The sequence below is a fragment of the Thamnophis sirtalis genome, unplaced genomic scaffold (assembly GCF_051295495.1).
Source record: "Thamnophis sirtalis isolate CommonGarterSnake01/CBP01778 unplaced genomic scaffold, rThaSir2_p1.2 scaffold_13, whole genome shotgun sequence".
Lineage (NCBI taxonomy): Eukaryota > Metazoa > Chordata > Lepidosauria > Squamata > Natricidae > Thamnophis > Thamnophis sirtalis.
Window position 1 is genome coordinate 47,097,439 of NW_028261393.1, and position 139,775 is coordinate 47,237,213.

At 46.9% G+C, this 139,775-nt stretch overlaps 6 protein-coding genes and 1 long non-coding RNA gene across 8 annotated transcripts; 5 read left to right on the forward strand and 2 right to left on the reverse strand.

The window, feature by feature from the left end:
* Positions 1-4,944: 4,944 nt before the first annotated feature.
* BCORL1 (BCL6 corepressor like 1) lies at positions 4,945-51,113 on the forward strand. The gene is made up of 15 exons (XM_087728364.1): positions 4,945-5,036; positions 7,983-8,883; positions 22,125-22,258; positions 24,302-24,386; positions 24,946-27,300; positions 28,486-28,624; positions 30,184-30,264; positions 33,800-34,204; positions 38,386-38,606; positions 40,333-40,518; positions 42,457-42,623; positions 43,436-43,581; positions 45,770-45,847; positions 47,303-47,459; positions 49,969-51,113. Exons 3-15 carry the CDS (start codon positions 22,176-22,178, stop codon positions 50,249-50,251), a joined length of 4,386 nt encoding a protein of 1,461 aa, XP_087584490.1. The 5' UTR covers positions 4,945-5,036; positions 7,983-8,883; positions 22,125-22,175; the 3' UTR covers positions 50,252-51,113.
* A 2,203-nt stretch (positions 51,114-53,316) lies between these two features.
* On the reverse strand, positions 53,317-80,093 carry AIFM1 (apoptosis inducing factor mitochondria associated 1). The gene is made up of 17 exons (XM_087728343.1): positions 79,938-80,093; positions 77,242-77,381; positions 76,134-76,224; positions 75,029-75,058; positions 72,322-72,440; positions 72,094-72,224; positions 70,506-70,596; positions 68,598-68,682; positions 66,196-66,272; positions 65,094-65,202; positions 63,452-63,559; positions 61,799-61,887; positions 60,236-60,376; positions 59,361-59,503; positions 57,649-57,773; positions 55,795-55,991; positions 53,317-53,589 (listed from the first exon to the last, which is right to left on the reverse strand). Exons 1-17 carry the CDS (start codon positions 80,008-80,010, stop codon positions 53,518-53,520), a joined length of 1,821 nt encoding a protein of 606 aa, XP_087584469.1. The 5' UTR covers positions 80,011-80,093; the 3' UTR covers positions 53,317-53,517.
* A 1,634-nt stretch (positions 80,094-81,727) lies between these two features.
* On the reverse strand, positions 81,728-85,712 carry LOC106551339 (uncharacterized). Its single transcript, XR_015698294.1, has 4 exons — positions 85,553-85,712; positions 84,955-85,094; positions 83,356-83,452; positions 81,728-81,979 (listed from the first exon to the last, which is right to left on the reverse strand). It is a non-coding gene; the product is annotated as an uncharacterized LOC106551339 (long non-coding RNA).
* Positions 85,713-85,803: 91 nt separating this feature from the next.
* Positions 85,804-92,513, forward strand: MARS2 (methionyl-tRNA synthetase 2, mitochondrial). Its single transcript, XM_087727302.1, has 3 exons — positions 85,804-86,141; positions 87,818-88,152; positions 90,988-92,513. The coding sequence occupies exons 1-3, from the start codon at positions 85,877-85,879 to the stop codon at positions 92,128-92,130; spliced, it is 1,743 nt and encodes a 580-aa protein (XP_087583428.1). The 5' UTR covers positions 85,804-85,876; the 3' UTR covers positions 92,131-92,513.
* A 6,433-nt stretch (positions 92,514-98,946) lies between these two features.
* Positions 98,947-109,624, forward strand: RAB33A (RAB33A, member RAS oncogene family). The gene is made up of 2 exons (XM_087727483.1): positions 98,947-99,196; positions 109,047-109,624. The coding sequence occupies exons 1-2, from the start codon at positions 99,002-99,004 to the stop codon at positions 109,497-109,499; spliced, it is 648 nt and encodes a 215-aa protein (XP_087583609.1). The 5' UTR covers positions 98,947-99,001; the 3' UTR covers positions 109,500-109,624.
* A 3,515-nt stretch (positions 109,625-113,139) lies between these two features.
* RBMX2 (RNA binding motif protein X-linked 2) lies at positions 113,140-119,400 on the forward strand. The gene is made up of 6 exons (XM_087727281.1): positions 113,140-113,294; positions 114,427-114,542; positions 114,667-114,718; positions 115,526-115,655; positions 116,599-116,779; positions 117,615-119,400. Exons 1-6 carry the CDS (start codon positions 113,290-113,292, stop codon positions 118,025-118,027), a joined length of 897 nt encoding a protein of 298 aa, XP_087583407.1. The 5' UTR covers positions 113,140-113,289; the 3' UTR covers positions 118,028-119,400.
* Positions 119,401-123,926: 4,526 nt separating this feature from the next.
* Positions 123,927-137,320, forward strand: SLC25A14 (solute carrier family 25 member 14). 2 transcript variants are annotated; one of them, XM_087727307.1, is made up of 10 exons: positions 123,927-124,252; positions 126,565-126,712; positions 127,718-127,812; positions 129,485-129,527; positions 130,560-130,680; positions 132,513-132,608; positions 133,899-134,023; positions 134,630-134,765; positions 135,475-135,555; positions 136,846-137,320. In XM_087727307.1, the coding sequence occupies exons 1-10, from the start codon at positions 124,189-124,191 to the stop codon at positions 136,885-136,887; spliced, it is 951 nt and encodes a 316-aa protein (XP_087583433.1). In that variant the 5' UTR covers positions 123,927-124,188; the 3' UTR covers positions 136,888-137,320. The 2 variants fall into 2 exon arrangements, with proteins under 2 accessions (XP_087583433.1, XP_087583432.1); XM_087727306.1 differs by lacking the exon at positions 129,485-129,527 and having other exon boundaries at positions 123,939-124,252; positions 130,595-130,680.
* The last annotated feature ends 2,455 nt before the right edge of the window (positions 137,321-139,775 follow it).

The following is a 139,775-nucleotide window of genomic DNA, read 5'->3' on the forward strand; positions in this document are numbered from 1 at the left end:
TGTTGGATAACCATTTGTCTGAAGTGGTGTAGGGTTTCCTGCCTAAGCAGGGGGTTGGACTAGAAGACCTCCAAGGTCCCTTCCAACTCTGTTGTTCTATTCCAGTGATATCTGGAAACCTTTTCGGCACCAATTTCCCAAACCGGAAAGAGCATGCATCAGAGCACCAAAACCCGAAGACTTGGCACATGCATGCCTGGTTTTTTTTGTCATTTTCAGGCTGTTTTCTGGCCGTTTTGGGGGGCTGATTTTTGGCCCAAAACTAGCCGAAAAATGGCATGGAAAACAGCCTGGGTTTTTTGGCTGATTGTGGCTGTTTTTTCGTGCCATTTTCAGACCATTTCCCAGCGCTCCGGCACCTGTGAAGATCAGCTGGCCAGCGTGCCGGAAATCAGAAGAGCAGTTGGCGATAGTGTGCCTGCCCGGTTCCACCACAAAACCGCGTTCGACTTAACCGTGCTCGACGAAACCGTGTAGCTGACGTCATCAACAGGGTGACAACAGCACGGAGACAGAAGCACTCTGTAAACGTTAAACCTAAAATTAACCCCTAAACATAAACCTAACCCCCCTAAACCTAACCCTAAACCTAACCCTAAACATAATCCTAACCCTTAACCTAACCCTAAACCTAACCCTAACCCTAACCCTTAACCTAACCCTAATCCTAACCATAAACCTAAACCTAATCCTAATCCTAATCCTAACCCTTAACCTAACCCTAAACCTAACCCTAACCCTAACCCTTAACCTAACCCTAACCCTAAACCTAACCCTTACCTTAAGTTAAATTGGCTTGCTTTCAAAGCGCTATTTAAAGCGCCCTTCTTTCTCCGCGCTGGCTGTTGTCGCCCTGTTGATGACGTCAGCGACGCGGTTTAATCGGGCGCGGCTTAGTCGAGCGCGGTTTTGACGGGTCACGTGCCTGCCCACAGAGAGGGCTCTGCGTGCCATCACTGGCACATGTACCATAGGTCGCCATTACGGTCGAACCTATGGTAAGGACCAGTGGTGGGTTCTGAATCCCATTCCAACTGGGCCCGGCAGTGCCCACATGGACGTGCGCGGCACACACATGCATCGTACCTCTTGCGACGCTTCTACAAGCCTCTGCGATGCTCCAGCTGCTTGGCAGAGCATCATGCAGGTGCCATACGCACCATGCGCGGAAGCCCCAAAGACTTAAAGGACAGGTAAGCAGCGGGTGGGCCCTCTGGAGCACCAGAACGGAACGGTACCCAGTGCTCCGGGCAGGCTCCGGTACGCCCGTATCAGGGCGTACCACCTGCAACCCACCCCTGGTAAGGACCCATGTTAAGGACCCTGAACCTCCTCTTCAGGGTTCTTAGCATGACATGCAACCCCTTCCCCTTCCCTGCCCCCCCATCTCTCCATTGTAGGAGGGGGCTTACAACGGTTCCATTTGCACAAGTGACGGGAATTTAGCTGAGTGTCGGTCTTCGTTGGGACCAGTTCCAAATGGGGCGCAGCCCAGTACTGATCCACAGTACCAGGGAGGGAGGGGAGAGATCCCGATCTAAATCCCCTCCAGTTATTCAGTGTGGCCCCGAATAAACTTAACAATAGTGACCGTCTGAAGTTCCCGCGGCCCTGAAAAAAAGAGAGCTACTACCGTTTTTTTTACACTTAAATTATCGCTGCAGCTGTCCCCAGGGCCATGTGACTTATATCCGGATGCTTGAAAACTGCTTCCTATTTAGAGTCCTAGTTATGACCGCTTTCTCAGAGTTACGACCTTGATTGTGTGATCAAAATTCAGATGCAGACTGCTTTGGATTTACGGCACTTGCAGTGTTCCGTGTGTGTGTGTGTGTGTCTGTGTGTGTGTGTGTGTGTGTGTCATGATCCCCTCTTGCGACTTTCTGACCAGCGGAAGTCAACGGGGAAGCCAGACTCACTTAACTACCACCCCGGGGGTCCTCATTTTTACAACGGCGGTCGATTCGCTCAACCAAAGGTGGCAGGACGAGTAGTAAACGGGGGACAAACTCGCTTAACACGTTTCTCACTTAGCGATGTAAATCGGGGGGGGGGCTCAATTGTGGTTGTAAGTCGAGGACTACCGATACTTAAATGGAGAGTCCAGACGAGAGTGGAGAAGTGGAAAATACGGCCAGCATATTAACCAGATGGAAATGAGCTATGGCTATTAACGTCTCCCCTAGACCCAATCATTGCTTAACATTCAGCCTGGAAGATTACACCTCTAGGATCCAAACAAAGAGACTTCTTGACTTACGAAGAGTCACTTAGTGATTGTCCCAAGTTATGAAAGATGTTCCTGGGGGTATTTATAATCCAGTTCTGATGGCAGTCACGTAACTCCGTTTGGGGTGGTCACCATCCAGCCTGCATTTATTCTCCTTTGCCGTGTTCCAGGGTCCCCTTGAATGCTTTTTGTGATTTTTTTTTCCTGAAAACTGGCATTTCTTTCTGGTTTCAGCAAAACCAGCCCACACCACAAAATTGTTTCGCTTAAGGACTATGGTGTTCGCTTTAAAAAGGTCGTAAAATTGGATCACGACTGACTTACGACTGTCACCAGCAGGCTCCATCACGTTCGTAAGACGAGCTCTACCTAAAATTGTATTTTTTTGCAAAAAGTCAGACTTCTCCCAAACTGCACTCCTTCGTGCCTTGCGTGCGAACGGTTCCATTTTGGCACTGTGAGTCATACCTGGCTAATTGATTTTGCTGCCAACTTATAGGATGATGGTAATAATGCACAATGGGGACACGGTGGCTCAGTGGCTGAGATGCTAAGCTTGTAGATCAGATGGTCGGCAGTTGAGCGGTTCGAATCCCTAGCGCCGCATAACGGAGTGAGCTCCGTGACTTCTCCCAGCTTCTGCCAACCTAGCAGTTTGAAAGCAGGTTAAAAAATGCAAGTAGAAAAATAGAGGCCACCTTTGGTGGGAACGGTGTTCTGTGCGCCTTTGGCGTTGAGTCATGCCAGCCACATGACCACGGAGACGTCTTTGGGCAGCGCTGGTTCTTCAGCTTTGAAATGGAGATCAGCACTGCCCCCTAGAGTCGGGAACCGACTAGCACATATGTGTGAGGGGAACCTTTACCTTAATAATGGACCTGAGGCTATGGGGTTCAGGTCCTTGCCAGGATCTCTGCCAACCAGGAACTGCAGAAAATAATTTCCCTTCCATTCTCAAAAATGGAACATTTTCAGATTCACTCAAAGGTGCTTTTTTCTCCAAAAGGCAATTGGATTTAATTGGGTCCAATGAAAGTGAAAACATTTCATTTTCCCATCCAAGAAGCTTCCAGAACTGAAGAAGCTTCTTGGATGAGAAGCAAAACGTTTTCAAATGAAGAAAAAAAAAAGTCCAGTTGTCTTTTCGGATTTAAAAAAAAAAAACACCTTTGGGACAACCATGATCTGAACGGTTGAAATATCTCCACAGACTTCCAGAATTCATCTGTTTTAAATCCTGGCCTCCATCTCCCTGGCCCAGACTCTTGGAACCTGTATAAGGGGGCGGGGAGGGGACTCTACACATGCTCAGAGGTACTTTTAAACTCAGATAATCCAACTTGGCTAAAGGTTTCCGAAGGGTTATCTTAACGACAAACCGCACTGCTTCTCTCCTAAAGGAAATAGTTCTCCGAAATGTTTAAAGCATCGGTCATTTTTGGGGAGGGGAAAATCCCCCCCCCAAATTCTTCCTTATTTCCAGCATGCAGACTTAGATTCCAGCAGCCCTCAACAGGGTATTGTTGAAGATTGATTCCACCCCCCCTCCCTATTTTTTTTCCTCCCCTTTGCATAGTCAGGCAGGGAGCAATATGAAATGTATGCAGCTTTGTTCTCTGCAAGATTTCGCCTCCACGCCAGGAAGATGGTGCCTCGGTTATCCCGCAGGATAACTGAAAAGGCCGTAACTGGGATCACATTCCTCTCCCCCCCACTCCAATAAGACAAGAGAAGGGGAAAGAGGGAGACTCGCTTTTTTTCCCAACCACCCCCCCCCCCCCCGATTCTTCCATCGGCATTTGCCTTTGCAAAATTGAAGCGACATTTTCTGATCCACTACAAGTACACATCATCACCAACAATTTCCCCTCCGCTTCACGTCAGGAGAAATGCTGCCTTTCGCCAGAATCTTAAGAACCGGAAGAAAACTGGGCTAAATATATATATTTTTTTAATTTAAGAGACACCCCCCCCCAAAAAAAAAACTCAAAATAGGATGGGACGGACTTCTGAATCTGGAGATCTGAACTTTTGCCAGTTTGTTTCTGGGAATCACCAGTTTTTGTTTTTTTTAAAGGATGCAAAATTTGGAAGAAAATGGTTCTGGATGATTCTGCCAATAATTCGCAGATCTCTTATCGGGCTGAGCTCGTTAAGATTTAGTACAGGTATGCGGTGGGCGAACCTGGTCCAGCGGAGCTTGCTAAGCAAACCGTGGCTTTTTTGGGGATGTGAGAACGGAGTTCATTTAATCGCCTGTTTGGCATCTGCTCTGCTTCCTTAAAGATGGGTAACTGATGGGAGAAACATTCTGCATTTGCGTATGGCCTCACTCTCTATTCCAGAATTGAGACCGAAATGAAAGGCGGGCTTATGAATGGAAAGCAGTGCCATGGGTTGATAGTCTTACCACGCTGCCTGCAAACTGCATGTGCTAATAATTGCATATTGCAGATACCGAGCCAACGTAATTATTACATACCTGCTAGTTCCCCCCCCTTTTCCTGCTGCATCTCCACTTTCGGAGAAAACCTGGGGAAAAATATATATATATATTTCTGAAAGACCCAACTGCCGATTTGGGCCCCTTATCAGCCGAGAAACAGTCCTTTTTGCAAATGCATCTCCTGCTCCTGTATTATCCTATATACTTCCAGAGACTTTTGCGTCTGTACATTCTGTTATGCCATCTGGTTATCCTGTGTTTTTGGTCTAGATTTTCCCAGCGTACTGAACCAAATCCAGACAGTGTGATGGGCGAACCGAATCGCCAAGGTTTAGCTGCTTCTGGTTTTTCAAGTTAACGGTGAGTTAACCTTTTTTTTTTTTAGTGATGATAGTTCGTAGATGCAACAGTCCACTATATAACCTTATGTTGCTATGCCCTTCGCTGGTTGACTGGGTCTTGCCGACGTGGGGCGCATCTTCCTTAGAAACGACGTGTGAGCTTTTACTGAATGATACCAGACTTCTGCTGGTTCCACATGATCCAATTCACACATGCCCGCTCTTAAAGGTGACGTAGATCTCAAATCGAGTGCTCTCTTAATGCTCTCGACTTGGACAATAAATAAATTAAGTAGAGTATGCCACTGCAAAGATATCTACCAAAGAATTCAGTTCTTAGGCACTTGCATATCTGTCATGGATGAAAGTAGAGATACAGATGAACAGAGTTAGAAAGGGCCTTGTAGGTCTTCTAGTCCAACCCTTCACCCAAGCAGGAGACCCAACACCACTTCTGACATGTCTGTCCAGTCTCTTCTTGAAAGCTTCCAATGATGAAGCTCCCACCACTTCTGAAGGCAACTTCTGTTCCACTGGTTGATTGTTCTCACTGTCAGAAAATTTCTCCTTATTTCCAGGTTGAATCTCTCCTTGGTCATTTCCCATCCATTGTTCCTTGTCTGGCCTTCGGGTGCTTTGGAAATGTAAATGATCATGTTCCCAGTAGTATTATTTATCCTGGGCACTATTTACCAAGCAGATAAGCTTGCAAATTTGGGAACCTTTATTTTCTTTTGCTTGCAACCTATCCACCCTAAGCTGTTGTCACAACCTTAAGTTTAAGTTTACATGGGCTGGGCACTTATGACTTCCTTACTACCGTGATTTCCTGAAAATAAGACAGGGTCTTATTTTCTTTTGACCCCTGAAATAAGCGCTTGGCCTTATTTTCAGGAAGGTCTTATTATTTTTGAGGTGCAGGAGGAAGCGAGTATGGTCACCTCATGGCTGCTGCTGTGTTGCAATATTTTTGAGGAGGGCTTATTTTCAGGGGAGGGCTTATTTTTAGCGCATGCACTCAAAAGCCCGATTGGGCTTATTATCTGGGGAGGTCTGATTTTCAGGGAAACAGGGCACTGTCTAGTGTGGTCAGGCCTTTTAAAAACACCTTTTAATGCACCCAGGGGATTCTCCATGGAACCTTGGCAGTGCGTACTAAAGTCCCAGGTTGGGGTCACCAGGCCAAACGGTGGGCTGAGTAATTTGGGAGGTCAGGTTGTTACGTGAATCGGTCCATGCCATTAGCTTAAGATTCGGTGTGATTGTGCACATCCTTCATTAACCCACAGCACTCTTAGCCATGGTTTATTGAATTAACGGGTCTTGTTCGGGTGCACCTAAACTAACGGTGGTCGGCTGGATTCACCACACAGGTTGATGCACAGACTAGCCAATGACGGTTTAGCCTAGCAATGACGGTTTAGCCTAGTAAATTGCTCAGTCCATTTGGGGTGTTGTGCAAGCAAGGTGAGTTGGGCTTTGGCTTAGCGGGGTGAGTTGATCCAGCTGTTGTGGTCCATAAACTAATAGCGTCGATGGCTCAGCGCGCTGGAAATATCCAAGCAGTTGTGGGTCTATTGTTATAGGACATAGGGGAAAGAGGTTTTGCCGTAATGCAATGTGGGGATTGCGTCCCACCCAGTGCAAAGAACAGAAGAGACAATTCTTCACAGAATATAGGAATCCATAGATAATTAAGTATTTGCACTCTTCTTGTGAGCAATCGGTAGTAATGGGAAGAAAAAGGAACATTTCTGTAATAAGAGTCCATTGCTCTTACAACTACTCGGGGAAGTATATGACATTTGTGCCCTGCAAATGACATAGGAAAGGCAGAGGCAAAAATGCCTTTTTAATTTTCAAGCGCTTAAGAGAGGGCTGTCAAGCAACGTGAAGCGGTATATAAGTCTATATGCTATTGCTGTTCTCACTTGAGGCTAAGTTTTTATTTCTGTCCGGAACTCAGCCTTGCAGCCTGGGAGCCAGAGTTTATGGATTAGCGACATGCCCAAGGCTGCGTTGGGCCATTCGCCAAAACAGGGCTAAAACAAGCCTGGATGTAGCCCACGGTGTGAATCCAAATGACGAATGGGGTTGGGGGCTCGATCTGGAAGTATAATCAACTCATTCTTTGGGGCTTAGCACCAAGTGCCTCCCCCAGTCAAACTTATTTAAGGCAAGCTGGAAAAGGCCAAGAAGTTAATATTGTCTGAATCGGCCCGTTCCCTGCCCAAACTCATCCGGAACCAAGAGCCAGAAAAGTAGGACATCCAGTCCGACAGCCAGGATGCTTATTAAGCTCCTTCACTACTCCAGGAAGTGGCTCTGCGCTTTAGAGAGGAATGGACTAGAATAGAATAACAGAGTTTGGAAGGGACCTTGGAGGTCTTCTAGTCCAACCCTCTAGGAAACCCTATACCACTTCAGACAAATGGTTATCCATCATCATCTTTAAAAGTTCCAGTGTTGGAGCATTCACAACTTGTGGAGGCGAGTTGTTGTACTGGTTAATTGTAGCAGGAGTTGAAGGGAAAGTGAAAACATTAAAAAAAAACAACCCTTGGGTACCTGTCCATTCGCCCATCCTCTCCACTTTGATGTCTTTTAAGGCAAAACATCTCTTGATGGGACTGTCTGAAGGGAGCCCAAGTAGGATGCTAGTCCCTGCTGTCAAAGTCTGCTGGACACTTTGGCCATCTCTTTCTCTCCCGTCCCCCCCCCCCTAATCCCATCACCTCCCCATCGTCCCTTAACCGTTCATCAGTGGCCAGGATCATTGAAACCATCCTCCCCTCCCCGGGCCTGGTTCCCTCCCCATCTTCCATCCTCCCCCCCCCCATCCCCAATACAAAATGTATCGCTGGAAGAGGAGCGAGCCCGTCGCGTTAGAGAGCATCGCGATGTAAAAAGCGCCCCCCCACCCCTTATTTTTTTCCCCCCTCCTTCTTTTCTCCTCGGTTTTTAGGGCCGGCTGGAAGAAGCCAGGAGGCCGAGAAAGTCGCTCTCTTCCCAGTCGCCCCGTTAAGAAGTCGACGCCGCGACCGAGGTGCTGGTGGGGGAATCCGGCCAGGCGGGGCAGAAGCCCGAAAGGAAGCGGGGCGCCCCATTTTCCACCCACCCACTCGGATCTCGCGCAGCAGCCTCGCCGAGGAACCGAAGCGCCAGGAAGAACGGCCGGGGCGGGCGAGGTAGAGAGAAGGGAGATCCGCCGGTTTGAAAGCCAAAAAAAAAAAAAGCCCGGAGCATCGGGCGCGGGGAGGAGGGAAACGGGAAACGCAGCAGGGGAAAAAAAGGTGGAAGGCGGTGGTCGTTCCCTTCCCCCCCCCCCTTTCCAACGCCCCGAGCCCGGTCCTTAGACGGCCTGCCAGCCGAGGGCAAAGGGGGCAGAGACGGAGCTTTGGAGCCGGGCGGGCACCCGCGGGGGTTGGGGGCAGAGAGGAGGGTCCCAACCCGGCCGAAGGGGAGGGCCTTGGGCAGCGGCGAAGACGGGCCCAGGGGAGGGGAAGCCGGACTCGATCGCGGCCGAGACGGCCCACAGGGGGGCCGGGCTGAGCAGGGAGGCGCGCCGCGGCGTGCTGGGGGCGCTTGGCTTCTTGCTCTACCGCCGCCACCGCCGCGAGTGGCAGCAGCAGGCCGGGGCCGGCGATCGGGGCCTTGGGAAGCGGCAGCAACTTCTACGGTGCACGGACGGGCGTCGGGAAGGAACGTGGCCGGCGGAGCGAGGCAAGGGCGGACGACGGAAACTGCCCGGCCGGCCGCGGGGGTCAGCAGCCCAGCCAAGCGATCTCGTCCGGCCGAGCTGGGGCGCCTCCCTCCGGCCGCATCCCCGAGAGGAGGAGAGCCGAGGAAAGCGACGGAAGGAGGAGGTAAGCAGGCCAGCCAAGCGCCGCCGCTGCTGCTGCCACCCTCCCCGGGGGAAGAGCCGCCGGGGCCGAAGCAACAAAAAATAAGGCGGGGGGGGGAGGGAGAAAGCCATCGGGAAGGCGGCCAGGCTCAGCCGCCCCTGCGCTGCGCCACTGGATCCGAGGGTGCGCCCAGGCGACGCAGGTGCGGAGCCCAAACCCCGCGCGGCGGCGGCGGGAGCTGCTCCGGCCGGGCCTGGGGGGGTGGGGGGAGAGGCGGCATGGGGGGGGGGGAAAGGAGGCGACCCCTGGCCGCGGCAGGTAACGCCGATGGCGGGGGGAGGGGGAATGCGGCCCCGCCGAGTTGTCTTCCACGGGGCTCCCCCTCCGTCGGTGCGAGCGGGATCTAACCCAGCCGGTGGCTGCGCTTGCCGTCCCGTGGGCGAGGGTTGCGCGGGGGTGGGGGTCGCACCTGGCCGGACTCCTCGCCCTCCCTTTCCCCGCGCGCGCCCCCTCCCCGTCTTTTTTTTTTTTAAATTCCCGATCTGCAGCCTTCTCTGCCAACCCCCCTCCCCACATCCATGCTCCGTCCTCCCCCTTTCACACTCCTCTCCCGCTGCCTCCGCTCGGGTCCCGTGACCTCCTCGATGGGGGGAAAGAAGCGGGCGCCCCGCTTTGGGATGGGTGCGTCCCCCCCCCCACGCGCCCACGCGAGCTTTGCGCCCTGCGTGGGAACAGAGGAAAAGCCCCTCATCATCATCCCTTCCAGTCCCTCCCCAGGCGCCCGGGCCAAGGGGGTCGCTCGGAGCCTAAGTGAGCGTCACGGCTGCCCCCAGCGCTGCTCCCTCGACCCACCGCCCCTTATCTCCTCCCTCCCCTTCGGGTGGAGGACGGACCCGCCCTGGCCCGGCCCCTCCCCCTCCCCGGGCAGGGGCGCAAAGCCCCTCCCCTCGCTTCCCCCCCCCATTTCTTCTTTTCCCTCTCCGGACTCGGCTGGCTCAGAATAACCCCCCCCTTCCCCGACACACATACACACACACACATCGCCACCCTTCCCCTTCCCATACGGGCAGGGCCTGTCGCGGTGCAGCCTGGGAGCGGTAGTCCGCAGGGCAGGGCCGGGTGCGGTGTGGGCGTGGGGGGCCGCCGGGCGGCCGGACTACACTTCCCGGCAGGCCCTGCAGCGGCGGCGGCAGCAGCAGCAGGACTCGGCAGAGCAGCCGCCGCCGTGCCTGGCTTCTCGTCCTCGCACTCTCCCGGCTGCCAGGGGTGCCGCCACGGAGCGAAGCAGGGGAGCCGGCCCAGGCAAGCTAGCCCTCCGCCGCGCCAGGTCCGGCCCTTCCGTTCGGCTGGGGCTTTCGGGGGCGCCCGGACGCCGCCGGTCCCCTCGGAGGGGGCCCGCCCCGGGAGCAGGTGCGTCTCTCTCGCTCTCTCTCTCCGCCGCTTCTCTTCCCCTCAGGCCCGCCGCTGCGCTCGCCCGCCCGCCTCCCTCCCTTCCTTCCCCCTCCGCGCCTCCGTCGCCATCGGGGAGGGAAAGAGGAGAGGGGGGGCGCGGCGTGTGAGTGAGGTTTCCATGGAAACAGGGAGCGGGCCTTGGACCGCGGCCCTTCCTCGCGCGCGACCCCGCCTCGCCTCCTGCGACCCCCCCTCCTCCTCCTTCCTTCCCCGTCCGTCCGTCCAAGGTCCCGTCCAAAAGCGACGGGGTTGGTGGCAGCGGCGGCAGCAGCAGCAGCGCCCCCGCGGCTCTTCCCGGCCGCTCTCGCCCCCGTGGTGGGGCTGAGGGGTCGCGATCCCCCTCGGAGCCGTCCAGCAGGAAGCAGAGCCACTTTCTCGACGGCTGGGGGAGGGAGGGAGGGAGGAGAGTAGAGGAAGCAGCTCTGCCCGGACGTGCCTGCTTGCCCCCCCCCCATCATCTCCTCCCCCCTCTCCCCTTCCATCGACGGGGCGGCGCAGCAACCGATCCGGGAAGAAGCCTCTTCGATCTCTCCCTCCCGCCCCCCCCCATTTCCCACTTTCTCTTCGCTGGGAGGAAAAGGTCTCTGCACGTCGAAGGGCTGGGAGTGGGGGAGGAAACGGGCGACGGCATTATCTCCCCCTGCCCCTTCCCCAAATTGCTGGGCGAGGAGGGGGATCGCGGCCCTCTGCGTCCCTTCTCTCTACACCCACCCACCCAAACCCTATCCCAGTCCGGGCAGCTTTCCTCCCCTTTCTCTCCCCCCCCCCCCCAAAGGAGAGGAAGAAGGAACCGTCGATGCCAGCCTTCCTTTCGCTTTTCGGAGACTGTAAGCGGGTAAGTGGTTTGATGGATGGGGGGGGGGGTGGCGGGGAGGAAGAGAGGCTCCATGGCCGGACTGGCTCCCTCCGCATCTGCGCCGGCTTCCTCCTCTCCAGTCCGCTTTCCAACCCCCCCCCCCAAAAATTAAAACAAGAGACAAGGGCGATGCCCGCGACGGCCCCGAGGGAACGGGCAGCCTGGGCGGGCAGGCAGGCGGGTGGGTGGCGAGGAAGCCGGGGAGGAGCGCGCGGGCGGGCGAGGGGAGAGAGAGAGAAAGCGAGCGAGCTCCGGGCTTGGAGGCAGCGGTCGGTGTGCGCGGGCGGAGGCGGAGGCCGCCCCGCAGGCGATGCCGCGGAGCTCGGGCGCAGCAGACAAACCCTCCGATGGCCAAGCTCCGGCCCGAGCGGAGGAAAAGGAAGCAGCTCCGGGGTGTTGCGGCCGTTGAGAGAAACATCGTAGCGGGCCGGGCTAACTTTGGGACGGCGGAGGCTTGCGTTGTGTCCCGGGCCCGTCTCGGGGGGAGCTTTGCAAACCTTGCCGTCGGCTGCTGCTGCTTTCACGGGGAGAGGTCGGGGGAGCAGCCGAGGCCTGCCGGGGCTTGAAAAGGAAGCAGGGGAAGAGGAGGAGGGGAAAAAACGGCGATCGGGGAGGGATTGTACGGGCGGCGCAAAGGGGGACGGCGACTTCCCGAGTTGCAGAAGCCCAGCCCGAAGTGGCTGCCTGGCTTGAGCTGCAGAGTCCGGCTGTTTGGGGCAGGCTGGAGCCAGAGGTTCCTAGTTTAGCAGGTAGACATTGATTTCCTTGCCCCCTTCCCGGCCAAATGCCAGTCTCAATGGCAGTGGGCTTTTTTACTTGGCCCTGCTACCTGGAGAGCCATGGCAGAGAAAGAGAGAGGGGAGAAGCGATGCCCCCTTCTACCTGCCCCAACAGGTGATCCATCCGCCATCGATCGGTGGTCCCTGCAGGCATCCTGGCTTTTCCGGAACAAACTCAGCCTTCCGAACAGAAAGGCCCGGGGAGGGGGTGGGTGGGAGTGTAAGGCTGAGTTGGGGGCAGATTTTATTCTTCTCCAGTTCTTCCGAAAGGTCTGGGAGAGGCTCCCTTTCTCCCCCCACCTCCTTCGTCTTGTTCACTGCCTGTGTTTTTCGAAGCATCATGCTAATTTGCAGCTGCGACAGGTTTCCACAATCAGGTTTCTCCACTGGTGAGGTGGCTGCAGAGCGAGAAAAGGGAAACTCGCTGGGCCCATTTGCTGAGACAGAGGGAGGAAAAGAGAGAGACAGACAGACAGAGATAAAGAGGGAGGAAAAGAGAGAGGAGAGAGAGGGGGAAGAAAGGGAGGAAAAGAGAGAGAGAAAGAGAGGGGGAGAGAGAGAGGAAAAGAGAGAGAGGAGAGGGGGAGGGAGAGAGGCAGAGGGAAAAGAGAGAGACAGAGGAAGGAGAGAAAGAGAGAGGGAGAGAGGAGAGACAGAGGGAGGAAAAGAGAGAGGGAGAGAGAGGAGAGAGACAGAGGGAGGACAAGAGAGAAAGAGAAGGAGAAGGAGAGAGAAGCCTTGTTTTGGAGAGGGGGTGAAGGTTTGTGTGGGGAGGGGAGGAAAGGAAACATTGCTGTGTTTCCTTGGAGTAGGAGCACGCTGGATCGAGCTAGTGTGCAAGCACAAAAGATCCGTCCTCATCGTTGTTGTGTACATAATTGTCATCTCGTTAGTAGGGAAGGATGGGCTGAGCTGGGCAATTCTACTGTGTGAGAGAGAGAGAGACAGAGAGAGAGAGAGAGAGAGAGAGAGAGAGAGAGAGAGAGAGAGAGAGAGACCTGCGGCTGTTAAGCATGCCTTCTTCCATGACATCTGGCAGGTCGTTGTGCTGCTGCCGGAATCGGTTGCTTTCCGAAAGAGAAGTTGGCGACTTCCTAAACCTTGGAAACGCTTTTGTTTTTGTTTTATGGCAGCCTTTCTCGGCTTCTTTAAATGTAAAGAGCAATCGGTGCCCCTTTCCTCCCCCCCCCCTCCCTCGGTGACGGCTATGCCTCAGCTCGAATTAAGCTCCGAGCACACGCCTTTGTGAATCCTCCGTAATAGAGGAAGTCCCATCGGTTGGTCGCATAGGGCTGCATTGTCTGCTTTTCGCATATTCCTCAAAGTTTTGGGAGCATCTCTGTTGCTCGGTTAATTTGCGCCGTGAGGAGGGGAGGGCTACGGTGGGGGGGGGGTTCTGGAGGGGTAGGTAGGGAGGAAGAGGGGGTCCTCTCGTCTTCAAAGATATTCTCTGCCACACACGCAGTTTGAACATGCAGCATATGCAGCGTGTCTCTGCTTAAGAAGTTGTAAATTGAGGAATGGGCTTCACTTTAGTGACTGAGCTGAAAACGTGCTAAAAGGACGGTCGGTCTCCCGCTAAGCTTTTAACTTACGGGTGCAAGCTGAGGTGTCAATATCATCTTTTCGGGGCAGCGGCTGAAATTCTCAGCCCACGGATGTATTTCCAGCGGGATCTTTTCCTTTCTCCTGTTAATTTAACGTCCTTAAATGTGATTTATTTACTTACTGAATTTCTGGGCCGTTCAGTTTCAGAATGGCTTGGGGCAGCCTCACAATTTTTTTTTGGCGGGGGGGGGGGAAACAACCTTAAAAGAAGTACATGTACTCCTCGACTTAGCAGCAGTTCATTTTGTGACCCTTCAAAACGACAGCGTCACTTTCAAAAGGGACGCACGAGCGTTTTTCACAGTCACCACCGTGCGACAGCATCCCGTCCCCTCCCCGATCACGCAATCAAAATTCAGGCGCTGGGCCGCTGACTCTTATTAATGACGTTTGCAGCGACCCAGGGTCATGGAATTTCCCCTTTGGGCGGATTTTTTTCCCAAGCCAAGTCAACGGGGATTCGCTTAACAACCGGGGATTCGCTTAACAACCGTGCAACGTAACAACTGCAGTGGTTCAGTTAACAACAGTGGGAAGGAAGGTCATCAGAAGGGGACAGAACTGACTTAATGAACATCTCATTGAGCATCAGAAATTTTGGGCTCCATTGAAGTCATAAGTGACTACCTACCTTTTACTAAAAAAAAAAAATATTTGAAGAAACAAACAGCTCTTTAGAGAAGAGGTGTCCAACTTTGGCAACTTTAAGCCTTGGCGGACTTCAACTCCCAGAATTGAAGTTGGCTCCAAAAGCTGGCTGGGGAATTCTGGGAGTTAAGTCCTCCAGGCTTAAAGTTGCCAAGGTTGGAGACCCCTGCTCCTTCCTTCCTTCCTTCCTTCCTTCCTTCCTTCCTTCCTTCCTTCCTTCCTTCCTTCCTTCCTTCCTTCCTTCCTTCCTTCCTTCCTCCCTCCCTCCCTCCCTCCCTCCCTCCTTCCTTCCTGTCCTTATTGAGGCAAAACCCCCTTGATTTCTGAAGGAAGAACAAGACATTTCTTCACCCGCACAATGCCACTTTTGTCTTCCTCTGGAATCCCATGTCCAGAAGGCTCAAGCGACATATGCCGGGCCCTCCTCGTCCACCTGTTTGCCCTGTTCAAAATTTGTTTGGATCCCTTCTATAACAAAGAATTCACGTCCAACTAAGTAAGAAGTTCTTAGGCAGCCTCCCCCCCCCCCCCCCAAAAAAAAAGCCATTTCCTCCAAAATTTGGACCAGAGGCATCCATTGGTCTTGGAACAGGATTTGTGCTCAGTGTTCTTGCAAATATATCTCCTTTGACTGTAAATCTGTAAGTCTTGTCCTAAAGGTGTTTTTTTTTTAAAGAAAAAACTCACATATTCGTGTGGTAGGGTTAAACACAGTAGGAATATCTTGATGTTTGAAACCTGTTTCCTTCCAGATTCTTTTTAATCTGTTAAAATGTAGGCTAAATGGAACTCAGACGTTAGAAGTCTAGCCATGAAAGTTGTGTTAGACGTTTCTTGAGCTTTTTTGGCTTGAATGATGCCTTCAAAAGCTTACTTAGGGATAAGGATTTGTTTGTGATTACCATTGGATCATATGATGCCTTGGCTTGAAAGTATTTGGGACAGGAGCGTGAAATTGTCCCATTTCATCTTTCTGGGGTTGGTGAGAAAGACACCCAACATGTTTTGGGGGGTACTGAGCAGAGATACCAAGCCCAGTTGTGGTTAGAACTCTTACAAATACTCCAGATGAGCCCACTGAGTTCTTGGCAGTTTTTGGCAATCCCAGGAAGTAACGTTGTGGGATTTTGCCTCCCTGTTGATTATTTCGCTTCATAGGTGTGGACTCGTAATAATAAAAACAACAACAACAATAATTTGGTCGGTACCTAGGGTGCTGGCAGCAACCCATATCAACCATCAGTGCCAGTTAATAATATTTGTGATACATTTTTGAATGTTCAGTTGATGGAGTTTCATGTTTAATGAATAAAGTAAATTAATAATGATGATGATGATGATGATGATAATAATAATAATAATAATAATAATAATAATACAACACACCTGACATAACAATAGTTGAAAAGAAAAAAGTATGGTTCATTGACATTGCTATACCTGGAGATGCACGAATTGAAGATAAAAAACAAGAAAAAAATCACAAAAAGAAAGAAAAGAAATCGTGTGTTGTCCCAATTGTAATTGGAGCCTTTGGAGCAATACCTAAAGGGCTACCTCGCTATTTGGAAATTTTAAATTTATCAGACTTGAACATTCTGATTCTACAAAAAACCACCCTACTTGGAACAGCTTATATCCTCCCGACGTTACCTTAACAGTTCCTAGGTCCTTGGTTAGGACTCGAGCTGTTGAGCTACCAACCAGCCCCAAAGGCTGTGAACCTCACCAAAGATTAACCACATAATAATAACAACAACAACAACAATGTACTTGGTTGATACCTAGGATGCTGGCAGCAACTCCTATCAACCATTGGCACCAGTATTTGTGATGCATTTTTGAATGTTCGGTTGACGGAGTTTCATGTTTAAAGAATAAAGTAAATAATCATGATGGTGAATGATGATGATGATGATGATGATGATGATGATGATGATGATGATGATAGCAGCCTTTATTGTCATTGTACCTCATGCATACAATGAAATTGGTTTAGCCTCTACTGGTGCAATCCATAACAGAAAATAGACAACATGAATAGTATAGAGAATAATTCTTACACAAGTAATTGGGGCAGAGGAATCTAGTCATACATTTCCATATGTACGTGGTGGAGTGATTGTGATTGTGTTCAGGAGTCTGACAGCCCATGGGGTAGTAGCTGTTTTTAAACCTGTTTGTCTGGCTGGCTATATACTTCGATGCTTTCTGCCCGATGGTAAAAGTGAAAAGCAACATTGTCCGGGGTCACTCGTGGCTCACACAGTTGTGTTTGGAGCCTCCTCTTGAGGAAATGCTCATTTTTAAGAGTGTCTTGCCATTCTGCCAACACTTAGGCATTCGTGTGGGGCTGCAGAACTGAACTTGGTTGCCCAGCTGGGCGAAATTGGGGTAGGGGGCTGCGCTGGGCTGTTTGCAGTGCCGTCTGGAATGTGGCTGTAGGAGTGGATCTATTCAGCAACAACTGGCATGGTAAAGTATAGGGGTGTGTGTGTGTATATGGGCCTTGGCTGATCCAACAGGAGGATCTAACTTACCAAGCCAGGAGTTGGAAGATCAAAGGTGGAGAGGGTTTCTGGGCCAGGCAAACCATCTCCCCTCCTCGCCCTTCAGACTTTGCTTTCAGACCTGAAGGGAGCAGCTGAAATTGGCATAAAGTGGAGAAGTTCCTCCGTGTTCGGCTTTGAAAAAGCTGCACTTCCGTTCTGCCTGCCCCTTTCCCAGCCTTTAGGAAGGGGGTGGCCATAATTGCTTGGCTCTGCAGCAAAGCTATCTCCACCTCCCATTCACCAGCCTCCGATAAGCCCCGTGTGGAGCTGTTGCTTTTCGGTTGAGACTCCGGCAGCTCTTCCAACGTAAGAGCCAAACCCGTGGGCAGCCGGCCAGCTCAAGAGCACCGGTGCCTGCTTCCTCTACCCAACTCCTGGGTTATCCCGGGAATTCTAGGCCCCCTTTTTTTCCTCTCCTCCCCCTCCCTCCTGTCCCTCCCCGCTTGGTGCTTTGAGAAGCCTAAATAGCATTTGCAACCCCTGCAAAAGAATTTTGAACCAGGGAGCTTGGCTAAGTCCTGGGGGCGTGGCCATTGCTCTTCCTTGTTTTTGTTTTTGATTGTTTGTTCACCCCGTTTTAAACCTGGCCTGTTTCTTCAGCCGGGCATTATCCCTTCTGGTGATGCTCGCAGGACAGGCATCGCAGGACGAACTGAATTGTGGTTTTGGGGATTGCACCATGTTCATATAGCTGGGCCGGCTAAAATTGGGTGGCTTAGGCTAGCTGGTGGTTGATTTCCTGTGTCCTGTCAGTCGGGGCTGTGACTCATCCCCCCGGCCTCTCTGGATTACCTACTTGAATCTCTTTGGTTCCTCCCCATCACTTCTTTGCAAGTGTTTGGCCCCAGCTTGGGTGGTGGGCTTCCAGGTACCCTTAGTAGAACAGCATGGCCAGCTTACTGTCTCTAGACCGAAATGGGCACAAGCAGAACCCTGGGAAACTCACCTGATGAGGGATGAGTTGGAGTCAGCCTGGTCTGGGTACCTCTGTGCCTAATCCCGAAGCATACAGCGTAACGGAGTGGGAAAGGGACCTTGGAGGTCTTCTAGTCCAGCCCCCCCGTTTGAGTAGGAGATGATCTATCATTCTGGGCAAATAGCCGTCTTACTTTTTTTTCTTTAAAAACTCCAGTGAGGGAGGAAAAGCTTTTCCACGGTTCGTTCTCATTGACAGGAAATTTCTCTTTAATGATCATCCACCCATTATGTCTCATCTTGTTCTTCTGGTACTTTGGAGAACAGATTGACCCCCCCCCTCTCCTCTGAAGCAGCCCCTCCAATATTGGAAGGCTGCCATTATGTCATCCTTAGCTCTTCCCTTTACTTCTCTTTAGTCCTTCCTTCCTTAATTTCTTTTTCTTCCTTCTTTCTTTCTTTCCTTCTTTCCTTCCTTCCCCCCTCCCTTCCTCCTTCCTTCCTTCCTTTCTTAATTCCTTCCTTCCTTTCTTAATTCCTTCCTTCCTTTCTTAATTCCTTCTTTCTTTTTCTTCTTTCTTTCCTTCTTTCCTTCCTTCTTTCTTTCTTTCCTTCCTTCCTTCCTTCCTTCCTTCCTTCCTTCCTTCCTTCCTTCTTTCTTTCTTTCTTTCTTCTTTCTTCCTTCCTCCTCCCTCCCTCCTTCCTTCCTTCCTTTCTTTCTTAATTCCTTCCTTCCTTCCTTTCTTCCTTCCTTTCTTTCTTTTTTCTTTTTCTTTCTTTCTTCCTTCCTCCCTCCTCCCTCCCTCCTTCCTTCCTTTCTTAATTCATTCCTTTCTTTCCTTCCTTCCTTCCTTCCTTCCTTCCTTCCTTCCTTCCTTCCTTCTTTCTTTCTTTCTTTCTTTCTTTCTTTCTTTCTTCTGCAGTACAAGGACTTCTGCTTCGGTAGCAGTCTTCTTCGGCATCCTGAAATGAATCCGGCTGAAATCTCTCCTTCTCACAGGAGAGGTTGTCAAATCGAGGGGATCCTTGCACAAAACTCTGCTTCGTTCAATTCAGGGGCGGTGGGAGTGATGTCGCCAAACGACCGTCAGTTCGTTCCCACCCCTCAAGTGTGGGTGGGGGGAAGTCACAATCGCATCTTTCCTAGGTCCAAAACCCTTGAGCATCTCTTCCCTTCTTCCTCTCTGTTTCTCCTGAGGGCACCGTCCATGCCTTTCTCCCTGAAAGGATCAGGCAAGGGACATATGGCTGCCCTGACCTCTTGCTCAGCCACGTGACGGAGCCCAGGGAAAGAGGAGGATCCACAGGCGGTGGGCATTCTCCGGAGGAGGGTCTCGCTCTCTCCCGGGTTACGGAGGAGAGCCCCTTTCTCCTGGGCATGTCTTGTCAGCGGCCTTTGGTCCTCTGCAGATTTCTTTGGGGAAGCCGCTGTGCTTGGCACCTCCCCGTTCTTGCTGCTCTCTGCCCAGGAAACTCTCTCCCCGCCCGCCCCCCCCCCCCCAGTCTTCTTAATGGCCCTTGCGATGCTTTGTTGTGCCCATGTACACACGGCTGTGCATGTGCGTTCTTCCCTCTCGCCATGACCCGCCCCCTTTCCAGATGTTTGGATTCTGCTCAGCGTGGGAGGGTTCTTCCTCCTCCCCTCCTCCTTCTCTTCTTCTTCCTCCTGGTCTCCTTCTCCACCTTCTACTTTTCTGATTCTCCTCCTCCCCTTTTCCTCTTCCTCTTCTTCTAGTCTTCTCATCCTCTTCCTCCTCGTTCACCTCCTCCTTCTCATTCTCCTCCTCCTCTTCCTCCTCCTCCTCTTCTTCTCTTCCTCCTTCTCCTCTTCTGATTCTCCTTCTCTTCTTCCTCCTCTTCTTCTTCTCTTCCTCCTTCTCTTCTGATTCTCCTCCTCTTTTCCTCTTCCTCTTCTCCTCTTCCTCCTTCTTGTTCTTCTCCTTCTCCTCTTCACTTCTTCCTCCTCCTCTTTTCCTCTTCCTCTTCTCCTCTTCTCCTCTTCCTCCTTCTTGTTCTTCTCCTTCTCCTCTTCACTTCTTCCTCCTCCTCTTCTCCTCCTCCTCCTCTTCTGATTCTCCTCCTCCTCTTTTCCTCTTCCTCTCCTCCTCCTCCTCCTCCTCTTCCTCCTCCTCCTTTCGCTGCTGCTTCCTGGGAATGCTTCTGTCTGGCTCATTTCCCACGTCTTCCCTGGGAGAAAAGAAAGAAAAATGTGGCTGCCACCATGTCCGTTTTTGGTGAATGCCCCACTAACCCCCGACGTGTCTCTCCGTGCAGCTGCTGAGGCTGCTTTTTCCTTTTCTTTTTTGGGGGTCTGCCAGGGATCCTGCCTTGTGCTCCCCCCCCCCTTCCCCTCTCCAGGCTGTAGGGCTGGGCTCTCTGGAGCTGCGCTGGGCTGGGCTGTCCTCCATCTGATGCTGTTCCGTTCACTCCAGTCTTCTTTCCTTGTTGTCTGACCTTCCTTTTCCAGGGGATGGGGGCCTTGAAAAAAGGATCGGGTCATGCGTCAGAGAGGGAGGGGTCTCCCTGGGATCACTCTCCTCCTCCTCCCTATTTTATTTCTCTGTTGTGAGGCTTTGCATTCGGATACACCAGATCCTCCCCCGTTTTGCCTTCCCAGAAGATTCGCCTGTCAGGTGAGCTTGGGGCTGCAAAAGAGGAGAGCCTGCAAACTGGGCTATTTTAAAGCTGGCTGAGGAATTCTGGGAATTGAAGTCCGCAAGTCCTTTAAAGTTGCTAAGTTTGGAGAGCCCCAGAAGGAATCACTGGCTCAAAGCCACTCCGTTGAGATGCATTTTCCCTGGTACTAATAGTCCATGAAATCAGGCTGGTTTCCTTGCCTTCTTTTATTTGCTAGATACCCTTCACGTTCTGCTCTGAGCCGGTCAAGGAAACCCACAGAGCTCTAGTTATTTTTATTTCGTACGCAGACTAGACTAAGCGTAGGAAAATCATCCCGCTCATCCCTGCCTCCATCCCCTTAGCTCCGAGCCCGGGATGGCGAACCTATGGGGCGGGTGCCAGAGGTGGCACACACAGCCCCTCTCTGTGGACACGGGTGTCGTCGCCAGCCGCTCTTTTGCTTTCCGACACGGCGACACAAAACAACTAGTCTTTGCAGGTGCCAGAGCGCTGAAAAACAGCCCGAAAATGCCCCCCAAAACAGCCTGAAAATGGGCCCCAAATCGGCCATTTTTCAGGCTGTTTTTCGGGCCAAAAATGGCTCCAAAAATAGCCAAAAACCAGGCATGCACACGCTGGCCAGCTGGTTTTCGGGTCTCCGGCACTCCGGCACTCGCACATGTTTGGGCCGAAAAGGTTTACCGTCACTGCTCTAAGCTGACATCCATAAACGGTCTGTTAGCCTTCCCCAGCCTGGCGCTCTCCGGAACGTGTAAAAACCACAACGCTGGTTATTCCCAGGCAGGGGGAAAGAAGCACATGTGAAGAAGCCATGCCGGCTGTCCCTGGGTCTGACTTTCCTTGGGAGTCTTGAAGCAGGGCCAGCTTTTCCTCTTGGGAGAGAACCTAAGCGGCTTTCATCTCTTCCCAGAACCGCTCCGAGTTGCAGATTTGACGGCTGAGATCTTGCCTCGCTGCCCTGTTTCTTCCCTTGTGTGGATTTCGGCTCAAGAATGCACAGCCCAAATGCAATGCACAGATTTCCCAGGCCCGTTGTTAAGCATCGGGAAGAGCTGGGATCCCGGGATACCTAGATGACGGCTAGTCCTTGACTTTACGGCTGCAATGGAGTCCAGCATTTCTGTTGCTAAGTGAGACGCTTGTTAAGGGAGCGTCGCCCCCATTTTTACGAGCTTCCCTGCCACCGTCGCTAAGCGAATCTCTGCCGTTGATAAGGTAGTAACCCCTGTTGTTAAGCGACTCTGGCTTTTCCCTTGACTTTGCTCAGTCAAGAAGGTTGCAAAAGAGGATTCCGTGACAACCGGGGACACAAGTATGAACCCGTCGCCAAGTGTGTCTGAATTTTGATCACGTGATCAGGGGGCCACTAGAAAGGTTGTTAAGCGGATCTGGCTTCTCCCTTGACTTTGCTCTGTCAGAAGGTCGCAAAAGAGGATCGCGCAACAATCGGGGACACCCCAATGGTCATAAATATGAACCCGTCACCAAGCGCGTCTGAATGTTGATCACACAATCGTGGGGATGTTACAAAGGTCGTAACTGTGAAGAACGACCCCACGTCCCATTTTTTCAGCGCCGTTCTAACATTGAACAGTCACTAAACGAACTGTTGTAAGTCGAGGACTGCCTGCGTTTCTATTTCTTCCTGGGCAGTTCCGCCTTCTCGGGAGACAGAGTAGCATTTCAATCCAGTTGGTCGAATGTTGCAAATAACGTGTCTCCTTTTGCTTTGGGAGCTGCCGATCCGATGGTGGCGGCGGCGGCAGCGCCAGCCCTTGAGCCTCACGGCGTGTCTTTCTTTTGCTGTTCCAGGCGGAGCCCCCCTGACTGAAGCGGACGTGCGCTCGGTGCGGAGCGGCTGTCATGATCTCTGCGGCACCTCTCTACAGCGGAGTGCATAACTGGACGGGCACTGAACGGCTTCACACGTGCAGCCTCGAAGAAAGGTCTGTGTGCGTGCGGGGGGTGGTGGTGCGGGGAGCATCCAGCAAAGCACTCGTGTTTCTCTTCGGGGGGGAGGAGGATGAGACGGGGGAGAAGAAACGTCAGCGTCTCTTGAGATTTGAAACCCCATGGCCGTCTCTTCTCGTTCCGCTGAATCCACCAGCGAACTGAGATGCCACGCACACACACACACTCACACCCAATCAAGTTGCCCGCAAAATATTTAGGGGAAGAGGGTGTTTGTGCGTGCGTGCGCGCGCACGGGGAGCCTTCTGCACTTGTTTCTCTTTGGGGACGAGACGGGGAAGAAGAAACGTCGGCCTCTTTTGAGATTTTAACCTCATTGTCCGTTCCGCTGAATTCATTTGTGAACCGAGATCTCTCTCTCTCTCTCTCTTTCTCTCTCTCTCTCTCTCTCTCTCTCTCTCTCTCTCTCTCTCTCTCTCTCTCTCTCTCACACACACACACACACACACACACACACAAGTTGCTTGCAAAATATTTGGGTGGGGAGGGGATTTTGTGTGTGTGTGTTCGCCCCTACTCAAGCGGAAGCTTTGAAAACAGGGATGGGCAATTAATTTCCCCAAGGAGCGTTGTGAGAAGTTGAGACAGTGATAGAAGACGGAGCCAATAGGGCTGGGAAGTCGGGTAGGTCTGCCACGCACACACATCAGGTAAATTGGGGGTGGGTGGGGGACTCACAGGTGGTCCTCGACTTACGACCACAACCGAGCCGAACATTTCTGTGGTTTTGCTCCATTTCACAGCCTTCCTTGCCTGCATTGGTTCGGTGAATCACGGCAGTTGTTCAATTAGTAACCCGGTCGTTAAGTGAATCGGGCTCCTGTTGAAAAGCATCCCTGGCCTCTCTCCAGCGGGTGTCGAGCTTTGGAGGAATATATTTCTTTATTTTACGACCCATTTTTAGAAGCGACGGCATAAGCTCAGGCTGACTGAAATGAGTTTAAAAGTGCTCTTCCCCGATCTGTAGCGGTTCCCAATCTGACACCTTTGGGGAGACAGGGAAGGCGGTTGGGCACTCTGTCTGAAGAGCGGCTCTCGAGTCAAGAGTTGTTTAGTATAAACGAGATCAAAGGGTCCTTGGTGCCCTCTGGCGCTGGTGGGTTTTTTGCAGACGTTTCATTACCTGATTAGGTTTCGATATCAAACCAGGGCACTGATGAGGTTACCTAGTTGGGTAATGAAATGTCGGAATGAAGGCCACCAAACTCGGAGAGCACCAAGGACCTCATAGTCCTCTTCTTCCTCCTCAATGTTCTCAAACCACCAAGGTCAGAGAACCAAGTCGTCCCCCTCCCCACCTTCCTCCCTCTCCTTCCCTCCTCCTTCTCCTCCCCTCCTTCTCCCCCTCCCCTCCTTTCCTCCCCTTCCTTCTCCTCCCCTCCTTCTCCACCTTCCCTCCTTTTCCTCCCCCTCCTCCTCCCCTCCTCCTCCCCCTCCTCCCCTCCTTCTCCCCCTCCCCTCCTTCTCCTCCCCTCCTTCTCCTCCCCTCCTCCCCCTCCCCTCCTTCTCCCCCTCCCTCCCCTCCCCTCCTCCCCCTCCCCTCCTTCTCCCCTCCTTCTCCCCCTCCCCTGCTTTTCCTCCCCTTCCTTCTCCTCCCCTCCTTCTCCACCTTCCCTCCTTTTCCTCCCCCCTCCTTCTCCTCCCCTCCTTCTCCCCCTCCCCTCCTTCTCCTCCCCCTCCCCTCCTTTTCTTCCCCCCTCCTTCTCCCCCTCCTTCTTCCCTCCTTGTCCCCCTCCCCTCCTTCTCCTCCTCCCCTCCTCCACTTCCTCCTCCACTCCACAATCTCCCTTCCTTCTAGCACTAACCCTCATTCCAACCCCGAGCTACAAATATTCCCTTCTGTCAGCCAGAGGCTATTTCCTACTCCTTCCTCTTTGAAGAAAAAGGTGGTTGACAGCTTGTGGTCCCGGATGTGACTTTGGCACAGATGTGCTATGCGCTGATTAGATCCGTGGCTTCAGCTCCTGCACCTCTGGATCATTTCCCCCAAGTTTCTCCTCTTCTTTTCCTCCCTGCAGGAGAGTCCCACTTTCTGATGAAGAATCGGAGACCAGCAGTTCCCACCACCTGGGCTCGCCTGAGTTCTGCAACAGCTTTTCCAAGGTGAGATGGTGGGTCGGGCGCAGGGGTGGAAGGCTTCGGGTTTGCCTGGGTTTCGGAGAGCCTGTAGCTAACATTATGGCTGCTTCGGAGAACCTCCAAATCTCGCCCTTGGCTGGTCCCGCCCAGCCCCTCCCAGGAGTCTCCACGCGGCCCGTTTTGGATGCGAGGTAAGTGCAGGGCCGGCGTAGAGACTTGAGGAGGGGGGGGGGAACGGACCTCCCAGAAGTTCCAGAAGGCGGGAAACGGGCCCATTTCTGTCCTCCAGAGCCTGGGGGAGGCAGTTCCCCCCCCAAGGTTCAAGGAAAGCCTTGGAAGCCTAGGGAAGGCAAAAATGTGCCCCCACCCCTGCCATGGTGCAGGAGGCCGACTAGGCCACACCCACCATGGCCACACCCACCCAGCCACCGGGCAGAGAAGCCATGGCTGAAATTTTTGAATCCCACCCCTGGTCGGGTGTGGGAGGGAAGGAGGGTGGAATGCCCTCTGCCCTCGTCCCTGTGAAATTGGCCAAACTGCCCTGGTCCTGATCTCTCTCTTTCCCTCTCTCCCCTTTTCGCAGGTGGAGATCACAGCGGTTTCAGGAAGCGGTGGGGGCGCCGAAGGGTTTGAACCGGAGGGCACCGTGGAGAAAGAAGCCGGCCCCCAACTCCGGGAGCAGGCCCACGAGCCAGACTGTGCCCAGAAGGCCTTGAAGGACAGCGATGCCAAGGCTGGCCAGCTTCAAGAGCCAGAAGAAGCACCCCAACCGGACAAGAGCAGCCGCCGCAGCAGCCTGGACTGCCCGTTCGCCTCTGCTGCAGAGACGGCGGAGGTGACCCCCGTCTGCCCCAAGGCTCTGGAAAGCGAGCAGATGGGAAAAGAGAAGGGTCCCCCAGCACCCGCTGCTTCCGTCAACCCCATCACTGCGACCAGCAGCAGCAGCTGCAGTACGGGGGCCCCGGCCGCCGCCACCTACACCCTGAAGAGCGTCTGTTTTTCGACCTCTCCGGCCCCCCCTATGCAAAAAATGTCCCTTTCGCTGCCGCCCGGAGCCACCGTCCTGGCTCCCAGCCAGCCACTGGTTTACCTTCCTCCTCTTTCCAACGCGCTGGGGGTCTCACCCGCCCTTGCCCTCCCGGTCTTATCGTCCTTCCCACAAGACCCTTGCCTGCCCGGCCTTCACCCCTACCCGTACACTTTCTCTGTGGGCAGACCCTTAGCGCCTGACCCCAAAGCCGCCTGTGTTGAGGCCGCTCAGTTAAGCTGCCCTCCTAAGCCTTCTGGAGAAAACAGTAGCACCCCCGCGACCCCGGGCTCTGGCCCTCCCGCCAACGGCCCAGAACTGGTCTCCAGCACCCCGGCCTTGGCAGCCTCCTGCGCCAGCGTCGTCCCCCTCTCAGGTCCTGCCACCGTGCTGCCCCGAGTCCCAGAGCGGTTAGCGACAGGGGTCCTGGCATCCATCTCCCCGCTGAAGTCCCCCCCACAATTGGAACGCGAGATGGTCTCCTCCCCGGAATGCAGCGAGATGCCCCTGGACCTGTCCTCCAAGTCCAACCGCCAGAAGCTGCCTCCGCCGAGCCAGCGCAAGACTCCCCCCATGCCTGTGCTGACTCCGGTACACCCCAGCGGTAAAGCGCTGCTGACGCCAGTCTTCTCCAAGGCCCAGCGAGTGGCCCAGGCCGCGGCCTCGCCCTTCGTCATCTTCCCAGAGCTGCTGCGCAACGGAGAGCAAAGCACATGGGTGAAAAACCCCACAGCTTTCATTGGCACCATTCCGGGCACCTACATGGGGGTGGCCAACCCGGTGCCAGCCTCGGTCTTGTTGAACAAGGATGTCGGGGCCGACTTAAGCAGCAGGGACTCCAGGCATCTTCCAAAGCAGGAGCCCATCTGCATCATCGATCAGGGAGAGCCCCGGAGTGCCGGGCTGCCTTCTGGGAAAAAAAATGGATCCGAGGGACAAGCGGACCCCACCAGGCGCACCCCGGCTCCTCCCTTACGCCCCTCCAAGGAGCTGTCCCTCTGGAACCCCAGCCAAGCAAACCTTTACTCTCGGTGTTCGCTCAACGGGAAGCCTGCCAGCCCGCAACTCCTGCCCATCGGGTGGTCCCATTACCACCCGGGCACCCTGCTTTCCATAGGCATCTCGGCGACGGCACAGCTGCCCCCCAATCCGGTCGGGCCCTGTAAGACGCCCGGCCCCAGCGAACCAGCTGTGTTCCCTGCAGGGCAGCTGGCAGAAGCTACCCCGGTGGTCCAGAAGCCCCCCGAAGCCCCCTCCCAGGGCAAAGGCTGTAAGGCAGCCCTGCCCAGCACCGAGAGCCCTTTGTGCGTCTCGCCAGCTTTGCAGACTAACCCGCCGGAGGCGAAGGGCTCGAGGGGGCTCGAGCGACGGGAGACGGACTCGGCCGGCGAGAGCACTCTTCTGCCCCCGCCCGAAACTCCCCCGGAGGGTTGTGCCCACAAGCACTCCGCGGACCCCAAAGCGAAGAGTCCCTTCTTGCCTCTCCATCCAGCCCACGCCCTGCCCTTAGCCAGCCACGCAAGCATCCGGGTCACCGCCGAGTCGGCCTCTCCTGCTGAGAAACAGTGCCGGGAGCGGCGAGGGGACACTTCCCGCAAAGCCCCGAGTGTCGCGGTCCCTCCCTGTCCAGTTCACCAGGTGGACCTCAGCCGGATCAAGAAGGAGCGGGTGGAGCCCGAACCCCCCTTTGCCTCGGCCACCTGCCTGCACACAGGGGCCACCTTGAGGGACCTTCCGAAAGCCAAGGTGAAGGGGGTGGCCCACATCAAAGTCGAGGGGGGCTTCCCCTGCAAATCCAAGCGGCACCACGAGGGTCCGGATCGGCCAGCCCACAAGAAGCTGAAGTCGCGCGGGGGAGAAGAATTGGGGTCTCCCTGCAAGGCAAGCAGCCAGAATCAGCACAGCCGGAAGGTGAGTGGCAGCATGGCATGGCGGAAGAGGAGGGCAGGGTTGCTCTCTGGGAGGGGGAGCCAGGTTAGGGGCCTGCAGGATGAACAAGTCCCTGTGCGGTGGGGAGGGAGCTGAAGGGTGGTGATCCTTACTGGGTGAGGGGAACCGTGGCAGTGCCAGAAAGGAAGCAAAGGTTTTTGGACACTTGGCACCAATTTTTTGAAAGGAAAAATGGGCACTGTGCTCTTTGCTTGTTAGCCTTGCAGGTAGGTTTATGTTTATAGTTCAGCATAAACACTCAGCTGGAGTAGAGTAGAATTACAATTGGAATTAGAATATATAGAATAAGATACATAGAATAAAGAATATAGAATTAGAATATAATACATAGATACATAGAATAAACAAGAATAGAATGGAATGGAATATAGAATAGAATAGAATAGAATATAGAACTGGAATGGGATAAAATTAGAATAGAATAGAATACATAGAATAAATAAGAATGGAATGGAATATAGAATAGAATATAGAATAGAATAGAACTGGGATGGGATGGGATAAAATTAGAATAGAGAACAGAACATATAGAATAGAATATATAAGAATAGAATACAGAATAAAATACATAGAATAAATAAGAATAGAATACAATAGAATGGAATGTAGAATTGGGATGGGATAGGATAGAATTAGAATAAAATTGAATAGAATAGAATAGAGAACAGAATACATAGAATAGAATAAATTAGAATAGAATACAGAATAAAATATATAGAATAAATAAATAGAATAGAATACAGAATAAAATACATAGAATAAATAAGAATAGAATGGAATGTAGAATTGGGGTGGGATGGGATAGAAATAGAATAGAATAGAATAGAGAATAGAATACATAGAATAGAATAAATAATAAAATAGAATAGAATACAGAATAAAATACATAGAATAAATAAGAATAGAATAGAATGAAATATAGAATTGGGTTGGGATGGGATAGAATTAGAATGGAATAGATGGAATGGAATAGAATAGAGAACAATACATAGAATAGAATAAATAAGAATAGAATAGAATGGAATATAGAATAGAATATAGAATTGGGATGGATAGAATTAGAATAGAATCCAATCCGATTTAAAAATAGCGATCAAAAAGCTTGCCCACGCTTAACCGCAGGCTGGTCTCTTGTGTCACCCACAGTGGCGGAAGCATCACAGCAACCTCCATGAGACCACGGATGATGGCCGGCTGGGCTGCGTGAAGGAGCGGGGAAACCTCCGGGCCAAGCGCAAACGCCGGAAGTTGTCCCCAGGCCACCGGGGCCACAGCTGCGAGGAAGGTAAGGGGCGCTCAGGCTGGGTCGTGCCCATTCCCTCCCTCATCCAGGTATGCCCCACCTTCCCAGGAGCCACTTGGAAGATCTGGTCATCTTCTTCAGTAGGTTGCCCCAGGGGGATCTCTTTGGGTTCCCTGAGCTCTTCCTTGTGATTTTCCTTCTCCAAATACATTTTTGTGAGGTTATAAAAAGCATTATAAAATACAAAAGCAACTAAGAGGACAGTGAAGAGGAAGGGCAAAGAAGAGCGAGGAAGGGTAGGGAAAGAAAAAGAAACATTGACTTCCAACTGTCTAGCTTGCAGGAGAATAAGGCATTCACAACAAATCACAACTTTTTATTTTACTGTAATATTATCAACCAGTCTTTTCTACAAAAGTCTATCAGTCTAATCTGTGAAACCCAAAATCAAAGTTTCATTCTTTTCCACCTCGAGCAAGAAGTTCAGAAGCGGTTTCCACATGGAAACAAAAGTATTTCTGTTCTTTTCTTTGAGCAGAGTAGTCAATTCTGACATTTCAGCCAACTCCCATCAGCTTCGCAGCCATTCTTCCATGGTAGGCATCGAAGTGCCCTTCCATTTTTGCGCATACATAGTCTTAACTGCTGTCAACATAACGTAGTAACAAAGTTCCAAACTTTTTCTCCCAATTCTCTTTTCCATTAGACCCAAGAGGAAAAGTTCTGGTTTTGTATATATCTCCCATTTTCAGGATTTTCTGTATTAAAATATGAATTCCTTGTGTTCTGACTTAGGCTTTCCCAGCAGCACGGAGCCAAGTCCTAGTCCCGATAAACCCCTTTTATTTAATTTACAGTGAATTCCTCTCCAGCAAAGTCTTTCCACTGCCACAGTCTTTCACAATTACCGACCTTTATCAGGCTTGGCGAGTGGCCAGGCTGATATCTTTCAATATTTGGCAAGAATGCAGGAATGAACTAATTGTCTCCTGCAAACTCCACTCCCCTTTTATTCCCTATGGGAGAGACCATTCAACATCCTCCTGTGCCTTACTCCCTTGTTCCTTAGCTGTTTCCTTCATCTGACAACTCTGCACAGGCGCACACTGGGAAGAGGTTCCAGTTGTTCGTCTGCCTCACTGATGTCTGACTTTGAAGTCAGCTGATAACTGTCAGACAGCCCTGGCCCCCTCTCTGCCTCCGACACAGAGCCCTCATCAGAGCCTTCCCCAGACTCCAGGACTGGCCCATGTTCCTCCCCAACCACCTCACTGTCCGAATCTGCTGCCAGGCCCACAATACTTGATTCCGTTTGGTTTCTATTGGCCATTTTCTTTAAAAAGACAGACATTTGTGTGAGTGCACAGAGCCTCACGTTTTGTTTGGAAGAGAAGTCTTGTATCTCATATCCCTGTTCATGTCCATGTTCCTCCCCAACTTACTCACTGTCCGAATCTGCTGCCAGCTCTGCTGGCCACTGGCGGGACACACCGCCTTGTGATTTTGGATAGACAGAAGAATCAAGCTTTCCAGCACCCCAAGAAGCCTTTCTTCCATGGCTGCTTCTCAGCGTTGTTTATATTTATTTTTCATTCTCTCAGCTTACGTGGAGAAGAAAGCCAAGAACAATTTTAGAGACTTCATCCCCGTCGTGCTCAACAGCCGGACACGCAGCCAGTCAGGTTGGTGGCTGAGCCAGGAGATGATGATGATGACTGGGTCAAGGGGTAAGGGAGCAGCGTGACCATGGTGGAGGAGGAGCGGGGGGGGAGAAGGGCAGGGTTATGATCCAGTCACCTTGACTTGGGGGTTGCTGGCAGACGGTTCCACCACAAAAGCGCGTAGGACAAAAGCGCGCTCGACAAAAGCGCGCTGTGACGTCATCACAGCGCGACGAAAAAGTTCGAAAAATGTAAAAATAAAGCGAAAACCTTACCCTAAGCCCCCCAAACCTAACCCTAAACCTAACCCTAAACCTAACTCTTAACCTAACCCTAAACCTAACCCTAAACCTAACCGTTAAAGTAACGAAAAACGTAACGCTAACCCTTAACCTAACCCTAACGCTAACGCTCTAAAGCTAACCCTAACCCTTAACCTAACCCTAACCCTAAACCTAACCCTTACCTTTATGTGAATCGGCTTGCTTTAATTTAATTTTTATTAATTTTTATTTGAATTTTTCGATCTTTTTCGTCGCGCTGTGATGACGTCAAAGGCGCGAATTTGTCGATCGCGCTTTTGACGGGTCACGCTGGCAGACAGCCTTCCTGGTAGGGCCTTGTTGGTCCCCAAAGGTGCCAACCATGAATGATGATTCTCAAACCCTTCAGATCATGGTTTGTCCTAAAGGTGCTTTTTTCCAAAAGGCAACCGGATTGTCGTGGTTTTTCTTTGAAGACGTTTTGCTTCTCATCCAAGAAGCTTCTTCAGCTCGTTCTTCAGAGCTGTTTGGATGAGAAGAGAAATGTCTTCAGAGAAAAATGAAGAAAGTCCGGTGGCCTCTTGAAGAAGCACCTTTGGGACAGCCGTCACCTGGATGTCCTTAGACCAGTGTTTCTCAACCTTGGCAACTTGAAGATGTCCGGACTTCAACTCCCAGAATTCCCCAGCCAGCATTCGCTGGCTGGGGAATTCTGGGAGTTGAAGTCCGGACATCTTCAAGTTGCCAAGGTTGAGAAACACTGCCTTAGACATCTAGCGTTAGAGGCCTGTGAATTCCACTTGCGGCAAACTTCGTGGAGTTTCCCAGAGGGGCCTTGTGACAACGTCAAGGACATATTTTTTTTCCTCTCTTGAAAACTCGCTTCTCATCCAAGAAGCCTCTTGAGTTCAGAACCGAAGAAGCTTCTTGGATGAGAAATGAAACCTTTTCAAAGGAAAACCAAACAAAACAAGGAGAAACTTTGGGACAACCATAGATGTTTTGGGAATTTCCATAGACCTCGGTCTTCGTTTGGTCCCCCTGGTAAAGCTATCAGACATTCTATTATTAATATATTATTATTTGATTATTTTCCTCTATTAGTTTTAATTTTTATACAGGGTTGTTTTTCTCTTCCTGTAAGCCACCTTGAGTTGCCATGTCCAAATAGGCAGCAATATAAAATTTTTAAATAAATGCATTGTCCTTTTTTTTTTTTTTATCGCCCCCTTAAGATTTTAGTGAGTTTGTGCATTTGGGATGGATGAGAGGATACCAATAGGAGAGAATATTTGTAGCTCAGGATGGCGTGACCCGTCAAAACCGCGTTCCACAAAACCGCGGTCGACGAAATCGCGTATGTGACATCATCACAACGCGACGAAAAAGATCGAAAAATTGAAATAAAAATTAAATTACAGCAAGCCGATTCACATAAAGGTAAGGGTTAGGTTAAGGGTTAGGGTTAGAGTGTTAGCGTTACGTTTAGCGTTAGGTTAAGGGTTAGCGTTAGGTTTTTCGTTACTTTAAGGGTTAGGTTAAGGGTTAGGTTTAGGGTTACGTTAAGGGTTAGGTTTAGGGTTAGGTTAAGGGTTAGGTTTAGAGTTAGGTTTAGGGTTAGGGTTGGGGGGTTAGGGTAAGGTTTTCGCTTTATTTTTACATTTTTCGATCTTTTCCGTCGCGCTGTGATGACGTCACATACGCGCTTTCGTCGACCGCGATTTTGTCCTCCGCGGTTTTGTGGTAGAACCCAGGATGGAACTATGCAGGCATTTCCTGACCCAACTAGATAACATCGCTGGTGCTGGAAGGACGTGGGTTTTATTCTCTGGCAGGGCAAGCCCCTTGTGTCTAAACAGAAAGTAAACCCCTTTCCCTTATAAGCCCCCTTGAATCGCCATGGGTGAATAGGCGGCAATATAAATTTTCTAAATAAATGCACTGTCCCTTCCCTCCCCTTAAGATTTTAACAGAACAGAATAACAGAGTTTGAAAGGACTTTGAAGGTCTTCTATTCCACCCCCTGCCTAGAGAGGTAACCCTATACCATTTCAGACAAATGGTTATCCATCACTTTCTTAAAAACTTCCAGTGTTGGAGCATTCACAACTTCTGGAAGCAAGTTGCTCCACTAATTAATTGTCCTAACTGTCAGGAAATTTCTCCTTGGTTCTAAGTTGCTTCTCTCCTTGATTAGTTTTCACCCATTGCTTCTTGTTCTACCCTCAGGTGCCTTGGAGAATAGATTGACTCCCTCTTCTTTGTGGCAGCCCCTGAGATATTGGAACACTTCTATCATATCTCTCCTAGTCCTTCTTTTCATTAAACTAGACATACTCAGTTCCTGCAACCGTTCTTCATATGTTTTAGCCTCCAGTCCCCTAATCATCTTATTTGCTCTTCTCTGCACTCTTTCTAGAATCTCAACATCTTTTTTATATCGTGGCAACCAAACCTGAATGCAGAATTCCAAGTGTGGCCTTACCAAGGCATTATAAAGTGGTATTAACACTTTTAGTCAGTTCGTGCATTTGGGAAGAATGAGGATACCAATAGAAGAGAATATTTGTAGCTCAGGGTGGAACTATGAGGTCCTGGGTGCTCTCTGAACTTGGTGATTTTCTTGCAGACGCTTCATGACCCAACTAGGGAACATCATCAGTCCAAGAAGGGAGTGGGGTTTATGAAGAAGGGGGGGCTGTGGGGTCCATGGCGCTCTCTGAGCTGGGTTGCTTCCTTGCAGACATTTCATCACTCAACTAGATGAGCCGAGGTGGCGCAGTGGTTAAATGCAGCACTGCAGGCTACTTCAGCTGACTGTTATCTGCAGTTCAGTGGTTCTAATCTCACCGGCTCAAGGTTGACTCAGCCTTCCATCCTTCCGAGGTGGGTGAAATGAGGACCCGGATTGTTGTTGGGGGCAATATGCTGACTCTGTAAACCGCTTAGAGAGGGCTGAAAGCCCTATGAAGCGGTATATAAGTCTAACTCCTATTGCTATAACTGCTATAACATCGCTGGTGCTGGAAGGAAGTGGGATTTATTCCCTGGCAGGGCAAGCTCCTTGTGTCTAAACAGAAAGCAAACCCTTTCCCCTTGTTAACACTGATGGTGTTACCTAGTTGGGTAATGAAACGTCTCCAAGGAAACAAACCAAGGTCAGAGAGCACCAGCAGTGATGAGTTTAGCCAAATAAAGCCACCCCAGAGTGGAGCAAGTGACGAAGCTCAGCTCTTGGTAGTCTGCGCCTCCAGTTTGACGGGGGTCTTTCTCTTCCCCCCCCCCTCCTGCAGGGACCACAGGGAGCTGTTCCAGCATGTTAGGCGAGTGTGACGGAGGCGGGCAGGAGATGGTGCCGCTGTTGGAGGAGGCGAACGACGAAGCCGAAGAGCTTTCCCCGAAGCATCACCGGCTACGGAAGTCCCACCGCCTCTCGCCTCACTCCAGCTGCAAGGAACGCTCTCGGTCGGAAAGAGGCCTCTTCCACCCGAGTAAGGCTCAGGGACTGCTCTGGCCAGGGGAGGCCATCAGGCAGCTGTGGAGCCGCAAGGAAGCCGAAGAGGAGACCAGCCACGCCAAGAGGAAGAAAAGGAGGCGGCAGAAAAGCTGGAAGTATCAAAGCGGAGAATATCTGATTGAAAGGGACAAAGGGGAACACTTGAGCTGCTGCCGCCACAAGCGGCGGAAATCCAAAGCAGGTGAAAGGATGGGCTTCGGGGGGGGAGGGAGGGGGGAGGAAGGATTGCGAGGTGACCGCTCTTCATCTGCTAATCTGGTCTGGATTGCAGCTCCCATCATCCCCAGGCTTCCAGCCTCCGGTTCCACCACAAATGCGCGAACGACAAAAGCGTGCCTCACTAAACCGCGGCAACAAAACCGTGCCGACAAAACTGCGTGACGAAGGAGCGATGAATGAGCCCTGAAGCGCGCCGACAACAGCGTGCCGACAGAAGCGCGCTGTAACCTAACCCAAAACCTAACCCTAAACCTTACCCTAAACCTAACCCTAAACCTAAACCTAACCCTGAACCTTACCCTAAACCTAACTTTAATTTAAATCGCGTTTCTGTCGGCGTGCTGTTGTCGACGCGCTTTTGACATTGCGGTTTTAGCGCCGTGGTTTTGTCGGCGCGCTTATGACGTTCGCGCTTTTGTCGGGTCACGCCAGCCTCCTGGTCAGGCTGGAAGAATAGAATAGAATCCTTTCTTGCCCAAGTGTGATTGGACACACAAGGAATTTGTCTTTGGTGCAGATGTTCTCAGTGTACATCAAAAGACAAGATACATTCGCCAAGAATCATAAGGCACAACACTTAATGATAGCCATCGGGTACAAATAAGCAAGTGAATCATATTAGGAAACAATCAATATAAACCGTAAGGAGACTTGGTATATAGTTTGACAGTGGTGAGGGAATTAGTTGTTAAGCAGAGTGATGGCGTTCGGGAGCAAACTGTCCTTGTGTCTATTGTTCTGGTGTGCAGTGCCCTATAGTGTCGTTTTGAGGATAGGAGTTGAAACAATTTATGTCCAGGATGCTAGGGATCTGTAGATATTTTCACGGCCCTCTTGTTGACTCGTGCAGTGTATAGGTCCTCAATGGAAGGCAGGTTGGTAGCCGTTGTTTTTTCTGCAGTTCTGATTCTCCTCTGAAGTCCGTGTCTGTCTTGTTGGGTTGCAGAGCCAAACCAGACAGTTATGGAGGTGCAGATGACAGACTCAATCATTCCTCTGTAGAACAGAATCAGCAGCTCCTTGGGCAGTTTGAGCTTCCTGAGTTGGCGCAGAAAGAGCCTCCGTGTAAAAGGATCAGGCCAGGGACGATGGGCTGCTCGTAGCGTGTTGTGGGGAAGCACCAGCATCAGCACAAGGGAGATTCTCCTGGTCAGCTTGGGAACAAAAACCGTCAACTTCCTGTATTGGTTAAGCCGTGCAGGAGATTGCAACACAACCTCGGGCCTGAGCGCCCCCCGAGATGCCCACCCCAGTTCCCTTTGCAGAACCTCTCTGGTGTCGATCTGCCTCACCAGCCACCAAGCATTGACGGTAGCCCCCCCCTCCTTCCCTTTCTCTCCCCCCTCCCTGCAAATTGGAGCTTTTCATCCTGTCTCGATCTGCTTCCTGCCATTGAAAAGCAGCAGCCAGCCACGGTTTTAAAAAGTTGAAAAATAATCTTTCTTTCTCTTTCCTTCTTCCTTCCTTCTTCCTTTCTTTCTCTTTCCTTCCTTCTTTCTTTTTTCTTTCTTCCTTCCTCCTCCCGCCCCTCCCTCCTTTTTTCTTTCCTCCTTTCTTTCTCTTTCCTTCTTTCCTTCCTTCTTTCTCTTTCCTTCTTTCTCTTTCTTTTTCTTCCTTCCTTTCTCTCTCCCTCCTTCCCTCCCTCACTCTTTCCTTCCTTCTTTCTTACTTTCCTTCCTTCTTTCTCTTCTTTTTCCTTCTTTCTTTTTTTCTTTCTCCCTCCCCCCCCCCGTCTCTCTCTTTCTTTCTTTCCCTCTCTCCTTTGTGATGTTGCTATTATTATTATTCTTTTCAAACCGTGAGGATCTTGGATGGGAGGGAGATGGCGGCTTTTCCAGATTGGCTGGGGCAACCCACTTCCGCAGAAACGGGGGGCCCCCAGCTCCACCGCTGCTTGCACTCGGTCCAAAAATAGAAGGCCTGCAGCCTCCCGCTTGCAACAACCGCCAGGGGGCAGGCTTCTCCCGCACAAGTCCCGTGACAGTCGCAGGCAGGAAAGGTTGCAACAGAGAGACAGAGAGGCCGGGAAGGGTGGGGGGAGAAGGATGGGGGGGGGGATCCATGCAGGGTGCATTACGCAGGAACATTATGCAGAAGCTGGAAAAGGGGTGGGATGGGATGAAATTCTTCTTCATCATCTTCTCTATCTTCTGCACTGTAGATAAATTCCATGTGTGTCTCATCACCCTTGGCCAAATGAATTATTCGGATCCTGAATTCTCAAGAGTCCTTGTGCAACTTCTGGATTGTAGTTTTTCCTCCTCTCTTATTTTTGCAGGACTACAGGCAGCCTTTAGTAAGAAGGCAGAAGTTCTTTTTTTTCCTACCATCCTTTCCTTCTGGGCCTTTCCTTGATGGGAGCTTCCCTATTTTCCCAGAATCCCTTGCTTTTGAATCACAATCGACTTTCCTTTCCCCCCTGGCAGTTTGTGAATGCGGATGTAGAACTTGGCCCGAGTAACCAAGATGGGTGGCAGGAGATGCTTAGTGCAAGCAGTAAATAATAAAAACCCATTTTCTAACATACAACTAGAAAAGTAGAAGGCAAATCCACCAAGAAGAAGAGATAGCTTTTCTTCCAGTCTAAAATGTTTTAGCAGGGCAGGCTTGTCTTTCATTGCGGTCCAGTGCTTAGTACCATGTGCCCTTAAAATCATGCTGGCTGAAGAATTCTGGGAGCCGAAGGCCACAAGTCTTAAAAGTTGCCAAGATTGAACATCCCTGTCTTAAATAGTCTGGATTGGACTGAAAGCCGGGTGTCAGGGACTATGACACGAAAAGGGTAGAACACTTAGGGGAAGAAGTCTGCTTGGTAGGAAAAGAGCTGGTGAAACACGTCGAAGTACTTCAAATCAACCAAATGTAGAAATTTAGCCCATGACCAATATGTATGCCATCATTTTAACTACTTTTAGAATTGAATTGAATTGAATTCTTTATTGGCCAAGTGTGATTGGACACCCAAGGAATTGGTCTTCGGTGCATAAGCTCTCAGTGTACATTAAAAATATATTCATCAAGAATTGTAACATACAACAGTGATAGTCAGATGGAGGGACAGAGGGATGGATGGATGATAGATATAGAGAGATAGATATAAGAGATACATAGAAGAGAGAGATGGATAAGTAATAGATAGATAGATAGATAGATAGATAGATAGATAGATAGATAGATTTTATATATAAAATCTCTCTCTCTCTCTCTCTCTCTCTCTCTATATATATATATATATATATATATATATATATATATACATATATATATATGTGTGTGTGTGTGTGTGTGTGTGTGTCTGTCTGTCTGTCTGTCTTTCTGTCTGTCTGTTTGTGTCTGTGTCTGTTGTATTTGTGGAAATGCAACACATATATGGAAGCAGTGAACTTCCTCCCATATTTGGGCATACCAGGGGTTGTGACTTTAAAGATAGATAGATGATAGATAGAGAGAGAGAGAGGTATAATAGATTGATTGATGATAGATAGACAGATAGATAGACGGAGAGGTAGACAGACATATACAGTATATAGAGTGTGTGTGTGTGAGAGAGAGAGAGGGGGGTATAATAGATTGATGATAGATGATAGATAGAGAGATAGAGAGATAAACAGACAGACAGATAGACAGAGAGGTACAGATAGACATACAGTATATATAGAGAGAGTGAGTGAGAGAGAGAGATTGATGATAGATGATAGATAGATAGACAGACAGAGAGATACAGATAGACATATAGAGAGAGAGTTATAGAGATAGATATGAAAGAGAGAGAGAGAGAGAGAGAGAGAGAGAGAGAGAGAGAGAGAGAGAGAGAGAGAGAGAGAGAATATACTATATGTAGGACTATAGATCACAGCACACAGTCGGGGTTCTTCCAAAGATTAGGATTTATTTCATGGCCAAAGTGAGCATCTATTCAAGTTAGCCACTGAGCCCAAGGAACAAATTTTCAAAAAAAAGGCAGACCCGTGTTTGATTGTTGCTGCTCCCTTCTTTTTCTTGGCCCTCCTCTCTCCTTCTCCCTCCCTCCCTCCCCATCTCTCTCTCTCTCTCAGACAAATTTCGGAGGGCAGCATCTTTTCTCCAAGGACGCCTCTAACCTTTCTTTCTCTCCCTCTCTCTCTCTCTGTGGTTTGCCTGCAGACTTCCGGTACAGAAAGCACAAAAGCTCAGCTCTGGGCAAAGGCTCTGAGCTCTGCCTGAGGAGCCGGCTCTCTCCATCCCTACAAGGCCACCTGGACTTCCAGAATGGCTTTCTCCTGGATCACTCCGGCATGGCTCCCATCCAAGAAGGGCTGGAGAAACCTTCCGGGAAGCGCAAATGCAAAACCAAACACCTGTCGGGCCTCTGCGAAGAGGGGAAGGTAAGGAGGAGGGGGATCTATGGAGATTCTCCCTTCATCCAGGTCAGGGTTGTTTTTTTTTTTTTTCAAAAGGCAACTGGATTTTGTTTTTCCTTGATGACCTTTTCGCTTCTCATCCAAGAAGCTTTTTCGGTTCTGAGCTGAACTGATGAGGAGCGAAGCGTCTTCAGGAAAAACAAGTCTGAAAAAAACACCTTTGGGGTAAGGAGAGATGCTGGGAATAGGATGGTCAGAATGACCAAATTGGGGATTTGGCCACATTGATGTCATCTGATTGCTGTACTTATTCATTTGCTATATTTCTATACGGTGGCTCAGTGGCTAAGACGCTAAGGTTGTCAATTAGAAAGGTCGGCAGTTCAAATCCCTAGCGCCGTGTAACGGAGTGAGCTCCCGTGACTTGTCCCAGCTTCAGCCAACCTAGCAGTTCAAAAGCAGGTAAAAATGCAGTTCCACCACAAATCCGCGAAGCCCTTATCCGCGGAGACATAAGCGCGAAGACTAATTTGCGCCGTTCTAAGCACTAAGGAAAAACGCGACCCTACCGCGATGACATAATCGCGGAGGGCAAATTCGCGCATTCCCAAGCACTCAGTACCCTAAACCTAACCCTAAACCTAACCCTAAACCTAACCCTAAAACAAACCCTAAAACAAACCCCTAAACCTAATCCTAACCCTTACCTTAATTGAAGTCGGCTTTCTGCCGCGGCGCCGTTTTAAAGCGCCCTTCTGTTGCCGCGCTGTTGTCGCGGCAGTGATGATGCGCAGTGATGACGTCGCGGCTTTAGCGCCACGATTTTATCACCGCGATTTTGACGAGCGCGGTTTTGTCGTGCCACGAAAAATGCAAGTAGAAAAATAGGCACCACTTTGGTGGGAAGGTAACAGCGTCCTGTGTGCTTTTAGTCATGCCAGCCACATGACCACAGAGACTTCTTCAGACAGTGCTGGCTCTCTGGCTTTGAAACGGAGATGAGCACCGCCCCCTAGAGTCAGGAACAACTAGCACATATGTGCAAGGGTCATTCTTCCAAATACTTCAGGTTACTTGACACTATCAATACAGAATAAAACCATTCTAAAAGAAAGCTAGTTTGGATTAGTGATGGAGGCACCGGGCTAGAAAGCAGGAGGCCATCCCACCTTAGGCATGCAAACCAGCTGGATGACTTTGAGCCAGTCCCTCTCTTTCAGCCCAGCCTACCTCACAGGGTTGTTGTTGCTGTGGGGGGGGGAGGATGAAAGTGTGCTGGATATGTTTGCCACCATGAGTTATTGTAAAAATAATAAAGATGGCGTACAAAGAAGCGAGAGAGGTGGGGAGGAGGGAAAGGAAGGAAGGGGGAGAGAGAGATAAGAAAGAAAGAAAGAAAGAAGAAAGAAAGAAAGAAAGGAAAGAAAGGAAAGAAAGAAAGAGAAAGAACACAAAAGAAGAAATGAACTCAAGCAATTAAAAATATTATTAAAGTTATCATTTGCGCATGGGAAATGGTCCCTTGAAATACAATGACAATTTAGCCGGGCACCGCAAGAAGAACAAACCGTATCGAGCAGAAATACTGGCATAAGTTGATTTCAGGGTCATCATTTATTCTGCCCGGACTACCCAGAAGGAATTATTGTTGGGCGCACCAAGCAACCTCCTGTTCTTTGTTTCCCTCTGGGATCGTAAGCGTCTTTCGCCCCAACCTTGACCAAATTCCGTGTCTTTTGTGTGTCCCCAGGCCAAGTCCCGCTCTCCAAAGAAGTCCCGGGAACCAAGCCCGTTTGGCAAAGTCCGGCAGCACGGCATGGAGAGGACCTCTGAGACGCCCGCAAGTCCACCTGTTCCCCCCGAAGCTCGGCGTCTGATCGTGAACAAGAATGCTGGAGAAACATTGCTGCAGAGAGCAGCCCGGCTTGGGTATAAGGTGAGTGCTGTTTTGGGGGCTAATGCTATAGAGCAGGGGTGTCAAACGCGATTTCATTGAGGGCTGCATCAGGGTTGTGTTTGACCTTAGGGGGGGCATAGTAAGCATGGCCAGCTCAATGTCACTCGTATCCCTGTGGTGGCCCTCCCTCTCATCATAGCCTTAATTCCTTCCTTCCTTCCTTTTCTTTTTCCTTCCCTCTTCATTCTCCTTTCTTCTTCCTTCCCCTCTTTCCTTTTTTTTTCTTCCTTGCTCTCTCCCCTTCTTTTTCTTTGTCTTTCCCTTTCTTCTTTCCTGCCCCTTCTTGAATGCTCAGATGCAAAAGGGGAAATGTTTCTACTTCTGTTTGGTTTTTAGTTTGTTTTGCTAGTCCTCTGCCAGCGAAAACAGAGCGGGGGGAGTGGAGTTGCGCATGGCACCCTGAGCTCCGTTTTTGCTGGCAGAGGGCTGCAGGAGACCGTCGCAGCACACTAGTAGTGAGGACAATTAGCCAGGGGAACAGAAGTTGCCTTCAGAAATTGTGGGTGCTTCATCACTGGAGGTTTTTGACAAGAGACGGGAAAGTCAATTGTCTGAGATAGTAAAGGGTCTCCTGCTTGAGCTCCAAGGTCCCTTCCAGCTCTACTCCACAATTCTATCCTATTCCATTCCACTCCACTCTACTCCATAACTTTATTATATTGCATTATACTCTACTCTATTCCATAATTCTATCTTATTCCATTCCATTCTACTCTACTCTACTCCATAATTTTATTCCATTGCATTATACTCTATTCCATAATTCTATCTTATTCCATTCCACTCTACTCTACTCTACTCCATAATTCTATTCCATTGCATTATACTCTACTCTTATTCCATAATTCTACTCTACTCTACTCTACTCCATAATTCTATTCCATTGCATTATACTTTATTCCATAATTCTATCCTATTCCATTCCACTCCACTCCACTCCACTCCACTCCACTCTACTCTACTCCATAACTTTATTCTATTGCATTATACTCTACTCTATTCCATAATTCTATCTTATTCCATTCCACTCTACTCTACTCCATAATTTTATTCCATTGCATTATACTCTACTCTATTCCATAATTCTATCTTATTCCATTCCACTCTACTCTACTCCATAATTCTATTCCATTGCATTATACTCTACTCTTATTCCATAATTTTACTCTACTCTACTCTACTCTACTCTACTCCATAATTCTATTCCATTGCATTATACTTTACTCTATTCCATAATTCTATCCTATTCCATTCCACTCCACTCCACTCCACTCCACTCCACTCCACTCTACTCTACTCCATAACTTTATTCTATTGCATTATACTCTACTCTATTCCATAATTCTATCCTATTCCATTCCACTCTACTCTACTCTACTCTACTCCATAATTCTATTCCATTGCATTATACTCTACTCTTATTCCATAATTCTACTCTACTCTACTCTACTCTACTCTACTCTACTCTACTCTACTCTACTCTACTCTACTCTACTCTACTCTACTCTACTCTACTCCATAATTCTATTCCATTGCATTATATTTTATTCCATAATTCTACTCTACTCCATAACTCTATCCTATTCCATGCCACTCTACTCCATAATTCTATTCCATTGCATTATACTCTACTCTTATTCCATAATTCTGCTTTGCTCTGCTCTGCTCTACTCTATTCTATTAAATAGCCAAGCCAATTGGGAATTGGACTCACTTAATAACCGTGTGATTCGCTTAATAACCATGTGATTCACTTAACAACTACGGTGATTTCATTTCCAACCACCATTGCCCCCCCCCCCAAAAAAAAGTCATAAAACCAGGTGCGGTTCACTTAACCGCCACCTCGCTTCCATCGTGGACATTCCCATCCCAATATGCGTGAAGTCGAGCCCAACCGCGGCCTTCCTCTTGCAGGACGTGGTGATGTACTGCCTGCAGAAGCCGAACAACGACGTCAACCACCGAGACAACGCCGGGTACACCGCTCTGCATGAGGCCTGCGCTCGGGGCTGGGTGGACATCCTGCAGACGTTGCTGGAACACGGGGCCAACGTGAATTGCAGCGCACAGGATGGCACCAGGCAAGTCGGGATCCTCCTCGGGGAACGGAGGATATGGGGCCATTGGGAGGGAGGTGGGAATCCTGGATTCCAACTTTTGGATGGTATAAAATGGAGGATGTATGTAAACACAAGTCTGCTGGTTTCTTAAGTACGGTATTTTCTGGAGTATAAGACATACTTTTTCCCCTCAAAAAAGAGGGTGGAAATCTGGGTGCATCTTATATACTGAATACAGCATTTTTGGCTTCCTGAAACCCTGCCCCCTTTGCAAAAATGACCCTGCATAGCCTTTAGGAGGCTTCCAGAGTGCTGCTGGGGACTGGGGAAGGGCAAAGATGAGCGAAAAATAGGGTGTTTTTTGCTCATTTTTGCCCCCCAGCTGCCTGGAGCACTCTACAAGCCTCCTAAAGGCTATGCACGCCCTTTTTTTTAAATTAAAAAGCAGGCCCGTTTTTGTGAAAAACTGGCCGTTTTCGGGAGGTCTGCAGAGTGCAAAAACCTTTTAAAAAAATTTGCCTCTTCAAAATCTTGGTGCGTCTTATACTCCGAAAAATATGGCAATGTTGATCAATATTCTAAAGTTGGTATAATATCATGGACTAAATTTGAACATATGAGAACGAACGATATTGCCGAAGGGGAACGAAAACCAAGAATATTCAGATGGCGAATTTCTTTCGCGGTGTTACAAATGTTAGCGGGAAGGAACCAAGGAGATGGTGATAGTCTTGATCCCTGGGCTACAGCCGTAAGATCTGAAAAAACGCTTGGCCCGTTCTAGGAAGTGGAGGCAATGACATTTATTTAAAAGTTTCCCTCCACCCCAACAGGCCTGTACATGATGCAGTCGCGAACGACAACCTGAAGATTTTGTGGCTGCTCCTCTCCTACGGTGCTGATCCAACCCTAGCCACCTATTCCGGGCAGACGGCCTTGAAGCTAGCCAACAGCGATGTGATGAAGAGCTTCCTGACTGGTAAGTTGCTTCCTCCTAAAAGGAAAACGGTTGTTTGGTCCGCTCTTTACTTATCCATCATCCTCGGTCCCTCCCTCCCTCCCCTCCATCCATCCATCCATCCTCCACGGGGATGGAAAACGCATACAGAAGACTACGTTGAAATGGAAAATCTATTTCAATTTTGTGGATGGATTACCAATTTCTAGGAGGAGTGGTGCGGTGGCCTAGAGGTGAAGCTCTCGCCTCAACAATCAGGAGGCTGTGAGTTCGATCCTTGGTTGTGGCATATTTCTCTCTGGGCACAATGAGAATATATCTGCTGAAGAAGAAAAAAACTTCGGATTGGCAACAGGAAAGGCATCGGGCCAGTAAACACTCAGCTCAGGCATGAAATCCTCTTCCTTCGCAACCGGCTCGGAACTGGGACTGCGTGCACAGAGCGTCTGTGATGACATCTGCATGGGTGGGCGGAGCCTCTCGCTATCGCCACTCGGTTTGCCTAAACCAGTGCGAACCAGCAGAATACCACTTCTGACTCAGCTCCATTCAGTTGCCCAGACTCCACCCCGCCAGGGATTATGGGGTCGCTAAAAGATTACGATGATGATTACCGATTTCTAGCAGAGGAACAGCTGGGTACTTGAATTGGCTACGACATGTTGATGATGATGATAATCATATACTTTATTCATTAAACATGAAACTCAGTCAACTGAACATTCAAAAATGCATCACAAATACCATTGACTGGTGCTAATGGTTGATACGGGTTGCTGCCAGGGTCCTAGGTATCAACCAAGTACTGTATTTTTCAGAGTATAAGACGCTCCGGAGTATAAGACAGACCTAGATTTTGGGAGGAAAACAAGGGAAAAATATCTGCCTCTACCTTCCAGCAATTTGCCTCCTTGCAACAAACAGTACAGCCAATATACACTGTTTGTAGTGTTATATTTTAGACTATACTTGTACAGATGCTGTTAAAATATGCTTTCTGGAAGTATAGTTATTCTCTGCTCTTTAAAAGAATAGCACTTTTTAAAACAATAGCACTGGGCCTCTTCAGATCAAGCTTCTTCATTTTGTTACTCTGTCTAGAACAATAATAAAGCAGTCTTTAAAAAAATGAGTCTAATAATTTGAACATTCTGTAGGCATTGATAGTTGTTGACTTACCTCCTTGCAGCAAACAGCCTGATTAGCACAAGAAAAAAAAAACCTGCCTCCCAGCAATTTGCCACATGGAGCAAACAGCAAGTTTCACTTTCAATATCTCCCGATCATCAGCTGTTACAGGCTGCAGGGATTGCTATAGTTTATGGCAGTGTTTCTCAACCTTGGCAACTTGAAGATGTCTGGACTTCAACTCCCAGAATTCCCCAGCCAGCGAATGCTGGCTGGGGAATTCTGGGAGTTGAAGTCCAGACATCTTCAAGTTGCCAAGGTTGAGAAACACTGGTTTATGGAAGCCTTCGCAAGCCCCCCTTTGCTGCAAGGAGGTAAATTGCTGGGAGGCAGAGACCCAAGGGTTGGTGCCGGTGGGTGGGTGGGGCTACATTCAGTGTATAAGACCACCCAAAATTTCACCCTCTTTTATACTCCGAGAAATACGGTACCACCTTAAAATATAAGATGTCCTGAGCAGTGCAGTTTTTTGCAGTTCCGCTGGTGTTATTGCAGGAAGCTGCAACTTCTTGACGTACCTTTCAAAATTCTTGGACCTGGTACCAGGTGTCCTGATGACAATGGGTGTCACTGTTACATGTTTCATCCATAATCGGGTAGTTTCGATGATGATGATGCTAATTATTGTTATGTGGTTAATCTTTAGTGAGATTCACAGCCTTTGGGGCTGGTTGGTAGCTCAACAGCTTGAGTCCTAACCAAGGCCCTAGGAACTGTTAAGGTAACGTCGGAGGATATGTTGTTGTTGTTGTTGTTGTTGTTGTTGTTGTTGTTGTTGTTTTGGTGTTGTTATCATCATCCGAGGAAAGGCTGAGACGGGTTTGAAATTGCAAAGTCTACGTGGTGGGTTTTGCATGGAAGCTTTTTCAGCAACAAACAGAAGTAACTGATTTGCAAAATTGTGCTTATTCCAGTGTGATGTTTTTTTTTTTAAAGATAGCTATTTGGGGGTCTTTCTCAAGAGCCTGGGATCAAGGGAATCCACCTCAGCTTGCTTCTTCCTGGGTTGCCTTTCTTGTAGATCACCTCTTGGACCTGCAGGGACGACCTGATGGGGATCCCCAGACCGCCTGGGATTTTCACAGCAGCTCGGTACTAGGTGAGCAGAGAATCCAGCCACTGCCTGTTTTGACCCCAGAGCCAACCCGAGCCACTTCGGTCCGTGTTAATCTCCTCCTGTCCCTTGAGTGGCAGGAGATATGGAGGGTGGGTGGGGGAACCTAATGACATTGACAACAAAGGTGGGCTTCTCCCCTTTTCCTTCCGTGGCTTCCTAATTGAGGAGCCTCTGGAGAAGAAAACACTTAGTCAGTCAGCTCCCCCCTCCCCCTCCAAAAAAGTAGGGCCTTGAAAGCTGTACTTGAATGACAGTCTTCAAAAAAATAATCTTGGTCTTGGATGGATGCGGTAGTTTGGTTTGGGTTTCGTGGTTGAAAACATGCCCCGTTAACAAGTACAAGTTTCAGATCTGCCTCCTCTCCGTTCTCCTTTCCTTTCCTTTCTTCCTTTCCTTTCCCCTTTTTCCTTTCCCCCTTTTCCTTTCCTTTCTTCTTTCCCTTCTCCCTTTCCTTTTTCCTTTTTTCCTTTCCCTTTTTTTCCTTCCTCCTTTCCTTCCATCCTTTTTCCTTTTTTCCTTTCCTTTCCCCCTTCCTTTCCTTTCCATCCTCCTTTCTTTTCATCCTTTCTTTTCCTTTTTCCTTTCCTTCTTTCTCTTTTCCTTTCCTTCCTCCTTTCCTTTCCCTTCTTTTTCCTTTCCTTTCCCCCTTCTTTTTCTTTCCTTTCCCCCTTTTCCCTTCCCTTTCCTTTCTTTTCCCTTCTTCCCTTCCTTTTTCCTTTTTCCCTTTCCCTTTCCTTCCTCCTTTCCTTTCCTCCCTATTCCTCCTTTCCTTTCTTCCTTCCTTTTTCCTTTTTCCCTTTCCATCCTCCTTTCTTTTCATCTTTTCCTTTCCTTCCTCCTTTCCTTTCCCTTCCTCCTCCTTTCTCCTTTCCTTTCTTCCTTTCCTTTCCTTCTCTTTCCTCTCCCCTTTCCTTTTGTCTCCTTTCTCTCCTTTTCCCTTCCCCTCTCCTCTCCCTGTCTTCAAGTGCAGAATTCACCATCCTGCAGAAACACAGATGGGGCACCTGGCCAAAATTTCTCTTCCTTCCGTTTTTTTGAGCTCCCTCCACCCGACCCCATTTACCGATGTTGTTGCTAGTTTTACTAGTCGAGTAAGAGACTCAGCTATTCCTCAAGTCCCCTTCCCACCACCACCACCACCACCATCACCACAGCAGGGGAAAAAAGAAGGGATATTGCTTGTCCATCCTGCAGCCAGAAGAATTAGGGAGCGGGTTGTTTTTTCTTTTAAGCCGGCTTCAAAGCAACGCGAGCCTGTAATTTGGGGGCCCTGCCTCCTCCCGGTGCTCTTGCAGACCTCGCCTCTGTCTTCTCCGTCTGCTTGTGTCTTCGCCTCCGAATGAGCCGTTAACGGCCCGGGCCCAGCATGCAGACCAGGGACATCTGCTAGCGGCCTCTTCCTTCACCTTCCCTCCCTGTCTTTTGCATCTTTTTCAGAGGAGAAAGAGGAGATCAGCTGCGACCTTCTGCTCAACCCTCCTGGGGGCTCTGATCAGGAGGAGGAGGAGGAGCAGGACTCGGACAGCTTAATGTTTGAGTTCTCGGAGAAGCCGCTGCTTGCTTGCTACAACCTGCAAGTTTCCGTCTCCCGAGGGTAAGTATCGGGCAAGAATGTGGAGGCGCACCCTCGGCTGGTTTTTGAAGGCGGAGGCGCCTGGGTCTAGGAATCCCGGCCATAGCCATCGCAGTTAGACTTCTATACCGCTTCATAGGGCTTTCCGCCCTCTCTGGCAAGGAGAAGAGGACAATCCAAAAACAAAAGGGGAGCATCTTTGGGGAAGGTTTGCCTAGGCGAGCCCCCCCCCCCCTTCTTTCCTCTGATTTCTGAGCTTGGGCAGAGCCTGCGGGGGCTTGCCAGCTGCTCCGTGAGAGGAAGGGCATCCGGGCAACCTGCTGTGCCAAATGACAGGCTGGCAAAAGCCTGATGCGAGAGAGTGGAATTTATTGGGGTGGTGGTGGTGAGGGAGGCCCATTCTACAGATCGAGGGCTTGGGAGGATCAGGCAGAGGGACGGTGAATCTGCAGCCAGTTCCAAACCCCCCCAGAGTCTTATGGTGTTACCACAACCTAATACATCTATTTTGAACCTTGCAGCTGCCCTCTGTTCATTTTTAACCTGCCAGATACATTTAATTTCCACAATCTTCCAGCCGGCATCACGGAGCAGCCAATTAATAAGAAAGCCAAGCCAAATCCGGCGAGAGGCGGGCCTAATCTCACCCAACAAACGCAGTTTTTTAATTAAAAAAAAATCTCCATGTCCCATAGTTATTTAGACGTTTTTGGGGTGAGGTGGGGGGGGGATACAACTTTTTCATGATCAGCGATCATTTAAATATCCACCAACTTGATTATAAATGCTTGGCTGTTTACAAAAAAAATGTAAAATACTTGTATTTATGGGGAATATCCTTCAGTCCATGACAAATGATTTTTTCACTTGCCGTCATGAATAACGAATAAGACCACCTTAAACTTGTTCCTCGGATGGCTTTACTCTGGCACTGGCTTCCTTTGTTGCTGATGAAACAATATTGCTTTCCAAATAATTGATTTTCAGCTTAAAGATTGGCGGTTACGGCAATGGTCCCCGGGCTGTGGCCCACTGCCAGGCCATGGCGTAATTTGGAATCGGGCCCTGTGAATTGCTGGCTGCAGACAATGTGCGCAGCTCAACTTTTGCGAGTGGCCAGCCCGTTGCTCACGCGGCCCAGTTCCCCTCCCTCTCTGACCCCCAGGCAGGCTGCCAAGCCGTAAAGGTTGGGGACTGCTGGATTATACAGCATCAATATCTTGTCAGAGGAAGCTTGGCGACTGACGGAGAGAGGGAAAGCCGTGTGCAACGGCAGCCTCAGGGATGGGAGACAAGGTGGGAGTGACTGAGGGGTCTAAAGCCCCTCAGTTCCCTGACCGAAGGATTTGCAGGGCGAGGACTAGAAGTAGCTAATCCTCGACTTACAACGATTCTTTTAAGGAGCTCTTGAAATTAACATTGGCACTGAAAAAGTTAATTGTGGTGTGGCAGTTTTTCATGCCGACGGTTGCAGCCTGCCCCAGGGCCACCCGATCCAAATCCAGATGCTCGGCAACTGACTCGTATTGATGACGGTTGCGGTGTCTCGAGGGTCACATCATCCCCTCCGGTGACCTTCGAACAAAGCCCAGTCAACGGGGAAGACAACCACAGCGCTTCACAAGAGAGTTTGCAAAAAAACGAGGCAAAGCTCGGGTGACAACCTGTCTCTCTTAGCGAGACGAATTTGTGGTCGTAATTCGAGCACTGCCTGTAAAACAAAAGGGGCCCGTTGTTCTTTGCCTTTTGAAAGCAGATCTGGATCGTAACTCCCAAGCAAGGCTGGAGGATCCAACATTTTCCTTTTCAGAAAACACTTGGGAAAAAAAGAGTCTTTTTCCTCCCTTCTTTCCCACGCTATTCCCTTTCCCCCTACTACTTTTTGCTTTGATGATTTTTTTGGGGGGTATATCATAAATTAATAAAATCGTTGTAAACATTAAAAAAAAAACTAAAGAAAAGTCCTTGGGGAGATTCTGGAAGAAAATAGCAGAGCAGACCTCGGGGTTTCCTGGGGAGGGGTGGTGTTCCTGTGACCCGTCAAAACCGCGGAGGACAAAATCGCGTTCGACGAAAGCGCGCATTTGACGTCATCACAGCGCGACGAAAAAAATTAAAAATTTAAATAAAATTAAAATTAAAGCAAGCCGATTCACATAAACGTAAGGGTTAGGTTTAGGTTTAGGGTTAGGTTAAGGGTTAGGGTTAGGTTTAGAGCGTTAGGGTTACGTTTAGCGTTAGGTTAAGGGTTAGCATTAGGTTTAGCGTTAGGTTAAGGGTTACGTTTAGGGTTAGATTTAGGGTTAGGTTAAGGGTTAGGGTTAGGTTTAGGGTTAGGTTTGGGGGGGTTAGGGTAAGGTTTTCGCTTTATTTTTACATTTTTCTATCACAGCGCGATGTTTTCGTCGTGCTGTGATGACGTCAAATGCGCACTTTCGTCGAGCGCGATTTTGTCCTCCGCGGTTTTGTGGTGGAACCGGTGTTCCACCCACCCATGACCTCCATATCGTCCCTTTTGTCCCCTCGCCAGGCCCTGCAACTGGTTCCTCTTCTCGGACGTCCTCAAGCGCCTGAAACTCTCCTCCCGCATCTTTCAAGCTCGCTTCCCGCACTTTGAAGTGACGACTCTGCCCCGAGCCGAGTTCCAGCACCAGATCTCGCTCAGCCAAGTCTTGTCTCCGGAAGAAATCCAGGAATACGTGTGTCCCCCGGCAACTCCGGGCGCCGTAGAGACGGTCGAGCTGGTCCGTTACCAGCCGGAGCTGGTCCGATTGTTGGGCTCTGACGTGGCATTCGAAGCCTGGAGCAGCTGACCGGGAGACATCTCCCCAACAGGCCAGCCAGAGGAAGCCCCCCCCCCCCACCATCTCCACCACCCGTCGGACTGCACCCCGAGGCAATAATGGACCAATGAGGCGGCCTTCTGGAGGCCGAAAGCGCTGTCCACAGCCCTTCTATTGACTGGCGGCAGCTGGTTGCTCTCCTCCCATTTGGGGGAGGTGCGTGGGGGGGGAGAAGGTCAGAAACTGCCTCTTCCCTCACCTTCCCCCCCCCCCCGGACTTGAAGTGTGCTGCCCCTCTCCTCCTTCTTGCAGGCCTTGGTGGTTTTGGAGTGGAACGCATCTCCCCTTTTCCCCCCACCCCTCACTTTTAAACCCTGTCCCAAGTTCTTCCAGGGTATTTATTTAATTAGTATTTAATTTGTGGTGTTCCTTTGAGTGGGGCAAGGGGGGGGAGGGGGATTTCTTGCTAGGTCTGTATCACTGTGATTCTTGGGAAGAGTTGAGTTGCAGGAGGGGGGTGTCTTCCCAGAGCCCCCTACCCACCCACCCACTCCCCAAATCCCGGCTGGACCAGACTTCTGCTGTGCTGCTGCTTTCCCCTCACTTGGGATTTCATGAAATGTGAGGGGGCGGGGGGAAGGATGGGGGTTGCCCCGCAGTGTTCCTTCTTTCGTTTGGAGGGACATCCACATTATTTTGGATTTGGGGGGGGGGGTGATTCCCTCTTTGGCTTCCCCCCACCCCCCCTGCCCTTTTCCAGAAGATCGTCTCGTCTCTGCTGTTTTGGAGAGACGGATGGGGACTGGATCGGTATGGAGCCAAAGGAGTTTCACTATTCTGGTCTTAACTTTTTTTTCTCCTTGTCTCCACCCTATTTTTTTTTTGAGGGGGAGGGGTTTAAAAAAATCTCTCTCAGTTCCATCGGGTGGCCAGGCCACCATCTTCAGCCGGGCGGTGGAGCCGTGGCCCAGCTTGGAGGGGGCAGGAAAAGGGGCGATAAGGGGCATAGATGGTACAGTTTTAATGTACAGGTGCTAACCAAGAACTGGGCAGTCCCATTTCACTGGCTCTTCCCTGGAACGGGATGGGGGGGATCGGGATGCTTTTTCATTCTTTTGTGTTGCGGTCCACCCCGCCTCCCCCCTCCCGCCCCCCCCCCCAGTTGGGGAAGCTTCGTTTCCTTCCGCTTCCCTCTTCTGACACCCCCCTCCCATCCCTCTCCTCTCCCCTTTTCCAAGGAAGCTGGCGGCCTCTTCGACCTTCCCCACCCCCCCCCAACTTCCCCTTCTTCCCTAATAAGCAAAACCATTCTGTTTTTATCTCCTTCCCCTCTTTCTTTCTCTCACATCGAGGCTTCGGCCTTTTGGGTGTTTATTCTGGCTGCTGGTTCCACCCCTTTCCCCCCCCAACCCTCTTGATTTGTTTTATTCTTGAACAAGGCTTTGGTGTCAAAAAACACTTCTGTACAGAAAAACCTGCATCAGGGCCCCCGTCTCCCGTGTCTCATTTCTGGCGCCCGGAAGGGGGGGGAAGGGTGTGTGTGTGTGTCTTTGCGCAGAAAGTTTTGGGTGGGAGAAATGTGCCATTGCAGCTTCTCTTTGGGGGCAAGGGACGGGGTCTGTGTGGAGGACCGAGGTGTGATTTGGAAGGCAGAGAGGATGGAGCTGGGGTCTTCTTCCCCTGGGGAACAGCAGCTCCCCGTAGCTTTATCCTGACCATGGAGAATCAGGAAAATGGATCAAAATTCAGCCTCCTGTCTCTCTGCACACCGGTGTCAACCCCATTTGAGCCGGGGGGGGGGGGGATGAAATGCTTCCTCCCAGGGACCCTGTTGAATTTTGCTCTGTTTCACAAACAAGAGACGTGTGGAAGGGGGAATAAGTCAAAAGCAGCAGAAAAGTTGATCAAGGAAACGGGGACCGATCCACGCTTCCAGCCTTTCCCCCCCCCCAATCAGGTGGCCTAAATCTATCCCAGGTCTTTGTTTCTGCCATCAAAAGTGGAAGGGAATTGTAAAAACAATGGGGAGCTCCTGTTTTAAGAGCAGCCTTTTAACTCTTTGTTTCCTCCCTTGTTCTTTAGCAGCCTCTGCTTCCCAAAAGTAACTGGATTCCAAGCCGGAGCAATCTTGACCGGTGTTCTGTTTAAGCCCCAACCTCGAGGACCACTAAATTCATAATTTTAAATCCCACGGACCACTAATACGATCTGCTTAATGACTGGCTGGGTGGGCGTGGCTAGGCAGGCATGTGATTGGGTGGGCGTGGCCAACTCAAAGTCACTCAAGTCAAGGGGCGCCTTGCCGGCCTCTACTCGCTCCTCCCCTCCCAGCCACTCCTTGCCTGCCCGCCTGGAGTCCTTAGGGCCTCAACAGGAAACAGTTGTTGGAGCTAAGCAGCCACCAGGAGAAAGAGTTGGCCAAACAGGTCAGTTCAAATTGGATGTAACCGAGAAGGAGGCTCAGCAGAAGCACCTCACTGAGGACTTACAAGCAGAGGCTTTCCAAGCAGAGGGAAGACCTGCGGGAGTGCAAGGCCAGGTGCCAGCGCCTGGAGGCCCAGCAGGCTGAGATGGTCAGCCAGTTCCAGGCCATGATGCAGTCCCACTGGAACGAGGCCCTCTGGCTCTTTGCCACCAGCGGTGCTTCCCTCCGGCCTGAGAATCTCCATAGAACTACAGAAGTGCCACCCCCACCCGTGGTTCTCATCAGGACAGGATTTACGGTTGTAGCAAGGCATGTGGGCAAAAAACATGGATAACTTAAGATATGTTCCTTTGTAAGCGGGCTGGGTGTTTCCTCAACCTCCTGTGTAAAATTTCCCTGTGGCTTTTTAATACTTAAAACAAACCTCGTCTTGACTCGAGAGGATCTTGAGCACCTCAAGCGGTGCTGGGAAACTGTCCAAAAATAAAAGTCCCCAGTTGGCATCTTCTTACCTGCAACTCTGTTCCTAAAGAGTCCTAGTAGCGGGAAGAGATTGTGACACCCGTTTAGGCTAACGCAAACCGCTAGCTGTAAACCGCTCCACCGCGGTTAACTTAAAGCACCCCAATTAAGAGCAGAGAAGTGGTCATCCAAGCCGGTTGGATCTTCGTCATAGCAAAGTTAATTTCATTTAATTCACGGTGCAAAAAAAAGGGGGGAGGGGGCAGGAACCCAATATTCACATTTGCCCCAGAGTGGCAGGAAGACCCACAAACTTGAGAAGCTTGTACAAGGCTGAGCCCCGCCCCCACCCCCCTCTGTCACTCCACTTGCTGCAAAATGCAATCCAGACTGCTCCAGCCACAGGCGTTCATTCTTCGTGGATGTTAAAAAGTTTGGCAACTTCGTTCAGGTCAGTGTGTTCTTCCCCGTCCTTGATGATCTGCAAGAGAAAACGGAAGCATTTTTCAGTAAAAGCCCTTGGGGGGGAGTGGGGGAGTATAGTGTAGCCTTTATTGCCTCACTGGTGCAATCCATGACCAAAAATACAAACAACATAAATAGCATAAAGAATAATCCCCATGCGCAAGTAATTAGGGGAAAAAGAAGAAAAACTAGTCATACATTTCTAAGTGTGCGTGGAGCGATTGTGGTTGTGTTTTAAGAGTCTTGGCAGCCCGAGGAGAGAGACTATTTTTAAACCTATTTGTTCGGCTGGCTATACTTCAATGTCTTCTGCCCGATGGTAGAAGTGCGAAGAGACACTGACCAGGGTGTGAATCATCTGAGTATCTTCCTTACTCTGCTAAAGCAGCGAGACCTGGCGATGTCACCCGGCGGTGTCAGAGGGCAACCAATGGTTTCTTGTACCGAACTGATCACTCTCTGTAGGGCCTCCCTGTCCGCAGCTGTTAAACCAGCATTCCCTACTATAATGCAGTATGTGAGGACACTTTCAATGGTGCACCGATAGAAAGAGGTCGTCGGCCGTTGTTCCACCTGATTTTTTTCGCAGGACTCTTAAGGAAATGAAGTCTCTGTTGGGCCTTGCCAATCCCCAGGGACGTGTTGTTTTTCCAGGTGAGATCTTGAGTAATAAGCACTCCCAAGAATTTAAAAGGAAACTTGTCTCCCCACATCCCCCCCCCCCTCGATATACAGTGGGGCAGGTTCCTCGGGCAAGAAAGAAGAAACACAATGCACTTCACTGTGTCTCACTCACCCTTCTTAACTCTGCATTCTAGAAAATAGTTTTTATGCTTCCTTTGCAGATTCTTAGCTACTGATGAATAGTGGAGTAAAGGCAGAGGAAGTGGGGGGGGGGAATTAACCCAACCTATAATTATAAGGTCAAAAGATTTGGATGTTACAAGGTGGGAAAAGAGGAATTGCTCCCTGCCAGAGCACTATTCAAATTTTTATTAAAACACTTTAAACACTTTTAGCCAAGGTGGCGCAGTGGTTAAAAGCAGCACTGCAGGCTACTGCTAGATCAGCAGGTCAGCGGTTCAAATCTCACCGGCTCAGGGTTGACTCAGCCTTCCATCCTTCCGAGGTGGGTAAAATGAGGACCCAGATTGTTGGGGGCAATATGCTGACTCTCTGTAAACCGCTTAGAGAGACCTGAAAGGCCTATGAAGCGGTATATAAGTCTACTGCTATTGCTATTGCTATTGCACTTGACGTTATCTGTAAACCCAACTGCCAACATCTACATTTCCCACTGCCAGCCTATCACAAGATTTAGCAAATACTCCATTCTCTCTTCCTCCATCATCCAAGTCTCTCTATGCTGACCAAACCACGCTAGAGTTTCTTAAGCCTGTTACTATGCTGCTTTCAAATAAGCAGGGAAATAAGAGATTTTGACCAAGCTCCATCCTGAGGACTAGATAATCAGCCTGCTAAAGATAAAGGTAATAAAAATATTAGAAATAGAAAGGTTCCCCCTGCACCTGTGTGCTAGTTGTTCTCGACTCTAGGGGGCGGTGCTTATGTCCTTTTCAAAGCCAAAGAGCCAGCGCTGTCCGAAGTCTCCATGGTCATGTGGCCAGTGTGACTAAATGTTGAAGGCGCATGGGACACTGTTACCTTCCCACCAAAAGTGTTCCCTATTCTTTCTACTTGCATTTTTACATGCTTTTGAACTGCTAGGTTGGCAGAAGCTGGGACAAGTAACGGGAGCTCACTCCATTATGCAGCGCTAGGGATTCGAACTGCCGAACTACTGACTTTTCTGATCAAAAAGCTCAATGTCATAGCCACTAAACCACCGTGTCCCTCTAAATCAGTAGTAGTCAACCTGGTCCCTACCGCCCACTAGTGGGCGTTCCAGCTTTCATGGTGAGCGGTAGGGGTTTGCTGTAACTCTGCTTTCTAAATTTTATAAAGTAAAGTTACTTCCCTACTTTATAAATCACCATTACTGTGGAACCGGCGGGCGGCTAGAAAATTTTACTACTAACAGAGCTACAAAAGTGGGCGGTAGGTATAAAAAGGTTGACTACCCCTGCTCTAAATCATCATGCTAAAGAATTCCAATTAAGAGTAAATCGAACCCATTCATGCCTTCCTTCCTCAAACCCAATGGCTTCCATGCATCCACCCAAGGCCCCCTCCCAGAACATAAAGAGTCGCGCAAGCTGACCTTCCGAGCGATTGGCATCCGGTTGAAGATGTTCCACAGAACGATTCCTACCACCACTTTATCCTGGAGGTAGAAAATGACTCCTTTCCCGTAATCCTCTCCCTGCTGTGGGACTTGCGGAGTGGAAAGGGAGGCCGCGGAGACCTTCAGCTCTGTGGCTTCCAGTTCGGTTTCACTCTCTGAGCGGATTCCAGTTCCTAGAGATGAATGGCCAGTCAGACACAAACTGGATCAATAATTCAACCCCCCCCCTCCAGATGTTGGGTCCCTTCAGACCGGGGAGACGCAAAGGTGGTATTCTACCGGTTCGGACCGGTTTGCCCAAACCGGTAGCAGAAATCATGGGTGGCCCCGCCCACCCGCCCCGCCTCTACGGCATCCCATTTAGGCCTCTTTTTTGCAAAAAGCACATGTCCAGAAGGCTATGTGCTTGCGCGAAGGTGGCACATGCGAGTGAAGCGAGCGCATGCATGCTCACATTTGCGAACCGGTTGGGATGGTAAGTGAGCACCACCCCTGGATGGGCGCTTTCATTTCCGTTGGGTAGAAATGAGTACCTTGATCAGCCCTAGAGATAAAGAGGCTACTTCCTCATAGTATGCTATGCCCTAAACCACGTTACACTGACACACATTGGACACTGACAGCGCGTCCAGAGGACAGCACTGAAGCCTGTTAAGGGCCTTGGAAGGAATACCTATTGAGAATGGTTGAGCTATTTGGATATACCGTATTTTTCAGAATATAAGACGCACCTTTTTGCCTCCAAAGAGGCTGAAAATCTGGGTGCATCTTATACCCTAAATACAGCATTTTTTGCCTCCTAGAACCCCGCTCCCTTCACCAAAATGACCGTGCAAAGCCTTATGGAGGCTTTTAGGGAGTTTCTGGGAGCTAGGGAGGGAAGAAATGAGCAAAAAACGAACCGTTTTTTGCTCAATTTTGCCTCCCCCTCAGCCCCCAGGAACACTCTATAAGCCTCCATAAAGCTATGCATTCCCTTTTTGGGGGTGAAAAACAGGCTTGTTTTTGCAAAAAAAGGGCTGTTTTTTGCTCGTCCCCCCCCCCCCAGGGCACTCTACAATCTTCCTAAGGGCTATTCATGCTCTTTTTGGGGCGGGGGGGGGGGGAAATGTGCCCGTTTTTGTGAAAAACGGGCCTGTTTTGGGAGGTTTGCAAAATGGGAAAAACTTTTTTTAAAAAATTTGCCTCTTCAAAACCTTGGTGCGTCTTATACTCTGAAAAATACGGTAGTCCATCTGGAGAGACGAAAACCAGGGTGACAGCCACGTTTGAAACACATAAAGGTCAAATAAGAAATCATGTGTGTAGGAGGATGAATGGCAGAACCTGAGGGTAGAATTAAAAAAAAGGGCTCAGCCTAGAAGGCAAACCTTTTCGGCACCGAGTGTGCGTGTGCATTCCTCTAGGCCAGTGTTTCCCAACCTTGGCAACTTGAAGATGTCCGGACTTCAACTCCCAGAATTCCCCAGCCAGCATTCGCTGGCTGGGGAATTCTGGGAGTTGAAGTCCGGACATCTTCAAGTTGCCAAGGTTGGGAAACACTGCTCTAGGCTGCAACCAGGAAGAGGAGCTGCCCAGGGGGGCGGTAACCTCTCTGCTGGGGGTGTTTCAACAGAAGTTGGATGCCCACCTGCCTACAATGCACTGGCAGGAGAGAGTGAACCAGGTGACCAATGAGGTCACTCCCAAATCCTTACATTCTAGGATTTGGGATTTGGATTCATGCAAGAAGGCAGGCGTGCACAAATAATAAACCACAGTATGGCCTACCCTGGTAGCCTGGTTCACACAATGCAAAACAACACCTGCAGCATAATTTAGAGTCCTAACCTGATTCCTCCGTGGCAGATTTTGGGGTGTCCTTTGCTGTCGCTTTAGCAAATACGCCCACGGTGGGCAAACTGCTGTCCACAAGGCCAATAGCTTCGTATCCAACATCTGGGCCAAGGTCGCTCCTAAAATGAAGAGAACATACGATGTCAGGATTAGCTTAGAAGAGAGTGATGAAATACTGGGAATTTTGCTATTGACACAAAGAGAGTTCTCTCCTTTTTGAACCTTTGGAACTTAAAATGAACATATGCTGGAGCACCGTTCTTTTTTGGTGCCACGAAAAAAAGAATCCTCCCACAGAGACAAATTACGCTCAAAATATTGGTGTTTTACTGACAGCCTACAGAAAGGCATTGGGGACCAAAGTCCAGATCACTGAAAAGTGAGTTGTTCCTTTTAAGTATATGTAAGTTGATTACATATAATTAATATGATTCCTTTGGTATGTTTGGCATTTATCCTTTCTGTCAGGTCACAAATGACAGCTTGGTGATCACTTTAGGAAGGGTTTGCAAGGACATTCTGAATTAATCACTGCATGCCTGCAGCCACGGGCTGAATTCAACCACTGCATGCATCCAGATACAGACTGAATTCATCCACTGCATGCCAACAATCACAGACTGAATTCACCCACTGCATGCCAACAATCACAGACTAAATTCACCCACTGCATGCATCCAGATACAGACTGAATTCACCCACTGCATGCCAACAATCACAGACTGAATTCACCCACTGCATGCATCCAGATACAGACTGAATTCACCCACTGCATGTCAACAGACTGAATTCAACCACTGCATGCCAACAATCACAGACTGAATTCAACCACTGCATGCCTTCACCCCATGGCAGATCCAAGCAGAGCTAGACAGAAACAAGACTGGCAAGACAGCCTCTGGAATTCTTTCCAGCCTTTAACAGCTGTGGACAGAGGTGTCTGCATTTTATTCTGTGCTGCCCGTGTGCGCATTGGGAAGCATAGGGTGGGCTACATCCATTCTACTGGGTAGAGGGGGGAGGAGGCAAACTTGTGAGCTGCCGCCCAGCTGCCTCCCCAGCATGTAAGAAAGCAGTTATGGGATTTTTTTTCTCTGGAGTTTTTCTGCAGCCCACGAGCCTCTTTCAGTCCCCATCTTTTGTAGCTTCTCTCTGCCATTATTAGTTCCTTCTCTATGGAGTATTCCCCTGCTGCCAAGTATCACGTATAGGGGACTGGAGGCTAAAGCATATGATGAACGGTTGCAGGAACTGGGCCTGGCTAGTCTAGTGAAGAAAAGGACCAGGGGAGACAAGATAGCAGTCTTCCAATATCTGAGGGGTTGCCACAGAGAGGAGGGGGTCAAGCTATTTTTCAAAGCACTCAAAGACCAGGCAAGGAATAATGGATGGAAACTGACCAAGGAGAGATTCAACCTAGAAATAAGGAGGAATTTTCTGACAGTGAGAGCAATCAACCAGTGGAACAGAAGTTGCCTTTGGAAGTTGTGGGAGCTTCATCACTGGAGGCTTTCAAGAAGAGATGGGACTGCCCTCTGTCAGAAATGGTGTAGGGTCTCTTGCTTGGGTGGGGGTTGGACTAGATGACCTACAGTACAAGACCCCCTCCAACACTGTTAATCTGTAATCTAATTTTTAGATTATTCATTTTTCTCAAGAGTCCAGCCCCCTTGGACTATAAGAATTAAAAAGGAATGAAAAGTTACCAAAACATGGACTGGTGCCAATACGGCTTTGAGGCTCCGGTCATGTTTTCTCCCGCCAGCCTTCCACTCACAACCGCATGATCGTGATGCTCCACTCGTCTCCTGCCTAACTTAATGTCGTAAAAACACGCAGCGTCTCCTGCCTGTATGGGGGGAGGGGGAAAAAAAAAGAAGGAGCAAGGTGAGACAGGTAAGACGACATTCAAGAGCAAAGATGCCTTTCAAGTTTGCTGGGATGGCTTCATTTTGGGATTTTTTCCCCCTCGATGTGGGAAAAGGAGCATGAGATTGACACGTGTCAGTGGTGCAAGGACCGGCTACGGAAATCCTTTCCAGCAAATTTTTCTCTCCCCCTAGCTGGCTTTGCTTGTTTGCAGGGGGGAAATGGGAAAGGAACAGCGGGAGCCCTTGACTTAAAATGGACCGTTCAAAGTTACAACAGCGCTGAACAAAAGGGGAACGTACGGCCGTGTTCCACACTTACGACCGTCGCATCCCTGCGGTCACACGATCAAAATTCAGGCCGCTTGGCCGCTGGCTCCTATTTATGACGGTCGCAATGTCCCGGGGTCATGTAATCGCCTTTGGCGACCTCCTGACAATGGGGAAGCCAGATTCGTTTAACAACCGTGTTTCGTAACTTAACAGCTGCAGTGGCTGCTTAACCACGGTGGGGAGAAAAGTCATAAAATGGGGCAAAGCTCACTTAACGGCTGCCTCGCTTAGCAACAGAAATTTTGGGCTCCAAAACGGTGCTTGTTAAGTCGAGGACTGCTTGTTGGAAGCTGGAGGGTGGGGACTTGAGAAGTTCTTATCAGGTCCCAGGACTGATCCACATGTTGAATGGGGCTCTTTGTGACGCCATCCAGACTTACCACCCAGATGTTGGAGCGGGCCTGCAGCTCAGCGTTCACTCTAAAGCCCCCGAAATCGGAATCCACCTCCAAGCCGGCCGACTTAGCCAGCTCCACGTTGGGCTCCAAACCCACAGCTGCCACAATATGATCTGTCTCCACCTGAGCAGAAGGAAAAGCAGACACGACTGTTTACGTTAGGCATTTCAAAGGGGATTTCAGGATGCCCAGAGCCAAAGGGCCGTCTCTGCCCCCAAGGGGCAGGTTACTCCCAGGAACAATAGGGAGAGGCAAGGGAGGGGAACAAAGAATGTGAATTCATGCCCATTTCCCACGCTTGGGCCAGTGAAACAAATCAAACTGTTGTCTAAGCTGAGTCTCTTTAGAAGTTTTACAGCTTCGTCAAAGACATTGTCAAAGGCCCCTTGTTGTGGCAGCAGATTCAGACAGTGAGGAGGTTGGGGAGGAACATGGGCCAGTCCTGGAGTCTGGGAAAGGCTCTGATGAGGGCTCTGTGTCGGAGGCCAGTCTGACAGTAATCAGCTGCCTTCAGAGTCAGACATCAGTGAGGCAGAAGAACACCTGGAGCCTGTTCCCAGTGTGCGCATGCGCAGAGTTGTCAGACAAAGGGAGCAGCTAAAGAACAGGGGTCGACTTGGGAGTATGGCCACAGGTGGAGGGTGAATGGCCCCTCCCAGAGGAAATAAAAGGGGAGCAAAAGGGGAGGAGTTTGTAGGAGACAATTAGTTTGCTTAATTGGTTCGTGACTCTCCGAGACTCCTTGCCAAGTTTTGCAGAGATCGACCTGTCAGCCCTCCAAGCCAGATGAGGTCTGTGACTGTAAATCCTCCCTTGAAAGACTTTGCCGGATGTGAATGAGCAGAATTCACAGTCAATTAATAAAAGGGTTTTTTGTCGGGACAAGGAGTTTGCTTCATGCTCTTGGGAAGCCTCGGTCAGAACACCCCCTCTGGGAAACACCACTAAATTTGCGGCGCATGGAATTCACAGGCATCTAACGCTGGATGTCTATGGAGATCCTCAGTCATCCAGGTCACAGTTGTCCCAAAGGTGCTTTTTCAAGAGGCATCTGGACTTTCTAGTTTTTCTTTGAAGTTGTTTCACTTCTTACCCAAGTAGCTCTGAAGAATGACCTGGAGAATCTTCTTGGATGAGAAGTGAAACGTCTTCAAAGAAAAAAACAGAAAGTCCTTTTGGACAATCTAACCCCAGAGGAGATCAACCCTGTCCTAGAGGAGATCAACCCTGGCTGCTCTTTATAAGGCCAGATCCTGAAGATGAAGCTCAAAGACTTTGGCCACCTAATGAGAAGGAAGGACTCCCTGGACAAGAGCCTCATGCTGGGAAAGATTGAGGGCAAAAGAAGAAGGGGACAACAGAGAATGAGGTGGCTGGATGGAGTTACCGAAGCAATCAACGTGAGCTTCAATGGACTCCAGAGGATGTGAGGAGAGGAGGGCCTGGAGGAAAGTTGTCCTTGGGGTTGCGATGGGTCAGACACGACTTTACAACTAACAACAACAACCCTAGAGAAATACGCCAGCGTTGTTTTGCATTACTCACTTTCCTTCCGTCCTTCAACTGTATGAGCAGCCGATCCCCGGCTAAAGATACCGACTTCACAACGGCGTTGGGCATCACGTTGACCCCCTCTGAAAACAAAAAGGCCAAAGAAACTGCAGTCTTAGGATGTGGAGAAGCAGCGGGCTGACATCGTTGACAACTACAACCTCACTACAAGGAGAAATGGGGAGGCTTTATGCTCCCTGGCTAGCAAGCACGCACTCCTGGCAGCAAATTTCAAGAGTGTATCCAGCTCCTCCTAAGAAGACAACCATGAAGACGGTTGGCCTAACTCAACTCTCCATTTATGCAACCAGTCATCAAAAGATATGTTGGCAGCTTACCCAATACACATCTGCGTAGAAAAGAATAGTCAGCCATTCTTTTCCAGGAGCAAAACTTTTTTTGTCAATCTTTGAGAGATGCCGGAGCATAGATAGGCACGGTGTGTTGATGGCATCAATGTGGGCAGAGCCCAACTTTTAGGCTTGCCATTTCAGTGCAGTGATTATTTCCCTTAGAAAACATTAGCTGTGCCGAGCAAACACAGAAAGTATTTTACACACAGCATTGTGATTCATCCTAGAGTGGAGTGTGCGGTGGCTTAGTGGTGGAGCCCTCGCCTCACAATCAGGAGGCTGTGAGTTCGATCCTAGGTAGAGGCAGATATTTCTCTCTCTGTGCACGCTGAGATTATATCTGCCGAACAAAACTCTGCATTGGCGACAGGAAGGGCATCGGGCCAGTAAAAACACTCAGCATTCATTTGCCCATACTCCACTCCGCAAGAGATCATGGGGTCATTAAAAGATGGTGATTGTGGTTCATCCTCGCTGCCTTTGCTATTTTTAACAGCTCTGTTGCAGTTAGAGCTGAAGGATTTCTATGGCCCGCCAATCCTAAGGTCTCCAGATGAAACTAGCCTGGAATCTTGGCTAAACTTTCCAGAGCTAAACAGCAGAGATGGCCTGTCACTCAGCAGGTAGAGGAGGTGGTGGAGGCCTGTTCTGACCCCCCTCGCTCCACACCAAAGCACACTCCGAGCCAGAGATAAATTACAGCATTTAATTAACAAACAGACAAACTTGGGCAGCAATAAACACAGATAAGGCTTGGCAGCAATCCAGCCTGCCAAGCTCATACAAAGTTCTTCGTCATTCGATTCTGTGTTGACTTCTGCAAAGAGGGGCGTGTGCATAAGTAGCTTTTTATAGTCTGGAGAGGAGTCTAATGACCACCAGCTGAGCGCAATTACCTCCTGTAATTGTGTAATTGTTCCTAACGCCTAGTAGCTCTTCGATGGCGTGCATCCAGAAACAACTCACTACTGGCCTCCGACTCACTCTCCCTTGTCTCCTCCCCCTGGTCCAAGGCTCAGGTGCCTCCTGGTGGCCAACCAGCCTCTCTGCACCCTGCTCGGAGTTGGAACCCTGTCCAAGGTCCTCCACATCCTCCAGAGCCGACTCATAGGGCCCCTCGCTGTCGGAGTCTGGTGGCAGCTCCAACGGCTCCTGCTGGGCCACAACAAGGCCATTCTTAAAACTAAAAGCAAAGAGCAGCCTCGACACCAGACCAAGCCAGCTGAGACCTCCGCAGGTTGCCAAAAAAAAGGAAGCCCCCAGGGGTGGAAAAGAAAGTCGTTGGCAATCTCACCTTGACTGACTTTGTTGGTGGTCCAGTTGCTCAGGTATTCAGGTAGGACTCTGCCCATATTGCCATTCTCTGGGAACATTTGGATGACCTCGAGGCCCTTCGACTGCGCTGCAAAGGGAAGGGGAGAACTTAGGCTGCCTGCTTGATTTTTCTGGGAGTGCTTCGTCCAGTCTGAAATTTGGGCACCAGGGGGCCCTGCCAACATGTCTCTTTTAACAGGCGGCCATTGGCAGCTTCATTCCAGTTTTGTTACTAAGCAGAAAGTTAACCAGGAAAAAGCCCTTTGGTCTATGGATGCCCAGACTGAGTTTTATCATTTGTGGATACCTGGAGGACACTCAACGTGTTTTGGCAGGAAAGGGGAAGACATCATGCCTATTTTTTTTAAAAATTAATTGCTGCTGTGCCTTTGTTTTGGTTCTGTTCTGTTGCTTTTTTCTTTCCTCTTTTTTGATTTGGCACAGCTATCGTGGCTTTTTTAGCTGCCTTGAAGTGGGGGGAAAAAACCCTGAAGATCAAGTGCAAATATTTAAACACATGGACAACACACACACACTAAATAAAGGCTAGGCACAAGGCCATTGAGTGGGCCACGCCAATAAATCCAGGCTGAATTGTTTGGAAACAGAGGAGTTTATAAACACAGCCAGTTACCAGACAGCACTGGCGTTTCTTTTTCTTTGGCATCCAAGAAAACTAATGTGCTAGGCTAGAATAAAATAAAATAAAATGATTTATTGCCCTAGTACCAAAAAGACATAGGAGTAGGAATTCAGTATCTGAAGAAATGCCATGCTCTCCCAGGTAAAAAAAAAATTAAACATCTAGAACTGAGCCAAAATTCAGGACTGGGGGAAAATCAAAAGGCAAAAGGACACATGTGTATTTCAAAATAAATGTCATCACACAGGGCAGCATATCTGTTAAACTATTATTATTAAACACAATCCTGATAGTTCATAGAAAACAAGAAGAGCTGTCTTCATTAAGATAATAGATGTTCTTACTGATAGATGGGTTGAAAAACAAGGGTGGATAAAAATTGATGTTTTTTAAAAAAAATAAAAAATAGGATTTAAAAAAAAATTAAATTGGATTTTTTTAAATCAAATTTATTTTAATATAATGCTTTTGGAGTAAAACTATCTTTAGATTTTTACTCCAAAAGCATTATACTAAAATAAATTTGATAAAAATAAAAATAAAGCCAATTCAAATTTTAAAATATCCTATTTTTTAATCTATCTTTAGTTACTTTTCTATTTTAAGACACATTTAACAATTTAGTTTATTCAGCATGAAATGGAGCTTAGTTATGTAGTATATGAGGCTGTAGATTCTGCAATATTGGGACTGTCGTTGAGTCAACAGCAGATCAGAGGAAGAGTCACTGCGGGACAGAGATGCCAGTTGCTTTTTCAAAATCATGATTTAAAACGAGTTGATTTAAATCAAGCCCTTTTCCTAGTGAATCAAATCACGATTTAAATCGACTTGATTTAAATCAAATCCACCCTGCCTAAGATAAAACAAGGATTTGGATACATTTGAGGTTACTGGTTCCAATAACTTAATAAAAAAACGTTAACAGCCACTTAAATTCAGTTCTTAAATTCTGCTCTTTCTGGGTGACCACACTCACCTTTGCGCCCCAGAGCGCAGGCCAATTCACTCCCTAAGAAACCACCACCGATAATAGTGATTGACTTGACTTCCCTGGAAATTTTCTCTAGTGAACGGAAATCCTCAATCTGCAATGAAATTGTGCGAATTTGTATTAGTTTTTCTTTTTAATTGTAATGTTTAATAAAATTCCTTTAAAAAAAAAGTAAGACAAGAAGATAGTAAAAGAAACAAATCTGCCTTCTTAGACTCTCTGAGACGTCTGAAAAAATTGTTGTTTATCCCAGGTTTTGGTTGAACATTTCATAGAATCGCTGTACTGTATTTTTTTTTTCTTTTGGTTCATTTAAATGCAGCGATCAGCCAAATAACATATAAATGAAATAGAATCAACTAAATTTTAATTATTGTTTTTTTAAAAATCAAACACTGATCTGATGTCGGCTTCACCAAATCACAAAGCAGACTCCTTGTCCCGACAAAACCCCTTTTTATTAAGCTCATGTGAATTCCTGTCGTTCACATCCAGCAAAGTCCCGGCAAACAGTCTTTCAAGGGTGAATTTACAACCACAGACCTTATCAGGCTTGGAGAGCTGCCAGGCCGATATCTTCCAAATGCAAAGCTGTACCAGAAAATACTTGGCAAGGAGTCTCTGAGAGTCACGAACCAATCTTCACACTAATTAAGCAAACTAATTGACTCCTGCAAACTCCACTCCCCCTTCGCTCCTCTTTATTCCCTATGGGAGGGGCCATTCACCATCCACCTGTGGCTTTACTCCCCAGTCGGCCCTTGTTCCTTAGCTGTTCCCTTCTCCTGGCAGCTCTGCGTATAAGCATACTGGGAACAGGCTCCAGCTGTTCTTCTGCCTCACTGATCTCCAACTCCGGAGGCAGCTGATAACTGTCGGATGGACCTGGCCCCCTCTCTGCCTCCAACAAAGAGCCCTCATCAGAGCCTTCCCCAGACTCCAGGACAGGCCCATGTTCCTCCCCAACCTCCTCACTGTCTGAGTCTGCTACCAGCTCTGCTGGCCGCTCGAGGGCCACAACAAACCCACCACTTATGAAATTAAGAGGTAGATGAGCCCAAGCCATAAAGGTTCCCCTTCAGATTACCTTCCTGAAGAGTGTGAGCCTCTTTTTCACCTCCTGACCTCCCCTCTCAAGCACAGGCAGGTTCCTGGGAGCACCACCTAGGAAGAGAAGGTAGAAGAAGTCCACCTCTGGGCTTCAGTTCAAAGCTCTGCAGGACCTGGGTCAGTTGGCCCTCACCCAAGAATGTGTGTTGCAAACAGCAGTGAAACCGAAAGAGTGACATAAACGGAACTACAGGCAGTCTTCGACTTACGACCACATTCAAGATGGCTCAAAGTTATGACAGCCTCAGGAAAAGAGACTTCCGTCTCAAAGTGATGCCCCCTCCCAACCCCCCCCCCCCATGAACCTGTGATCACAATTGAGGCCACTGCACTGGGCACCGTCTTTTATTAAGGTATTTGCAGCATCTCGTGGGCACCTCATGGGATCTGAGACTTTCCTAGCCAGTTTCCAACAAACCACATCGATTGGGGAAGCGAAATTAGGTTTAGGTTTTATTAGGATTTGTATGCCGCCCACTCCCTAGGGACTATGGGCGGCTTACAGATAAAAAAAAAGGGGGGGGACATATAATAATTAAAAGAACAAACATTAAAATTTCACAACATACATACAGCTTAGAGTGGGGGCTGGATAAACTCAACAACCCCAGGCCTGCTGGAACAGCCAGGTCTTAATCGCTTTGCAGAAGGCAGGAAGAGTAGTAAGGGTCCGGATCTCCATGGGGAAATCATTCCATAGGGCTGGAGCAGCTACAGAGAAGGCCCTCCCCCGGGGAATCGCCAGCCGACATTGACCAGCAGATGGAATCCGGAGGAGGCCTAATCTGTGAGATCTTATTAAATCTGTGAGATTCATGAAACACTGTAGAATTTGCTAAATGAAACCAGCAATTTCCTTAACCCCCCCCCCCGCCCCTTGGTAAAAAAATAGTCCTTAAAATTGAGCCTGCTCATGTGATTTTTGACTTAACACCACATTGACTTACAACACAAATTCTGGTCCCAATTGTGGTCACAAGTCAAGGACCATCCCTATTATATAAGAACATTGGTCCCTACTGGAGGGTGCTCATAACACCCCCTCCCCTCTCAAAAGGGAAAGTCCTGCTGGACTGGAGTGCCTTAGAACAGTGGCCCCAACCTTTTGGGCACCAGGGACCGGTTCCATGGAGAGAGGTTTTTCTGTGGAATGGAGGGGTCATGGAGGTAGGCCTCCATGAGATCAATCAAGGTGAGGAAGTCGTCCCTCCGGACGCTCTCTAGAATGGTCAATAGTTCATGCATCTTGAATCGCCTGTATACAATGTGGCGGTTCAGGGCTTTGAGGTGAGTACTGCTCTCCAGCCCACCCACCCCCTGACGCCTTTAGCAATAGCAATAGCAGTTAGACTTATATACCGCTTCATAGGGCTTTCAGCCCTCTCTAAGCAGTTTACAGAGTCAGCATATTGCCCCCACAGTCTGGGTCCTCATTTTACCCACCTCAGAAGGATGGAAGGCTGAGTCAACCCTGAGCCGGTGAGATTTGAACAGCCGAACTGCAGATAACAGTCAGCTGAAGTGGCTGCAGTACAGCACTATAACCAGTGCGCCACCTCGGCTCTTTGAGACTATGAACAGCAGGGAGTAAAACCCCTGTCCCTGCTGGTCCACCGAAAGAGGCCTGATGGCATGAATGTCCAAAAGATGTTGAATGGCCTGTTCTACCGGCGCCTCTTTCCGCGATACGGGATACGGGACAGAGGCGGAAACGCATCAGGAGGTAGGAGAGAAACTCTAGGGAAAGGCCTGATTTTATCGTCTCCCTGAGCTGGGCGTCCGTTGTTACCTCCTCCCATCGACCGGCAAAGAAGGCCAAACAACCGCCAATGGGAAGGTTCCTGTCGCAGTCACTTTCACCTGCGGTAGGGACGAGAGTTTCCTGCACCTCGGTAAGATCTCCTGGAGGGGGGGAATCGTGGTTTTTGAATGCTATTTGCATCCCATGGATGAGGCTTCGCTTGTTTGCGTGGCCCGGTTGCTGGCATGCCGTGGCCCGGTGCTGATCCATGGCCTGGGGGGTTGGGGACAGGGGTGAAATGCTAGCGGTTCAGGCCAGTTCGCCTCAACCGGTAGTAAAAAAATGCTAAAAATTTTTTTAAAAAGTCCCAACGATCAGCTGTGTGAACAATCAGCTGTTCCCTGGGATCGTGGGAACTCTTTCCCCCCTCCTTTTTAAACTACCGATTCAGTAGTTTAAAAAATGCTTTAAAAAGTTATTTTTTAAAATTGATTCCAATGATTGCACGACACAGCTGATGGTCCCTCGCCCACCCAGTTTACATTACCCTCCCCACCAAGCCACGCCCAGCAGGGAAATCTTTTGAATTTTGAAGCCCGAATGGGGAAGGAAATAAAATCAATCCAGGGGCCCCTCACCTGTAGCTATTAAGCATTTGTCGTAGCCGATCTGCAGGCCATTGTCAAGTTTCACCGTGTTGCCTCTGACATCCATGTGGACCACCTGCAAATCAAACAAGGCTGCTGTTTCTGTGTGTTCAGAATGACTCTCTGCATCTCTGGAGCAGAGACAGAATGTCAGGCCTGCAGTTATATTCCTTTTAGGATCTTTGGCCTGCCACACTCTCTCTCTTATTTTACTATGGTGTTTCATTAGTTGGGGGAATTGGGAGGGGGAATAGTAAGGAGTAGAATTGTAGAATCTTTTGTTGTCAAAATAAAACATTCCTTCTAGAAGCCCAAGGTCATCCTTTGTCTCCGCACCTCTGCACCTGACCGGAACTAGATGGGTGGAAATGCCAGCATGGCAGAGGAAGATTGGACCATGTGATGGAGTTGTGGGTGTGGGGACAAAGTCATGAACTTTCAACTGGGTGGGAATCCCAGGAAACTTTCAGATTCGGGTTTCCCACTGATGCACCAACATGTCTCTCTTAATAAATTGGAAGTTTGAGGAAAGTTCTGCCTTGGACTCCGATTTAATTTTGGATGATATTTGGAATGCTGACACAGAGCTCATCCCTAACCAGGACTGGACCAATATAAATCTAGGCATCCGAGTCAAAGCGATAAAGAGAATCTACCCCCCTCTGTTAAAAACATTACGCTGGCAAAGTTGCACTCACGCACGGCCATAATGTAACAGGCTAGTTTTGACTGAATGTCTCGGGTGGACCTATTGTTGTGGCCTGTGGGTCGGCAGCCCCCCAAGCAGCAAAATCAGATGAGGAGGAGGCGTGGGAGTTAGAGTCAGCATCAAGGCAACCTGAGAATTCCAAGAGAGGAGGAGGAATGGAGCTGTCAGAGAGAGAGAGAGTGACAAGAGAGAGGGAGAGAGAGACAGAGACAGAGAGACAGAGAGAGAGATACATAGACAGAGAGAGAGAGAGGGAGACAGAGGCACACACAGAGAGACACACACACAGACACACACACACACACAGACAGAGAGACACACACACAGACACACACACAGAGAGAGACAGAGACACACACAAACACACACAGAGACAGACAGACAGGGAGAGAGAGGGAGAAAGAGACACACAGAGAGAAAGACACACAAAGAGAGAGACAGAGAGACACAGACAGAGAGACACAGAGAGACAGAGACAGAGACAGAGAGGAGAGGAGAGGGGAGGGGAGGGAGGGAGGGGGAGGGAGGGAGGGAGGGAGGGAGGGAGGGAGAGGCAGAACCTGGGCTGTTTGTCAGCCCTCAGATGGAGAGTCAACAGCCCCCAGGTCTGGAGGTAGCTGATCAGGAACAGCTGGGTCCAGTGCCTGACACGTGGATGAGCAGAAGGCAGAGGAGAGGAGAGCAGTGGAATTCTATGGGCCGGTCCTTGGGATGGAAGAGCCACCGCTGCTAGCAAAGCTACATCTTAGCTTTGGGGATAATAAGGCAGGGGATGGACAACTATTGTTAACATGCGAGATAAACTTTTTGCCGGGCATTCCTAATAAAAGGAATGGTTTGTGTTCACCTCAGAGGGCTTGTCGTGTTTGAGGAGCTGGGTCAGAACACCCATCTCCTGCGATTTATACAGAATAGTTCATGGTTCACTGCTGGGCCACCGTGGCTTGTTCAACAAATTTTGGGGTTTGTACCATTTGTGCTCCTTTTCACCCAATCCGAACAACCGTCCTACAAGAGTAGTGTTGCTAGGGATGGCCAGAAAGTATTGGTGTTTTTATTTATGGTACCCTTGGAATGTTCTGGCTGCCCTTGCAGGCAGAAAGAAAAGTCAACAGGGCAGAGTAAAAATCAGTTACAAACCCAACGCAGCTGGAGTTAGCATTAGCACTTCTGGCCCTGGTTGAACTCACCTTCCTTCCGCTCAGGACAGCGATTCCACCATTCTCGACAAACATCAGGTCGCGCGGGGATACGTAGAAAGAGGGTGGCTGAAAGTACACGCTGCAGGGAGGAGGAGAGAGGAAGGAAGGAGAGTTAAAGGGAGGAAAAGAAGGACTTGGTGAAGAACTGCTGTGATTCTCCACCACCCCACCCCGTGAAATGTCTCGAGATGCAGCTGTGTCTTTTCTGTGGAGTCCTGGATGAAGGCTTTCAAACTTGCCCTTCCCACAACTACTGAGGCAGTCCTCGACTTACAACAACTCAGCCCAAAATAGACGTTGCGAAGCGAAACGGCTGAGGTTAGGCCTCATTGTGCAACTTTTCCTGCCAGGGATTTTAATCGCTGCAGTTTGTTAAATTGGTAACAAGGGGAAGTGAATCTGGCCTCCCCGTTGTCTTTGCTCGTCAGGAGGTCGCAAAAGGGGATCACATCACCCCGGGACACCGCAACCTTCATAATATGAGTCGGTTGCCAAGGTCTGAATGTCAATCATGTGACCCTGGGGATATTGAAAGGGTCATTTGAGTGTGAAAAACGGTCCAAATTTGGATGACTTGATCCTGGGGAGGTCGTCGTGGTTGTGTGAAAAATGATCATATGTTGACTTTTTCCAGTGTCATTGTAACTTTGAACGTCCCTAAATGGGGTCATGACCATATTTTTTTGGAGTATAAGACGCTCCGATGTATAAGATGCACCTAGATTTTGGGGAGGAAAACAAGGGAAAAATATCTGCTTCTGCCTCCCAACAATTTGCCTCCTTGCAACAAACAGTATACGCAATATACACTGTTTGTAGTGTTATATTTTAGACTATACTTGTACAGATGCTGTTAAAATTGATGCCGGAAGTATAGTTATTCTCTGCTGTTTAAAAGAATAGCACTTTTAAAAACAATAGCACTAGGCCTCTTCAGATCAAGCTTCTTGATTTTGTTACGTTGTCTACAACAATAATAAAGCAGTCTTTTAAAAAATGAGTCTAATAATTTGAACATTCTATAGGCATTTATAGTTGTTGACTTACCTCCTTGTAGCAAACAGCCTGATTAGCACAAGAAAAAAAATCTGCCTCCCAGCAATTTGCCAGGTGGAGCAAACAGCAAGTTTCACTTTCAATTTCTCCCGATCATCAGCTGTTACAGGCTGCAGGGATTGCTATAGTTTATGGCAGTGTTTCTCAACCTTGGCAACTTGAAGATGTCTGGACTTCAACTCCCAGAATTCCCCAGCCGGCATTCGCCGGCTGGGGAATTCTGGGAGTTGAAGTCCAGACATCTTCAAGTTGCCAAGGTTGAGAAACACTGGTTTATGGAAGCCTCCGCAAGTCCCCCTTTGCTGCAAGGAGGTAAATTGCTGGGAGGCAGAGACCCAAGGGTTGGGGCCGGTGGGTGGGGGGGGGGGGGGCTACATTCGGTGTATAAGACCACCCAAATTTTCACCCTCTTTTAGGGGGGGGGGAGGAAAAGTGCGTCTTATACTCTGAAAAATACGGTAAGTAGAGGACTGCCTATAGCGTTTTGGATTGAAAGGGGAGGGGAAAGCCCAAAGCCCACCTCCGCTCCTTGCCGTTCCACTGCTTGAAGCGCAGAGTTTCCGTCACATCCGCATCTTCAGAAAACCAAAGCTCCTTGGAGAGAGGAGGGCGCATGTAGGGCAGCTCAGGGTCTTCAGACACGATGAGCACCTGGAGGGTGGGAACACAGCCGCATGTCATTCCACGCCTCGACAAGCCACAGAAAGAGCCCCGCCAAGGAAGAGGGAGGAACTCTCGGAGCGCTTACCTGAGCCCCGGGATCTCGAGCCCGGATGGATCTGGCAGCAGCAAAGGCAGCGGTGCCTCCCCCGATCAGCAGGAAAGGAGCATGGGGCGGGACTTCCGGACGAGGACCTGCTGGTACGGCTGCATGAAGTAATCAAAATATCCTGAACAAAACTGAATTCTTCACTTCCCCCCCCCAAAACCAAAAAAAAAAGGAAAAAAGGAAAGAAAGAAAGGAGTGAGAGAGAAAGAACAAGAGAAAGAAAGAAAAAGAAGGAAAGAAAAAAGAAAAGAAAGGAAGGCAGAAAGGAAGGAAAAAAGAAAGAGCAAGAGAGGGAGAGAGAAAAGAGAGAGAAAGAAAAAGAAGGAAGGAAAGAAGGAGAAAGAAAAAGGAAAGGAAAAAAGAAAGGAGTGAGAGAAAGAACGAGAGAAAGAAAAAGAAGGAAAGAAAAAAGAAAAGAAAGGAAGGCAGGAAGGAAGGAAAGGAGAAAGAGCAAGAGAGGGAGAGAAAGAAAAGAATGAGAGAAAGAAAAAAGGAAGGAAGGAAGGAGAAAGAAAAAGGAAAGAAAGAAGGAAGGAAAAAAGAAAGGAAGGAAGGAGAGGGAGAGAGAAAGAATGAGAGAGAGTAAGAAAGAAAAAGGAAAGAAAAAAAGAAAGAAAGGAAGGAAGGAAGGAGCGAGAGAGGGAGAGAGAAAGAGAGAGAAAGAAAAAGGAAGAAAGGAAGGAAAAATGAAAGAGAAGAAAAAGAAAAGAAAAGAAAGAAAAAAGAAAGAAAGAACGAACGAAAGAAAGAAAGAAAGAAAGAAAGAAAGAAAATAAATAAATAAATACGGGAGCTCTGAGCCTTTTTGTCTTCCTGCTACCAGTGAAAAGGAAACAGCTAAAATTGATTCTGCTTCCAGGGCTCCTTGGTGTTCTATGAGGCTGGGTTTTTTTCCTTGCAGACTTTTGGTTACCCAAGCTAGGTAACCTCATCAGTGCAAACCTCCCCTTCCTTCTAGCACTGATGAGGTAACCTAGCTTGGGTAACGAAACGTCTGCAAGAAAACCAACCAAGTTCGGGCAGCACCGAAGACCCCCCATTGCAACCCTGAGCTTTCAATATTCCCCTTTAACGCTCTTGTTCTCCCTACACAAGAGACAAGAAGCACTTCTCTAAATCCACCTGCATTGCACACCCATTTTTTAGGTCTTTTGCAAATCCAAGGCAAAGAATAGCGGCGGGTACTGCCTTCCCCATCCCGCAAGAAACTGAGTTGACAACTAAAGCTGATTTCAGCACTTGCTAGAGAAAAATTCAGCACAGCAAAGGCAACGTTTTGCAGGCAGGTTCGATCCCTGGGGTCACCGCTGAACAGGGCGTCCTAGCAGGGGCCTGAAAAAAGCTTTGCAAAAAACAATCTGGCACGGACTACAAAATAGGCATGGGCAACTTTTAAGGGTGTGCAGTGGCCATGGGGTCTGGGGAAGCACGCTCCAAAAACAGAGCAAGGCCAGAACAAATAATCTGCTGACTCCCCCGCCCCCAATATAAAGTTTAACTTAATTTAAATTTATGGTCCGTCAACATTAAAATGTGGTACAATAGTTTGACTTACAATAGTTTGTGACCATTCTAAGTTACAACGGCACTGAAAAAAGTGACCCGGGGCCATTTTTCACACTTATGACCATCCCTCTGGTCATGTGATTTATATTGGGGTGCTTGACATCCGATTCACATTAGTGACGGTTGCGGTGTTCCGGGGTCACGTGATCCCCATTTTTTCAACCTTCTGATGAGCAAAGTCAACGGGGGAAGCCAGATTCGCTTAACAACCGGGTCCCTAACTTACCAACTGCAGCGATTCGCTTAACAACGGGGGCAAGAAAAGATTGTAAAAAAGGGGCAAAACTCACTTAACAAATTTCTCACTTGGCAACAGACATTTTGGGCTCAGTTGCGTTCATACCTCAAGGTTTGAACAACACCTCAACGCTTAAATTAACGGACCTCACTTCAACAGCCTTCGGATGCAAATAACAAAATGTGAGGCTAGACATCTTTAAAATAATGGGAAGAGTTCATTCAGCTGAGATTTCTGTTTCCTGAGTCAGTGGCATTTCTGGCAGAGCAATTGGCCAACAACAGTGGCAAAACCCAGGTTAGGATGAGAGGCAGGCAAGTGGCTCAACACAGGTGCACAAAATATGCAACACAATATGCACAAAACTGCAGTCAAGACTTTCTCCGGATCTACAAAGACATCCTTGGATTTAACTGACATTGGACAAAGAGAATCTCTCCCCTCCAAAGAGTTCGTTAAAGCAGTGATTTATCCCAACGACATGCATTTTTTTAAATAGGTGCACAGGTCATCTTTTGAGGACATTCTCGTAGTTTAAAAGCACCTTTTAAAGGGACTCGGAAGGAATCAAAGCCAAGCCTCGTAGATCAGTTTATCTGAGCTACGGTTAAGCTGGGAGGGGCGATGGGTCTTGTGAAATTTTAGGCATTTGCCAAGTTCCCCACAGAGTCCAAAGTCCACGAATATTATCAACCCCGCAGAAGCAAAATGTAAAATTCCCCGTTGCTCTTGTTTATTTCCACTTTTGCTGCAGGATTCTTCATCAGAGTGGAAGAAGAATTCGTTTTGTTTTCACCAGGTGTTCTACGACAAAAAGGCTAAGACTTAAGCCGGGTTGGTGGTGGGACACACCGTATCTTGCTTTTAAGGACTCTGGCTTACCTTTAGCATCCTGGGAGGAAGATTCTCCTTCTAAAAAGAGAGAAGAGACAGTCTGGCAGGATATCAAGTACAGATCCACAGGGTGCAATTTTACATCACAGAACATGCACTGTGCTTGTTTTTTTTTACAGTTGTCTGGTGCAGCTAATAAGTGCTGAGTCCTAATATCGTGATAGTTTATCCCATTTCCCTTGCTGCCATGCAGAGTTTCTCTCCATTAGCTTCCTTCATCCCATGAGCCTCCCAGAGTGGCTTGGTAGTGAGATGGGTGGCATAGGAATTTAATTAATAATGGGAAATCAGTCTGGGTGCATCCCAGGACTGCATGGAGATGAGCTGCACTACCATGTCTGAAATTTTGTCTCGGCTGTGAGTAAATTTAGCTTCCATATCTTCAATATTTTTCTAGTCCTCTCTTATTTTGAGGGTTTGAATGCAGTACTGCAGGCTGACCCTGCCCACTGCTAGGAGTTCAATTCTCACCGGCTCAAGGTGGAATCAGCCTTCCATCCTTCCGAGGTCGGTCAAATGAGGACCCAGGTTGTTGGGGACAACAGGCTGACTCTAAACTGCTTAGAGAAGGCTGTAAAGCACCGTGAAGCAGTATATAAGTCTAAGTGCTATTGCCCTTCCTTCTTCCTTTCCTTCCTTCCTTCCAAATGGTTAGAATGCAGCATTGCAGGCTAACTCTTTCCCCTGCCAGCAGTTCGATTCCCACCAGCTCAAAGTTGACTCAGCCTTCCATCCTTCCAAGGTCGGTAAAACGAGGACCCAGATTGTTGGGGGTGATAGGCTGACTCTGTAAAGTGCTTAGAGAGGGCTGTAGAGCACTGTGAAGCAGTATATAAGTCTAAGTATTATTGTTATTGTTGCTTTGTTTACTATTTAAGAACTTCAAAATGCTGTCTTCTCTGATCCTCCCAGTAGGTCTAATCAGGGTCTACTGCTCCGATTTCTGAACCTACATTTATAGACAACTAAGGCTACCTTAGATTCCCATGGAGGTTTCGTGCCTTCTCGAGTGCTAAAAACCCACTTAAAATTCTCCCTTAACACAGAACAGATCCTAGCTCTAAAAGCCAATCTGCTACAACTTGCCTCCTACCTAAAAGGGATTTCATCTGTTTTTCCATGCGTGCGAGCCTCTCCGCGCGGTCTACATCTCGCTGCCGAGCTCTCTTCAAAATCACATAGGCCTGTAGAACGAAAAGGTAACGTTTTTATAACCCTACAGGGGCACAACAGAAGCACCATTCCACACACACACCCCAACTTTGCATTTCGCGATAGCTTAGCTGAGCCTATTTACTATTCCAGTGGCTAAAAACAGCAGCTGGGAAGACTTTGCTAAAAAACCGTTGTTGAAACTGAGAGCTTCTTTCGAAAATAGCTAAATTGGACATCGCTCAACGATTGATTTGTAAGATCCAGGTTCATAAAACCAGAATCAGAAAAGGTTTTGGGGAAGTGAAGAAACTCATGCTGTGGTCTTAGGACCCTGGACCATTTGGGGATAGGGAGCAAACCCTGTGGATTTTATTCCACCAGTGATTGCTGACTGTAGGGGGCGCTGCTCGTCATACCAGATTCAACCTAGAAATAAGGAGAAATTTTCTAACAGGGAGAACAATCAACCCAAGGAACAGAAGAAGTTGCCTTCGGAAGCTGTGGGAGCTTCATCACTGGAAGCTTTGAAGAAGAGACTGGACTGCCCTCTGTCAGACATGAGGTAGGGTCCCCCGCTTGAGCAGGGGGGTTAGACTAGATGACCTATAAGACCCCTTCCAACTCTGTTAATCTGTAATCTGTGTTTGAAGGCCACTGAGCCAGACCTGTCCGAAAACATTTCCTCATTCATGTGTCCAGAGCATTGTTACCTCCCCACCAAAGTGATGCCTATTTATCTACTTGCGCTTGCTAGACTGGCAGGAGCTGAGGCGAGGATGGGAACTCACCCTGTCACGTGGCCCTCGGGTCTCGAACCTGGGCTGCCGGATTTCCAGCAGACAAGCCCAGCATCTTAACCACTGAGCCACCATACTGTCCCTTTAGGATATGGCAGATTTCCCCCTCCAAATCATCCCAATTTCTGTCCTCAATATTTCTAATATGGGGGGGTGGGGATAACCATGGGAAGCAAGATTACAGGCTAGGATAGCCACCTTGTTAGAGCAGACTGGGTTCATTTTCTCAGTCATCCAGAGTCTACTTACATAGAACGCATTTCCAATTGCGAAGATGCCCAACGCCACGGAGGTATAGAGAGTTTTGTTGCGCTGCCATGAATAATTAGAGGTCGTCAGTTGCCTGCAGGGCTGTCTTTCTGAGGGGATCTTCCATCGCTGAAAGAGTCCTGGAACCACAATTTATTAGGAAGGAAGACTGTCAGTGATGCACTTTCATAAACCCCGGAAGAAAAGAAGGCCAAGCATGCCACAAGAATGTCTTGCTTCCATGACAACCAGTTGACCGGCCAAAGATGACAGCGATTGACATCAGCAAGCTGGCTGGGGAATTCTGGGAGTTGAAGTCCACAAGTCTTAAAAGTAGTCAAGGTTGGTCACCCCCTTAAAAGTTGGTCTCAAACACTGACTCACACAACGGTAGCCCTCTTCTCAGAAGCAGATGGTCAGAATAAAACGTGTGCATCCATTTTCATTCCTGTTCCGATTAATTTGAGCATCTATAAGTCCTTAAATATATTATGAAACAGATGGTCTCATGCCAGCAGGGCCAAGATTGCTTAAGCCATAGTTCCCAGGGTACAGTGTGTAAGTGGGAACAAGCCATAGCAAATCTCAGGTTCATGCTCTCTCCTTTCACACTGTTAAGAGTGTAGAATATTCACCTTAACTGGTCTATTATGCTTAATTAAAAATAAAAGAACTATTATTCTTTTGGGTTGCCTGCAAGAGGCAAAGGAATGTGCACGATGTGTCCAAAGCAACATGTTCAAGGCAATGGATGATAATCTGGGATCCGAGTTCAGAGTTCTAATAAAACAGAATTTAGACAGGAGGCGCCTTTGATCCTCTTATTTTAATTATCTTAATGTGGCTTCTTTAATAGCGTCTTAAATGCTACATTTCACCCATTTCTCACTGGGTAATAACAATTAGGACATGGTAGTTTATTATTACAAGTAACAACTCTCATATAAGACAGAGAGGACAAACAATTGAAATAAGATCGGGATAGTTTTATGGGAAATCGTTAAGATTTATCCATTTCTTTCTCAATTGGGGACATTTGGCACACAGACACATTGATCTGGGAGATAATAGTTTGAACCTGCAAAATCTAAACACCTATAGACAAACCACACCTGTGCAACATTCTCGATGCGCTGAGATGTAATTCAAGAGGCCTAGTATAACCAAGGAGAACAAGCACTGATAGAATACAGGAAGTCCTCAACTTATAACGACAATCGAGCCTAAAGCGGATGTTGTTAAATGAGAAATTTGTGAGGTCTGCCCCATTTTACGACTTTTCTCATTTGTTCAATGGATCACTGCGGTTCTTAAATTACTAACAGGGCTGTTAAGTGAATCTAGTTTCCCCACTGACTTTGCTTGTCGGAAGGTCGCAAAAAGGGATCACCCTAACCGTCATAAATGTGAGTCCATGGCCAAGCATTCTGAATGAAAATCAGGCGACCATGGGGATGCTGCAACGGTTGTTAAGTGTGAAAAAACGGTCCTCAGTCCCTTTTCTTCAGTGTCGTTGTGACTTTGGTCACTAAATGAACTGTTGTTAACTCGAGGACTGCCTGTATACAACTCACAAATACCAATGAAGGTCTTTTGAGGAATAAGCTAAGTTTCCAAAAAAAAACCAACAACCCCAAACCGCAACAACAGGCAGCTTCATCGTCTCTTTACAAACCCTGTTCTGAAACTTTGAAAGAAATTTGGGCTTCTCTGGAATGGAAAAGTGGCATTTTGCAAAGAAAGACAAGACTGGAAGTTTTGTTGTTGCTGTTGTTTTTATAAAAACACAGATTTCTGTCCCAAAAGTGCTTTTCTAAAAGGCAAATGGTCTTTCTTTGGGGGTCCCCCCCTTCTTTGAAAACATTTCTGCTTCTCCTCCAAGAAGCTTCTTTAGTTCAACTTAGAACAGGGATCCCCAAACTTGGCAACTTTAAGACTGGTGGACTTCAATTCCCAGAATTCTCCAGCCAGCTATGCTATGAATTCTCTAGCTATGCTGGCTGGAGAATTCTGGGAGCTGAAGTCCACCAGTCTTAAAGTTGCCAAGTTTGAAGACCTCTGAACTAGAACTTCACAGAGCTGAAGAAGCTTCTTGGGAGGAGAAGTAGAAACGTTTTCAAAGGGAAAAAGAAACCCAAAGAAAGTCCGGTTGCCTTTTGGAAAAGCACCTTTTTGGGAAAGCCTGACAACCTGGATGATTGACAACCTGGATGATTGACAACCTCCATAGAGATTTAGCCATGATATTCCAGCCTGGCCGACCTACCAACAGCCCCAGCTTCAGGACAAAGCCAGATCAAGATGATGATAATAATAATAATAAAATAAAAATCCCCCCCCCCAAAAAAAACCAGGTTGTGCAAGGAGGCTCCTCCAACCTGGCGCCCTCCAGGGCTGATCAATTATCCTCCCCCCTTTATCTGCGGAGACCCCCGCCCCAGGCCCAAAGCAAACTCTCCCCTCCCCACCTGCTTTTCTCCCCGGGAAGGAACCCTCGAGCAAAAGCTGCCCTAGGCGGACCGGCACTCACTTCCGCCCGGCGCCTTTCGCACGACCTTGGGGCGTCGAGAGGACAGGCAGCCCTTAAAGCCGTTCAGCGGATCCTGCGGAACTCGCGGCCACTGGATTCCTCAGGGGGTGGCATCCCTCCGTCCCACCCGCCCCCCCCCCCATCCTCCCAGCAAAGTTCCTCTCACCTGGCCCCGCCACGAAACACGACCTTCGGCCCAGCCCTTGAGCCGCTCGCGCGGCCAGACGGTAGCGGAACATGACGGCCGGGGCGGGCTGCGAGATCCCCGGTCACCGTCCCTTCAGAAAAGACCGTGCTTTCCCACCCCACCACCTAGTGCGCACGCGCGCCGCCGCCTGGCCTCTTGCGCGCGCGCGCAGGACCGCGCGCGGCGCCATGCTGGAGAGCGTCGTTCTAGGCCTTCGTGCTCTATGCCTCCGGGGAGGGGAGGAGTGGCGTGGCGGAGGAGGCGTGGCTGGCTTCGGGCTATTTTCCGGCTAGTGTTTCCCACGAGGGTGGTGCGCGTTGTTTTCTTCAGCGCTTTTTGGGGAGCAGCCGGTCGGGGGTCCGTGTGAAGGGTCTCCGGGAGCAGCCGCCTCTGCTGCGTGAACGGCCCCGCCCGGCATCCTTAACTCGGCCGTGCTGTGGCTGATGCTGTGCACCGGCAGCTGCTGGGCTGCGAGGGAGGAGGGCTGGGTGTACGGGGCGATGGGGAGCCTTGGGCGTCAGGGACCGGGTTTTTTTTGCAGACGTCAGTCTTTGCAAGCGAGGGAGTGGGATAGAAACTCCTGGGTGAAGCTTGGATCGACGTGGAGGAAGGTTGTGGGGGGGATTCGCGTGTTTGCTTTCACGAATGGAAGTGCGGGGCTTGCAAATAGGTTTATTTCTAACCTGAAATGCAAAAGATCTGCTTATAAATGGAGAAGCAAGAGCTTCATTCTCCTTGGTCCACTTGGTGTAATGCCGTTGCAATACAGTGTGCAGTCCCAGAGTGGGGGTGTGATGAATTTGGGTGCACAGAAAAGAACTTCAGATCATCCGGCTTCAGTCCTTTACTGTAGCCTTGTAGTTGAAGTCAAGGCTAATTGATGAAAATCCATTCGGGACACCTTGATTAGTGTATTTTTGATATTTGGACCTGAAAGGGCTGATTGGGGACAGAAGAAATGCTCAATCTGGATTAAATGGACTGGAATGTGAAAGAAACTGAATTAACTTCTGATCTGAATTTGGCTTAGTGTATTGTACCAATAGTTATGGTTTAGCATGTAATATGACCCCATCTAGTTATGTTGCATCAATAAAAACGGTTAAACCAACAAACCTAGCTTAAGTAAGCCTTTTTCAGAAAAGCTTTGTAGCTAGGTAGCTTTGGACAGATTTTGTTATGACTGAATAGACCATTTCTCACTGCTGTCCCCATCTAGCTGGTATATTTTAATCAAGAAAAATAAGCTACTCGCTGAATGTATTGAAAATTTACCGCATTGTCCTGTTTGGCCCTCTGATTTGCTGAGACAAGGATTTTATCACAAGATGCTCAATTGTTTTGGATTACTAGGATTCGGGTTATTCTTCTCTGGTATCTTTTAACCCTGATCACTCAAAGGCAGCAAGACTGATAAATATTTCATGCAGCAACCAGATTTTGTTGCCATGGTTCCACATTCTCTCAAAGAAACTGGTTGGTGGAGAATATTTTGCTAATAAAATATTAAACATTTCTACCAGGAAAATTATTCTTTGGGGTTTGGGGAGGAAAAAAAATCTCAGTGATGATTCATTTCATATGAATGAAACAACAGTGTTAAAAGAAAAGTCAAGTAGCTATTTTTCCCTATTGCTGTACAAGCAAAGAGGGTTTTTTCTGTGCTTTCTATTCATACATATTTATGTCTGTCTTTACAGATGAGAAAATGTAGAAGCTAAAAGATAAAATCCCCAATCACTGCCAATAACAAAGCACAGGATTCTATATTCTTTTCACATGTTTTTATTTCTTGACACCACTTGTAAATACAATTGTGTCACTGTGAAAAGTTTTGTGTTTAAAGTAAGGAAACTGCCACCAAATCTTTGACTGCAGTGTTCAACTGATCTTCATGGCTGTTTCTGTATTCTGGACTTACATTCCCCAGATTAATTGAATTATTTACCACTTTGAAGAGCCAGGGGAGATGAGTAATTGGATGTAGCTTTAGTTGATATTGATTCTGGTACTGTCAAGTCCTGGAAGAAAATTAGAAAGTCAACAAAGCTGCAACTAGTAAGAGAGTGTGATTTCCACAGATTTCTTATTGACTGATCAAATGCCATTTTTACTTACGGGGCCTTCAACTTTATGAATGCTATAAAATTCTGAGATCTTGATTTTTTTTTCTCACAAGGCGTGATAAAATTTCATAAAAAGTGTTTGCCTGACAGCGGATACATTTGGACAGGCAGGTTATTAAAATCTCAGATATATAATTATTGCACAGAGGGAGATGGGGGGAAAAGGACAAGATAAATGAAATAAGCTACCAAAACTCACTAGTGGGTAAAAAAAAAAATACAAGAGCCAAAGTCTTTATAGAAGCTGATTTTGGAAGCTGCAAGAGATATAGTTTGTTTGTTTTTTTTAAATTTAGCCAGAAGGCAATTTGCCACTCTTATGTAATATCATTAAACATTAGCATGTAAATATATACTGAACAGCCTAATCATAACCATGGTCAAAGTTCTTGTTCATCTTAATGGAACTATTTCCATGTTGTTCTTTAGTCTGAAATCTTACAAGTGAACCTCTCTGTACTCCAAAACAGATTCTGAGATTAGTGCAAATTGAATTCGGTAATGCAGCTTCACAGAGCTGAAGGAATTTCACAAAGAATCAAGAATTACTGCATGGTTTTTTGGGATATCACAATGGTAGTTTTCAGTTCTTTCAAGTGAAAATCAAAAACACTGTCATATTTAGTTTATCAACATTTGTTGAATCCAATAGCATGTCTTCCTTATTAGTGTTTAGATTTCGATAAAATTGAGAAAGATCGCTCAACACTTTTGAAGAGTGATTGGTTAGAGCAGTGTTCTCCAACCTTGGCCACTTTAAGACTTGTGGACTTCAACTCCCAGAGTTCCTCAGCCAGCAAAGCTCTGAGGAACTCTGGGAGTTGAAGTCCACAAGTCTTAAAGTGGCCAAGGTTGGAGAACACTGGGTTAGAGAATATTGGTCCTTACTTAACATAGAAACTGAGACCTGTGTTTTGGGAGTGAGATTAAACAAAGATAAACATACGACATGAAAAAATATGGTTGTAAATTAATCTGCAATGTATCATGCGGGGATTAATTCTACAAGAACTTCCACAGGAGCAATAACAGGGGAAGAAAATAATACTTTGCTATTGAAAGATTTGGGTGAATGTTTCATCCCTAAATCCTGGGTGTAATTACTCCAGAATCACTTCAACATTGGCCCTGGCTTTATTACTGCTGGAGATTATCAGTCCCTGGAAATTTTCATAGTTAGTCTACAAAAGGCCACTTAAGAGTTCCGCCTCGGAGTTGAAAGTCTACAAATTTAAGTTATAAAAGCCAATCTGCTACCACTTCATTCTTACCTTAATGCTTAAGTGCCTTCATCTGGCTCTCCATGCGTTCGTACCTCTCTGCGCGATCCACATCACGCTGTCGAGCTCTTCTCATAATTTCATATCCCTGTGCAACCAAAAAGGCAATATTTACCATAATACTTTAGGGGGCAGGGGAGAGACTCCAATTTTTTCAAGTTTGTATTTTGCTGTGACTAAAATAGCTCTATTTTACAAATAAAAAATATTTCAATCTCTAACAAATAAGCAGGCATCATCAGTTGGAAAAGAAAGCACAGTAGTTTCTATAAATAGAAATATGTAAACTGTTCTGAAGCTACTCCAAACAAATGGCAAATTTATGTTCTGAAAGGTAGAAAACTTTCCAGTGCGGTTGTGTGAACACTTCTTTAAAATTGTTCGTCCTCCATTCCCTTGCCTATACATCTCCAAGTTAAAAGCAGATTTGGGTGCTAAAAGTTGAATGACAAGAACCAAATAAACTGAGCTGGGATAAAGACGTTTGCCATAAGCCTACAGCAGTCCTTTAAAAGTCTGTTTCAACCTGAGACTGAGTTGGATGAAGATAATACAACTTCCTTGGTGGACAAGAAATGCCAGTGTCCACAAAACCCTGCTACAGAGTGAATAAAAATCAATGATTTTTTTTAAAAAAATGAAAAAAATCATTTTTAAAATTTTAATTGGATTTTTAAAATTTTAATCAGCTTTTTAAAAAAAAATCAAATTTATTTTAATAAAATGCTTTTGGAATAAAAATCTATTCAAAGATAGCTTTCTATTTAAGATACATTAACAATTTAGTTTATTCAACATGAAACAGAGCTTAATTATGTAGCATGAGGCTATATATGCTGCAATATTGGGACTGTCAGTGAATCAACAGCGGGTCAGCTGCGGGACAGAGATGACAGTTGCTCTTTAAAAATAATGATTTAAATCAAGTTGATTTAAATCAATCCTTTTTATTAGTGATTTAAATCATGATTTAAATCGACTTGATTTAAATCAAATCCACTTTGCCCTGCTATCACCCTTCCAAACTCAAATCGGTGAGGTGTCTGCCTCAATGTACACTTCCCGCATGACGAAGTAGAGCCCTTGGATTCTCATGACCAATGTCAGGGTCATATCAACTGACATTTCCAAAGTGCACAACACCCAGGTTTAAAAAGAATGGAAATTGTCTCTGACATCCAAGGGTCCGGTTTCTGCAGCATCTGAGGACCCAGATTGTTGGGGGCAATATGCTGACTCTGTAAACCGCTTAGAGAGGGCTGTAAAACCACTCTGAAGCGGTATATCAGTCTAAGTGGTATTGCTATTGCTATCTACGACTGCAAGTTGGCTTTATGCATCAGATAGTGAGAAAACATCATTTCCTTTCTCTCATGTCTTCCGAGTGACCTAGGAAATTAATTGAAACAATGAGAGGAGAAAGGGTAAGTTTGAGCCAAGCCCACCACTAACTTCTTAGGTATTAAGGTTAAGATTCTGCAGAGAAACCCAGGTGGGGGGCAGGGGGGGGGGGAAGCAGAAGTACGGCTTACAGTAACCACTGTGTTAGAGGAGACTGGATTCCTGTTCTAGAGAAGTTTCTCTACTTACATAGAACGCATTTCCAATTCCAAAGAGGGTTATTGCTATAACGGTATAGAGGGTTTTGTTGTGCCGCCATGAATAGCTAGAGGTGGTCATTTGTCTGCAAGGTTGTCCTTCAGAGGGAGCCTTCCATTGTTGAAAGAGGCCTGGAAACACAATTTATTAGGAGGGAAGATGGTCAATGATGCAGTTTCATAAGCCTTGGATGAAAACAAGGCCAAGCCTCCCACAAGCACCTTGATTAGTATCTATCTCCTATATCTCTATCTCTTATCTATTTCTCTCTCTTATATCTATATTATATTATGTTTATATTTATTACATATTATTATATATTAAGGTAATTAACATAATATAAACATAACTTAATAAACATAAAAATAAGATACACACAAAACGTATACGTGTGTAAATTAAATTAAACTTAAGGGCACCCACTTCCGTACTGCGCCTGTCACACGACCTTGGCAAGCGAGACCCCCCCCAAATGTTAGGGACGGCAGGTCGGGGGGGGGGGGCTTCCGCACAAGCCCCTCCTCCTCGACAAGCCCCTCCCCCTCCACACCTTTTCAGGTTGTCCCCCTCCCGGCGATGCTCCGCTCACCTGGGCCCTCCAGGAAACGAGCCCTCGGGCCCGCCGCCCGCAGCAAGGCGGCTCCCAAGCGGGACATCACGACGACGACGACGGGGTCGGCAAGCGGCGGTCCTCACAAGCTTCTCCTCAGTCAGCGGCTCCTTCCTTCCCCCTCAACGGCCGTCCTTCCGTCCTCTCGTGCGCACGCGCACCAGCGCTCGCCCGCTTTGCCCTTGCGGGGGGCGCGCGCTCGCTCGCTCGCGGGCGCGCCGCTCTAGGCATCCGCACTCTGTTCTAGCTCCCCGTCGGGGGCGTGGCCGGAGGAGCGAAGGGGCGTGTTCGTCCCCGGGGCAAATGCAAGCCATGCAGGCGTTCCACGCTCGCACCGCGCGCTGCTTTCTCCGCCCGGGGCTCCTTCGGGGCTTGGCGGAGCAGCCGGGCGGGGGTCTCCGGCGGGGTTCTTGCGGGTCCCGGAGGCGGCGGCGGCTGCTCCTCTCCACGCCTATCTTCTACGTGAACGGGCCGCCCCACATCGGGCATCTCTACTCGGCCGTGCTGGCTGATGCTCTGCACCGGCACCGGCAGTTGCTGAGCTGCGAGGGAGGGCGGCTGGCTACAGGTCTGCGGGGCGATGGGGGAGCTTTCTGCATGAGAGTCCAAGGGTTGTTGTTGTTTTTTGCAGCCGCCGGTCTGCTTCGCGAGCGAGGGAGTCGCATAGAAACTCCTGGGGGGAAGCGTGGAGGACGCTTTAGGAGTCCCGCGTGTGGGCTTTCACGAATGGAAGCGCGATTAGATAGAGAGGTAGAGAGGTTTCTTTCTAACCAGGATGCAAAAGACCTGCTATGAATGGAGTAGCCTGTTTTGCAAGCAAGGAAGTCGTAGGGAGTCAGCTAGAAACTCCTAGGTGAAATTTAGATCAACGTGGGGAAAGCTTTTAGGGAACCCACTTGTGTGCTTTCACGAGTGGAAGCGCGGGGGGCTTGCAAACAATAGGTTTCTTTCTAACCAGGATGCAAAAGATCTGCTATAAATGGAGTAGTTGCTTTGCAAGCAAGGGAATCCGATAGAAACTCCTGGGGGAAGCATGGATCGATGTGGAGGAAGCTTTTAGGGAACCCGCGTGTTTGCTTTCAAGAGTGGAAGCGCGGGGTGGGGGGGAGGCTTGCAAAAATAGAGAGCTTTGTTTCTTACCAGGATGCAAAAGATCTGCTATAAATAGAATAGTCTGCTTTGCAATCAAGGGAGTCTGCTAGAAACTCCTGGGAGAAACTCAGATCAATGTGGAAGAAGCTGTTTAGGGAATTCACGTGTTTTCTTTCTAGCAAGGGTGCATAAATAAGCGGAGAACCCAGCCCCTCCTCCTTCTTTTCTATTTGCATTTCCAGCAAAGTTTGGTCCAGGAGTTGGTACCTTACTTTTTTCAACCTGGACTACTTTTAAGATGTGTGGCTTGGGGAATTCTGGGAGTTGAAGTCCACTCGGCTTAATGGCCCAAGTTGTAAAACAATGAATTAGCATTATTGCAGTACCATACATTATGTACAGTGTTGGGATGATGGATATTGGTACAAAGAAAAATGGGCCACAGATTATCATGCCTCCTGTCCTTTGCAATAGTCCTGTTGTAGTTGGAGGCTAGGTTGAGTGATGAAAAGCCATGAATGACACCCTAACATTACACCCCTGGTTTTTGACTAATTGGGGGCAGCAGAAATGTAAGGGGAGCTGTCTAAAGTTTTAGGAATGATTTTTTTTGCTGGGGGGGAATGACTTCTTAAATAGAATACAAAACAAGCTCACTTTTCCAGAGTATCTCATTTCCCCACAGAAAATTGGCAAACATCTCTTTTTGTAACCTCACTTTTCTAGTGGAGGTGGGGAGGGGGAGTAGAATGTCTAACTCCTTAGCATCAGAGCTTGTTAATAAAAGGCAACTGGCAGTTGGAACAGAGTTCTTTTCAAGTGGGGAGGGGGAGTAGAACTCCTTAGCATCAGAGCATGTTAATTACTGTATAAGAAATACTAGTGATCTGATGGTCATTTTGAAAAATCCTTTCTTAGCGAGCACCTAGAAGCCAAGAGGAACATACATGCCAAATTTCAAGTTTGTAGGCTTTACGGTTCTGGAGATTTCGTGATGAGTGAGTGGTACTTGCCTTTTATATATATATAGATTCAAATTTATATGCCGATCTCATCAATATGAATCTTGGAGTAGCCCTCCCAACACAGGTTGGAGAAGGCTGCCTCTTCTTTTCTTCTTAACCAATTCACCTTTCCTGTTTCCTTTGCCAGGAACGGATGAACACGGCTTGAAAATCCAGACGGCAGCGGCAGCCACAGGTATTTCTCCAGAAGACTTCTGTGACCGTGTATCAGCCGAATTCCGGGACCTCTTTGCCCAGGCAGGCATCTCCTACACCCATTTTATCCGTACCACAGAGCTGCGTCACCGGCAGGCTGTGGAGTGCTTCTGGGCTGCTTTGCAGGATGGAGGCTGGCTCTATGAAGCTGACTACGAAGGGTGGTACTGCACAGCAGAAGAGAGCTTTTTGGCAGCCTCTCAGGTGACGGAGTCTGCGGATGCCCAAGGGAGCAAGCAGATGGTTTCCATAGAGAGTGGGCACCAGGTATGGTATGATGCACCCTGGCAAGTTCTCTTAGTGCCTTGAGTCAGCTTCACTCGTGGTTTGGTCATAGAGTTGTGTGAATCCATTTATTCCGTGCTGTGCTTTCCGCGCATGTCCAGCCAATAATGTGCAAGCACCAGATAGCATAATATTGTATGTATTTATTAAATTTTTATCCCGCCTTTGTTACTTTTTAGGTAATTCATGCCTAAGGCACTGAGCGGGACCCCTGAAGAATTAGAGCATGCACAGAGTCTAACCCAATTGAGCTTTTGTTAAATTTCTGTTGAGAGAAGCTCCATTGTAACCTAACGTGCCAACTTCATAGATAAAACCTCTAGGCGGATTGCCAAGCTTAGCCTAGTAAAGTAACTTTGCTTGCAATTTGAAATGTGTGCTCAGCATTCCCTGGCAAAGCTCTGTCTTATATGCCAGAAAATGTATTTCTCTCCTCTTCTAAAGTCTATGGTTTTCAGTGCGCTGAGAAAAATCATGATGCTTGTGTAACGTGAAGTAATGTTTTTAACGATCTGTTCAAGCTGTGCAAAGACAATAAGAAGTTTGACAAAAAGTTTTTTTTCACAACATGAGGCTCGCGCCTCCTTTTTTTCTCTCTCTGAGCCTGCTCTGTTAAGGTGGGAGACAAAAATGCTGTCGAGTCTTTTTGCTTTCTGCAGAAAATAAAAACGGATTATCAGTAGCCTGATGTTCAGAGTTTCATTGGAATTATCAGATTCTGAGCTGAATTCAAAAACCTTACAGCACCTTCCTCCTTCGTATTTACCCCACAATACCACCCTTTGAGGTGGGTTGGGCTCAGAGAGGGACTGGCCCCAAAGTCAGCCAGCCAGCCAGCTTTCGTGCCTAAGGCAGGACTAGAACTCACAGTCTCCTGGTTTTTGGCCAGCACTTTAACCACTGCACCAAACTGTCTATAATAATAATATGTACCCGTAACCGTGGCACGACAAAACCGCGCTCGTCAAAATAGCGGTGATAAAATTGTGTCGCTAAAGCCGTGATGTCATCACCGCGCGTCATCACCGCCGCAACAACAGCGCGGCAACAGAAGGGCGCTTTAAAACAGCGCGGCGGCAGAAAGCGGATTTAAATTAAGGTAAGGGTTAGGATTAGGTTTAGGGGTTTGTTTTAGGGTTAGGGTTAGGTTTAGGATGCTGAGTGCTTGGGAATGCGCGGATTTGCCCTCCGCGATTATGTCATCGCGATAGGGTCGCGTTTTTCCTTAGCGCTTCGAACGGCGTGAATTAGTCTTCGCGCTTATGTCTCCACGGATAAGGGCTTCGCGGATTTGTGGTGGAACCACCCGTAACTACAGAACGTTCAGATTGGAGACATCTAAATCATCTACAGAGTCTCTGTATTATTCTATTAGCATTAGATGTTTATTCCACTTATATGTGTAGGTCTTGAAGCGGTGAATGTACTTAATCCTCCTGCTTCCTCCTTTTCCCCCCACAACTTGGTGAGGTAGGTTGGACTGAGAAGAATAATGGGCTCAAAGTCACCCAGATGGCTTTTGTGCCTAAGGGAGGCCTGGAACTCATTGTCTCCTGGTTTCTAAGCTGACACCTTCTGTGTTGCACCAGATGATAAGCAAAGATTAGCAGAATAGAAAAGAAGAGTAGCGTGAAGAAAAGATGTAGCCAAGGAAAGCTGTGGAAAAGCAGGCACAGGACGCTGCTAGCTTTTTGAAGCTAGAAAGATGAGATCCTTGGTGGGAGGAAAGCTTTCTGATCCATGCATGCAGCCTTCAGCTTTAAAGAAGGAAAAATAGACATTAATTAAAAATAGACACTAGGCATTTCTCGAATGCCATCACTCTGCTCAACAACTAATTCCCACAACGCTGTCAAATTATTTACTAAAACTGTATTACTATTATTCTTCTCATCCTTCCTAGTACCTATCTCTTCCCACTTATGACTATAACTATGTTGCTTGTATCTTTCAATTTATATTGTTTTATTTGTTTCCTAGCATGACTTGATTGCTTATTAGTAACCTATGACTATCACTAAGTATTGTAACGATTCTTGGTGAATTTATTTTATTTTATTAAAAGTTTTAATGAGTTTTACAATTATATACCTTCCCTCCCTCCCCCCCCCAATCCCACATCCCATTCCCCTCTCCTCCTCCCCCCCCCCCCACAACCTCCCAGAGCAAATACAGGGTGTAAACATTTAGCAACCTTATACTAAAATAAACTTAACTAACTTTAGCATCATCCCTCGCTTGTACTTTAATTCCCCTTTTGTAAGGCTAACTTTAGATAAGTTTTGACATTCCTTGCTCATTCATTCATAAGCTATCTGGAGTTTCTTAGTCCCATATTTATTTTGAATATAATCAATCCATCTTCTCCATTCCAGCTTGTATTTCTCATCTGAATGGTCCTTGAGGTATGCTGATATTTTAGCCATCTCTGCTAAATTTGTTACTTTTAACATCCATTCTTAAATAGTAGGCAATTCTTCCTTCTTCCAGTACTGTGCCACCAACAATTTTGCTGCCGTTGTTAAGTTCAGAATCAAATTAGTCTCTATAACTTATTTTTCTTTATGTACATTGAGAGCATATGCACTAAAGACAAATTCCTTGTGTGTCCAAACACACTTGGCCAATAAAAAAAATTCTATTCTATTTCTTTATTCTGTTCTATTCTCTTCTATTCTGCACTATTCTATTCGCTTCTACTCTCTTCTATTCTTTTCTCTTCTCTTCTAATATAAATACTTGGGTAAATACATATTGTCTGGGAGAGGCTGATGGAACCAGGAAAAACCTTGTGATAACTTCTCTCCTGCATCTCAGGTGCATTGGACCAGGGAGAAAAACTACATGTTCAAGCTCTCCAAGTTCCAGGAGCTGTTGCAACGATGGCTGCATGAGAATAAGGACGCCATCAGTCCCGAGCCCTACTACCAGCAAGTCCTCCAATGGCTGGAAGGAGACCTCCCGGATCTCTCTGTATCCCGTGACCGAGACCGGCTGCATTGGGGCATCCCCGTCCCTGGGGATTCGACCCAAACCATCTACGTCTGGGTGGATGCCCTGGTCAACTACTTGACAGTTGTAGGTTACCCCGAGAAGCATGGGGCCTGGTGGCCCGCTGTTTGCCACATTGTGGGCAAAGACATTCTCAAGTTCCACGCCATCTATTGGCCTGCTTTGCTGATGGCTGCCGGCCTGGAGCCCCCCTTGAGGATTTGGGTCCATTCTCATTGGACGGTGCAAGGACAGAAGATGTCCAAGAGCCTGGGCAATGTGGTTGACCCTAAGGAGTGCTTCCGGAACTACACAGTGGATGGTTTTCGGTACTTCCTGCTGAGGCAGGGTGTCCCGGAACGGGATTGCGATTATTATGACGAGAAGGTGATTAAGCTTCTCAACTCGGAGCTGGCCGACACCTTAGGGGGCCTCCTAAACCGGTGTACGGCTTCTGCCCTGAATCCCGGAGGGACTTACCCCACCTTCTCCGAGACCTGCTTCCCAAGGGACGTGGAGATTCAAAACGGATCTGGCAAGGCCTTAGCGGAGGACTACGAGCTGGTGTCATTGGTCGAGAGCCTGCCTATGAAAGTGAGCGCCTCTTTTGACCGCTTCCAGATCTACAAGGCTCTGGAATCCATCATAGAGTGCGTGAGGCAGACCAATGGCTTCGTCCAGAGGCACAGGCCGTGGAAGCTGCGCCCAGAGGACCCCGCAGAGCGACAGTGGCTGGAGACCATTCTCCACGTGGCTCTGGAATGTCTTCGGGTGTATGGGCTTCTCCTGCAACCGGTAATCCCAGCCATGGCTGACAAGCTTCTCTCGCGGTTGGGCGTTTCTTCTACGGAAAGATCTCTGAAAGACTTGGAGTTTCTCCCTCGCTTTCATGGCAGAAGGTGCCCCTTTGAAGGCCGGAAGCTCGGGCCGGATACTGGCCTCCTGTTTCCCAGGCTGAGAAAAATATGAAGCCAGTAAATAGAATAGAATGCTTCATCGGACAGGAAAGGAATTTGTCTCCCGTGCAAATTTTTAGGGTTTTTTTTTTTTTTAAAGAGAAGAACTCAGACTTTTGAGAAGCTGCAGTCAGGGTGAACTAAAATAAAGTGGGGGAAAGGCTTCATAAGATATGCAGCTAACTCAGATCTCAAGAGTTGTTATTTTTAGCTTTATGCGGACTCCTTGTGGAGTTACATTTTTTAATCTTCTGGTGCAGGGGTATCAAACTGTCATTGAGGGTCGTACAGGATTGTGTTTGATCTTGGAAGACCGGAGGGGTGTGTGTTGGGTGTGTTGGAGAAGGGGGTGGGGCATGTGCGGGGATGGCCATGTGGGCGTGACATGGGACTTGTGTTAGGGGCGGTTCCACCACAAAACCGCGTTCAACTAAAGGGCACTCGACGAAACCGCGTAGCTGATGTCATCACAGCGCAACAGCGCGGAGAAAAAAGCACGCTGTAAACACTAAACCTAAAATTAACCCCTAAACCTAACCCCCCTAAACCTAATCCTAAACCTAACCCTAAACCTTAACCTAACCCTAAACCTAACCCTTAACCTAACGCTAATCCTAATCCTAACCCTTAACCTAACCCTAAACCTAACCCTTAACCTAACCCTAAACCTAACCCTTACCTTAACTTGAATCGGCTTGCTTTCAAAGCGCTATTTAAAGCGCCCTTCTTTCTCCGCGCTCGCTGTTGTCGCTCTGCTGATGACGTCAGCGACGCGGTTTAATCGGGCGCGCTTTAGTCAAGCGCGGTTTTGTCGTGCCACGGTTAGGGGCACCTGTGGTGGCCATGTGCTAAAGCAGGACTTCCCTGAAACTCTCCCTCACTCTCATTATAATCTTCCTTCCTTCCTTTTCTTCTTTTTTCCTTCCCTCTTCATACTCCTTTCTTCTTCCTTCCCCTCTTTCCTTATTTTTCCTTCCTTTCTCTCTTCCCATCTTTCCTTCTTTTTCTTTGTCTTTCCCTTTCTCCTTTCCTGTCCCTTCTTCCACACTCAAATGAAAAAAAAAGGGAAATAAGTATATATTCTCCATGTTCCCTGTGTCTTTCTTTCCATTTGGAACTGAACCCAGACAGATATTTCTTCCAACAGTTGAAAAGAATGACCAGGGGAGACATGATAGCAGCGTTTCAATCTCTCAGGGGCTGCTACAAAGAAGAGGGAGTCAACTTATTCTCCAAAGCCCCTGAGGGAAGGACAAGAAACTATGGGTGGAAACTCATCAAGGAGAGAAACAACCTGAAATTAAGGAGAAATTCCCTGACAAGTTAGAACAATTAATCAGTGGAACAACTTGCCTCCAGAAGTTGTGAATGCCCGAACGCTGGAAGTTTTTAAGAAGAGATGGGACAACCGCTTGTCTGAAATGGTTAGGGTTTCATGCCTAAGCAGGGGGTTGGACTAGAAGACCTCCAAGGTCCCTTCCAACTCTGTTATTCTCCTTTTGTTTTGCTTTTAGCTTGTTTTGCTAGCCCTCTTCCAGCGAAAACAGATCCCCCTGAACTCTGTTTTCACCGGCAGAGGCACCATAGGCTGATCCTTTTCAGTTTCCAGCGCAGCCCAGCGGGCCAGATCTAAGCACCCCTTGAGCCGAATCCGACCCGCGGGCCGTGAGTTTGATACCCCTGTTCTAGTGTCACTCACTTGAATTTTGACAATATGTCTTCTCAAGATGTATGGAATTAAGTAAATCAAATTAAAAAAATGAATGTTGCACTGAACAACCAAAATAACCCTGTTGAAGGAAAACAACCTTATGTTAAGCCCAATGTTAAAGGTTGAAAGTATTACGGTTCGTATTTTGCCATTCATTGCCAAAGCATTCCCACATTGCAACGAAACCGCACTATCCTTTGTATTGATGAAAGAAATGTCCTTCTGGGTTCGGCTCCAAGTGGGGAAAAAGACACTAGAGACATGGAGGCTGCTTGGAAAGATGGTTTATTGGTGGACAGGACCACATGGCTTGAGCCCTGAACAGAAAAGGTGATCACATGCTTCAATGTTGGTGGAGAAGAAGAGAAGGGCCGAAGGAGGGGCTTGCTAGGCTTTTTATAACCTGTTCAGTCCCACCTCTCTGTCTCCTGTTCCTGTGTAAGAAATGTATTCTGATTGGTTGTCAGACTCCCATGGGGCCATGCAGGGGCAACTCTCTGGGCTGTGTTTTGAATCCAGGTTTGGTTGAGTTCTCAGATGCCATGTGGTCCGTTGGGGCCAATATTATCATGCTTTCCTGTAGCTGAAGTGGAGAAGTCTTTATTATGTAAAGTGGACTAACTTGGCCTTCTTAATGGCCCATTAACAAAGTGGGGACGGGCAGGAAGCTACAGGCAGCTATTCTGTCTTTTAAAACATGTTTCTTTCTTTTCACATCCAGAGAAATATTCTGCCTTTTCAATATTTCCTAGGATATTTCATTTTTCTGGGAGAGGACTAGGAGATAACTTCCTACAGTTGTTTCCACAGATATTTATTCTTTCTACACCTGTTATTACTTCACCCTCTTCTTTCTCTGTTCTGGAGGGTTTTTTAAAAAAAAAACCATATTAATTGCTTGATTTATTTACCACTTGGAAGAGCCGGAAGAGACAAACAATCAGATGTAGTTTGAAGTGATATATTCCTGTTGTGCTGTTGGAACTCCTGTGAGAACATTTAAAGAGGCCGCAAAAAGCTGAAATCAGAAAGAGTGATTTCTACTGCCTTCTTATTGAGTGATGAGATGCCATTTTTACTTGTATACATTCAATTTATGGGGCTATAAAAGCCTTTATAGCAGCTAATACTGGAAGCTGTAAGAGACAAAGTAGTTTTTTTAATTTCTCCAGAAGGCAGTTGGTGCTTATGTAATTAAACATTGGCATGAAAATAAGCACCGAACATTGCAAACCTAACCACATTTATTCCAAGTTCTTAAAAAGGGAACTATTGGTTCATAGGTCTTTAAAACCAGTTTTGAAATCTTACAAGTAAACCTCCCTGTACCCCAAAAAATCATAATAATAAAATATCTTAGATTAATGTAGTTTCGATGGGGCAAGGCAGCTCCAAAAGGCTAAAGGAAATGCGTAAAGAATTGGGAATTAACTAACTAGGCCAACTCACTAAGGCCTCAAAGTGATAAATGTTTCCTCTCCTAATCCTTGGCAATGATTTCTCTAGAATCTTTCCAAAATATTCTACTAAGTTAATTTTTCATTGTATCAGAAGGGAAAATACACAAAATTAACAGCCAGTAAGTGTAGTAAAGGTAAAAGTTCCCCTCGCATGTATGTGCTAGTCGTTCCTGACTCTAGGGGGCGGTGCTCATCTCTGTTTGAAAGCCAAAGAGCCAGCGCTGTCCGAAGACGTCTCCATGATCATGTGGCTGGCGTGACTAAACACCGAAGGTGCACGGAATGCTGTTACCTTCCCACCAAAGGTGGTTCCTATTTTTCTACTTGCATTTTTTACATGCTTTCAAACTGCTAGATTGCCAGAAGCTGGGACAAGTGACGGGAGCTCACCCCGCGGTGCTAGGGATTTGAACCACCAAACTGCCAACCTTTCTAATCGACAAGCTCAGCATCTTAGTCACTGAGCCACTGCGTCCCAAATAAGCGGATTAGGTGTCGCTAATACATTTTTAAAGCATATCAATGTGATTTCCGCCCCCCCCCCCCCCCACTCCCCAGCATTACATCAGAGATCAAGTGTTCGTTCATTTCTAACAGGATGTCACCTAAGTGTTATTTTCAGGGTGCAATTCTCACCGTTCAGAATCAAGATCCCTTTTAAAGCTGTGCTTAAAAATGGAAAATTACGATTAGGAAAGCAAGCATGCCCCCCATTTTATTATTGGACACTGTGCGAATGCTGGCTGGGAAATTCTGGGAGTTGAAGTCCTGACATCTTCAAGTTGCCAAGGTTGAGAAACACTGATCTACCTGGCTTAGTAAGGGGGGGAGTGTGTGTTTATGTGTATGTAGATAGCATGTGCATATGTCTTTAGGTATGGGTGTGGGTAGATATAGTCTTTGACAGTTCATTTAATGACTTTTTTAATAAAAAGTTTTTTTAAATTTTTATTCTCTTACACAGTATATAGTTACCTGTTCTGACCCCACTCGAAGATACTTCAAGGATTTATTAACACACAGACAGGACCTTGGCAGCAGTCCAGCCTGCCAAGCTAGCCACGAGAGTTCTCCAGCTCTAGTGAATTCGTTGACTCCTGCAAAGGGCGTGTGCACAATCATTCCTTTTATAGTCTTGAGAGGAGCCTAATTACCACCAGCTGAGTGCAATTACCTCCTGAAACTGCATAACTGTTCCTTACGCCTATTAGCTCTCAGTTGCTGGGCATCCAGGACCAACTCCCTTGCCTCCTCCCCACTGCTTCAATGCATGACATCAGGATCACACTCCTTTATCTCCTCCCCACTGGTCCAAGGCTCAGGCGCCTCCTAGTGGCCAACCAGCCTCTCTGCGTCCTGCTCGGAGTCGGAACCCTGTCCAGGGTCCTCCAGAGCCGACTCATAGGGCCCCTCGCTGTCGGGGTCTGGTGGCAGCTCCAACGGCTCCTGCTGGGCCACAACAGTTACAGGTATACATTCACATAGTTATTGTTCTTATTTATCTTTAGCACTTTTACATGTTTGTTTTTCCATGTAAAAAGTTAAAATATGCATCCCGGATTGCTTTTCTTAACCATCCCATACGCCTACTTTGTATTGCCCCCAACCTATTCCTTTTTGTTTTCACCCTCCCTCCCTTCTCTGCTTCCTTCCTCCTCTCCTTTTCTTTTCCTACTTCCCTTGCCTCTCCCCTACTCCTCTCTTTCTCTTCCCCCTCCTACCCTTTCTCCTTCTCTTTCTATCCCTTCTCTCCTTCCTTGCCTTTCCTCTTTCTTCCTTCTCTCCCCTTTCCCCTCCTCTCCTCTCCTCCCCTCTTCCTTTCCTTTCCTGTTGTTGTGGTTATCTCTTTTCGGCTCTGAACTGGTGTATTTTTGGGAATGTTCGAAGTTGCAACGGCACTGAAAAGGTGACTCAGCGATCAATTGTTTGAAGTTTGCCGCATCCCCATTTTGATCCTGGGATCAAAATTCCAATGCTCGGCAGCGGATTCATATTTGCGACCATTGCCGTGTCGCCAGATCACACGCTCCTCTTCTATGACTTTCCGACAAAAGCCAAGAAAATGGGGCAGCCGGATTTACTTAACAACCGTGTTACTGACTTGCCAATAACCACAGTGCTTCACTTCACAACGGTGGCAAGCCAGGTCGTAAAATGGGGCAAAACAACTCCCTTAAAAAAATGTCTCCCTGAACGCAGAAATGTTGGGGCTCAATCAAGGTCGCAAGGCGAGGACTGCCTACAGCTTCTTTCGCATTTCATTGTGTAATGTGTGGTGGCAGGAAAAATGACAACCAAGGCTATCTTATCTCAAGTCAAGGACATGATCTGTCTGGCGGACGGCCCTTCTCTAACCAGCTGCAGCCCCCTCCCCTCCTTTAAGCAACGCCCCTTCTTTAAGCAATACCACCACAAGAAGAGATTGGACTGCCATTTGTCAAAAATGGTGTAGGTGGGAGTCTCCTGCTTGGGGTGGGGGTTGGGCTAGATGACCTTGCAAGGTCCCTCCCAACTCTGTTAATCTGTAAGCATCTGGACTGCCATTTGCCAGAAATGGTGTAGGCGGGCCTCCTGCTTGGGGTGGGGGTTGGGCTAGATGACCTTACAAGGTCCTTCCAACTCTATTAATCTGTAAGCATCTGGACTGCCATTTGCCAGAAATGGTGTAGGTGGGGGTCTCCTGCTTGGGGTGGGGGTTGGGCTAGATGACCTTACAAGGTCCTTCCAACTCTATTAATCTGTAAGCATCTGGACTGCCATTTGCCAGAAATGGTGTAGGTGGGGGTCTCCTGCTTGGGGTGGGGGTTGGGATAGATGACCTTACAAGGTCCCTCCCAACTCTGTTAATCTGTAAGCATCTGGACTGCCATTTGCCAGAAATGATGTAGGTGGGGGTCTCCTGCTTGGGGTGGGGGTTGGGCTAGATGACCTTACAAGGTCCCTCCCAACTCTGTTAATCTGTAAGCATCTGTCGTTTGCCAGAAATGGTGTAGGTGGTGTAGGTGGGGGTCTCCTGCTTGGGGTAGGGGTTGGGATAGATGACCTTACAAGGTCCCTTCCAACTCTGTTAATCTGCAAGCATCTGGACTGTCATTTGCCAGAAATGGTGTAGGTGGGAGGCCTCCTGCTTGGGGTGCGGGTTGGGCTAGATGACCTTACAAGGTCCCTCCCAACTCTGTTAATCTGTAAGCATCTGGACTGCCATTTGCCAGAAATGGTGTACGTCGGAGGTCTCCTGCTTGGGGTGGGGGTTGGGCTAGATGGCCTTACAAGGTCCCTCCCAACTCTATAAGCATTAAGCACTGTTGGGGCGGGTGTCCAGCCCAGCCCACCGCCCATCGAGAGAGAATTAAGCGGGGGCTTGTGCAGCGCCCTGCCTCCCTTCTGCGGCTCATCCAGCCTTCGCGAGCCGATTGCTGACGGAGGGGAGAGAGGAGAGGAGAGGACCGCCGCCCTCCGGGCCAAGCGTGTCGGTCTCCAGCTGCGGGCTGTAGCTCCGCCTTTCGCCGGGCTGGGCGCTGGAAGCCGGCTGGCGCCCGACAGCCAATGGCCGAGCGGCCCCAGGGGCGGCTCCCGGCCGGCGGCGAAGCGAGGCTGCTCGGGCGGCTGAGGCTCGGCCGCCCCTCGTCCCTCAAGCTGGCTCTGCCGGTGCAGCGGCGCTGCTGAGCCCGCCCATCGGCTCCAGTCCTCCCTCGCCCTCTCCACCCGCCGGGATGGAGCTGGAAGCCTCGCTGGAGCAGTCGGTGCAGGCGCGCATCTTTAAGATCATCGTCATCGGGGACTCCAACGTGGGCAAGACCTGCCTGACCGTCCGCTTCTGCGGCGGCACCTTCCCCGCCAGCACCGAGGCCACCATCGGCGTGGATTTCAGGGAGAAGGCGGTGGAGATCGCCGGGGAACACATCAAGGTAAGGCGGGGACCGGGCCCGCGGGAGCATCCTTCGTGTGGGGGGGGGGGGCGGAGGAGAGATGCTGGGTACCCGGTTTCTTGGCGACCCTCCCTCCTCCCTTCTTCCATCCTTCGGCAGCCAGCATCACCGCTGGTCCGGGAAGGCTTGAGGCTCGGGAAGCCGTGGCTTCTTCTTCTTTCTCTTCTTCCATCCATCCATCCGTCCATCCATCCTACTGAAGCCTTCTTCCCGTGACATCATCTCTGGATAGTCCATAAACCCTGATTGCCTTATAAGCCAGAAAGGCGGCCCCTGGATTTGGGGTTTAGAGAGGGGTCGTGGGGATGCAGCTAGGTTGCAGTATTTCTGTATTCTTGGAGGGGCTGCTGCCCCCAAAGAAGAGGAGGGGGTGGTGGTCAAATTATTCTCTATCCAAAATACCGGAAGGCAGGAGGAGAAACAATGGATGGAAACGGATCAAGGAGAGAATCAACCTGGAAGGAGGAGGAGAAACTTCCTAACAGGGAGAACAATGAACCAGGGGAACAGCCAGCCACCAGAAACTGTGGGCACCCCATCACTGGAGGTTTTTTAAGGACAGTTACTGAGATGGTATAGGTTCTTCTCCTCCTTGAAGCAGGGGAGGGGGGGCTGGACTAGAAGACCTCCAAGGTCCCTTCCAGCTCTGGTTAATCTCCAGGGAATGCAAAACAGAGGAGGGGAGAGCTCCTGATCTCATTCTCTAAAAGGGCTGGAAGTTCTCCAGGAAGGATCAGGTAAGGAGACAGTTTGGTCCATGCCCTGGCTGGGGTTTGAACTACCTGCTGTGTGAACGTGGCCACGGTTTGAATCCCTAGAATCCCATTTCTCCTGCGTGAGCAGGGGGTTGGACTAGATGACCTCCAAGGTCCCTTCTGACTCGGTTACTATTTACTGTTTACATAGTTTCTGAGTTCATTGGTATATGTGTTTGTACCTAGCTTAGAGCTAGATGCTTTGTTTCAGGAATGCTCCTGTTAACCCCCCTCCCCCTCCCCAAGAACCTTGTGAGGTAGGTCAACCTTGGGAAAGTGACTAGCCCGAAGTTTTACCTGTTGAGCTTGGAGTTGAATTGAGACTAGCAACTTAAAGCACTATTCACACCGGTTTTCGGAATCAGGATCTCGCATAAAGCCGCCAATTGTTCGGCGAACCCTAATGAATCCTTCTAATGCAATGTGTGGCTAATGCAATGCCTCTTTTTTTTGTTTCATTTAAATCATTGATGTCTTCTCTTCACCCTGCGCCATTTCCTCCCCACAGCCCTGTCAAGTGGGAAGGGGGAGTGTGAAAACCACTGGCCTGAAGTCATCTGAATGGCGTGACTAATTAGGACATTCAGATTTGATTTTCCAGGTTTGGCCCTCATAACAATGGCTTCTCCAGTTTAATATTTTTGGAACCGTTGCACCCACCCCCAGTTGCCAAGGGATCCAAATTGCCATTTTCCACTGAGACAAATCAATCAATCTGTGTGTGTGTGTTTTGTGTGTATATTTTATGGGCATTATATATTTGCATATAATGTTAATGCACCCTGTTTCCTCAAAAATAAGACTTCCCTGGATAATAAGCCCAATCGGGCTTTTGAGCGAATGCGCTCAAATAAGCCCTCCCCCCAAAACAATCCCTCCGTTAAAATATTTAAACGCATGCGCAGATGGTCCTTGCCACTTCCGGGGGGGGGGGAAGGGGGCAGGAACATGCCCCACATGAACCTGCCATCCATGCGGAACGGCCTTGTGGAGGCCGCTCCCGCAAATCCTAGCTACCGCGCCCCTTCTCTGAGTGGCGGCTAGGGCTGGCAAGAGTACGCCAAAAACATAACTTCCAGCCCTGTCTGGATCAGCTGATCTGTGGGTCGCGGGTCATGGTTAAGGGGCTTCCTGCACCTCAAAAATAATAAGACCTCCCTGAAAATAAGGCCAAGTGCTTATTTTGGGAGTTATTTCGGGGAAACACGGTGTATATTATATACATGTATATATTTTGTCATCCATCATGACCAATCGACTGGATTGATCTCTGCAGTTTTCTTGGTAAGGGTTTTTAGAAAGTGGTTTGCCCTTGCTTCCTTCCTAGGGCTAAGAGAAAGTGACTGGCCGAAGATCACCCAGCTGGTTTTGTGCCTAAAGTGGGATTAGAACTCCCAGTCTCCCAGCTTCGAGCCTGATGCCTTAACCTCTACACCTAACTGGCTCTTTGTTTTCTACTATAATGTATATTTAAAATTTTTGAGGTTGTATTGACCTGTTGAAGGAATTAGGCTATAATCTGGCATGCTGGTCCAATGTGGGTTGGCAGATGTGATTGGTGTTAATCTGGGGTATCGATCGTGGCCTGTTTGCCTTGGTTGACCTTTCTGGAGATATACGTGTCCAAAGACCTCACCCACAATTTCATTTACCAACCCAAGCCCCTTCCCCTCATCAAAGCCCCGATCATAGAAGGAAATATTTGGAAAATCTCTGATCTTGCAGTGGGCGGACAATGGATAGAACGAGGACATTAAAATAGGTTTGTTTCTTTGTTTGTGTATCGTTGTTCAGTGTTGGGTGAGCTGAGCACAGATCTCCAAAATTCCCTTTGAGAGAAATCAATATTTAAGCTGTCATGCTTCATTCAACATAGATTGCTGTTTTGCCCAGATCAGATGATGATGCATGGATGAACTGGTTTGGTAATGTTTGGATGCCCTCATGATGAGGGCTTTATTTATCCCATTGGCAAAAATCTGATTAAAAAGTGTGGGCGGGGGATATTGGCAAAAAGGGAGATGTGAGGATACCAAGATTACAAATCCATCTGTTTTAACACAGGTACCACTGAGCATCCTTCTGTTATTTTTTCCGTGGAAGAAAACAGGATGAGATGCCTAGGAAAGCTTCTTTTTTCTTTCCCTTTACACATTAGAGAGGTTGTCATCTGTAAACTGTAACCCCTTTGAAGCTATCTGTTTTATCCTGGGTAGCCATCAGAAGTCTAGTGCTAATAAAAGTGGGTAGATGGATAAATAGGAGTCTGGAAAAGTTAGAAAGATACTTTTATTGGAACAATTGCAGAAGGATTCGGGTTTTTGAATTGCCCTGAATCCTGGAAGAAACACAGATTCTGTATTCTTCCATTGTTTCAGAAGTAGCAATAATCTGTAGCTCCTACTTTTTAAAAAAATTGTTATTTTTTTTAAAAAAGAGAACATTAATCGAACAGAAACTGATACGAATAAGGAGAACAAAGAGAGAGAATTTTTTTAAAAACCCGCAGAAATAAAACATAAAAAGAAATAGAAACATCCAAATTCCTTTGCAGCAAATACAAAACTATCTCTTACTATATGATTACCAAAAAAGCTAACTTTTTCTATCATCCCATTTCCCCCCCTCCCCCGAACATCGAAAACACAACTATTAGATCCATTTTGTCCATACAGGGTTTCCAGTCAGTTATAAACATGGATATTTTCTTTTCTCTAATCAAAGATAGCCATTTCTGCAAGTTCCTTCATTTCCCTCAACCATTCCTCCATTGTGGGTAGTGTCAAACCTTTCCACTTCTGAACATCTAACAATCTCGCTTCAGTTGTCATATGGAAAATCAAAAATTAAGGAACTTTTTGCTAGCTGCTCGCCCACTTTTAATTCCTATTTGTACTATGAGACCCAAATGTCACTCAAAAGCTGTAGTTGTGTATTTTTAAACTTGGGTTATAGAAGCACTTAAGCAAATCCACTGTGTTCTGGTTTGGTCAGAAGGCATGGTTCACAGATCATATTGAGGAAGAGGTTAGGGTCCTATTCTGACCGAGGTTTCCCAAGAGCATGAAGCAAACCCCTTGTCCCACCTAAACCCCTTTTATTAATTTGCTGTGAATTCTGCTCATTCACAGCCAGCAAAATCTTTCAAAGGAGGATTTATGGTCACAGACCTTATCTGGCTTGGAGAGCCGCCAGGCCGAGATCTGCAAAACTTGGCAAGGAGTTTTGGGCAGTCATGAACCAATTAAGCAAACTAATTGTCTCCTGCAAACTCCATTCCCCTTTCGCTCCTCTTTTATTCTCTATGGGAGGGGCCATTCATTGTCCACCTGTGGCCTTACTCCCAAGTTGACTCTTGTTCCTTAGCTCTTCCCTTCACGTGGCAACTCTGCGCATATGCACACTGGGAACAGGCTCCAGCTGTTCATCTGCCTCACTGATGTCTGACTCTGAAGGCAGCTGATAACTGGCATACGGCTCTGGCCCTTTCTCTGCCTCCGACACAAAACCCTCATCAGAGCCTTCCCCAGCCTCCAGGACTGGCCCATGTTCCTCCCCAACCTCCTCACTGTCCGAATCTGCTGCCAGCTCTGCTGGCTGCTGGCGGGCCACCCCAGGTCCATCCATGATATGTAGAATTTGCAAACTGAAATCTTAGCCTACTCTAGCATGTGTGGAAACCCATTCTATTTCTGTTTTGTTCCTTTTTCTCTGTGTGTTGCCCAGATGTGGATGAGAGCAAGATGACCTCAGAGTTTTCCTGCAGGAGTGGGAGGCTCTATGAAGCATTGCTGCTTTTAACCTTTTGAGTATCCAGGAACCATCCCAATCATCAGAGAGAGAAAGAGAGAGAGAGAAATATTTCTTTGCCTTTGATTTTTTTTTTCCTATTCCTTTTGCAAAATGAGAATTTTGGAGAGAGAAGTATTTGATGGTCTGCATCCACCATCCACTTGTAGCCCTGAGGCAAGATTATTTTAAAATGTCTTTTAAGGAAAGAGAGGATCAAAGGATCTTCAGGAGATAGGAACAGGCCTTAAGGAGCAGGCGTAAGGCTGAGTCTTTTTCAAAAAATATTAATAATAATTTTATTACAGCTCAAAAATGCAAAGAGAAACGAGCAATGCAAACTAAGAAAAATATAAGAAGTCAAGAAGAAGAAAAATGCAAAAGGCTGAATATTTTCTCTCCGCTGAATCCCTTCCAGGATGTTTACTGTTCCTTTGTTTGATGGTCCAGAGAGGCTCCCGTCCCTGCCCCTCACCTGAAATTATCTCACCGCCTAAACTATTTTATCACCCTGTTTTGCTCTATGTGTCAGTGCAATCTCACACACCCTCTGGGGACAAAAGATAGCTTTGTAGCCCCGAGGAGCTTCTGAGACCAGGATACAAAGGCTAGCTTGTGCAAAAGAGCCCTGGCTGGGGAAGGGAAGGAGATGAGGGGAGTGGCAGGCAGTCTCTATTTGCTGAGCCAGACAGGGGGGTCTATCATCCTGTGCTGAGTAATGAGGATGAGATCAATGCTGTCTCCAGAGTGTGCAAATCTCCATGTGCAACTCTGCTGTGGAGGTCCTGGAGTGAGGGTGAGCCTCCCTCAGCCAAAGCAGGGTCGTTAGGAGAATAAAACTCCTAGTTTTATTTATTTTATTTATTTATTTTAGGAGGGAAAACATTTGCATGATACTTGCAAGAAGTAGTAGAGGTGAGTTGCTCCCGGTTCATGCCCGAACCAGTAGTAAAAAAATTGGCAACCCACCATTGATCAGTAGGTAGATAATTCTTGGGTTACAGCCATTCATTTCGTGACCATTCGAAATTATAACAGCACTGAGAAAAGTGAGTACGGTCAATCCTCGCACTTATGCCCGTCAAATGGGCACGTGATCAACATTCAAGTACTCGGCAACTGGTCTGTATTTAGAGTTCCCAATTCACAGGATTGCCATGGGTAGCACTTCCCAGTTGACTTCTTACAAATAGAGTCAATGGGAAATCCAGATCCTCTTAATGACCACTTAACCATCTGTTTGACCCCCCTCCTCCGTCCAGTAACAAATGCCGAGACAAGCTTAACTGGAATGTACTTTAATAGCAAGACACCAAAACCTCGGTGGCTGAAAGCCAAGCAGAACAAACAGATAAGGACCTTGGCAGCAACTCAGACAAACTCAGGCAGCAATAAACACAGATAAGGCTTGGCAGTAATCCAGCCTGCCAAGCCCACAGTAATGTCCTCCGACATTCAATCCTGCGTTGATTTCTGCAAAGGGGGCTGTGTGCACAAGTAGCTTTTTATAGTCTGGAGAGGTGCCTAATGACCACCAGCTAAGTACAATCACCTCCTGTAATTGCGTAATTGTTCCTGACGCCTAATAGCTCTTCGATGGTGTGCATCCAGGAACAACTCATTACTGGCCTCCGGCTCACTCTCCCTTGTCTCCTCCCCACTGGTCCAAGGCTCAGGTGCCTCCTGGTGGTCAACCAGCCTCTCTGCGCCCTGCTCGGAGTCGGAACCCTGTCCAGGGTCCTCCACCTCCTCCAGAGCCGACTCAGAGGGCCCCTCGCTGTCGGAGTGTGGTGGCAGCTCCAACGGCACCTGATGGGCCACAACAACCATCATAGTGATTTGCTTAGCAAACGTGGCAAAAAATGGGGGGGAGGGTCCTAAAATTATCTGCGACTCACTTAACAACCTGCTTGCTTAGCAAATGGAAATTCTGGTTTCGATTGTGGTCATGTGTCGGGGACCTATCCAGTGGTGGGATTCAAATAATTTAACAACTGGTTCTCTGCCCTGATGATTTCTCCCAACAACCAGTTCACCAAACTGCTCGGAAAATTAACAACCGGTTCTCCCGAAGTGGTGCAAACTGGCTGAATCCCACCACTGGACTTATCTGTAAATCCAAGGGCCAGCAACATCACTATCTGCCTGGCATCAGGAATCCACGTTATATATATATATATAACGTGGATTCCTGATGCCAGGAACTTAAAGTCACAACCCCTGGTATGCCCAAGTGTGGGAGGAAGGTCACACTTCCACTCTCTGTCATTAGGCTCGTCACAAGAGTCCATCCAGACAGAAACCCAATATTTTTACTGTTGCCTTTGTTATATTTGTGTTTTTTATTTGTGCTGATAAATAAATAAAGGAAGACTAGTATAGATCTATTTCAAGCTATTTAGCTCTCATCAGCTAGCCATATCCTTACTGGGATTCGAACCTGTGCTCTATTGCCTCCCAGGCAGGGAGTTAACCATTTGAGCTACAGAGAACGACTCCTTTTATCAGCCAGCCAGGGTGGGAGGTATATACTTAAAGTCACAACCCCTGGTATGCCCAAGTGTGGGAGGAAGGTCACACTTCCACTCTCTGTCATTAGGCTCGTCACAAGAGTCCATCCAGACAGAAACCCAATATTTTTACTGTTGCCTTTGTTATATTTGTGTTTTTTATTTGTGCTGATAAATAAATAACGGATTTATTTATTTGACCTTCCTCCCACACTTGGGCATACCAGGGGTTGTGACTTTAAGTATATACCTCCCACCCTGGCTGGCTGATAAAAGGAGTCGTTCTCTGTAGCTCAAATGGTTAACTCCCTGCCTGGGAGGCAATAGAGCACAGGTTCGAATCCCAGTAAGGATATGGCTAGCTGATGAGAGCTAAATAGCTTGAAATAGATCTATACTAGTCTTCCTTTATTTATTTATCAGCACAAATAAAAAACACAAATATAACAAAGGCAACAGTAAAAATATTGGGTTTCTGTCTGGATGGACAAGGAATGTCACAACTTATCTAAAGTTGGCTTTACAAAAGGGGACTTAAAGTACAAGCGAGGGTCGATACTAAAGTTAGTTAGTTTATTTTTTTTATAAATCTTTTTATTAATCATTCTTGGGGGAAAAAAGTGTTTAGTTCCCACTCCCTGCCCAACCGCCCCCCCAACCTTCCCCCTCCCCCCGACTTCCCAGAACCAATACAGGGTATAAATCTTTAGCAAAAAGAATCTAAGATACAGTTTAAGAAAAAAAAAAGATGGTGAACAACGTATTTCCATTGAACTCTAGCTCCTCCTTGCTGGACTAACTCTAGATAATTTATAATTCCTGATCTCTAATCCTAAACTATCTGGAATTTCTTAGTCCCATATTTGTTTTGAGTATAATCAATCCATCTTTTCCACTCCAGTTTGTATCTCTCGTTTGAATGGTCCTTAAGATATGCAGATATTTTGGCCATCTCGGCTAGGTTTGTTACTTTCAATGTCCATTCTTGAATAGTAGGCAAATCTTCCTTCTTCCAGTATTGCGCCACCAACAATCTAGCTGCAGTTATTAAATGCAATATCAGATTAGTCTCTACAACTGTACAATCAGTAATTATGCCTAACAAAAATAACTGAGGGGTAAACTTAATCTTTTTTTAAAGAACATTTTGCATAATCCACCATATTTTAATCCAAAATGCTTTAACCTTTTTGCAAGTCCACCATATATGAAAATATGTAGCATCCATACACTCACATCTCCAGCATTTAGGTTGTAACTTCGGATACATAGAAGCCATTTTTTAAGGATCTAAATGCCATCTATAAAACATCTTATAAAATTTTTCTCTCAAGTTTTGGGGCTGTGTAAACTTTACATTTCTCACCCATCTTTTCCCATGTATCCAGCATTATTGGTTCTTCAACATTTTGAGCCCATTTACCGGTAATCATGCAGTCCTTAACTAGTTCTGTTTCCAAGTCAATTTCTATTAGTACATTATATAATCTCTTTATATGCGTTGGACTTTGATCTCTAATTTGTTTAAGTAAATTATCCTCGACTTGCATAAAGCCAATTTTTTGATCTATTTTCCATCTAGCCTGAAACTGCCCGTATTGAAACCATGTTTGAATTACTTTTTCCTTTTTTAGTACATCCAAGGGTTTCAGTTGTAGTACACCTCTTTCTACAGTAAGAAGCTGTCTATAAGTAGTTACATCCTGTTTTTGTACTATATTCATATTTTCTATTGCATGTCTAGGAATAGTCCACATAGGTATCTTATCATTTAATTTGTATTGATATTTTTTCCAAACCCGCAGTAGAGCATTCCTTAAAATATGATTTTTAAAATTCTTATCCACCTTTTTGTTGTATAGCAAATAAGCATGCCGGTTCCACCACAAAACCGCGGACGACAAAATCGCGCTCGACGAAAGCGCGTACGTGACGTCATCACAACGCGACGAAAACATCGCGCTGTGAGCGGAAAATTTAAAATTAAAGCGAAAACCTTACCCTAACCCCCCCCAAACCTAACCCTAAACCTAACCCTTAACCTAACCCTAAACCTAACCCTAAACTTAACCCTTAACCTAACGCTAAACCTAATGCTAACCCTTAACGCTAAACCTAACCCTAACGCTTAACGTAACCCTAAACCTAAACCTAACCCTTAACCTAACCCTAACCCTAAACCTAACCCTTACCTTTATGTGAATCAGCTTGCTTTAATTTTATTTTAATTTTAATTTAATTTATTTTTTTATTTTTTTCGTCGCGCTGCTGATGACGTCAGGTACGCGCTTTCGTCGAGCGCGCTTTTGTCGTCCGCGGTTTTGACGGGTCACGAAGCATGCCAGCCATATACCAAATCATACCCTTCAATATTAAGTATTCTATCATCTGTTAAATTAATCCAGTCACTAATTATAGACAAAACTACTGCATCATAATGTAGTTTATTTTAGTGTATGGTTGCTAAATGTTTATACCCTGTATTTGCTCTGGGAGGTTGAGGGGGGGGGTCTGTGGGATGGGGGGGGGGAGGGAGGGAAGGGGAAAGTATATAATTGTAAAACTCATTAAAAAATTTAATAAAAAAAAAAGAAAAACAAAGGAAGTCCAGGGGCCTCTTGAGGGGGGGGGGAAGCATCTTTGGGACATAGCGAGGGGAAAATTTAAAAGAGCGATGGGTTCCCGCAACAGAGGAAAAGATCCATGGCTTCAAACTGGAAGTGGCAGGAACCCCGTATCTGTAGGTTTCCCAAGTGTTGTGCTCTTCTTTTCCAGGTCCAGGTGTGGGACACAGCAGGCCAAGAGAGGTTCCGGAAGAGCATGGTGGAGCATTACTACCGCAACGTCCACGCGGTGGTTTTTGTCTACGACGTCACCAAAATGGCCTCCTTCCTCAACCTGAAGAACTGGATCGAGGAGTGCAACGGCCACGCCGTCCCGGCTCTCGTCCCCAAAGTTCTTGTGGGAAACAAGTGTGACTTGCGGGAACAAATCCAAGTCCCGTCCAGCATGGCCCTGAAATTTGCCGATGCCCACAATATGCTTTTGTTTGAAACCTCCGCCAAGGACCCGAAAGAGAGTCAGAATGTGGAGTCTATTTTTATGTGTCTGGCCTGCCGGCTGAAGGCCCATAAGTCTCTACTCTATCGGGACATGGAAAGGCAAGGGAAGGGACAGAAAATTGAGCTGGCGCCGGCCTCGGGCAGTAGGAACGCCTGCCCTTGCTGAAGGGGCAGTCTTGACTGTTGAGCTGGGAGGGTTGGGCAGGCGGTTTTGTGTGCCTCGATAAACTGAATCAACGTTGCTCGTTTCCAGTGAATTCCATGTTAAATTAATAATAAACATTTGTATGGATCACACTTGGTTTCGGTGTAGCTTTTTCTCTGCCCTCCACTGAAACCCGTTGACTGTAATTGAGGGGTCCTGGGTGCTCTCTGAGCTTGGCTGTTTTTCTGCGGACATTTCATTACCCTAATTAGGTAACGTCATCAGCGCCCAAACTATCAAAAGGTAACATCATCAACATTGATGATGTTGCCTAACGGTAGTTTGGGGAATGAAACGTCTGTAAGAAAACAACCAAGCTTAGAGAACACCCAAGACCCTCTTCCTCCTTCTCCTCTTCCTTCTCCTCCTCCTCCATTCCATAAACCACACTCTTTTCTAGCACTGATGATGTTACCTAGTTGGGTAATGAAACGTCTTCAAGAAAAAAACCAAGCTCAGAGAGCACTCAGGACCCTCTTCCTTTCCCCCCACTCCTTCTGCTCCATTCCACAAACCACACTCCCTTCTACAACTGATGATGTTACCTGGTTGGGTAATGAAACGTCTTCAAGAAAACAACCAAGCTTAGAGAACACCCAAAACCCTCCGCCTCCCCCTCTTCCTTCTCTTCCTCCCTTCTCCATTCCACAAACCACACTCCCTTCTAGCACTGATGATGTTACCTAGTTGGGTAATGAAACGTCTTCAAGAAAACAATCAAGCTTAGAGAACACCCAAGACCCTCTTCCTCCTCCTCCTCCTCTTCCTTCTCCTCCTCCTCCCTTCTCCCCCATTCCATAAACCACACTCCCTTCTAGCACTGATGATGTTACCTAATTGGGTAATGAAATGTCTTCAAGAAAAAAACCAAGCTCAGAGAGCACTCAGGACCCTCTTCCTTTCCCCCCCTCCCTTCTGCTCCATTCCACAAACCACACTCCCTTCTACAACTGATGATGTTACCTAGTTGGGTAATGAAACGTCTTCAAGAAAACAATCAAGTTCAGAGCGCATCAAGGACCTCTCTTGTCAATCCTGAGCTACAAATATTATCCTTTGTTGGGTTGTCATACTTTCAGTCATAGCTTGTGACAATCATAAAGTGGGTCAGTACAGGACCATGGCCAATTTTATGACCTTGCTGTGGCAATCGTTAAGCAAACGTGGCAGTCATAAGTGTAAAATCCTTTAATTAAAGAGAGCCGCGGTGATGCAGTGGTTAGAATGCAGTACTGCAAGCTAACTCTGCCTGCTGGCAGGAATTCGATCATGATCGGCTCAAGGTTGACTCAGCTTTCCATTTTTCCCAGGTCAGTAAAATGAGGACCCAAATTGTTGAAGGGCAATAGGCTGACTCTGTTTTGGAAAGGCTGTAAAGCATTTATGAAGTGATATATTATTCTAAGTGCTATGGCTATTGCTAAAATTGTTCGCTATGGGGCAGTTTTTGCTGGAAACTCTAAGTAAACACCAGTTTCCAACAAAACTGTAAATTATGTTCACAGAACTAATAGGATGCTGTATATGACCGTACATATGTGTCAGCAGTTGAGAGTCCCAAATGCTATCACAGGGGGATGGAGGTTTCACCAGGGGTGGGATTCAATTTTTTTTACTACCAGTTCTGTGGCTGTGGCTTGGTGGGTGTTGATTGGTGGGTGTGGATTGGTGGGCATGGCAGGGGAAGGATACTATAAAATCCCATTCTCTCCCGATCAGCTGGGACTCGGGAGGCAGAGAATAGATGGGGACGGGGCCAGTCAGAGTTGGTATTTACTGGTTCTTCAGAACTGGTCAGAACCCACTGAATATCACCTCTGGGTGGCACGGACATCGTAACTGGGTTGTATGTCTTATTTTGGGGGGTCCATTGTAACTTTAAAGGGTTGCTAAGTGAGCACTCATAACTTAAGGATCATCAATTATATGCTGTCTGGGCTGCTGAATTTCCCTGGCTGGATTCACCTGACAATGACCCGTTCACACTAGATGCTAAATCCTATTGTTAGTTTATTCAATTGGACAAGATGTAGCTTATCAATGAAGAAAAATCACATCATGGCCTATGAATCCAGACAGCAAGGACAATTTAAGGCACATTTTCCTGTCTGGCTGAAGGCTGAAGTCCAATTACTTGTTTTGCTTACAAAGAATCTTGCAAAAGTTCTCACACAAGCATGTGACGGGCAAAAAGCACGTCTACAGGGTAAAACAGAGCTAAATTGTGCGTCTTTGCGCTCCTCCTTACATCAGACTCTTCAACAAGAGGTCTGAACGGGCCCGATTCTTGTGGCATCTTTTTTAACATTTGAAAAATATATTCTCATTCATAGATTAGAAGTCTCTTCAGCAGACGTTTATAGGGTTATCCCCATGTAAGATACATTCTTAGATTCCTGGCTACCCATATCTGGAGGGCATCAGGCTATGTGTGTTTATAGGCCTTAACAATTCATCATTCTGTCTCTTTTTTAATCATGATGGTTAAGGTGATGGGTCTAAAAATGCTTATCAAAGCTTGCTTTATTGGTTTACCAAGAGTAATTTGTAGGAGAAATTTTGTATTCTCTGCAATGGAAACATAAGATGTCCTTAGAGTATCAGGAGAACTAAGACCTTCACCCATCTTTGGGGATTTTTTTGTATAATTTTTATTTTATTTTATCTTAATACAAAGTACAAACAGTCCATTAAGAGTGTGTCGTTTGGGCACAAATATTTTGGGCAATAAAATAATTAAATTGTACAATCATACTCATTATTTTTCTATTCAGTGATCCTATCTATTCTACTATTATTATTCCTTCACTGCTATAACAATCCTCTTCTTAATTTATTTAGCACTTTTACTTATATTAACTCTAATACATTTTTAACACAGCTAATTTCACTTCTAATGTTTATATTTACTCTCTAACCATTGATAAGATGCTTCCCTTATAGCATAATCAATGTTCTTTCTCTTTCATTGCCAATGTTAATCTGTTCATTTCTGCATATTCTAATATTTTCCTAATCACATTCCTAATCTAATTCCTAATCACACTCATCTTTCTTATATGCATTGCTTATTAAGCTATTCAAGCCATCCAGACCCATTCTGTCTTTACTAATACACCAGTAGGTCTGATATACTGTAGTTTAATTTTTTTTATTGGCCAACTCAGCTGTCACAGCTGGTCCGTTTAGGTAAGCAGTTTTTCTGAGATTTTTTTGGAACTTTCCCGTGCTTTTTTATGCCAATGTCTGGTTATCTTCTTAGATTCCATTGATCATAACTATAATAACTATTTGAAAATTATCAGGGCTAGTGGCCACATTCAAATGGTTCAGGAAGAATTTTAAGAATGGCAGGCAAGGAATTCATATGCACACATGATGTGCAATTAGAGCCACAAGAAGTGATTTTAGGAGCATTTCGAACGCAAATGAAACTCGTTTGAAGTTTCAAAGGCAAACTGCAGAATTTTAACCATCGAGAAGCGAGGTGCTAGATCGGCGACATCAGAAGGTCGATCTTTCCTTCTGCGCGGAATGTAAGCTTTGTGTTCTTCTACAATTTCTACCTCTATGGTTTCCTGCTGAACTCCGAAGGGGGAGAGAGAGTAGGAGATGAAACGGAAGGAAGGGAAAATTCATTCATTACAGTCCAGGAGGTTCAGCCTATTGGAGAGAGGAAGAGGCGGGCTCACGCTTGCGCAGTACAGCGGCCTGTAGGACGCATGTGCAAATCCAAGAGGACGCTTTCGGGATGAAGTAAGTGGCAGTTGGATAATAACAAAAAATAATAGTAAATATTTTTATGGAAAAGGAAAAAGTGGGAGCAGGGCTTTTTGGGGGATAAGTTTTCAACTTCGGAACTCTGTGGTGACTATAGTGTGGAATCGACGCAATACTAATGCGGAAGAGTGCTTCTGGGCATACACAGAGTGCGTTTTCATCTAGCAAATAATAGAATAACAGAGTTGGAAGGGACCTTGGAGGTCTTCTAGTCCAACCCCCTGCTCGGGCAAGGGGCAATAAGAATTGCCTTTTTTTTTTGCTCCAGTTAAGGCTAATCTTTAAGCTACTAGGATGAGTACATCATATATGTGTATATAGGACAGAGGCAACTATAGTATCAGTGGGCTAAAAGTCTGTAGAGCTTCTCAGTCATCCAGGTCATGGCTGTCCCAAAGGTGCCTTTTCAGGAGGTAACTGGATTTTGAAAAGAAAGAAAAGAAAGTCCAGTTGCCTCCTGAAAAAGCACCTTTGGGACAGCCATGACCTGGATGACTGAGAATCTCTACAGACTTTTATCTATGCAATTTGGGGTGGAACACCCTTGGAATAGTCTGGGAGTAGGGATGGATTTCCAGAAAAAAAAATTGCAGACTACAGGAACCAGGAGCACCACTCAGGTGACCCTGAGGACACAGAGAAACCTCCAAGTGGCCTCAACAACCCTCTAAAAGGATGCAAATGACCAGATGTCTGCAAGGAGTATAAATCCTAACATTCCCCACCATCCTATCAGAGTTAAAGAAGCTTCTTGGAGGCGAAGCGAAAAGTCCCCAAAGGGGGGAGGAAACATGAAAGTCCAGTTGCCTCCTAAAAAAGCATCTTTGGGACTATCAGTGGGATAGAAAATGCCCAGGGTCCAATATGTCTGTCCATTCAGGCCCCTCTTTCAGTTGGCCTGGTGTGGTGTGGGCAGTGGTGGAGGGATAAAATGTGTGTATGGTAACACTGATCTCTGGGATGAACTTGGAATGAAATGAGTCAATATAAGTAATTTTTGGGGAAGGCAGGAATTTCTGGAAGGCAGGAAGAAATTGTGGAAGGAATTTAAAAGGAATTGTGAACTGTAGGTTAAGACATGTTTTTTTGTTCTTTTTTCCTTCTCCAGCCCATTAACCAAAGTGAAGCTGATCAACAAACTGAATGAGCGTGAAGCAGAGCTGGGAGTGCAGGATAAGGTCTCCTGGCACGCAGAGTATAGCGACAGCGCCTGGGTGTTTGTGGGTGCGTGGTTGTGCCTGGAAGCATCTTCCCATATCAAGCCCCTGCAGCATTGTAAACTATAATTAGTCATACAGGAAAAAGGCTAAACGGTTAATAATCACTTCCGTTCTTTTCTTCTTCTTAGGGGGATTGCCATATGAGCTGACCGAAGGGGACATTATCTGTGTATTTTCACAGTAAGTGAGAACAAGGAAAACTTAACTTCAGAAAATGAGAAGGTGTTTGTTTGTTTGAGATTGCTTTAACATTGCTTTTCAATTAAAACCAAAATATAATGCAAGTAACAACAGTGAAGAGGAATAAAAGGGTAACTGGTGAAATTAGCTTTAAAAGTTTACAGTGAAATCCCATACATCTATTTAGAAGCAGCTGCTATTGAACTGAATAGTGCTTGCTTCAAAATAGTGCAGTGTAGTCTTGGCCAATGATTTTGCCAGCTCTTGCCAGGGAGGTGCTGTGCTATTATAGGCTTTACAGTGTAAATGTGGAATTCTCTCTTGGGAAAATCCACATGGACACCATTTTTTAAAAAAAAGCTCTGAGCAATAAAATTTATTTTATTTAGCTAAACTGATGCCTTTAGTTTTAACTAAAAGCATCAGTTGAGCTGAAACAAATATGAAAATAATAATAATCTTGTTTGTCGTTGGAGAAAACCCAGACGTATTGGAATAGCATCTATTCCAGAGCAGGTTTTTTCCTGAGATTATTTGTTAAAGCAGAAGTTTAGAAAATAATATTCTTACATTGCTTCTGGGGGCCTTATGAATGCTTAGAGGTTACCTAGTTGATTCAAAATGCTGGATGAGATGTAATCTAGTAAAATAGCTCTTAGTCTCAGTGTATGGAACGGGGCTACAGCCTTTAAGACCTACATCAACACTTGCATTTTCTCAAAAATCATCTCGCGCTTCTGCCATTTCAATTTTTTGTTCTTTAGACCCAAGACTAAATATTGTCAACTTCCTTTTTTTTCTCTTCAGGTATGGAGAAATTGTGAACATCAACCTGGTACGTGATAAAAAGACGGGGAAATCCAAAGGTTTCTGCTTCATTTGCTACGAGGATCAGCGAAGCACTATTCTTGCAGTTGATAACCTTAATGGGATAAAGGTTAGTTTAGTCATTGGAAATCCTCTGGGTATTTTGCTTCTCAGATTGGGCTGTGATACAGTTTCACACTGTTGCGGCCCACCAGCTGACAGCAAAGCTGACAGCAGACTCGGATGATGAGGAGGTTGGGGAGGAACTTGAGCCAGTTCTGGAGTCTGGGGAAGGTTCTGATGGATGCTCTGCATCGGATGCAGAGATAGAGCCAGGGCTGTCCGACATTTCCCAGCCACCAGAGAGGCAGCTGCCTTTGGAGGCTGAGATAAGTGGGGAGGAAGAACAGCTGGGGCCTGTTCCAGATGTGCATATGCACAAAGCTGTTAGAAGAGGAGAACAACTGAGGACTAGGAGTCCACTCGGGAAGCAAGGCACACATGGACGGTGAATGGCCCGCTCCCTGGCTGGGGAATAAATAGAAGGAAAGGAGAGTAGTGGTTGTAGGAGACAACAGTTCGGATTTCTGAAGATTTGGCTCATCTCGGCCTGGCAATTGTCACAAGGAACTGATAAGGTCTGTTACTGCAGTGAACTATTTGAAGGACTATTGCCTGGACTTTTCGGTGTGTGAATGTCATTAATTCACAGGAGATAAATAAAGAGGGGTTTTTCAGGACAAGGAGTCTGATTCTTGTTTCTGCTAAGGCTGGGTCAGAACACACACAATATATATATTTAGAAACACCAAGACCTCTTATGAAAGGATGCAGTGAATTTATGCAGGGCTTCCTGGACGTAGCAGGAAGGGAGCAGCAGGCAGAAAATCCTCTTTTCATATCAGCAAAAAATAAAGCTGCTTTCATAATAATCCAAAGATTATCTCAGGCTTCACTGTATCTTAAGCCAAAATCTTAAATTGCTTATATTTGATGGTTACCTGCTTATATAGCTTCTTGGGGGGGGGGGGGGGATTAATAGTTTCATGATGTTTGTAATTTTATGTTTCCAGATAAAAGGAAGGACAATCCGGGTGGACCACGTGGCCAACTACCGCCCCCCCAAAGATTATGAGGATACGGATGAGATTACAAAGGCTCTCCGTGAGAAAGGATGCGGTATTAAAACCCCTCCCCCAAGTTCAGCTGAACCCTCCGAAGATGATGAAGTGGAAGTAAAAAAGCACAAGAAAGGTGAGAAGTCTTTTCCCCCCTTTCTGTAGCCAGAATTATACAACCTGGAAAACTCATAATTTGTTTAATCACATTTGATTAAGTCACCACTCTTCACACAACATGCTGTGCTACAATGTGCCTTATTTGAAGTAGGCTGTTGCGTGGTTCTATGCCGCGTGCAAATCTCAACTTTAAAGCTGTTGGAAGCTTTGAGATAAAGGAATACACAATATGTGCAGCATTTCAGTGAAGAATGACCTGGAAATCCAGAATCCTATTAGTTTTCTGGCTTTTGAATTATATCTGATTAGGGTGGATTATACCTGCATCAATATATCTGTGGTGTTTCAGCCGTAATTAACTGTAGGCTTTTAGAGAACCAAAAAAAAATCTTGGGATGAAGGAGAAAAGTCTGATTCCCTATTTTTAAGGATTTGTTGCGACATAAAATCGGGCATTGTTTCTCATTCTGAGCAACTTTAACTTTCCCAGCTAAAATTTGGGGAACTAAAATTCACACAACTTTTTTTAAAGTTGTTGAAAATGAGCAAAAATGAAATAGAAAGTGCCAGTTCTTTCTGTTAGAGGTACAGTAGATATTAGCGTTAACAAGCCAACATTTCAGGGTAAACAGGAGAAATACAAAATTAAATTAAAAAATGGTCAGTAGATTGGGACAAGACGGTTTGAAGAGCATTCCCTCTCAAATCATTTTGAAAGAAAGTTGAAACTTGAAAGCTGGGAAAGAGTTTCTGGAAAGATGGAATACCAGGAAATATATAAAGGATCTTAGAAAAGCATCTGAAGGAGAGATTTGCGGAAATCCTTTTGATTACATTTCTTGTACTTGCAGAAAAAAAGAAAAAGAAGAAGAAGAAAGAAAAGCGAGAGCATCGGAAACACTTGAAAGAGGAACCTGCTACAGATGTGTTTCCTCCCAAATCCAAGATAAAAGTGGAAAAAGAGGACCCAGATTATGAACGCTATGCTAGGACAAACCAGGAAACTCGGGGCAGCACATCTGGGTTCCGCCCCCAGAGTAGGATGCCACAAGGAGAAGAGCTCAAATACGAGAGCGGGGCAGAGCGATCTCGAGAAAGAGGCTCGGAAAGGGACAGATACGAGCGCAGAACGCCCCTCGGTGAGGAGAAGCACAAGAAAACAGAGACCATCAAAGATAGACACTGCTCATCGGGAAGCCGATCACGTGATCGCTCAGAAAATAGAGACAGGCCTCCCTGGGAGAAATCATCAAATCGTTATTAACTCAAACTGCTCTGTTCTCTCCTTGCAGACGCGAGAAAGGGCTTGCTCTAGACTTTGTGGTCAGAACATTGGCTCTGTGAAATAGGCAGGGGGGGACAGCGCAACGTTAAAATTTAAAAATGCAGGAGGAAACTCTGGTGTGCTCTTTGGAGCGGTGGTGCCTCCCGGTTGCAGTAAAGGCCTGAATTCCAGATGCAAAGCAGCAGTATCAGCATTCCCCCACTTCAGCATCTAGGCTTTAATAAATCCACTTTTGAACTGTTACCGTGTCTTCAGCTTCCCATTTCTGCTGCTTGCACTTTTGCATTTATCCTCCTTTAAGTTGCGGTACAGCAACTGAAGAAAAGGTGCCGGAGAAGGTCTGTGCTCTGGCAGTTTGAGTCCTACTGCCCGTGGGATGGGGTGAGCCCTCCGTCCCTTGCCTCTCCTGCTGCCAACCTAGCAGATCAAACGCCATGTAAATGCAAGTAGGTAAATGGGTACAACTTCCATGGAAAGGCAACAGCGTTCTGTGTTGTGCCCTATGTTTTGCCCTGCAGCAGGATGCCCTGCCGGCCACATGACTGCAGAAACGTCATTAAGCAACACGGATTCCTGATTTGAAGAGCGAGATGTGAGCACCGCCTTCCAAAGTCTGCTACGACTAGTGAAGTAAAACCCACAGTTACACCTTTACCTTTGCTTTGTTGTAGTATAAGTGTTTGGCAAGGGTTGAGCAGTCTTTTCAAGACACGGGCTAAATTCTCTTAGCTAAGCGATCAGAATATGCACCCCTGAGCTTGACTGGAGCAAAGCAGAAACATTGGTTCATCTCCTTCTCCAGTGGTGGGATTCAGCCAGTTCATATCGGTTCACGCAAGCTGGTTGTTAAATTACGCCCACATCCCGCTATCCAAGTGCATCCTGGGCGCTGTGCTGCAATGGAGAAACAAGCAACGGAGCAGCTGACGCGAAGGAATAAGACCGCTTTGCCTCTTTCTTCTCCCTGTTCCTCCTTCCCTCGGGTCGACCGCTCTGTGTGGAGATGTTTGCCTTTCTCAATGGCTGGCAAACCACGTTGAGAATGCAAATATCAACACAATAATCCTTCCTTAATTAGTGTGAGCCTGAGTAATGCAACTCAGCACAATTATTAACCTGATCCTTAACAAAGATGAGACAACATCTGGCACATAGGCATATTCCATCGCTCGCAACAACATCTGGTTGTCTATTAACTTACTCAGACATAGCTTGGATTTTTGTCTAGCTAATCCAATCAGCATAAGTAAACTTTGATCAATTAGCTTCTGCCAGTCTCTGTCACGTAAACTGTTTTTATGACAATAAAAGGAGAGCTCTCACAAGCTGTTGAGAGTGCCTTCACAACCTTCTTCCTGCCTGCGTGTCTTTTCTTCATCACCACAACAGCTCTGTTTCCCATTCCTCCATTGCAGCCCAGGATCCATCTTGATAGCGGGAGGGGAGGGGGTGTAATTTAACAACTGGTTTGTCCAGGGTCAGGTTGGCCGTTGCGGGAGGCTCGTTGTGCATGTGCGTCAGAGCTGGAGGACGGGGATGGGCCACACCTCCCACAACAGGCAACCTGACCCTGGGCGAACCGGTTGTTAAATTATTAAATTCCCACCACTGGTCCTCTCACATCACATTGATTCATTCAGTCATTTTCTCGCGCGCACATGCACCCACAAGTCTAAGAGGCTTCTCCTGTGTGGGGGTGTACCTGCCAGCTTATATTCTCTCCCCCCTCTCATGTTTAACGGAACCTTTCCTACTTTATTTTTTTCCTTTCAGGCATTTATTCTACAGGCAGTGGTGCAAAATGTACATAACCTGCTGTTTTTGTTTCCAGCAGTAGCTGATTTATTTTTCCCCCCTGATAAGGGAAGATTGTGCCGTTTGCAGCCTTATCGGGAGCCAAAGGTCCCAGGGAGCGTGACTTAGGCCCTTATCACCACTAGCTAGGCTACTGAACACATTTTAGATGCACATGCTTTCGAACCTTAGTCGAAAGCTGCCAATCGGTATAAAATGCAGCTGCCCACCTGCTGGGAGGGGAGAACCAACTCAGCATGGTGAGCATGGCATTGGCTTCCAGGCGCATTTCAAAGTGCTGATTGTGATTGATGTAGCCCCTTTGATCCCAGATTTCTTCAAGGCTGCCTCTATCTGAAATTCACTTCTTCTGGACCTTTCTCCCAAGTGTAGATGCAAAAGTTAGGTGAGGTAGGAGCTTGCCAATAATGGAGGGAGCTCTCACCTTGCAGAAGAGTTTCCCCCAAGTGGTTTGGTTGTTATTCACCTTGGCATCCTTGTCGTATTGTAGGTAGTTAAGCAGAACATTTTAAGGCTTTCAATTACTCTTGCTATGGGGATGACAATGGTGAGGGTTATTGTTTATTGATCAATGAATGTGGCCTCTGTAATACGTTTGCTTTCTCTGCTACTAAAGTGTCATGAGCTGGTCTGCCTTGGCGATACATAAATAGCTGAGCAGAGGAAATATGCTAGATGTGAATTGCCAGTGGGGCGTCAGAGTAAAAGTGCATGAGCCTCAGGCTGAGTTTAACCCCCCAAGGGCCTGTCATGAGTCTTAAGGTAAAGGTTTCCCTTGCACATATGTGCCAGTCGTTCCCAACTCTAGGGGGCGGTGCTCATCTCCGTTTCAAAGCCAAAGAGCCAGCGCTGTCTGAAGATGTCTCTGTGGTCATGTGGCCGGAATGACTAAACACCGAAGGCACAGGGAAGGCTGTTACCTTCCCACCAAAGGTGGTTCCTATTTTTCTACTCGCATTTTTATATGCTTCCGAACTGCTAGTTTGGCAGAAGCTGGGACAAGTAATGGGAGCTCACTCCATTACATGGCGCTAGGGATTCAAACCGCTGAACTTTCTGCCAGACAAGCTCAGTATCTTTGCTACTGAGCCACCATGTCCCCGTCATCTTAAGGAGCTCCAAATGATCAGATTGTAAATTTGAATATGTCAGCAGGACATCACTAAACACACTAAATGTATTACTGTATTATGTATTCATTATATACTTAATTTTAAAATGGTGGAAAACGGATCCATGAATTTGCCTTGGCTTCCCCCCTTTTTGAGAGTGGGTAAATACATAAAGTAGAAATAAAAACAAGCAGCACATCTCTACCCTAAACAATGAAGAACTGATGTGTTTAGTCAACACAGAAGATATGTTTTGGATAAAAAAATATCTTTGTAATTTTTGAAGCCTTTTTCCTTCTCCTACAGAGAGGAGATTAATATTTTATTAAGAATTCTAAGGATATTTTGATTTAAGAATTTGCTGTCCTTCTCTAACACTGCTGTTACCTGGCTGCGTGATGGAAGGTCAACCCAGAGCCACAAATATTTTCTGTTTTGATAGAAGAGAGAAAATGCTTTTCTTCTGCTCTTCAACTAAAATACTGCACCTCAGACATTTCGCGAGGGGTTGGCAAGTGCTGATAAATTGGCAGGAGAGTGAGAAAACCATAGTGTGTTTTTAATGATTTTTATTGAGCAATTATCTTCGTTTTATATCACAATTTTCATCTTTACAACCCTTCAGTATCAGTGTACCTCATATGTACATACAGGTTATTTTTTTTCTTCCCTTTTTATATATATACACATTCCTTTATAACTAGTGATGAAAGAAATGTCCTTCTGGGTTCAGCTCCAAGTGGGGAAAAAGACACTGGAGACATGGAGGCTGCTTGGAAGGATTGTTTATTGTTGGACAGGACCACATGGCTTGAGCCCTGAACAGAAAAGGTGATCACATGGTTCAATGTTGGTGGAGAAGAAGACAAGGGGCTGAGGGAGGGGCTTGCTAGGCTTTTTATAACCTGTTCAGTCCCACCTCTCTGTTTCCTGTTCCAGTGTAAGAAATATATTCTGTTTGGTTGTCAGACTCGCATGGGGCCATGCAGGGGGAACTCTCTAGGCTGTGTTTTGAATCCAGGTTTGGTTGAGTTCTCAGATGCCGTGTGGTCAGTTGAGTAAAGGGCCAAAATTATCATGCTTTAATCCCTGGAGCTGCAGTGGAGAAGTCTATTATGTAAAAGGGACTAGCCTGGCCTTCTCAATGGCCCATTAACAGTGGGGATGGGCAGGAAGCTACAGGAAACTATTCTATCTTTTAAAACATGTTTCTTTCTTTTCATATCCAGAGAAATATTCTGCCTTTTCAATATTTCCTAGGATATTTCATTTTTCTGTGAGAGGGCTGGGTGATAACTTCCCACACTACTAACTAGAAATTAGGAACCTATAGTAATCTATGGACTGTGCAGATGTTATATATATATATACACATATGTGCTGTATTGCCTCTAAGGCAGATGTGTTAACCATTGAGCCACAGAGCTCGACTCCTTATCAGCCAGCCAGGGTGAAAGGTATCTATTTAGATTTTACAACCCCCGGTATGCCCAAATATGGGAGGAAGATCACTACTTCCATTCTCTGTCCTTCGGCTCGTCACAAGAGACCATCCAGACAGAACAATGGTTAACACATCTGCCTTAGAAGCAATACAGCACAGGCTCGATTCCCAGTAAGGGTATGGCTAGCTGATGAGAGCTAAATAGCTTGAAATAGATCTATACTAGTCTCCCTTTATTTATTTATCAGCACAAATATAACAAATGTAACAAAAAGGGAACAGTAAAAAAAATATTGGGTTCTGTCTGGATGGTCTCTTGTGACGAGCCGAAGGACAGAGAATGGAAGTAGTGATCTTCCTCCCATATTTGGGCATATCGGGGGTTGTAAAATCTAAATAGATACCTTTCACCCTGGCTGGCTGATAAGGAGTTGAGCTCTGTGGCTCAATGGTTAACACATCTGCCTTAAAGGCAATACAGCACAGGCTCGATTCCCAGTAAGGGTATGGCTAGCTGATGAGAGCTAAATAGCTTGAAATAGATCTATACTAGTCTCCCTTTATTTATTTAACAGCAAAAAAATATAACAAATGTAACAAAAAGGCAACAGTAAAAAAAAAATTGGGTTCTGTCTGGATGGTCTCTTGTGACGAGCCGAAGGACAGAGAATGGAAGTAGTGATCCTCCTCCCATATTTGGCCATACCGGGGGTTGTAATATATATATATTACATATAAACATTTTTATCACTTGTCATACTTTAACATTGCATATCTTTAACTATCCTTATGTTTATTATCTATTTTGTTGATCATTTTTCTTTAACGATTCCTTAATCTTTGCTTCTATTCTCTAACCAGCTGTACCATATATTCCAAATCTAATTGTATTTAGTTTCTCCTCCTATCTTTTATTTCCATTGTCAGCCTATCCATCTCACACATTCTAGCACTTTATCACTATTCCACCACGAGATATACTTTCATTTTTCCAATTTTGCCCTTAATTCTGGCTGTTGTTATTATTATTATATGTAGGCACAATTCGTTTTCTGAGGCCGCACACTACACCGAACCCTAAACGTAACGTTAATGGGCTTCTTGTGCGAAGCCACAAAAATGAAAAAGCTAGCTGAGCTTTGCCTGCTGCATGAACACATCTGCCAGACCTTCCAGCACGGGTGAATGCAGACAGCCCTCCATCATATTCTTAAAACTGCCCTTCCATTGGTGAATGCCCCACCAGGGAGAACTGGAATAAGCAAGATTTTCCCTATTGCAGATGGAGCTGCTGTGCATCTTCCTGCTGGTTTGCTCCCCAATTTGCGGCTGATGGAAAGGTGCCCTTGGCAAGATCAAAGCCTTCTCTTCCCCCTCTGGGCTCCGCCCCCTCTTGGCTTAGCCACGCCTCCTTCGATCTTGCGGAGAACACCTTACCAGAGGAGGAGGAGGGGCGGGGCAGGCGCCTCTCGCCCAGACTTTTCTCTGCCATTGGCTGCTTTTAGGCCCAACCTACCAGCTCCTCCAATCGCAAGCCTCGAGATTCTCCTCCGCATTTCCCCAGCCCGCTGAGAGCGAACCTCCTTTCCCCCCCCCTCCCTTCTCCTTTGTAAGACTTTTGGCCTTTGCCGGCTGCCGTCTGGACCAAGCGTGAATCCTCTCCGGCTGGGGGAAGAAACGAGGGAGCGCGGCTTGGCGCTCAAGGAAGGACGAAGCCCCACCTGGAAAGGGGGGAGGGGGCCCGGTGGCTTCCTTCCTCCGCAGCCGCGATGTCCGTCCTCAGCTGGAAGCCGTTCGTCTACGGGGGATTGGCGTCGCTCGTGGCCGAATTCGGTGGGTGAGATGGAGAGGAAAGGCTGGGCCCCGCGCGCATGCGCGCTTTCTCTTGACACCGCCCCTTTCGAGTTACCGGGCGGTAGGCCACGCCCCTTTCCCCGGTGCCTAGCAACGCCCTAGCCCGGTTCCACTGCGGCCTACCTGCTCCCACTCGGCCTGCGGAGACCAGGCGAGAAAGGGCAGGAAAATCCGTTGGGCGGCCTGGTCTTGGCCCAGCTCTCCCCCCCTCCTCCCCAAATCACTGTCCAGCAGTTGACCTTGAGTGTCCAGTCCTTATTTGGGAGAAAGAACATCACAATGCCGGAGTTATTGTTGTGCAGATTCAAGCTGACACTCCAAAGATGCTTCTTTTTTTCCCTAAGAGGCAACTGGACTTTTTTGTTTTCCTTTGAAGACATTTCGCTTCTCATCCAAAGAAGCTCTGACTGGATGGTGTGGAATGGAAGGATTCTCCAGACAGTCAGAGCTGAAGAAGCTTCTTGGATGAGAAGCGAAACGTCTTCAAAGAAAATACCAGATAGTCCATTTGCCTCTTGAAAAAAAAGCTCCTTTGGGGACAACCTGGATGACTAAGAATCTCCATAGAGGTGGAAGCGTGACACTTACTGTCACAGGAGCTGATGTGAAACCGGTCAAAACTTGCATCCTAAAATTTTCATCTGACAGTTGGGATAAGAACAGGTAGTCCTCGATTTACGACCACAATTGAGGGGCCCTCCCCAATTGTTTGTGGTAGGCGAACCTCACAACGCTACGTAACTCATGGTTTAGTCTTTCATTTTATCCCTGTAATATTGCTGTACAGGTAATCCTCGACTTAAGACCATAACTCACCCCCAAATTTAGGTTGCTAAGTCAGAAATTGGTTAAGTGAGTTTTGCTCCATTTCTTGCCAGAGTTGTTAAGTGAATCACCCACAATTGTTAAGCTAGCAACACTGGCTGAGTGACTCTGGTTTCCCTATTGACTTTGCTTGTCAGAAAGTCGGAAAAGGGGATCGCATGAGTCCAGGACATTGCAACCGTCATAAGGTTTAGGTTTATTCGATTTATATAAATATGAGTCAGTTGCCAAGCGTCTGAATTTTGACCACTAGGAAGACCGCAGTGGTCGTAAGTGTGAAAAACGGTTGTAAGTCACTTTTTTCAGGGCTGTAATAACTTTGAACAGTCACTAAATAAACTGTTGTAAATCGAGAACTATCTGTAATCCGTGGAGAGGCTTCCCATCAGAAATCATGGGTGCACCAACTTGGCTGGAGGTTTTCAAGAAGAGATTAGATTACCATTTGTCTGAAATGGTATAGGGGTTCCTGTCTGAGCAGGGGGCTGGATTAGAAGACCTCCAAAGTCCCTTCCAACTCTGTTGTTCGGTTAAAGTGTTAACCTACCTTTGCTAAGTGAAAAATCTATTCAGGGTATGTTACAGGTCTTCTCCATGAAGGAGCTCCGTCTGGTGGGATCAAGAAGAAGGGTCTTCTCCTAATGGCTCCCTATCTTTGGAACATCATTCCTGCAAAAAATAAGATTTCTCCACCTTGATACTCTTTTGAAAGGCAATCCATGAAGACATGGTTCTGCCAATGGACCTGGGGACCAGGGTGATACGGGGCCCATGAAAAATGGTTGATTTGATTATTGTCGTCTGTGGGCTGAGATTTATTGGGTTTGGGATTTGGGATTTTACTTCTGTAATCTGTTCGGGATCACTGTGACTAAATTGGGCAGCCGTATATAATTTCTTAATAAAGTTTAATAAGAATTGCTCCCACCAGAGTTGTACTTCTGAAAATCAATCAGTCTGCACAAAACTTAAGATTGTAGACTGTCAAAAGCCCCAAATCAAGAAACACGTTCATATTTACTTGGAGGCAGATTCCTTTATTGTCCCTCACCTCTAAACAGAATCTTGCTGAACTATAGCAGTTACTTGCATTGTTAAATATATACTCTGAGAAGGTCTAGGAAGAGACTTGTCTCTCTTCTTCCCAACCAAACTACCTAAAATTACTGTCTTTCATTCCTCTGGAATGCACTCCCTCCCTGCTGGGAATCTGGACTACATTTCACGACAAAGACCATTGCAGAATCCCCCTGATATTCTTTATTGCCCTTGGAATGCTTGTACCATGAAGAATTTTATTAGATCAAGTTGGACAGTTTAGCTAGCCTCAAACCCCCTTCAACACTAGGGGAAAAAAGTCAGGTCTGTGACTGATCTATCGTCAATCCTACAAATTGCGGTACAGCTAATAGAGCAATCATTCGATCCATTTCCACTATGTGATTCAGCGGCTTCTTCTATCCTAGGAACCTTCCCTGTGGATCTCACCAAAACACGACTTCAGGTCCAAGGTCAAAGCATTGATTCCCGTTTCCGAGAGATCAAATACCGGGGCATGTTCCATGCCTTGTTCCGCATCTCCAGAGAAGAAGGCATTCTAGCATTGTATTCCGGGTAAGTACCATTTCCATCTCCTGTATGCACAGCTTCTTGCCTACCACACATAGGTAGTCCTCGACTTACCACAGTTTGTTTAATGACTGTTCAAAGTGACAATGGCACTGAAAAAAGTGACTTATGACCATTTTTTCACGCAGAATCCCCAGGATCACATGATTTATATTGGGACGCTTCACAACTGACTCCTATTTATGACGGTTGCAGTGTCCCAGGGTCATGTGATCCCCTTTTGCAACCTTCTGGCAAGCAAAGTCAAAGGGGAAACCAGATTGAATCGTGGTGGCACAGTGGTTAGAGTGCAGTACTGCAGGCTACTTCCGCTGCCTGCTGGCTGCCTGCAATTTGGCAGTTCAAAGCTCACCAGGCTCAAGGTTGACTCAGCCTTCCATCCTTCCGAGGTGGGTAAAATGAGGACCCAGATTGTTGGGGGCAAATATGCTGACTCTGTAAACTGATTAGAGAGGGCTGTAAAGCACTGTGAAGCGGTATATAAGTCAAAGAGCTATGCTATTTTCCTTCCTTCCCCCCTCCCCTCCCTTCCCCATCCATCCCAGCTGAAGGTTGACTCAGCCTTCCATCCTTCCAAGGTCAGTAAAATGAGGACCCAGATTGTTGGGGTAACGATGCTGACTCTGTAAACCTCTTAGAGAGGGCTGTAAAGCACTGTAAAGCGGTATATAGTCTAAGTGCTATTGCTATTCACTTAACAATCGTGCTACTAACTTAACAACTGCAGTGATTCAGTTAACAAATGTGACAAGAAAAATCGTAAAATAGGGCAAAACCCAACACATTTCTGACTTAGCAGCCTAAATTTTGGGCTCAATTGTGGTCGTAAGTCAAGGCCTATCTGTACGGCAATATTGTTGGGATCACATGAAGGACTAACCCATGCGTTACACGGTTCACTGATGGTTTGTTGTGAGGCTCGCTGAAATGAAGTGTGGGAGTGCTGCTGTTTTCCTAATATGGATCATTGTTGTTCTTTGTGTGTTTCAGCATTGCACCGGCATTATTAAGACAAGCATCTTACGGCACCATAAAGATTGGTATATACCAGAGTTTGAAACGACTTTTTGTGAAACGTTTAGAAGGTTGGTATGCTAAAAATACTTTGTGGTTCTTTGTGGTGATAATCAGTCTGGCTGTGGCTCACCTGAGCTGCTTGGACTTTCAGATTCCCAAGATGGGCAAAGAGAAATGCCAAGGATGATATAAAAGTGGAAAAAATCACCTATGTTCCATATCAAGGGCTTGGGGCTGGCATTTTTTTTTAACCCCAAGACAGTTTGAACTATGCTTTTCTCTCCTCAATCTATACTTCTGATTCTTCCTATGCCACTTTGGGATGCATTTCCCTGGTTGCATTGCACTCAGGCCCTGAAAAGGTTTTCATTATCAATCATATGAGCTGCGGTGGCGCAGTGGTTAGAGTGCAGTACTGCAGGCTGCTTCTGCTGACTGCCAGATACATGCAATTTGGCAGTTCAAATCTCACCAGGCTCAAGGTTGACTCAGCCTTCCATCCTTCCGAAGTGGGTAAAAAGAGGACCCAGATTGCTGGGGGTAAAAGGCTGACTCTGTAAACCGCTTATAGAGAGGGCTGTAAAAGCACTGTGAAGCAGTATATAAGTCGAAGTGCTATTGCTATTCATCAATAGCTGTATTGAAGCAAAAGCTGCTGTGGAGCACATCAGGATATGGCTGCACAGATGTTTTTATCAGAGAGAACATGGTCTCTTTTCTAGATAAAACAGATGGGACAAAGGGGAAATGCTCGGTCACAGAGCCAGGAAGTTTGCCACAGCAAGCAAAGTTCAGGCCTTCATTCCACCTACTTGCTTCTACAAGTAGTCCTCGAGTTACAACAATTCATTTAGTGACCATTCGCAGTTACAGCATCGCTGAACAGAGTTGACTTATGGCTGCTTTTCACTCTTACGACTGTTGCAGCCTCCCCTTGGTACACTTGATCAAAATTCGAATGCTACTTGATTCACATTTATGACAGTTGCAGTATCCCAGGCTCATCTGATTGCCTTTTGTGACTTCCTGGCAAGCAAAGTCCATGGAGCAGCCAGATTTCACTTAACAACCCCGTTGATTCACTTAACCACCACAGTGATTCACTTAAGAACGGCCAGAAAGGTTGTAAAATGGGGGGAAATTCATTTAATAGTGGTCTCTCACTTGGCAACATAAATGTTGGGCTCGATATGGTCGTAAGTCGAGAACTATCTGTACTTAGTTTCCTCTTCTTTGACATTTTCATAAATCTAGATCAAGTCCCTTGGTTCTCCTATTTTCCTTGATGAAGGTTAGAATCCTGTCCCAAAGCTGCTTTTTTTTTTCAAGAGGCAACTGGACTTTCTGGGTTTTTTTCCTTTGGAGACGTTTTGCTTCTGATCCAAGAAGCTTCTTCAGCTCTCAGATGAGAAGTGAAACATCTTCAAAGGAAAACCAGGAAGTCCAGTGGCCTCTTGAAAAAAAACAAAACACCTTTGGGACAACCATGACCTGGATGACTGAGAATCTCCAGAGTGATTAGAATCCAGTGCTTTTCTTCTTAAAAAAGTTTTAGTCATTTTGACGCTCGTTCCAACATTCAAAACGGGGGAACGTCACGCCAATGAAAACCCAGATGTTGTGCTGCCCTGCCTGCCTTCTCATCGCCCATCCAATTGCCTCTGTCTACACTATCACATATGCTGTGTGTTGTGGTCTCTGCTTATGGGAACTATGTCTTAAATGTTTGTTTTCCTGCAGGCCCTGGGCAGAGAGTGACCCGGTCTCTTTGGAGAGTGCTGCGGTCAGTACCCCTGCCCTCCCCAGCCTAACTCTGCTCTAACTCTTGGCTTTTCCTTTCTGAACTAATTCTCTAATCACATTGGCTGGGTATTTTTTTATTATTATTTCCGGTTCTCAGATTCTACTGAATCTCTATCCAAAATTGTCCCAAAGGTGCTTTTTTTCAGGAGGCAATTGGACTTTCTTGGTTTTTTCTTTTCTTTTGAAGACATTTTGCTTCTCACCCGAGAAGCTTCTTCAGCTGAGAGGACAGTGGGGAATGGAAGGATTAACTGTATCTTTAGGGACCGAAAAGTCTCTCAAGGAATATAAATCAGATAATCTGTGTCTTCAGGGACAGACTTTTAGTTATACAATTTGGGATGAACACCTTTGGAATGGTGTGGGATTAGGAATGGATTTCCAAAGAGAAAAACGCAGACTACAGGAACTAGGAGCACTACTCAGGTGATCCTAAAGGCACAGATAAACCTCCAAGGGCTTCAATGACCCACTAAAAGGATGCAGATGACCAGCTGTCTGCAAGGAATATCAATCCTTCCATTCCTCACTGTCCTGTCAGAGCTTAAGAAGCTTCTTGGATAAGAAGGGAAACGTCTTCAAAAGAAAAAGCAAGGAAGTCCACCTGCCTCCTGAAAAAGCACCTTTGGGACAACCATAACCTGGATGACTGAGAATCTCTACAGACTTTCTGTCCAAAATTCTTTCTGCGTAGATGCCTCCCAGGGAGCCTAAGGGATTGGGTGGCAATTCCTTTTTTTAGAATCTTAACCATTCTGGGGGAAAAAGCAAGGAAATGGGTTCATCTACTTGCTGCTTTATACACTCACGATCTGGAAAAAGAATGGCTTGATTGGAATCCTGAAGATTTGCAATATCTTTAGGTACAAGAAAGAGATGGTTTGAAAATCTGAGCACCTGGTCTTTCCCCTAAAATAAATAAATTGATATATAAGAACATATACTCTTTTTCATCTTTACTTTTCCTTCCTGAAATCTTAACTTCTGTTGCTTTCTTTTTCTTCTTAAGCAGCATTTTGGGTTACACCATGTTCTTTCTAATTGCAGATGAAACGATATTAATCAATGTCATCTGTGGAGTGATTTCAGGGGTGATCTCCTCCACTATGGCTAATCCAACAGATGTACTAAAGGTAAGAGGAGCCTCCCTTGTGGGATACTTGTCGCTGTGTATCATTGCTGGTCTCTTGATGCTTTTTATTTTTACTTCCTGGCATTTTCAAATTCTATAACCGTCTCTTGCAGCACCGCTCTATCGATACATGTAGTCCTCGATTTACAACAGTTCATTTAGTGGCCATTCAAAGTTACAACATCCTTGAAAAAAGTGACTGATAACCGTTTTTCACACTTAACTGGCATCGCAGTTAAGGGATTAAAATTCAGAGGCTTGGCAATTGACTGGTATTTATGACGGCTGCAGTCACGTGATTCTCCTGCTGAAATCTTCTGAGATGCAAAAGTCAATAGAGAAACCGGTTTCCCGTAACAACTGTGCTACTAATTTACTAACTACAGTGATTCACTTAACAACTGGGGCAAGAAAAATGGTAAAATAGAGGCAAAATTCACTTAACAAATGTTTCACTTGGCCAGTTTCTGGGCTTAATTGTTGTTGCAAGTGGAGGATTTACCTGTAGATTGCAAATAGTTCTCGACTTATGACTAAAATGGAGGCTAGCATTGCCTTCGTCAGTCATGATGTTGTAAGTCGAGGCACCCATGTAACTGACCTGATTTTATGGCCTTTTATGCGGCAGTTGTTAAGTGAGCCAATGCATTCCTATGGATATTTTTTGCGGGTTGTTTCTGGCCAAAATGTCACAAACCATAACACATGACCACACAATGATGAAACCGGCTGTAAAGGTGCGCTGGCTGCCAAGCATCCAAAATACAGCTATGTCGCGGTGGGGTTTGTGTGCTGAGGACCCTTTTGGGGGATCTGCTCTAATGTCAAACAGTTGCTAAGTGGCTTAGCAAGGACTTTTTCTATATCCTAAGGAATCTGCCTAGTAAAACATTTAGAGCCTGTTTTTGCAGGCTTGATCCAGCTATCGAAGACTAGCAATGGCAAGTCTTCTCTTCACTTCCCTAGAAAAGATGTGGAGACTCTAGAAAGAGTGCAGAGAAGAGCAACAAAGATGATTAGGTGACTGGAGGCTAAAACATATAAAGAACGGTTGCAGGAACTGGGTATGTCTAGTTTAATGAAAAGAAGAACTAGGGGAGATATGATAGCAGTGTTCCAATATCTCAGGGGTTGCCACAAAGAAGAGGAAGTCAAACTATTCTCCAAGGCACCTGAGGGCAGGACAAGAAGCAATGAGTGGAAACTAATCAAGGAGAGAAGCAATTTAGAACTGAGGAGAAATTTCCTGACAGTTAGAACAATTAATCAGTGAAACAGAAGTTGCCTCCAGAAGTTGTGAATGCCCCAACACTGGAAGTCTTTAAGAAGATGTTGGATAGCCATTTGTCTGGAATGGTATAGGATTTCCTGCCTAGGCAGGGGGGTGGAGTAGAAGACCTCCAAGGTCCCTTCCAACTCTGCTATTGTATTATATTGTATTATATTACTTCTCTTCACTAGATTAACAATGGCAAGAACTGGGCCTAGCTAGTCTAGTGAAGAGAAGGACCAGGGAAGGCATGATAGCAGTCTTCCAATATCTGAGGGGCTGCCACAGAGAGGAGGAGGGTCCAGCTCTTTTCCAAAGCCCCTGAAGGCCAGACAAGGAAGAATGGATGGAAACTGACCAAGGAGAGATTCAACCTGGAAATAAGGAGAGATTTTCTGACAGAGCAATCAACCCATGGAACAGCTTGCCTTTGGGAGTGGTGGGAGCTTCATCACTGGAAGCTTTCAAGAAGAGACTGGACAGATGCTTGTCAGAAATGGTTTAGGGTTAACAGAAATATTGGATCATAGGTCCACTGATTTTCCTGCTCTCTTCATTTTTAGATTCGGATGCAAGCTCAGGGCAGCCTCTTCCAGGGAGGCATGATTGGAAGCTTCATAGACATCTACCAGCAGGAAGGCACGCGGGGCCTCTGGAGGGTAAGGGCTTCTTGTGTTCCCTCCCATTCTCCATGTATTTGGTTGTTGCTTCCAAAGGAAAACGTGTAAACCACTTTTCTAAGACAGTTTTTAATTATGTTTTTATTCTGACTTTCCTCGGGTATCGATACTCTGAATTGGGTTGTTTCCTTGCAGGAGTTTCATTACCAAACTACATCATCCATGCCAGAAAGGGGGGGGGGGATGGAGGAGGAGGAGAAAGATGACTGTGAGGTCCTTGGTGCTCTCTGAGCTTGCAATTGTTTCATTATCTAATTAAGTAAGATCATCAGTGCTGTGATTCTCCTCTGAGAACACCTAGTGATGCTCAAAAGATCCAACCATCATTTCATTGTCACTTCCAGAATGCTGTGAGTTTGGTTGTTCTAAAAAAAGAGTCCTTGGCCAGGGCCTTCCAGTATTATGAGCCATGGTGGCGCAGGGTTAGAATGCAGTATTGCAGGCTAATTCAACTCACTGCCAGCGGTCCAATCCGCACTGGCTCAAGGTTGACTCAGCCTTCCATCCTTCTGAGGTCGGTAAAATGAGAACCCAGATGCTTGGAGGCAATAGACTGATTCTGTAAACTCTGTAAACAGAGAGGGCTTTAAAGCACTATGAAGCACTATATAAGTCTAAATGCTATTGCTAAGGTCTATTCAGTGGAGGCTTGAACCTGCTGACCATCAGCTTAAACATGTTGGATTTAAGAATCAAACCTTAGGCAGCTGTGACAACCTGGTGGTTGACTCTTAGAATTTTTAGAATCACAGTTGTGTATGAAAGAAAGTTATAAACGTGGTGGTAGCCATCATATTTTTTTAAAAAAAATATTGAGAGTAGTGGAATAATTTTAATACTTTCCCTCAATTGAAGTGCTGTCCTTCATCAAGGTCCCTTATTTTTGATTTTCGGGGACCAGCCAGTAAGACCCTAATTCTGTCGAGGAACGAGAACGGCAAAGCAAGCAAAAGCAAAATAACGTAAACCAGAATAATGCAGAGCAAATAATAGATTTTAATTTTCGGCATTAACATTTGTTAATGAAATCAGAATCTTGTCAAAAGAGGAATTGATAAATCAGGTGTATAGATCTATCTTTTTAAAGGAGTTCTATAAGCATGAGTCTTGAGATCACACCTAAATGCCAGTGGAATTTCACCCGTTGAAAAATGAAGCAACCTGCAAACTTCAAAACAGTTAAGGATGGGATAAATGGAAGTCATACGATAGGTCGTTGAGCAAGATGTGGTTAAAGCCATACTAACTTCTGGTCTTTTCTTCGGCTAGGGTGTAGTTCCCACGGCTCAGCGAGCTGCTATTGTGGTAGGAGTTGAGTTACCAGTCTATGACATCACCAAGAAACATTTAATACTTTCAGGACTCATGGGGGACACAATTCTGACACATTTTATGTGAGTACCTGCCACTGTTCTGGGGGTTGACCTAAATGTATTTCTCTCAAGTTGTGTAGGCTGTGAAACGAAGCATGGATTGTGGGCATGGAGTATAAGTAGTCGAGGTCACATTTTGGAGTTTTTCCCGGTGTCTTCTGGAGATCGTGCCTCCTCCTAGTGGGTGGATACTGGTATTGCATTAAGCCACATTATGGACTTGTTTAGTTTTGATTCAGTATGACATGTGAACCCAGCTCTATAAACTTAAGATTTATGGTGCAATATTATGTGTAATCGAGAGCTCGTAGCATTTAAATATAACAAGAACAGATGTGAACCTGTGTTAGAAATTGTAAGGAGCAAAGAGACTATGGTGTCAAAGCCATCTTTTGGTGAGGCACCAGTATTACTGTCCTTAAATTTTTACATGAGTTCTGGAAAACTCAGAGGAAGAATTTGTCATTGTGCCACACACAACTAAAACTTGTGGTTTCCATTGCACATTTTCTCCCAATAATTACACTAGGCCTGTTCCTGAAATCAGAAGGAAGGAATTCACAATCTCTAGTTACTTTGTGAGATGCACCGGCTTTTAAGCGGTTTCTTCTATGCTTGTCTGTCCAGTTCCAGTTTCACTTGTGGGCTGGCTGGTGCCATAGCTTCCAATCCAGTGGACGTGGTTCGTACCCGCATGATGAACCAGCGGGCCATAGTGGGAAGCGTGGAGCTGTATAGGGGAACAATGGACGGCCTGCTAAAGGTAAGAACAAAGGGTGACCATCTTGAGTGAGTCAGGATTAGTGTGGTGTAGCGGTTCAGGGGTGCTGGACTAATAGTAGGGACACCTGGTTCATTCTCACCCTAAGTAAGTGATGGCGAATCTTTCTGGCACCAAGTGCCCAAGCCAGAACGCATGTGCACATGTGTGCCAGAGCACCGGAAATCCAAAGAGCAGCTGGCTGGCACACACTTGCCTGTTTTTTGGGCATTTTTCGGGCTGTTTTCAGGCTGGTTTTTGGGCCAAAAATGGCCAAAAACAACAGTCGGAAAATGGCCCAGAAAACAGCCTGAAAACACCCTGAAAAATGGCCTAAAACCAGCCAGAAAATAAGCCTGAAAACAGCCTGAAAAATGCCTTAGTTTTGGTCTGTTTTCTGGCACTCTGGCACCCATGAAGACCAGCTGGTAACAGTGCGTGTGCCCACAGAGAGGGCTCTGCGTGCCACAGGTTCGACATCAGGGCCCTAAGTCATGGAAATGCATTGGCTGACTTTGTCTCTATCTCCTCCTCTACTGCTTACTTTTCTTGCTGTGGCGGAAGCAGTATATAGGGGTGAAATGGGACTCCCCTTATGGGGTGCTCCAAGCTCCTAAATAAAGGCAGGATGTAAATCTAAAAAATGTTGGGGGCAACACAGAAGGTGTAGACTGGGATGTACTTTGAATCTGGCTTCTTATCGCCTCTACAGACTTGGAAAAGTGAGGGTTTCTTCGCACTTTACAAAGGCTTCTGGCCAAATTGGTTGAGACTTGGTCCCTGGAATATCATTGTATCCTTTTGTATGCATAGGCAGAGGCACCATCATGCAGGGAAGGCTGGGGAATAGTTTTGAAGCAATTATCGATCGTAGCCAAGAGTTTTGTAGATGTGACATATTTCCTGCAAATGCTGAATCATAAGTTAACCCAGACCTATTCTGATCTAATTCAGCAGGTTGTGTGAACCTGATTGTTATTATTATATACCAGAACAATCACTCTGAGCTATATGTTAAACAAAAATTGCTCTATGCACTTAATTTGGATTGCTATAGCTATTCCTGTGTTTACACAGGGTTTTGAGTGGTTAATCGACCTCGTTTGATTCATACAACTTGCTGAATCCCAAAAGCGAAGAAAGATAGGGTCAAATTTAGGCACCCTTGACCTGCTGTGCAAAGGGAGCTTCTGAATTTTTAACTCATACAATTAAAGATCAGTTTAGCCTCCCAGAACAATTTGTTCTGCAGAGACATTTGAACAGTGTATTTTTTTTGGGGGGGGATGTGCTGATGTAGGCAGTCCACGTGAATTTGGGAGTTGAATAATTCTACACACTTTGGGGGAGCAGAAGCTACTGGGTAGACTGGCCACTCTCATGGCCTTCCGAAAAACTATCAAAACCTGGCTATTCCGGCAGGCCTGGGGCTGTTGACCTCTTGACCGAGGTCCAGCCCCGCTTAGTCTGGGTGCATGATGTGTTTCTTTTAATCCTCCGCCTTCTGTTTGTTTTTTTAACTTTTTTCTTAATATTTTTATTTCTGAAAGCCGCCCGGAGTCCTTCGGGATTGGGCAGCCTATAAATTTAAGAAATAGAAATAGAAATTCTATCCTTATCAAATCCAGTTATTGGATCTTTAATGCTTGGGAAAGAGTCCTGTTCAAGTGATAGGCGAACCCTGCCCAAATTTGATATTCATGATGCACTCAGGATATTAGCTGATCTTTGGGTAGCTATCCAGAGCTGTTCCTTCTACTGAAGTGATATAAAATATCTTATCCTCCCCCTTTTTCCCCCCTGTATCATAGATGATGATTAACCATTATAATTCCAAATTGTGTGTGTTGGGGGGGGGAATCAGGGCTGTTAATTTGTTTATTGCTTTTAATTTTTGTCTTCTTTTCACACTAACATATTCTCTTGATTTCTGCAATTCTAGCCTTGTAAGTCCGCTTGGGCTCTTGGGATCATTGAAATGCAAAACTAGACATGTTAACTTAGCTGGAAACGAGACCCAGAGGAGGGAGGGAAAGATTAGAAATTCCTCCTTTGAAAAGTTACTTCTTTAACTCAACTGCAGTTTTTTATCACCTACGAGCAGCTGAAGAGGCTCCCTTTTTAAGATGGATTGGTCATCCAGCTGCCCCTCCTGTTCCCTCCATTCCTGCATCTTCACGTATTATTATTTTTATTTTTTTGGTCTACATGGACTTCGTTTCACCCTCCATGTACTGAGTGCTCAGTATTAGGAGGGTGCTTAAGGGGGAAGGGGAGGATGGGTCCACAAATACAGTATTCAGAGCCTGGTGCACGTGCTTTTCCACCCCGCAAGGGAGACGGTGGAACATGGAGTGAGAGCACTTAGGTCTGTGTTTGTATCTTCCATGAAGAGAGCTGTGAGTTAAAAACCCTTTTTCACTGCCATGTGGCTTTTGCAGCAGGCAATCCCTCTTCCCCCTCTGGCCCATGCCAGAGGAAAGGGGAAAAGAAGGGGGCTGCTGCAGGCCTCCTTTCATTGTCGTATAAACCCCATTAAACTATTTATTGGAATCCAATCCTGTGATGTCTGCGTATTTGTATTTCTGCAAATATTAAAAGTTTTCTTAAACTGGGCCAGGCGCCTGCCTGTTTGAACAGGTCTCTTTTTAAAAGAAGGAAATAAGAATTGCCTGTCCAGCGAGGTGTTTTATACATACACCTGCCAGGCTTAAATTAATGTCCCTGAATCCTGATCTGGTATTGTTGCAAACATATTCAAATCTAGAGAAATGATCACCCAGGTAATCCTCACAATTCATCCAGTATATTGTAGTTTCTGGTTGACTGCAGAGTAACTGGCCTAGAAGAACAAAAAAATCAGAAAGAGCCTGATTTTTAGCAGCTCCTAAAAGCTCGTGCCTTTTAATAAAATCGGTGCGCTGATGCTCCAGGAAACGAAGCCCGATTTTTTTTGGCTACCATCCAGCAACGTGGCTTCTCTCCTAAAGAGAACCTTACATTTCCCATCTGTGTTTACACTGAGCAGATTAAAAACAGCTAAATCGCGGCTACCCAAGACACGATATGGATAGAGATGTCATTAGCAAAAAGGCCATGAATCCTGACCACGCGATTCAGCTACAACAGGTGCGTGACAACACAGTGGGCAATAAAAATAGCCATACAGCAGGTGCCCAGGGAGAGAGGGTGTTACAATTATGAAAGAAAATAGAACAGGGTTTAATCCTGATGGATTCTTCAGCCCTTAAGCAAGCAGAAAACATGTGTTGATAGTTCCGTGCATAACCAGGATCTCTACTATATCGGTCACAACCTACCTAGCAAATGTATAGAATTGGATAATCCTCACTTCCTTGCTCCATCTGAAGTGGTTTGTGGAATTGGCGTTGAGAGTTTTCCCCGTCACAACAGTCCTTCGCTCAGAATGGTCATCTTTGTCATGCTTTGGGGGCGTCATTCCATCCGCTGTTGATGAGAGACCCAGCCAGCAGCTCTCACAGATGGCATTTCAGCTCAATTTCCTCCCTAATGGGCTCCAGCATATTTGCTAATAGTCCTCCTTTCCGGGTTTTCTTCAGCCATTGTTTACTCCTCTATATGTTTGTTTTTGTAGGGGCAAACATAATCAAGGGACAATAAAAACTGACTCTATGAGTAATCGCTTGGAGCTGATGTTTGCATGCTCCAGGTTTTCTTGACATCATTGGCGCAATTAAGCACCGAGAGTTATTAAAGCTTGGATAAAGGCTCTCCTTCCTTAGCAGTGATATCCCATAACGTTTTTCATTAGCCAATGGCTTGCTTACAGAGAACGATTGTTTATCACCTGGAAGGAATTGAAAAATATAAGCCATTAATTTCCTCCCCTGCTCTGTCTCCCCCAATGTTATGATCACCTAGAACTGAGAATTGTTTACAGGAATAACTGCCAGAAATCCCTGTAAAGCAAAGGTCTCCAACTTTGGCAACTTTAAGACATGTGGACTTCAATTCCCAGAATTGAAATTGCCCGAGGCGTTCCAGAGTTACGCTGGAAGATACACACAGCCATTGATTGATTGATTGATTGATTGATTGATTGATTGATTGATTGATTGATTGATAGAGATAGATATTGATAGATTGATTAGATAGATAGATAGATAGATTAGATAGATGATAGATAGATAGATGATAGATAGATGATAGATAGATGATAGATTGATTGGATAGATTGATTAGATAGATAGATTGATTAGATAGATAGATGATAGATAGATAGATGATAGATAGATAGATTGATTAGATTGATTGATTGATTCGATAGATAGATAGATATAGATATCAGTTTGAAAGACATGGACAACAATTGGATCCTGCCAGAGGGAAGGAAAAATAAATCTCTCGACATCCTTCCAATATTAAATGTGGCCATTAAACATCCCCATCTTAAACATTTCCCACTTTGGTCTTTGCTTGGTCCTGTTACATCATGTGGCCCATTTTGTCACTGGTAATGCACAAACGAGGCTTATTCAGTTTGTATTCAGCAAGGTGCGATTCCTGTCTTCTGTTTCCATAGAGAAGATACGCAAGCGTTATATTATTAGAAGCTTTTGAAACCTCCAGCTTCCACTCTTGCTTTTCCATGGCTCATTTATCAGGATCCAAGGCTATGAATGGGTCGGGGAGTAAACAAGGTCCATCTGCCAATCTAATCGAACAGGAAGTTCATCAGGATGCGAAGCTCTTTAGGTGCGGCAGAAAAACTATTAATTAATTTTATAAACTTAATGGAATGGAACTCCATGTTGGTTTGGCTGCATTGTAAAAATAAAATGTGTTCCTTTTTTCGTCAAAGAAACAGAACTTCATAGTACTGTATTTCCCCCCCCCCCCACTTTTTCCTTATTGTTTATGTTTATGGGAGCCAAAGAGTGAAAACCTCAAGACTGCTGACCTCACCTGACTGCATCTTTAGTTGACTTGTCCTTGTAAAAAGCAGCAGGGAACCCTCTATAGAAAATCAAC

Bases quoted from the DNA above. Each gene is read 5' to 3' on its own strand.
- AIFM1 (XM_087728343.1), bottom strand. From the start codon at position 80,010: ATGTTCCGCTACCGTCTGGCCGCGCGAGCGGCTCAAGGGCTGGGCCGA. The intron at 61,888-63,451 runs GTGAGATTGCCA...TTTTGTTTTCAG, and splicing joins CACCAACAAAGTCAGTCAAG to AGGGGGTCAACGTGATGCCC. The intron at 57,774-59,360 runs GTAACTTTTCAT...TCTTCATTTTAG, and splicing joins TGGCACCAGTCCATGTTTTG to GAGCGACCTTGGCCCAGATG.
- RBMX2 (XM_087727281.1), top strand. The intron at 115,656-116,598 runs GTTAGTTTAGTC...TTATGTTTCCAG, and splicing joins ATAACCTTAATGGGATAAAG to ATAAAAGGAAGGACAATCCG. The intron at 116,780-117,614 runs GTGAGAAGTCTT...TTGTACTTGCAG, and splicing joins AGTAAAAAAGCACAAGAAAG to AAAAAAAGAAAAAGAAGAAG.
- SLC25A14 (XM_087727307.1), top strand. From the start codon at position 124,189: ATGTCCGTCCTCAGCTGGAAGCCGTTCGTCTACGGGGGATTGGCGTCG. The intron at 124,253-126,564 runs GTGGGTGAGATG...CTTCTATCCTAG, and splicing joins GTCGCTCGTGGCCGAATTCG to GAACCTTCCCTGTGGATCTC. The intron at 135,556-136,845 runs GTATCCTTTTGT...ACTCAACTGCAG, and splicing joins TTGGTCCCTGGAATATCATT to TTTTTTATCACCTACGAGCA.
- BCORL1 (XM_087728364.1), top strand. From the start codon at position 22,176: ATGATCTCTGCGGCACCTCTCTACAGCGGAGTGCATAACTGGACGGGC. The intron at 22,259-24,301 runs GTCTGTGTGCGT...TCCTCCCTGCAG, and splicing joins ACGTGCAGCCTCGAAGAAAG to GAGAGTCCCACTTTCTGATG. The intron at 24,387-24,945 runs GTGAGATGGTGG...CCCTTTTCGCAG, and splicing joins TCTGCAACAGCTTTTCCAAG to GTGGAGATCACAGCGGTTTC.
- MARS2 (XM_087727302.1), top strand. From the start codon at position 85,877: ATGCAAGCCATGCAGGCGTTCCACGCTCGCACCGCGCGCTGCTTTCTC. The intron at 86,142-87,817 runs GTCTGCGGGGCG...TTCCTTTGCCAG, and splicing joins GGGAGGGCGGCTGGCTACAG to GAACGGATGAACACGGCTTG. The intron at 88,153-90,987 runs GTATGGTATGAT...CCTGCATCTCAG, and splicing joins CCATAGAGAGTGGGCACCAG to GTGCATTGGACCAGGGAGAA.
- RAB33A (XM_087727483.1), top strand. From the start codon at position 99,002: ATGGAGCTGGAAGCCTCGCTGGAGCAGTCGGTGCAGGCGCGCATCTTT. The intron at 99,197-109,046 runs GTAAGGCGGGGA...CTTCTTTTCCAG, and splicing joins TCGCCGGGGAACACATCAAG to GTCCAGGTGTGGGACACAGC.